Consider the following 144,179-nt stretch of genomic DNA (forward strand, 5'->3'; position numbering starts at 1 on the left):
GCTCCGAGCAAACATAATCCTACAACGCGATCCAGGATGCCTTTAAAATAAACCATCCACTTGTTTCTAGAACGCGTCAAAGCGAACGTCCCTTTACTCTTCCATTTGTCCTGTTGTCAGCAGAATCAGTCGTGTGCAGTACCTCAGAAATTGAGTAATGTATCAAGTGTAAACAGCATCAATGATTTTAATGACTTCCATCTGCTTTTGACGCTACATTCTCACAGTATGCTGCTTTTCCTTCATCTTGCCTCGGCACTGAAGAGCGACCGTTCACGTGCAATCCACTGACTTCACTCCTATTGGTTGTTGCTCCCATAGATATCCATATAAGGCTAGATGTCTTAAGGCGGAGTCACTTCCGGCATCACCGGCGGCCATCTTGCCACAGGGAAGCTGTGAATTAGGCCGTGTGTCCACCAAAGCGTTTTTACTCGCGGCTGGCGTGTTTTTTGAATTGTTTTCAATGGGAGCGCCGCATTTTATAACGCCATGAGCGTTTTTTACAGGTCGCCGAGAGTTGAAGAATGTTCAACTTTGGGTAAAACGCTGTGCTCATCACTGTCACTTTTTACCCAACCGACCAATCACAGTGGAGGAGGGGCGGGACTAAAACCACACCGACCAACTGCCACATTCTGCTTGTACAACGTCAACAGATGATAACAACAAGCACAATAACGGAACAAAATCATTTAAAACAAGAGCCAGAGAAAATACATTACATTGTATCGACATTTTAATATAGAATCAACACAGAAACAAAATATGTGTGAAATGATATACTAGTAACACTTTCGCGGATATTCCGTATCATAACGACTAAAGTGTCTCCACTGAGAAAAAAAAAACGCAACGCTGCCAAAACGCTCTCAAGCGCTCACAGCTAGGCGTTTTCAGCAGAGCGCCTAGCGTTTTCAGCTGGCTAAAAACGCTTTGGTGGACACACGGCCTTAAGGTGAATGATCAGCACGCACACAAATCCTCTTATCTCGCTGAAATCTTGACGGATTTACAAACGGTTTGGTTTCTTACAAACGTTATTAACGTGGCTATAATTCTTTCATATGGAAGTCCATTGTAATAATTATTCATATGTATGCAGTGTCATAACTACATCTCTGACGTTTATAACAAACCAAACCGTTTGAAAATCGGTAGAAAATTAGAAATAGAAAAGAAAAGCAAGTTATGCTTATTTAAAAGTACATGCACCATGTTACGAGTGAGCGAGCTCCCTGTGGCAAGATGGCTGCCGTGTGCGGACGTCGACCTCCATTGGCCAGCAGCGCGGACGAGACCTCTAGCCTTTATTATATGATATCTATGGTTGCTCCCGAAAGTCGCTCTTCATTTGCATAAAGTTGAACAGATTATGAGGATGTTTTAAGCCATAGATATCATATATAAAGGCTAGATGTCTCGTGCGCTCTGCTGGCCAATGGAGATCAATGTCCGCACACGGCGGCCATCTTGCCACAGTGGACCCGCTCACTCGTTTAATGGTGCATATACTTTTAAATAACCATAACTTGCTCAATTTTCTACCGATTTTCAAACGGTTTGGTTTGTTATAAACGTCAGAGATGTAGTTATGACACTACATACATACACTGCATACATATGAATAATTATAACATACATGTTTAAGAATTCGGAATTATAGCCACGTTAATAACGTTTGTAAGAAACCAAACCGTTTGTAAATCCGTCAATATTTCAGCGAGATATGAGGATTTGTGTGCATGCTGATCACTCACCTAATGCACAGCTTCACTGCGGTAAGATGGCCGAACGGCGATGCCGGAAGTGAATGCGCCATAAGACATCTAGGGCCCTATCTTGCCCCCAGCGCAATTGACTTTGTACACCGACGCATGTTTCATTCCTATTTTGCACCCGCGCAAAGCGCGCTTTTCCCTCCACAAAAGCACGTCGCTAAACTAGGGAATGAACTTGCGCTCCCTGGGCGGTTCAGCGCAAAAAAGGAGGCGTTTCCCGGCGCAAACAATCCCTGGTGCTATACTGTTCCATAAAACTATTGCGCCACTGGCCAGAAAAAACCTAGTCTAAAGTCAGTGGCGCGTCGCGCGTTGTTCATTATGCTATTTTAAGGTCGCATGCTTGACCATAATGTATAGCGTGCACAACGCGCATACACTTTGATTCTCTAATCTACACAGAAGCAGCAGTTTTCATTGCAAATCATATTATTACAAACGATAGATAGATAGATAGATCTCTGATCGTCTGCTCTTAAAGGGAATGTGAGATGACGCTCTGATTGGTTTATTTCACGTTACGCCCAAACCACACCTATGAATAATGAAGCTACTTCAGACCAACCCCTTTTAGATTTGCGCCGGGCGCAAGAGCCATTTATCCCGCCGGGAAAATTTAGAGACCCGCCCACAAAGTTACTTGCGCTTTGCGCTTTGACACTTGCGTTTCAGATCGTTAAAATAGGGCCCCTAGCTTTTATATATGATATCTATGTTTTAAGCTATGAAACTTGTAGGATGTTTTAATGGTACAAAGTCCTATTATATATTTCATTTTAATATTGGCAGTCTTGCCTCAAGTGTGTAGTGATAATGAAATGTCAAATCACCAATTGCATTTTATTTTTCAATTTGACAGGGATGATGCATTGTCACCATGAAAATGAAATAATTTCATTTAATTTTTCATTTTGGCACATTTAATAACAGCGTTATTAAATTATTTTCCATAATGAAATGGTTTGGTTTGGTTTTAATTTAAATTTTTATCATTTAATTTATTTGGGCTATTTAAAATTGCCCAAAAATGCCTTCCATATTAGTCAAAAGCAAAGTAGACTTATGTCATGACCTCTTTAAATTAGCATGTATTTATATTTTTAAATGTTTATATTTACATGTAGACTATTTTATATTTTATAAATATTGGTCACATTGATCCCTATTGCTTTAAAATCTAAGCTTGTGTTCATGGTTTCGTTCACTACCAGTGTTACACCACAAGAGAGCACTAAATCAGTGCTATTTTCACTATACTTAAACCATACATTTCTGAACTTTCTGATATATTCAGAATATTATTTGTTTTTTTAACGTGTTCTTAGTATTTAAATTCCTCACCTACTAATACGGCTTAATGTGTGTGTTTTCTTTGTATTATTGACTGAGCGCATATCTTTAATGCATTTTTAGTTCACTTTCTATAGGGAGTCAAACTGTTGATGTCTTAAAAAAACATGCATATCATTTTAGCTGTTTTGATTGTTGATATGTTTTTATTACCAATCTTTTTCAAAAATACTTTATACTTTTGCTTTTTAGGTCTTTATTTCATATCAAATAAAATGTTGTTTTCGCAGATATGTAATATATGTCAACAAAAACAGGGTGGAAAATAGTCATAAGGCATAAAAAAAATAATCATGAAAACTTAATTAAATGTAAATTTCCCAGAGTGTGGGAAAGTGTGCGCCTTATGACACCTTAACTGTATATGCATCCTCATAGCAAACAGATCCCAGAGAGCATTTTGCCTAGAGCTCACTTATTTATCATACACACATGCTGCACACACACACATACTCACACACAACTGGTGTCACGTATCTTCAATCTTACTCATCCTTGCCTTAAGGCAACGTTGTGTGTGTTTAAAGCTCTGTGGTCACATTAAACCCTGATCACTGTCTATTTACATTATTGAGAATTAATCTCATGTAGTGTAATGCATGAATGCACAATCCTGGAAATGAAATAAATCCAGTCCTTTCACAATTTTTTTTTATTAATTATTATTAAACAGAAATGCTGTTAGTCTAAAGCAGACAACTGCAGCTAGACAGTCCTGCACAGTCTTATTTAGCTGTGACTAGGAGGGAAAGAACATTCTGTCCCGAGTTGTGGGAATATCAGGAAACAATGTTTGCTCTAGAGACAGTATTGCCGCTATTTACATGTTAATCTTTGAGAGATCAGCTGCAGCATGCCAAAAACAGAAGGAAGCATAATTCTGTTCTGTTCTTTTTTTTTTCTTTTTTTTTTTTGTATAAATCAGGTGCATGTTATTAAATCATTCTAAAATTAATGAAATATATACACCAGCATCACTCGTCACACTTTTAATCTTTGTACACTATAGCATCTGAAAAGCAACAGGAAACACATGGGTTAGTGATGGGTAATCTGCTAATGATAATAAAGCTCTACTTGACTTTCCATAATCAACAGAGCCTAACACAAGCAGTGTATTTTTCTGGGGCAATTAGCTACAGGTCTCACAGTACTTGGGGGGTCTGGTTGTTCCATTTCACTGTGGGTCATTTTGGATTTCACTATATTTGGATGCAAAATTCTCTCCTAACTGAAGACACTGGTGATGAGTGATGCACTACTAAGCCGGGGCATCACTAAAATGTACGTATTGTAATTATACAATCAAGCTGCTGCTTTAAGTTGTTAGCTACACTAGGTGAAGACAAAAAGTTGCAAATTATGTTACTAAAGGGGGTAATATTGGCATAAATAAAAATAGGGTATATAGACTATCAAATAATATAATTTAGGCCTATAATTTAATCAGATGCATATTTTCGCTCATTTAACAACAGTTAGGGTAACAGTATAAAACTTGGACAGGTTTATATAAACAACAACCAAGACGAAAACAGTTGTTGAATGAATCATGATTATTGTGAATTGTTATTGAATAATTTTTGTGAAACTAATCATTGAGAGGACTATTTGGGATGAACCGATTCACTAATGTATCGGACTTTCCATTGCTGCATATTGAAGAGAAGACCGTTTATCATAAACCGATTCACTAGAATAAATCAGGCTTTCCAACGATATGTGACAAGAGAGGTCCAGGATGAATCGATTTACTAAAATGAGTAACATTTTCCATTGCAATAGGAGAACCGTTTTTAGAAGAATGAATCACACTAGTTAGCCTACACATGAGAGAGAAAGAGTTCTGTGTTTGATTAAAACAGCGATAACGTAAAGTAGCGGGAAAGCTAAACTGTTATGACAATAGCTGTTTGCTGTCATGTAGTTTGCTCTAGTTTTAGATAGTCAATACCCAAGTAGGACCCAGAACATTATATTAAATGATGAAAAATTATGATGTAACAGCAGTACTGACCAGATTAGGTTATTTTGTTATATATTTATTTTATTTTATTTATATATTTTGACTAGAAACGCATCTTGCTTCCTTTATGAAGATTTGAGAAAATAAACAGTTGTAAAGGATTTATTTAAACTAGCTTAGAACATAAATACATTTATGTTGCCACAATGAGGCTGAATCTCAACATTCCTGCTGTTCTGGAAAAATAAACAAACAATGTGGATTCTAAAGTGCTTGAGAAAAGGGTCACTAGCCTGTAGAAAATGGATGACCTACTTAGCAACTCATTTTAGTGACTAATTGAGTCCGATGTCGAAATCTCCAAGACTATTTCACTGTTCCAGACCACCAGAGGCAGTAAATACATGGTGGAAGGAGTCACGTCTCGCGCATCACATCTATAATCTCATATCAATTCAGTCACACGTGACTTCGACCGATTACATGTCAGAAGCTACACTGTAAAAAATTTAACCGTGATTTTTACGGTAAAAAAACGGCAGCTGTGGTTGCCAGAACTTTACCGTCAAAAACCCGTTATTGGGTTTACAGACTTAACTTAAAATTTACAGTAATAAACCGTATTTTATTATCTGATATAATGTGAATTTACCATCCTATTGAAGTATTAATATCTGTTTTGTACCATAATACACTGATAACCACCAATCACAGCAGTGATGATAGTCACATGATCAATCAAAGCTCATCACAAGCAGCTCTTCCACAAGAAAATTAATACTATAGAAGCTGCACAGTTCATTCACACAAACATTAAACACCATCACGGTAACACACATGAAATTTTAAAAATGCAATAAACATTAATTTAACAACATTTAATGTAACATAAAACCCTAATGTACATAACTGATTAGAAAAAAACGAAGAAAACTATGAAGAAACATAGTTATTTCAACAAAAATACATAAAATGTGAAGTGTCACACAGGGAATTGTGGGAATGTCAATTTACGGTTTTTCACTGTAAATTATACAATGAGTTGTTCTTTTTCACTTTCAAAAACTGTAAATTTAACGGTATTTTACAGTAAAATTACATTAAATGTACCATTAGATCTATCACAGTTGTTTACCGTATATAGTACGGAAACTTTCTGTTAACCAATTAACAGTTTTTAACAGTCTTTTAACGTTAAAATTACGATTATTTTCAGTTTCCGAATACGTCATGGTCGGTCTCTTTAAATCGGATATAGGCAACAAATCAGAATTGGGCATCAAGACCTGCAGTGTAAACGAGGCCTTTGTCATTCTCGCGGGGAGACATTTGGCATTTGCTCCCCACTGTAGCTGTGTCTCGAGAAAACAATAACCTTGCACATTCGCAAGGTTCTATAGAATTAATGTGGCTCCTACTACTTTTAGTTCTGCTATATTGCCAGAAAACACTTGAGCTTCATATCCTCATGACTTGGCTACATTCGTCTTCCACCATGTATTGATCGTCTCTGGCGGTCTGGAACAGTGAAATAGAACGCTGGTTACTGTGGTTCTATGAATTGTGAAAGACGCCAGAGTCTCTGATCACTCAGATTGAGAATGACTAAGTGACCGACCGTGACGTATTCGGAAGCTGTTATAGTCACGTGTGACTGAATTGATACAAGATTCTCGATGTGATGCAGGACGCGACTCCTTCCACCATGTATTGACCATCTCTGGCGGTCTTCCACCATTCATAGAACCACGGTTACGACCAGTAACCAGCGTTTAACAGAGAAAAGATACAAGGAATTTTATTTAGCCTATCCATTTTGCTGAAATATATAAGTCCATTTCCTGGCTGCAATCCCCATTAATTTTCCCCTTATAGTAGACATGACTAAAACTAAACCTATGCAGTGTTGCAAAGGTTTTTTTTGGAAATAGGTTACAGATTACAAGTTACTGAAATCTAATAAGTAGTGTAACTATTTCAATTGTATCGCTGATCCAGAGATGACGAAGATGAAGGCAGGTTGCAAGAATAATTTATTTATCAAGAAACTCCAACAATGCTGAAATAACAAATATTAGATATGACATGGTTACCAACCTTATTAGGAGGAAAAACGTTAGCTATATATTTTCTGTAAAAGGGTTCATAAATAGAAATGTGGTTGGTATGATGTCTTTAGCAAGCTAACAGACTAGCTAATTTGTTATGAATGGAGATTAACATCGTTAAATAAACTACTGGACGTGCACCAAGCAATACAGAGTTAAAACAAGTCTTGAATACACATTAGCAGCATGGTGTGGCAGGCGGGAGTAGGCAATGCCTTTCTCACTTTATTTAATGACTGCTTACAGATGCTTCCTCAGGTTCGACATTGAAACCTTTGATGTCAATAGCATTTTAGTTGGCAAACATATTTTGCACTGAACTGTTATATTTGCACCCTTTTCTGATTTCTGGATGAGATGATTTTTACATTTTCAGCACTTGAACGAATTGTTATCACTCGCCATGGTGGCAACTCTCAGACAGGTTGTAGCCTAATACAACATTGTTATACATTGTAATTCTTCTTCAGGCACTTAAGATAGCCAGCTAACAGGGAACGTTCTCAGAACGCTGGCTAATGTTCTGGCAATGTTCTTTCAAATTTATGAACAAAAATTATCCAGTAATGTTAATAGAATGTTCTTTCAAAGTTATCTGGTCTTATTGTTGTTGTTGTTTTTGTTGGCATGTTTTAAATGTTAGCCAACTACTTGTTTCCAAAGGTTTTTAATGTTTGCAATTAACATTGTTTAATGTTTCATTAACATTTGCATAACTACTAAGAACTGGAGGTTTGGAATGTTCAGAGAACATTCAGATTTAAAAAAAAAAAAAAAACCTTAATATGCACATAAGCAAATCCTTCTTGGAACAAATTTTTGTTAGTTGTGTGGCTAAATATAAATTTAAAAAAGGCCTGTACATGTGAACAGCACCATGATTATGACCGTCCTTAGCCCATCACATAATGAGGTTTCCTTTGCTCCAAAGAGGATTGAAACACTCATGGACAAACATTGACCGTATCATGTTAGTGTTTGGGATGTTATCAAGCACATCAATGTTTTGTGTAGTTTCCTCAAGTATACAGACCTTTCGAGATGCTCAATGTGGGTGGTAGCTTGCCATTTAGCCGGCAGCTATCACCTTGCAACTCTACTGAAGCTGAGCAGAGATGAGTCAGTACCTGAATGGGAGACTCCTGGGTAAACCTGGGTGTTATTTAGACCAGCAGGGGGTTTGTGCAGGTCCCAAAACCCCTAAAATAGTCACAGGGACACTGTGCTGTAAAAAGATGAGATGTTGAACTGAGGTCCTGACTCTGCTCATAAAAAAAATCTCAGGGTGTTTCTTAACATTAGTAAGGGTTTAACCTGATGCCCTAGCCAAATTTGCCGACTGGCCAGCTGCAGCTCTGTAAGGGAATGTGGGGCAGTGCCCCACCCAAATATTCATCCAAAACATCTATATAAACTGAATCAATAATAAATTGTAAATTCACTCTCAGACAAAAAGGTACAAAAGCTGTCATGGGGCGGTACCCTTTCAAAAGGTACACCTTTGCCCCTGCTGTAAGGGGATTTACAGTCAAAGACCCAGAACCAGAAATGATTAATTAAGACAAGAGTCAGAATTATAATAAATTAAAGAAAAGTTTTACTGAAGATAGTTTGCAGTTTCATCACCAGAAGTCAGCTTCAAGAGTTCGTAGACCGCCCCGCTTACAGTTACAAAGATCACAGCAGTTATACCCTTCACCAAGGTCTAAGCTATACGTCCTTGCTTCAGGTTGAATGATTCTGATTGGCTAAGAAATAGATAAACATAGTAATTTTCCGCACATATACAGATAGACTGAAGCATATCTCCATCGATTATGCGGCTGACACTCGGACCTTGAAGTTAGGCACGTCGTGACCTTCCAGGTCGCAGATTTGGGATGCTGGGCACCAGCCTGTCCCGAACAACAACTCAATCAACTCAAGTCAATCTCCAATACTGCCAGTGGTTCCTTAACCTGTAACCAAAAAGTCTAACGCACACAGACACACAGCTTTTCCCAGGTTGGATTTGGCCAGGCTCTAACTATAAACAGGAAAGATAATACGTTCTTTCTCTCAAGGATAGGACATTTCTAAATGGAAAGTAAGGCTTTAACTGAGAAATGGTCCCTTAAACTATAGACTTCAATGACCCCTGTGTTTTAACACGTTGAAGACCTTTCTCAAACACAAAACGAGCCCATATTCGGGCTAAATAAGCAAGCACTGTTACTGCATTCAGATATCAAATACAGACATTAGATAATACATGACAAATAACATTTCAGTAATCACACTGGTAGCTTCTATAACAAAGTGAAATCTCATAAGACTAGAGAAGTCATTAAAATCATTTGATATTTAGCACAAGATCCCACCCTCCCTTCAGAACGTCTCCAAAGCCACCCCTCCTCCAAAAGACATGAACGCTCACAGCAGAGTCCGCAAAGCATCACGAGAGGCGGCGTTAAATTACCTCATGTCTCAAAGCACATAACATGCAATAATAATTAATGCAAACAACTTAGAAACCACCTGACTGCTGCAGATTCATTTTGGCATTGATAGTGTTGACATAGAAACGGGGGACTGATTAAAAGAATTTGCCTACCCAATTCTATATATTCCGTGTAAACTTCTAAAAAATGCCCCCAAGCCAAGAACATTTATCACAGTGAAACACAAGTTAAAAAACAGTTTTAAACAAGTTATCAATCAAAACAGGTGGTTTAAAAAAAAACTTTATTACAGGAAAAAAGCAGTCATTTTGCACGAAGTAAGGGCCAATGCTTACAATGGCATTAAGGGCCACAGTCCTAAGGCATTAAACACCATGAAATTATATTTCTCATTAGATTCAAATGGGGCCTTTTCTCCCTCTCAAACAATTGTTTAACTGTATTATTTTATTATTGGATGATTGTATTAATGTATTGTTGTACATATTATTATATTACTTGTGATGTTGCTCATAATGTTGTATGTTATAAAGATCGAAATTTTTCACTGGAGGTGAATAATGCTTTAGAGGCAGCCAGGTCTGTCTGTGGTACACCAGTGTGCTTTCTTCAGGATGGTGGGGGTTTTGCTCTCTGACGATATTCTGGGATGTGGTGCAGAATCCACCCGGCAGGGGCCAGGAGGGCAACGGCAAACACAGACATAATCAAGAAACTTTGCTGCAGAAAAACACAGGAATGCACACATGAAATTGAACAGTTTTACATACTTACAAAATTTGCACCACTATTTAATTCAAAAACAGTAATATTGTGAAATAATATCATTAAACGTTTGTCTATTTTAATATGGTTAAAAATGTAATTTATTCATGTGATGGCAAAACTGTATTTTCAGCAACCATGACTCCATTACACCATTTTTTTTTTTTTACAATTATCTCAACTTTTGGAAGTAAAACTCAAAAAAGAAACAAAATATAATGAGTTGTGATTTTTTGCGGTTTTCAGTCTCACTTGATCCTTCAGAAATTATTCCAATATGTCTTGATTTGGGGCTCAAGAAAGATTTTACATTATTATCAATGTTGAAAACAGTTGTGCTGTGCAGATATTTAAATAAATATTTAAATGCATCCTATATGGCTGAATAAAGTAATTTCTTTAAAAAAAACAAAAAAATGTAAATAGTACTGACCCCCATATACATTGTATATATGTATATATATATATATATAATTATCTGAAATAAATTTGATGTTTTAAATGTTTTAAACTTGATTTGACATTGTAATTCTGTTCTTGTCCAAACACAAAGATTATGTTCTCCAATACAAAGAGTCATCCGAGCTAATCCCACATTCAAAATATTTGTAAGCCTTTTTTCAAAATTTACACATATCCATCAAATTAAATTGAATAATCCCTACATATTACTCATATTATGAATTAAATTTGTAAAAGCTTAATAAAACATTTTGTGTAAATCTTAATGGAACAAGAGAATGGACCATTTAGTTTTATGTGATTCGTATTCAGAAACGTGGGGTGGGAGAAAATGTGTTTAAATTTAAGTTTAAGATTCATAGAAAAAAAAAATGTATTAAGTTTTTTTTACTCATTTAATATTCTTAATTCATAATATAAGCTGATTATTTCATTTAATTTGATGAAATTGTACTATTAATTGAAATGCATAAATCTTGAAAAAAGTTTTTTGAGTGCATTATCTCCATTGACCTCAGTTAAACTAACTTTGACTGATCCCATGAATCTTTGCAACCTTTTAGGATTTTGTAATTGTTTCACTCACCCCAGGTCCGATCTTGCTTTTGGGTGGCTTGCTGTAGATGCTGGAGTTCCGCTTCTGGACAATATCCCTCGCCCTGCTGACTGTCACTGGCTGCACAGCTCCCCTCAGAAAGGCCAGCATCCCTCCAGCTGTATGGGTCAGCACTGAGTCTGGATGCGTATGAGAGAGAGAGAGAGGTTAAGGGAGAAGGAAAGAGGGGATGTTCACTGAGTGCAACCGCTGGGTTTCCTGCCTCAGGACTGCTGAAGAGAAAATAGATGTATCCTGTCATATAATGGACTTTATCTTCCAAAACCAGCCCACTCTTTGGGAGGGGCCTAGACAATACGACCCCCACTAACTTTTCTTTAATGCCCCTTTCAACAAGATGTGAAATGAAACAGTAGCATATAACGTCATTATTTATCAAAGAACCAAACATGACATATTATTGTCCTTGATTTACATCAACCTTATAGACAAGCAAAGCACATTTGGCTCATAATATATTTCTCCCACAGATCGTAACTATGTTTTCTTGTACAATTAATGTCTTGTGTGATTTACACCATGGTTTGCAGCCGCTGTTTGACAGCATGTGAGTTCACAGGAACATAGGTAGCGAGAAACACCTGGCTCTCTGCTTAGTGTGCATTTAGGGCTGTGTCCAGTACAAAGAGTTACAAATTACAAGAGATCTGATTAGAGGAGCAGATTAAAGGGAGATAAAAGTGCAGAAAGTAGTGCAGCTGGCTGTGTGTTCTGTCAGCTGTCAGTATGGCCTGTGGTATTGTACCTCATTCATGCTGGTGATCACATTACAGAGGCTTGTCTTTCATGTTAGAACACCGCATGCCATTCAACACTTCCACGGTTTGTCCACGGTGGATACACCCTACTCTTTGTTTGGTTTATGCACTGGGTGTGAGCAATCTTTTTGTGTCCTGTTATTGTGCTATTTTGATATCTTCTGTGGAAAGAAGAAATTGTGGCTGGGGATTTTTTTTCCTCCCAAAACCATTAAACCTAGTGATCTGAAAGTAGGGGGGAAAACATCCTGAAATCAAGGTAGCTTTTTGAAATCATAATCTCCATACCAACCTTTGTTGGTGATATGTGAGAGGTGTGTATAAAGTTATTGAAATGACAAATAAGTCTTTTTTTTCTTCTTTTTTTTTTATTAATTTAATCTACATTTGCATAAATTATGAATGATGCCATGAAGATTTATGAAAAATTAGGCCATCATTTGAAGTCACCTAGTGGACATAGTGGAAAAAAGCCCGATGAGTGAATAAACATATTATTATATTATATTATATTATATTATATTATATTATATTATATTATATTATATTATATTATATTATATTATATTATATTATATTATATTATATTAAGAATTAGTAAGAATTATTATATTTGAAAAAAATATATTATATTCCAATAATATAGAATTTATATATATATATATATATATATATATATATATATATATATATATATATATATATATATATATATATATATATAAATTCTATATTATTGGAATATAATAATTCTTACTAATTCTTTATATATATATATACTGTATATATATATATATATAAATAATATTATAGGATATTATTATTATTATAAGTTTATATTATAATATATTATTATTATATAGCTTTTTTGTGATCAAATGTTTATTGAAGGGAAAGGAACAACAAAATATTAAAGCATTTCAAAATCACAACAAGCAGTCAAAAGAAAATATGTATATATCTCTCTCTATATATACACACACATGCACAAAAACAAAATAGACATATACATTTGCAATATAGGCTACATATATATGGAGAAAGAAAAAACAAGAAAAAAAAACAAGGGGAATAACTCAATTTCAGGAACTTGAATTAATGAGTACACAGAAGTAAACCAACTTGAATTAAATCAGGTAATGAAAAGAGATCATCTCACCCAGGCTTTCAGTGACTCAGACACAGTGTGCCAGTTACAGAGAGCCTTTTCATTCGCACCATTAACTGGAGCAGTAGACAGTTCTAGAAGAATCACATACAAAAATGTAAGAATCCAATATTTAACAGAAAGTGAATGAGGAGGCTTCCATCTCAATGCAATCATCTTTTATTATTATATAGATATAATATATTATTATAATAATACAATGTATAAGAACCGAATTTATGTGTAATAGAACCTTGTCTTTAATGTCTCCTTTGATTGATTTAAGAATTAATAAAAGTATTAATTTATTAAAAAAATCTTACTAACCCCAAACTTTTTAAACAATAATGTATAGATATATAAAAAACGAATAATTTGACTGAAAAATCGCCTTTAATGTATTGCTTCACTACATTTCGACACTATTGTCTTATTTGGCCCATAGGTCCAACCAACACAGAAGGTTGATTGGACCTTTTTGCTGTGTGCCTAATCTGAGCTCGAGCAGATAGATGGCGTAGCGACATTGCTAACCGAATTCTGAAGCTTAGCCCTCCCCTCATTGTTTTACTGAATAAGAGGAGGATACAACACTACATGTAATATTTGCTCACGGAAACTGAAAGCGAAGAGCACAGACTCTAATTGAGCTGTTTTGTTGTTGAACGAGGCATTAAAAGCGAGTAATGTAGGACGGATGGTGTAACGTAAAAGTACTAGCAGCCTGCTAGCGCGTCATATATGTGTTTGTGTGTATGTGTGTATGTGTGTGTGAACCTGGGACGCGCAAGAGGCTTTTTTTTTTATTCAATAACACTACGAAAGAAAAGTGCGAGCGAATTTGCTCGGCTAAGCAAATATCAGAAGTCGCTGGCTTGGATTTTGGCTCGTTTTATGAGCAAGAAGAGAAGAGTGGAGCAGTAAACTTGACTCAGGTAGGGCATTTTTTCTCCTTTTTTGCTTTGCTTGCTAATCTGCCATGGCGAGCTGCTGAATTAGCTACATTTACAGTTATGCCTTGTGTATTAAAATCACTACAGTCCTTGACTGTTTATCCGTAATGTTGGTTATTATAACCTGCTAAACTTCATATAGTAACCTATTTCACTCTTTCACACAGAACTAGTAAGCAAAGCTTAGTTATTATGGTTAGCTTGCATGCTAAACCAAATAAAACATTAACACTACGTAAGTTCTTTAGTTTATTGCACAAAGAGGTTGAAACAACCAGATAAGCCGCATTTTAGTAACTTTTTCACCCAAAAGAGCTGTTAAGAACCACCTGAATGCTAAAACCACATACAGCTAGGCTAGCTGAGAATGCGTAGTTTTCAGTTATTAGAGATGTAATGCCTTCATGTATGCGGACACGTCATTTAATAAAGAGGAAGAATCATACTAGGAATAAGCTTGCATGCTCAAGTGGAGCTGTCAGTAGCTACCAGCATGCTGTAACCAGTTTGGTTTCAAATATGTGACTTGCTTGATTTAGGAGATACTCTTCCAGTTGCCCAGCATAACATATTGATACTAATGAGATCAAAAAGCTTACTTTGCATGTTTGAGATGTTTCTGCTTATAAAAAACTTGTATAGTCCCCACGAGAGAGCTTTTTTTGCATCATCTAACAGGTTCTCCCTCACTGACCTGCCTTTATTTGTATTTAGAAAAGAGGCAACTGGACTCTGCCTTATAATGGACCTCTGTAATTGGACAGGGTATTGTTTAGGAAAATTAGTGGACAGGAACATATTCCCCTGTCTTTGTCTCGACTGTTTATTTCCTCTGGAATTCTGGAAGTCATCAGGGTCTAATTAAAGGTAAAGTTTTAACTGATGACCAAATTGGTTTACATCAAGTCCCATCCTGTTTGTCCCCCCCCCCGAGTTCATTCACCTCTACAGTTTCCCAGATGGAGCCTCTTGACTCTTGTGTTCACAGGAGCCTTAAAATTTGTTGTGAGATTTGCTAATGAAGAATTGTTTTGCAACCCAAATTGCTGGATTTCAAGTTCCCTTGGTTATCAGATCCACCCCCACCCCCACCCCCCCTAGAGACGGTGTGATTTAATGATGGCCTTGTGCCTGCCCATGAAAATCAAAGGTAAACGTTTTAATGAAACAAAACCAAACCAATTTTGTGCGGTTTTATCTGGCGCTTCTTTGTTGAGAGAATGTCGTCCTTAATATAGCTCAATCGGCAGCATTGTTGTTCATCAACGTGGGTAATTCAAGAAACAGTTGAGTGAAGAGAGCAGTTTGTGGTTTGGGTCCTGCAGTATGTTGTAAACGTGTTTTGACTGTGGTCAATGCGTAGGGGTTTCCCCCTCTTTTTTCCTCTTCCTGTGATGTAGGCCATCCTTTCCTCTGCTGCTGTGCTGCAATATGTGCTTGTGCCAACAGTTAAGTCAGATTTACGTCTGACGGTGCTGCAGTTCTGTGTTAAAGGGATAGATGACCTGAAAATGTGAGTTCTGCCATCATTTACTCACCCTCATGTTATTTCCAAACCTGTAGGACTTTCTTCTGCGCCAGATATGACATTTTGTGAAGAATTTTCTTGAAGATCAGTGACCACAGCTCAATTGGAAATATAAAAGTTGTCTATATGACTTGTGTGCTCTATACTACGTCATATGGTTTTTAAAATCTGCAAGTCATATGATTTTAAAAGTCATTATTCACTGATAATCTTCCCATCCTGTGAGATTATAATTTAAAAACTGCTGAGATCCAGATCAGTCTGATTTTTGAATTGTTTGAACTAGTTAATTGCAAAGAATTTTTTTTATTCCCTGATCCGGTGCTTCCCAATGATTTGCTTGCTGCAGTTTGTATTAGCACCTCAGTGAAAAATGACTTCTATTTTGATCTTTTCCTCATAGCTTTATATGACTTTCGTATGACTGGAATTTAATGCAAGAGTCAGAGGAACTGCTTTTGCTGTGTATTTTTTATGTTGTTTTTGGTTCATCATTTAGTGCTATAATTGTGTGGAAATGAGCTGAGTAAAGATTCTTCAAAACCTTAATTTTTTTGTTTTTGTGAGCTGTTTTAGCTAGCAAAAAGCACAATGCATAGTGTGCATGGCACTAGATGAAACGTATGGGCAGGGCTTAACAACAATTTTTTTTTTTCTGCTGGCTTATTTGGGCCAGTCAATAAGATTTTTTTCTATGCTCACCAAGGCTGCATTTGATCAAAAATACTGTTAAAAATGTAATTTATTGCTGTGATTTTCAGCAGCCATTGCCTAGTCTTTAGTGTCACATGATCCTTCAGAAATCATTCTGATATCCTGATTTGGTGCTTAAAAACATTTCTTAATTTTTTATTTGTTGAAAACATTTGTGCTGCTTAATATTTCTGTGGAAATATTAATATATATATACTAGGAAAGTTCAAAAGAACAAGCATTTTTTGAATCAGAAATTAGGGATGCACCGATGCATCGGCTGAACATCGGTAACGGGCGATATTTGCCTCGTTAACTGCCATCGGGAAATAAAAATGACATTCACCGATGTCACATGGGCGTCAGTTTGGTTTGAAATGTGCTGGGGACAGAGACGCATTCGGAAGTGCATTTTCAGAAGTGCTGGGTATAGGGATGGGGCCGATCCGATCCAATATCGGTATCGGGACCCGATACCAGCGTAATTCACGTATCGGATTTTCCCGATCCAGCCTGCGGAGATGTCCGATATCCATGAGTCATGTCTGCGCTTTAATGTTGTCTGCTGAAATGACTCAAAGTCATTCCCGCCGGCGAGTCTGCTAGCTGGCAGCAAACTGCGGAATGGATTTCCTGAACGGAGGCGCGGCTTAATGAGACACAGAGTTATGAGAGAAATCCGTTCCGCAGTTTGCGGCTAGCCACATGTCCGCTTTGTGTAAATACTTCACACTGGAAACGCCGCAGAGCAAGACAGCTTAGCTAGCAGCTAACGTTAAATGCAATGTTTGCAAAGCCGTGATTCGGAGCTCTTTAAAGCTCCCTCGCGTCGTACAACACAGCGAACGCAATCAAACATTTAAAAAAGCACTACGTTACTGTGCGTTCACACCAAACGCGAATAGCGCGTCAAATTCGCGTCTAGTTGGACGCTTGAATATTTTGAATCCATTCGCGCGTCCAGTGCGAAATTGACGCGCGTCTGAGGTGAAATCCGTCTGTTCGCAAGATGCTGATGTTGATCGAGCATTCATCGAGAGAGTTACTGCATCGGAGCGAGGATCACCCTTCAGATTGTGTGTGTGTGTGTGTGTATAAAGCTGTTTACACTTGCACTTTTCTTATATTTCAAGACTCTAGTATGTGACATTTTGTGAATGTAATAAATATTGACATTACAATCAATTTGAATCCCTTAAAGTTGCATATTTGTTTTCAGAATGGGATTTTTCCTGTTAACAGTATTTCCTGTTTTTTTACTTCCTTTTCTGACCTTATAATTTACCTCAAGTTGCCTTTTGGGACATACATGCATACATACATACATACATAGCCTACATACATATCATACTTGCATGTTGAGAGAAGTTTATTTCAGCATCATATAAAATAAACAATAATGATAACATAAATATCGGAATAGTATCGGTATCGGCCGATATCTAAATTCAGGTATCGGGATCGGATCGGAAGTGAAAAAATGTGGATCGGTGCATCCCTAGCTGGGTACAATGACGCATTCATTTTTTTTCTCTCTTTCGCGCAGGTTATGTTTTGAAAGACGATGTCCTGTAGCTCAGGCACGGCCCCACTTTTCAACAGGCCCACCCAAAACTTTCACAAAAAAAAAAAATTATTTGTCAATAATTATAAAAAAATCGCCAATAAGCTCATAATTTGTGCTAAAATAGTGTAGTTTTAAAAACCATTTTAAAAAATATATATATATATATGATGTTTCTGCGCAAGTTCAGCAGACAGTGAGGTTCGGGTTTGTTCCGATCAGAGCTCGTGAGTGGAGAGTGCATTTCTGAATATTCCGCTCCGCTCGTTCATTCCGCAGGGTCGCTCGCTCAACCCAGATGTCCTGTTGCCTGGTTCGAAAATATGTGGAATAAGGGCTGCTTCCGACTAAAAGTTTTTTTCTAGTCGACTAGTAGGCTAGTTGTTCATTTAAGTAATTCGTGGACAAATCGCCCCTTTATATTAATTTAATACTTATATAGCCTAAAGGATAATGAGCGTTTACGTAATATAGCCGCACTCAAGCGCACGACCGCACGCATAAAGCTTGCCACAAAGAACCGGTAAAAGTAATGATTATGAATGCGTCTAAATGTGTCTAAATACGCTGTGAATGTGAATGTGCATTATACGCTGAGTTTCGTTTCATTTATGAGACGAACTCCAGTTCACTCGCTGGTGCCTCCATGTCGTGATTCTGCTATATTTACTTCTTATTTATTAAATCCAGGCAATTGGTTCATGAAACATTGATTAAAATTAAGATATAATTAATTCAAAACGAAATTCAATTTAAAGAAAGGCAGCTGTTCTGTTTGAGGTCTCTGTGAAAGTTTTAAAGCAGTCTTTTAGTGCCGCTTTCAGAGCGCTCACGTCCGTAACAGAGAACTGACACGTTGTTTTTTCCCTCATAAATGCGAACACGAAAAATAAAATGAATATTATAATGTTTTTTTTGCTGTCACTGTCACTTTTGATTAATGTGTCCCTTTTGAATATGAGTATTAATTTCTTTAAAACAAATATTTACTGATCCCAAACTTTTCGTTTTTTAAACCCATTCTTGATGGATATTTCCAAGACTATCTCCAGTCATTCTTGCAAACCTAATCTACATTAGTCAGCTGGATATAATGTTAACTTGGTGTCATTAAAAAGTTGAATTTTCAACTCGTCCAATTTGTGACAAATGTTTTAGTTTGCAAGACATGAAAACACACAATCAGTGAATGCAAGATGTAGTGACAACGCTGCACTGACCTGATAGGACAAGTGACAGTTCTGCCAACTGTCCCAAAACTGTCTCGCACTGAACCGTCAGGCCATCCTCATCTTGAGTGCCTGTGGGATAAATGCTTCACAGCTGACAGTAGATCTAGTCAGTCCATCAAGAATCCTTATAAAAATCTTTTGCTGTTATGAATTGGTTCACTTTTGCAGACTGACTGTGTTGTGTGTTGTGTGTTGTACTTGTGTACAATGTAACATGAGAAGTTTGCCAGTTGTATAACCTTGAAAAGCATCAGACAACTGCAAATCCGTTTGCATCGATTAACCATGCCCCAGGTATGATTCAAAAATAAGGTTTTATTGAGTTTTTGATTACAACTCATCCATAAACTATGATGATCTTATGATGTGATAAGATGTGTCCTCATGTTCAGTACAATGATGTTTCAGCTCATTTGGCTTTTGCATTTCAGACAAACAAGGAAATATGCTGCATTATAAGGACTGCATCCTTATTCATTTGGACTTTACTGACATAATTGCTATAATGATCTGCTATTTTTTTTTTCCAACATTAAGCCAAAAAATTGTAGTTGGCTGATGGATGTAGAAATATGAATTAAATTTTTTTTTTTTCAGTGTGCTGTCTTTGAAGGTCCCTGTAGTTCCACAAGCACACTGGCTTGACCTCTGGCTGCTGTCACTGGAGAGAGAAATTGGATGGGGAAAGGAAAGTGGGACATGTTTTCATTTTCCACTCCCCCTTGTTGTCCTTGGCAACCACCCCCACCCCCACCCCCCACCCCTCCCCCCTTCTCTTAAAATGACAGGCTGACTCAGGTCCCAATATTTCACCTTGTCCAATGGGTTGTTTGAGCACTCTCTCTTTTACAAACACACATGGGAATTAAGTGCTCACTTCCTTTGTCTAGCCCTCATCATTATCATCTAATGAAACCCAGTGCTGTTCAAGACCAAGGTTTCAGCAGTGGATTTATTTCAAATGCTGGAAGTGAGCTTTAATGCACCAATTCTCAGAGAAATGCCATTCTCTAGATCTGCCATATCTTACAGGAGTGAAGTTGCATCATAAAAAGTAATGGTAAATTGCAGTGCAGAAGGGGTTTACTATATGAGCCACCTCCTGTGACTGTTAAGTGTTAACTTGCAGGTTGACCATGATCACATGTAGCTATTTTTCATAGAATATTTTTGACATTTCAGGAAGTTACATTTCCGTGCTCCACATTGAATCAAACTCTGAACACAGAGCATAGCTGAACTTTTTATCTTCTTTTTTCACACTTTTTTCTATTTAAATTTTTTTTTTTTACTATATTGAGCATCCTCAGGCCTGATATGGCAAGCTGTTTTAACATTTAGGCTCTAGGCTCATGCCACTAGTACTTCTTTTTTTAGATACTAGTATCTGTACTAGTCACAATTGGAATACATACTATCCAATCTAGAATACATACTAGAGAGAGAGAACATTTTTCACCGATGTCTATAGGGGCTGTTTACACCAGGCCACTTCATGCGTTTTCTCAGATCGGATTGCAATCTGATTTATCAAAACGATTCCATTTACACCTGGTTACATAGGCTAAATGTGTGTGTTTTTTTGCGGATATAAATCCGATCTTCAATTCCCGCTATATGCAGATTTAGGAGTGCACGTCACCGAAAGCAACAGTTATGAGACGCATTATTTTATTGATCATCAGCTAAAATTTCTGAATCAAAGCCCGCAATAAGAGAAAGCGGAAACAGCCCTGGTAAGATCATTTTGTTTCTTTACATTTAATGAAGCTGATTGTGTGTTAAGCGTCTGCGACTTACTTTCACTTTGATTTGCGATAGCACGTTGATGCTCAGCTTCATCTGCGGCAATGCGTGTTGCAGTAGCGTCGTCATATCTGACAATAACATGACATATAGTCTATAACACGCTCTCACATGTTTATTTTTTAATAAACCATATTCAACAACATATAAAAATGAAATAATCTTTAGAGTAAAGCCGCAGCCATCATTACCAAGCGCGAACCATTGACAGTGAATGAAACGAAGCGAACTTAGCCTACAGGCCGTATGTGATGCGTAAACCAATGGTGTAAACATAATCATAGATGATGCGCCACGGGTTTTTATTTAAAAGAAAGAACGTAGCTTATGTTTGTATGTAGGTCTAGGCAATTTATATTCACAATACTTAATAACTATTATTTTATTGCATTTGTATTAGTTGTTTGAAGAGTAAAAAAAAAATCGGTCGGTCTTAACGCAAGTTTACAACCGGCAAGTCGGTCGGACTAAAAGGGAAAAAAAAAAAATAATTGGGTCGGTGCTAAATTGACAGGGTCGGTCGGGTTACGGCAAACAAGAATATTTTTAAGGATGGCCTTAGAAACAGCAAAAAACTCCAGCAAAATAAAGTCATTTTATGCAAATCCACAGCCCTTTATCTACAGGTCAAGCATTATAACGTCAATGTCACATTGGAGAAAGTTTTACCGTGTATCCTGTCGTAACCGGATGACGCGCGCTGTTTGAATGCTGAATGGAATGATAGACAGCTGCAGAGTTTGAATGCTGAACGGAATGATTGACAGCTGCAGACGAGTTTGTGAACTTTAATTTAACAATGTAAATATACTGCTGTCCCTCACATTAAGCTAAGGAATGGCTTCAGATGACTTTGAATATATTGCTGGAAAACGTAATTAGTGCTTGTCTATTTATTTTGGTCCATGACTCCCCCTTGTGCCGTAGGCCTATAAAAGAGCGCAATAATCGCGGTTGTCTGAAACAATCGCGGTTAGATCAAATAATCGCGATCAGGCGGTTATTTAATTATCGCGACAGGCCTATCTGCTTGTATGTATCCATTATTTAACGTTATTAATAGCCTACAAGTCCGCTGTTTCGAACCAGGTCCGAATGATTAGCAAACATATACTGATGAGTTTAATAAAGTTTATTGTACATCACACAAAAGATGAAGCGTCAGTTTTACTTCAGAAAATCACCGTAAGAGCTGAGTAAACACAGTAAGTTATAAGAAGTGCGCAAGTACATAAACGAATTTCGGTAGAGTTGAGGGAGCATTCCTGTGGGCGGAGGTTAGTCAAAAAACTGTTCTACTGACGTCATTAAAGAAGGAAGTAGAGGGATGTAGTCCAAACGGGCCATTCGATGTAGGCGACTTCTGTTAAATAAAATATCTCGCTTGGCATTGAACTTTGAGCTTTATAATTTTAGACCTTTCAGGGCAAAGTGCGCTAAGCTGCTGTCGAATCACAACACAGGAACCGCTGGCACAATCAGAACTCGTTACGTATTTCTGAAGGAGGGACTTCATAGAACAAGGAAGTCATCAGCCCGTTCTTAGGACAGTGAAAACAGCGGTATACAGATAAGTAAATTGTGTGAAAAATACTGTGTTTTTTTTACACGCGAAACATGAACACATGTTATATTGCACACTGTAAACACAATCAAAGCTTCAAAAACACACGAAAAACGTGAAACGTATTTTGCTTAAAATAAGTAGGCCTATCTACTAAAAACAAACAAACAATGTACATCATAATAAAAACGTGCTTCTAATGAGCAGAAAACAAATATTCCCAATTAAAATATTGTTTATCATGTTAATTGCGATTAATCATGCAGCCCTATCCTGCATGCTTATTTTCTGCTGTGTTTTAGCGAAAGTATCAATCTATATTGTTTCTGCTTCTGTTGTTAAAATAACAGTGTCATCTGCAGCTCTTAATGTGGCGCTCGGGAGAAAGAAGCAAAGCGCAATTTCTAGATAAAAATATTAGAGGAAATAGCTCTCGAAATATCATTACCATGAACGACCAGTGCATGTGGTACCTACCGCTCCATTGTGTTAGAACAGTAAAATGCTACCGTTGTCATTATGTTTCGTGGTCCGATTTGGAACCGCTGTCCGCTCTTTGAGGATGCCTAATCTAATAAGTACTATCTTTTAAAAGGTACTAGTACTTAAAGAATAAGTACTAGTGCCTAAAAAATTAGGCATTAATTCATATTAATTATATTATAATATTAATATTATTAATTTTAGATATTAATAGGCATTAATATCTAAAAACAAATAAGTACTAGTAGCATGTAAATAGATACTAGTATGTTTGATTAAATGTTAAAACTGCTTGCCATATGCCTGAGGTTTGTTTCAGTCATTCAGGAATATTGCGTTGCGAAGTCTCTAAGTTAACTCTCATTCAGCATTACTTTTGTGGCTTGACATCACTCTTGTATGAGACCTCAGATCTTGCAGGATTTTATTCATTCATTTTAAAGGCATGAAATAGGCAAAAGTGGTTTGTTGGAGTGTGTGTTCAGAAACCACAACTCACTGCTGGAATGCCCTGCTTGGAGAGTTGCGGTCAGGGTATTTAGTTTTAGTGTTTTTCTTTGTAGTTTTTTTTTTTTTTTTTGCCCAGACAGACTGGTTATTTACATTTTACTCTTGATTAAATCAGATTTTAATTAGGGTAAGTTGTGTTATTGAGATATATTGTGTTATATATATAAATGTATATATAAAAAAAAATATTTATTCAGTTTTTATATTTTTAGCACATATACTTTTAATTGACATACTGTGTTGTAGTTGTTTGTGTTAGTATGCATAGTACACTACAAAGAAAGCTGAATGCCCTTTAAAACACCGCCAATATAGTAATACATTAACAGATGGGCATCTTTGGCTGTTGCATTGTGTCTCACACTATTTGTTTATTGCAGTCTGATAAATAACTATTTGTTACTTAACCCTCTGGGGTCGAAGAACACGCCGGCACGTTCTACAGATTTTTTTATACTACAACTTAAAATAACTTTTTTACAATAAAGAATCAAACATGGTGCGCTTTTGTCTCTGTGAATATCTTTCAGAAATGCGCCACAAAAATGACCTGAAACTTAGCGAATACTTGCCACACAGACGAGAGATATGTCTTTAGAAAGCTTGAAGCTTCTACTTTTAAGTGAAGCAAGTCATATCGATCAACAAATGTTCTGTAATCCTTATGGAACCAATGAGGTACACTTTCTCACGTTTCTGCTCATTATCTTTAATGTTGTATTATTTAATGTGTTATTGTTAGCCTACTTAAACTTATACACATTTTACTAGTTGGACTTTTACCAAACTTAATTACCAGACTACAATCTCTAAAATCGAGTGAAACTTGTTGAAATATAAAATATATATCAATATACAATAATTATGATTATTCATGCCTCCTCACATACAGCCTTTCTGACGCATAACGTTTCACAAATTTTAAATCAATAGATTGTTTTATGTGAATGAGTGGGCAGGATGATTTTCACATCGTTTTAAAGCAAAAACAGCTAGCCTACTAGCCTAGAAATCTAGACGCACCCTAGCGGCAGCAAAATGTATTTCGCAGCCAGGTGGGTCTAGCAACTCTCAATAGACCTTCTAGCTGCAAAAACCTAAATTGGGTCAGGCCAATCACGTTGTGTATAGAGTAGGCGGGGGCGGGCTTAACATATGACGACAGAGTTACGACGGCTGCCACTTGAAAACAAAGAATGACGGCTGCTGATGGAGAACAACGGTCTTTCGAATCGGCTTTGGCCGCGACTCTGGAGGACTTGGAGTTAAGTTTTTCTTTGAGAAAAGAGCAAAGAACGGCACTTAAGTCATTCTTAAAAAAAGGAAGATGTGTTCGTCGTTTTGCCGGCCAGATATGGCAAAAGTTGAATCTATCAACTAAGCTCCGCTGTTGGGAAAACGCTCTGGTTGGTTTAAGCGCTGTCCTATTGCGTGCAGAGGGAATTTGAAAGACAGCCGATTAAACCGCGTCTATGGTGAGTTTCCAGACCTAACATCTTGATGTAGGTCTGGCTTGCCAGGCTACTAGCCTACAAGATCCGGTTTACAAAAGTCTTGTGAATGAATATTCAGTATGGGTTTTATGGCCTTATTTCAATGACTTTTCTGAACTACAAACTTTTACATAGCCTACATGCTGCTCACATATATTGTAGCAGTGCTTGTGCTGAATACAGTGTAATTAGACTTAAGTCATGAAAATGTTATATGTAAAGGAAATAAGCACAAATGTCAGGGCATGTCAAAGTACCTCCAGGGCCCAGAAAACAACTCGTACCCCAGAGGGGTAAATTTTCCTTGTCCAAATTTTAATTTCCTCGTCTAAATTTTCCCATCCAATCTAGGTCAGGTTATCTCAGAACTAGCCTAAGCATACAGGGCTTTCTCAAGACAGTTTAGTTGCCTAGTCATTCAGGCAATTTGCACTTGATTTAGAAAATATGCAGATTTGCATATTGTTAATGCTCAGTTGGTTTTTAAGTAGCCAATTTTTAGTTTTGTTATTTGGAAATGGTTTGCACACATAGCCTAATAGCTTTTCTAAGTGTTATAAGTAGACAAAACTATCCACATGGCCGTCTAAAAATGCATTGCTAATTCTAGACTGTAGTCTCAGCAGGGATTTTAGAAGCACTTTCCTGAAAAACTAACATTTTTGACTGACTGGCTTTCTGATGGCAATGATAGGAGGCTCTCAGTGACCCATTTAAGGTTTTTGATAATGCATTAGCTGTCTACCCCACATCAGGCTTCACTGAGACTCCACGTGCCACTGAGATGATGGTGAAGAGTGAAGACTTCACTCCATCAGACACACTTGGACTCTGAGACACATTGGGGCTCCTGGTCATCCTTCTCACTGCAGGCTATGTCTTTCTTGCGGGTGTCTATGCCTAAACTGTTTGGGGGTGTAGGTTCACTGAAGTTATGGTTCGGTCCATACCTCGGCTTTGAGGTCACGGTTCTATACGATTTCGATACATTTACATGTCTGTCCCCTTCCAAGATTCCTGATTGCTTAAAATAAAAAATAAAGGAATTGTTGATTCTAATACACTAATTGATAGATTGATCAATGCTGTGCGGTAAAATGCAATGGCTGTTTTCAAAATTTTTGGTTTGATTAACGTGTTGTGCCTTTCCACGAGGATATAGCGTGTGAAGCAGCGCCTGTGGCTTCTCATTTCCAGGACACGCATATTTCATCAGTACACTGTTGTGAGACTTTCACGATACAAATCGGCACAATGCCAAATGATTTTGTCTCATTATAACAACGTAAACAACTTAAAATAATCCGTCATTTATGGTCTTACAGATAAGAGTAAGACATCATTAGTCTACACTCATAATAAAAACAAAACACCCTTACATTGTGCTTTTGAAAAATAAAGAAAACAAACAGGATAACGCTTTCTGCCGTCCGGGTTTCCTTTCCATGTTACAAAAATTAATTGAAACTTTAATTGAAATTGCATACTAGCAAGCTCTTGCGTGCCATCTGAACTCTTGTTTTGGGTTGGTGTGTAAATGGTTTAGTTCTGTTTTTCACACAGGCATGTATAGAATTTATTAACCACTTGCTAATGATAGACATTATTTAGTCGCCCAGAGTGAAGGGAGTGTATATGCGAGTGATTTACTTGTGTTGTTGAGGGTTGATTTACTGTTACACCCCTACTAACCTGTGATTATGAGGAACAGATTGTACTTGTTTACAATAGTGTTTAATCGCTTCAGTGCTGTGCACAGGTCACTATACAATGAAAGAAGGTATAATGTCCTTCGATTTGCTCTGTAAATTGTAAATCTTAGATTCTTTGTAAATCTAAGCGGGGGGTGTATACATGGGTAAAGTGCTTTTCTTGAAGTCACAATAGCCACTTTTCCACTGTTGGGTCAGGGATTACAGCGTGCCAGGCGAGGCCAGTAGTCTTGGATCTCGAGTCTCAAGGCCAAAATCAAGCTATGTTTCCACTGTCGGGCCACCTTAAAACCCACCCTTAACACTCCCTGGAACAGATATCACGCAACCCCACCATTTCACTAGCATGGGCATAGCTGACTGAAAACTAGCTAGATCACAAAATGAGCGTGACAGAAGCAAACATTTAGTCTTTACTTAAAGACTAAAGACTCCAGCTTTGATATTTGACCAATGATTACAATAAAAAAAATGTTAGTGCCAATAATATCAATACATCAATAATTCTGAATCAAACTGGTATTTCTCATTCTCGTATAAAAATAGAACATGCATGCTTATTCAGTCGCGCCTGCTTCCATTTATTTGTGATCCCAGGAATGCACAAAACAACTCCATTAACCCTAACCCTAACGGACAGAAAACAGGAGTTATGAGTTAACCAAGATGTATGTAATTTGACATGCAGATGCATGCAGTTTCTTGTATTTTTCATATTTATGTGCATTTATTATTGCAATGGTTAGCATAAGCTTTTAGCATAGTATATAACTATTTCTGCTTCATACGGTGATCAGAATCTCGATTTGATCGCAATCGGAAGTTATTTTATACACTCGCTGATGTCTGAAAGTGAGTTTTGAGCTGAAAATTGTCTTAAAAGTCTTAAATGTTGAAACCTGACATGATGACGTGGGAAATGAGCAGCGGTGTTGACCCTCTCCTGACTTTGTTCATGACCACTCCTCAAGCTTTGGACCGAGGTATTCGGCTGGCCGAAAACCCCTGGCCGTTGCTCCCAAGGAAGCCCAGAGAAGGCCCAATCAAGCCCTGGAAGTAACAGTGGAAACGTGACTGGCTCTGCACTAGCATGTTCGCTTTTGACCCGACAGTGGAAATGCGGCTACGGCGGGCAGTCAGATGTCCCCACCTCCATACAGAGATAGAGTCCTATGATTAGTATTTCCCCTTCTCTAGAATTCAGAGAGCCCCCCACCACTCCTCTGCTTCACAGAAATAAGGTTTCATGGTCACAATGACTCATCTTAATGAGAACAAAGTCATATGAACAACTTTTGTCTCGCCCAGTAAAGCCTCCTCACTTCCTTTGTTTCATCTGGATCAAAGCATTTGTCCTGATAAAGTGAACGCCTAGGCTACCTGTATATGGACTGGCATATCAGGTCTCGCTCAGCACAGAAATACTTCACAAAAGTCTCTCCTCAGGGAGGAAGAAGATCCAGTTTCAGTTTCATTCTTGACACACTTTTTAGTTGTCCAATGTGGTTGGAGTTTTTGTTTTCTTATAAATTGCTCTGCTTTTCTAGAATGAAGACCAAAAAAGCTGCCATCCCAATTTTCCTGTCTTTGGATCAAGCTCTTAAACTCTGTGGTCTTGGTGGATGCAGATGTCAAATACATTATAATGCTTGTCAGTCCTGTGTTGATCTAATTCTCTGTGGTTTTTAAGAATAGCCAAGGTCCTGCTCTATTTAAGTCTTAAAGTCTTGTACAGCCGGTCTTCAGAAACGGCATGATGCAGTGTCTAAGATGGGTACGATTACATTTTATTTATTTGTCTCTTGTACAGCAGAAGTATTCTGCCAAGACTGATAGTCCAGTAATAACTTATTCATTTTAGTCATTAGTACTTCACAAGCTTCAGGTGTCAGAAGTTGACAACTTCTAGGAGTGACTTTTAAAAATAAAATGAAGCAATAAAATACCTATTTAATATTTCATAAATCAGGTTTTAAATGGACAAATTAATAGACATATTTAAAAATATAAAAAAACCCCAGTAAAATAATGTTTTAAAATGTGTGCTAAAAAGTATTATTTATCTGCTATAAAGAGTTTAAAATCTTTTTAGATTTAAAAATCATTTATTAATTTATTATTTAATCATTTGACTACATTTTATAACATGATTTGAATAGTTCTATTTATTTGTCCATTTCTTTATTTCCATTTTTTTTTTCCAACAATATCTTTATTTTCAAACATAATAACATTACATAAACTAAAAAAAAATTAAAAAAAAAACTCTTGCCCCACAACCCACAGAACTTTGTCCATCAGACTATCCAAAACATGACATCATAACACAAATAACTAATACAAATAAATAACTAAAAACAAAGGAAACATAAATATACAATAAAATAGTACAACAAATGCTACATAATTTTTTATATAAATAAATAAATAAACTAAATAAAAAAGAAATATATATATAAAAATAATTATTTAATGGAGAGAATAAGTACAAAACCTACCATGCACAGTGCTCACCAGTGTGCACTACACATGAATTAGTAAACCTTTTCCAAGTGAACTGCAGGTTACTTATGGATCGTCCCCAGACATCTCCACCAAACGAGACAAGTCTTTATTAGCAAGAAAGTTACTAAAGGGGCCCCAGATGCTATCAAAAATTGGTAGCTTTCCTCTGATTGCATACGTGATCTTTTCTAAGGGCAGAGTTGCTATTAATTCTGAAAGCCATCTACCTATCCTTGGTCTAGCCACCTCTTTCCAGGCAGTAGCAATAACTCTTTTGGCCAGCAACAAACCTATATCTAAAAATATTCTATGCTTCTTTCTTATGTTACAGTTAGCTGGATAGATACCCAATAGAAACATTTTGGGTTCTAAATGTAATTTTATCTCTAAAATTTCCTCAATACACTGTTTCACTTCTCCCCAAAATTCTTTTATTTGAGAACATTGCCACAAACAATGGAAGATCGTGCCCTTCTCCTTGTCACATTTTATGCAAACATCCGGTATGTCGTTATTAAATTTGTTAAGTTTAACTGGGGTCATATACGAACGCATTAACCAGTTGTACTGCAAAATTTATTTCCATTTTTATGTTTGAATTATTAAATTGATAAGTGTCACTCCTAGTCCTCCATGCGCAAAACAGTTTGAAGTCATATCATCAACATGGAGCTTCCAAAGAAATGTATGGTGGCCAAATCACTAAATTTAGTCTGGCTAATTGTGGAAAGTGCAGCTAAAAGCGTAGATGTAATTACATAGAAAGGACACCATTCATTAAGGTAATTCTCTCTATTGCTTGCATTTCCCTCTGTCTTTACTGTTCTGGTGCAGAATATGAGTGGAAGGTGAAAAATGGATTTTGATTGTTAATATTGTGAGTTCCACATCTGGTTTAGATTTGGCTAGTGCAAAAGAATCCCACACAGGGTTCATTCATCCCAGGTTTAGTTTAACATCAGGTACGTTTCTTGCACTTCAGAAATTTGATTTCATTTGGACTAAAGCATTAATTTGTCTTTTTAAAATGTCATGTAGGCTACATACTTTAGTTCGACTGAAGTTCTACCAGTCAGTTTTTTGTGAATCTGGACTAACAGATCTAGATAATGCAATTGTAGCTGGACTTCATCCAGCAAGATAGGTGATATAGTGTGTTTTTTCAAATATTAGATTTATGCATTTTCATGTGTATTTGAACAGACAGATGAGGACTGTAGTGTAGCTCAACTAGGCAAAAAACCCACTGTAGCTCTATTTACTGCGCATGTATGCTTTCTATCTCGAGGTGTTAATGAAATTGAGCAAGTCTCATTAGTCAAATATTTACATTTGGTTATAGATTTTTGAATGGCATATTTGCCACTGCCAGGCTGTACCATACTTTACCTCACCATTCCTGGGTTTTAAAGGGACACTCCACCCATTTGCATTAAGCTTTGCATTGTTAGAAACCCAGTCATACTACTAGACGGGAGAAATCCGTTATTTACCTCTTACACTTCCTCCTACAATGACGCAAAAATCGTCAATTTGCGTCATTGTAGGAGGAAGTGTAAGAGGGGGGGATTTCTGTTGAGACTACAGACACTCGTTCCTCATCTTTCCCAGGTCGGCGGGACCCGCTCACGCTACAGACCTATTACAGATCAGTGGGTGGGACTTTACTCTCTGAAACTGAAAGCAATATCCTCCATCTTGTTTGAAGCTAAGCTAACAGGCGCTGTGGAGACAGATGTAAAGTTATGACAATAGCGGAGGAGAGTACTCAATATGATATAGAAGAAGAGGATTTCGGAAGTCTGATGCTTGAATCAGGTGTTTGTGGCTACCTTTACAAGCCGCATTATAGCGGAGAGCAGCCGAGGCAGAAGACCTGCCTGCCGCGGACGAGGAGCCCAGACTGGCTCGAGATAGGGCGGACTGGTGGCGCCGGTGATACGCAACTACTACGAACACAGAGATAGAGTCCGTCTGCGGCAAAGAATTTAAACGATGACAATTTCTCCTGGACGAAATCTCTGAATCAGACGAGGACACGGACGTTTGTGTTGTGAACTATCCTAGTTTCGCACCACATATGTTCTGACTGAACATCCAGGTACCATGCAATAATTCACCTTTTCGAAAGAAATACAAACGAGGAGTAATGCACTAATGAGTTCGCCAACTAACTAGACATTTTGTGTGAAATGAATTTCAAGCTCTGGTGGTAGCTAGCCTTGTAGACGGAAGAGTGATTTCTCTTATAGGCAGATATGCGCTTTCTGGATTAGTGGGAGTGGCTTGCGGAGCTGTGCAATGTGGTGCATTGTGGGAGTTGTTGTCTTTCATACAAATGCGTCCTGAAGTTATTTTTTGTCTTTCCTCGGTCACGAAGGCACCAAATTCAAAATTTATTTTACATTTCGACTACATATATGACCCACTTTAAATAAAAAACAATGTTCAAATGGGTGGAATGCCCCTTTAAGGAAGCAGTGTTCTAACTAGGGCTGGGACGGTTACCGCAATACCGCGGTCACGTGACGCCTACCGCGGTCTGAGCTCGTCACCATCATCACCGCAAAAAAATAAATAAATAATAATTAAATAAATAAATAAACACTGGCCTTCACATGTGTTCACGTTGTGTCTAATAACATGGATTCATTGATTCTAATGACATGGATTGTGTCTAATAACATTGTGTCTTACATGGATTCAAGGTTTTCTAAACAAAACTTATCATCAAAAGATGGAGCAAATCCGACCTTTCGCAAGTTCGCAAGTTGTTTCATGACACATAATAACATTCCATTCGTAGGCTATTGACTACCTGACCCTATAACCCCTTATTTACACTCCGTGGCGCGTTACGGCTGCGACGCGGCTACCGGAGCTGATCGCGCCCACTCTAGTCAATGCTTGTGTTTACAACAGCCACGACGCGGCGCGTTTCAGAAGCGTCTCTCCGCGCCGCTTCGCTAAAGATAGGTGCCTAGTCTATTTTCGACGGACGCCGCATCCAAGCCGCACCGTAAATAAATAAAAAAAAAGTAAAAGCAGGACCTCAGCTTTTAATTGCACGTGCTTATTTAACACAATTCTCTCACGTGAAGACCGCATTTGTCAACCCTCGCGGAGTCACGGCAAGTGGACACTCACAGCACCAGAGAGTAATCTTGACGGCACTTGCAAGAAAATGGATAAGTAGCCTAGGCTACATAATCAAATTCACAAATATTACACCATTTAAACATTATTAAAAATACATAGGCTATGAGTTACTAAAACAATATTAGTCAAAGAATAGGCTACACTTGTTCACAGTTTGAACGTTCTTGTTTCCATTTGTTTAATTTCAAGATCTGAGGTGAATTATCCATTGTTGCTTTTACAGCTACAAAGCTGGAGCACTAAACGATATTCAAAGTCACATTGCATGCGTTTAACATTAAATAAAGCACATAAAGACTACCTGAGATTATCATTGACACACTTTGTTTGTTGTTCCAGCCGCAACATCGCAGAAAAAAAAAACTGGAGGGTGGGGAGGGGGGTTGAGGTTTAAAGCGGTTTATCGCAATACCGCGGGAATTTCTTGCTTTTCAACCGCGGTAAGAAAAAATCCATACCGTCCCAGCCCTAGTTCTAACCACAGCCAAGCTACCTTCCACTGTCATATCATGTGGCTCAGTCAAACATTTGTATGATCCGGGAATTCCACACCATTCTCCTCCTCCTTTCCTTTCTCCTCCTCCTACATTCATTCATGCATCACTGAAAGGGTCATAGGCTGAGTCTACTGGGAGTGCGAGCTGATGAAAGTCCTTTTAAAAATTTAACAGTGGTGGAATCTTGCCAAGGACGGGGACAGAAATTGTACCGTTTTTCAGATTCCTGGTTTTACTTTATTATCTATTCTATTCCAGTGGCTTAATTCATTGAAAATATTTGGGGACAGTGGAAACTGAATTATGCGACCCAGTATGCTTTGCACTCTCTAACGCACAACAGTTATTTAGACTAATTAATATTGACAATGATATTCCAGCAGACTCATTTATGTTGTCAGCTAAAATGGCAAGGGGTGATTTTTAAAGTATTAACAATAATGCTTGAGTCAGTGAGACCACCTCACTGACTCAAGCATTATTGTTAAAGGTCCCATTGCATGAAAATTTCACTTTATGAGGTTTTTTAACCTTAATATGAGTTTCCCTAGCCTGCCTATGGTCCCCCAGTGGCTAGACGTTTTGATGGGTGTAAACCAAGCCCTGGGTATTTTTGAGAAAATGAAAGCTCAGACGGGCGAATCTAGAAATCTTCCCCTTATGTTGTCATAAGGGGAAAGGTTACCTCCCCTTTCTCTTCTTTGCCCGCAAAAAGAATTTGGCCCGCCCATGAGAAAATGAGCTGCGCGAGCGCGATATTGTTTTTTCCTCGAGAGACGTCATGGCTTGCAAACGAGCGAAGCATGGCAGTTGCTCAGTGTTTGGATACAAATGAACACAAAAGTATTTTTTTAGTTCCTTCATCCGAGCCTCTGAAGAACCAGTGGGTTATGTGAATTTCTGATGCGTAATTGTTCAAGTTCAGACAGATAATCTTTCTCTCAAAGTCGTTCAGTACTGTTTATGCATCAGTAAATCAAGCTAGTGACTAAACGATCAACTTCATGTCGTTTCTCTTAGTAGGATGAAAATAATCTTACTTAAACTGTGATTAATATATATATATATATATATATATATATATATATATATATATACACATACATACAGAAAGCGATCAAAGAACAATCCGTTTCCAATCGCCCAAGCTGTCAATCACACAGCGCGAGTTTATCTGGACACTTGCCAAAACTCGTTATGAAATCAATGACGCTGTTAAGCTGCACAACGAAGCTCTTACTGTACTTACCTCATGTTTGCATTGGTGAAATCATTAGTGAGAGCGCAGAAACTGCGTTGCAATGATAAGATCTTCATTCACGTGATCAACAGGCTGTCATCTGCTCAATGCTCATCACTGCAACCTTTTATGTGATGGGAATAGATCTAAATACTTAAACTTCTCACGCTCGATAGCTGTAATAGTAAAAACGTATAATAGCTGTAATAGTAAAAGTTTTCAAGAGAGTTCCACATGTAATGCTAAATATTTCATATGCAAGCATGTCAGCCAATCACAGCAGTGGGCGTTTACACTGAAGTCTCACAGCAGACACGCCCCTTCAAACAGAGCGTTCAAATCAGAGGCTAAAATCAGGCTAGGAAATATGCCTTTTATTTCTAAATTATAACAACTTTTGATCTAAAAAACATACTTACATTATAAGGGCACCCCAGGAAACATTCTAAAATAATAAAATAATCCATGCAATGGGACCTTTAATACTTTAAAAATCACCCCTTGCCATTTTAGCTGACAACATAAATGATTCTGCTGGAATATCATTGTCAATATTAATTAGTCTAAATTGCAGTATTGATCAGCTGGCTTCTCATTCGGTCCTTCTGTTCTTATCTGTCAAAGTGTAGCACTACCATTTACCTCGAACACTGTGATTAGATAATCCCAAAACCCTTCAGCTAGGTCCTGCACTTTTTACTCGGTAACAAAGTGAAAAGATGCACACAAAAAAAGAAGAAAAAAAGAGTACACCTTTATTTTATTTGATGTATATTTCTAAAAAATGTATATTGTCAAATACAAATTTATATTATATTTGATTGACTCACACAGGATAATAGTGAAGTTTTGTTAAATGCATTTTATTGGGAAATAGCTATTTGAAAACTCAAATTTGTATGTAGAAAATCCAAAAGCTATGTCGTTTTTAATCCGTTTTGAATTTGCTTAGGACACCAAAATGAGCATGACAATATTTCCAGCCCAAGTTTTATTTATAGTAAAGACATTCTGAATCTCATACTGCCATATGAGTTTGAAGAAATTAATGAAGTCAGCATGGGATTTTCCATTTTGCGGAGGAGAGAGAGATAAAGATGCTTAGATGAATGGAAAAATAAGCACAAACAGGAAGCAGGCCAATTTGCCAATGAAAGCATAAAACATGATACTTGTCCTTCTGACATGTATGTAATAGCAGAGGTTGTTAGTGTAAACTAGCAAACCATTCTCACATCAGTGGAACTGTTCTTATGATGGTGCCATTGAGAAAAGTCTCTCTTTGTCATGCAGGCTGTAATTATTTCAAGACAAAGGATTTTAAATATTTTATACCCATAAACCTGAACCTGTACATGATCTTCTAGAGCTAATCCCATGAAACCCACAGGTAATGTCCAGATCAAATTTCTCTCCAACACCAAAAAAAAAGTAAAACAAATATCATTTAGCATAAAAAGTAATTTACTGTTATGATCCCTAAACTTTTTCCATTGTTACTTTTTTTTTATTTTTTATTCAGGACACTGAAACCAGATTTTTGACCCCTAATTCTGAATACTGAAATGCATCTGGTATGGTGTTTTATGGTCTTATGATTTTTGACGATTCTCATATGTTTACTGTAATAATATTTTAAGTTAACAGTTTAAAATGAATTAATATTGAAATATTTATTTACATGATGATAATGAGAGAGTAATAATTGAAGACTATATTTATGCAAAATATAATTTTTCTTTCTCTCTAGTCATCTTTTTTTAAGCGATGAGGGGGCTGGGGTAAAATGTGACCTGGAAAGCACTTTGTGAGATTTACCCAGTTACATATCACATTTCCATCAATGAATAACCAATAAAACACTGACGCTTCGCCTGCGAACAGTGCTGCATTATTTAGTAGTGCCTATCTGACAATGAATGCAAAGAATGATGACAGGGAAAAGCTTCAGCTGATGTGTTTGTCAATTCTTTCCCTGACCGCTGCGGCCCAAGCATATTGAACATCATCATCAGTCAAGATAAATCCATATTAATTACTCTGAAATTCGTGCCAAAGACAGTTCTTGTATAGAATTTCTGTGCTTTTGCTTTACTTCTTAGGTCTGTTACACCTTTTATTAAAAGGAGGAACATCTTGTATTTGTCGTCTAAACATTGAAGTGACCCAGTGTTCCTCTGATGCTTTTTAGGTTCCTTGCTATAGCAACAAATCAGACTTGCCAATTCTGGCATCTATAAAAGGCTACTGGAATGTGTCCTGAAAACATCTCATTGTCTTGTGCTGGTCTGACCTTTTAGGACCTAATTAGATGATGTTTTATGAAATTGTATTTGCTGAATCTCACATTTTGAGGACGGGTTGTGGGCTGAGTGCTGTGTGAAGCATTCCTCAAGCTCCCTCCGGAAAAGGGCGAGCCTTGTCCGTCAAGGCACAGTGTCTTCTGATAAAATGTCATGCCTCCTCCTCATCATAAAAAAACAGGTTTGGGGAGGGGTGTGGGGGGGATGCTGTCCTTTAAAGGTGCTATAGCCTCTTTGTGTTTCGCTCACTGAATATTGTTGGACCTTACGGATAAAATTTGATCGCGTGGCATTTTCACTGTTTCTCTTCTTCGCCCAGCTTTGCTCAAATCTCTCTGGAATTTCAGTAGAAAAGCAGGGCAGGGTGGACCAGACGACCTGCAGCTGGCCTGGTGTGGCTTGGCTGTGTCCACGCTCATTAGTTTCACATGAGCCAGACCGCCACCGCTCACAGGAAACTGCCACGGGGTGCCCGTGACCCCTCCCCACCCCCCATCTCTGTCTCCCCACCTCAGAGAGAACTACAGACACCCTGGAACAGAGAGTCCTTTATACCAGTGATTTTCAATGGACATTGCTTATGCTCAGTGGTCTGGTAAAGTGTTGTACCCCAAACACATTTAACTTTTCTCTCACACTCTCTCTACCCTCATGCTACCATGCAAACTGGATGTCATTGGCATTCACGTGTGGCAGTGGAATTTAGTGCATGTTATGGCACAAGAACCTAGGAATACATCCTGCAATGTCTGTTTGTTGTTATTGGGTCAGGAATATTCCGCTTTGTGATTTGGAAGATTCAGGCTTCAATAAAAATAAAGCAAAGTCAGCAGCATTTGTTGTCAGCATTATATTTATTATCTCAAAAAATAATTTGGACTAGTTCCTTGTCTTTTTTTACTGGTTACTGTGAGACACAATTTTGTAAAAATAACTACTGTTTAAAAGTTTGGGGTCAGTAAGATTTTCAAAGAAAAAAAAAATATTTAGCAAATGCAATATTGTTCAAAAGTGCAGTAAAGACATTTATAAAGTTACGATATGTTTCTATTTCAAATAAGTGCTGTTCTTTTGAACTTTCTATTCATCGAAGAATTTGTTTTCAATATTAAATGGGCTATATGTAAGAATTTTCATGTATTAATTGCTTTTTTTATTGACAATGTGTGAATAGGTTGTAACGAAACTTAAAACAAGACCTTCCCCAAGACCTGTGTTGTCTATGAAAGCCTGTAGATTTATATTTCCCAATATTACAGTTTTTACTGTATTTTAATCAAATATAGCCTATATTAAATGTGCATAAGAGACTTCTTTTTCAAATACATCTTAACTCAAATCTTACCAACCCCAAATTTTTAAGTGTACATTAGTTCTGCTAAATTGTGTATTATTCGCGTGCGTAATTTTTGTGGTTGTTTTAAGGTTTGTCATCGTGGCAACAGTGTTGTCAAATTGTCAAGACACCACAAATGCTGTCGATTGAGCTTAACTTGTATTGAATCTGTAATATTTCTTTAAGGCACTGTTGCAATGTCTGATGCCCTTTTTATGGTGTGCTAAGTTGTTTTGTGTAATGTTTTACTGTGTAAGAACATCTTTTTATAAGCATTGCAGCGCTGCTTCATTTCTAACCACAGGGCCTGATTTAATCCACAAACACCCACCATATGGGGCACACCCAGTTGGAGTGATGATGGCAGCCTTTTTCAGGGGAGGATCCACACAGAAAGCCCCTGTCATCAGACATAGTCAAGCTGAAGAACAACAACCGAATCTCTTCTCTCTGCGTAGCATTTAGGAATAGCCCAATATGAAGACAGATCACAGTGTTTCAAAAGCAGTGCTTGACTGTTTCAGACATTAAGAGCCTGTTTAGACAGCCTATCTGAAACAGGTGCTTCTGTTAAAGCTGACCTTTCTTTTATCAAGCTTATTGTGATCCTTCTAAACCAGAGAGAAAAAAACATTGATCAAAGATCAATTTCCCTTTTCCACTGAAGTCGATTTAAGATTGGGAATGAAGCTTGGTCAGAGGCAGCTACAAGGAAAAGCACCTCTTGCAATTGATGAACGAGTATACCGGCTGATTTATGTGACCCAGTTTGAGGTTTGCAGACGCATAGGGCACACATTTCTCCTCCGTTTCACTCTGTGGGCTCTCTCTCTCTCTCTCTCTCTCTCTCTCTCTCTCTCTCTCTCTCTCTCTCTCTCTCTCTCTCTCTCTCTCTCTCTCTCTCTCTCTTTTAGATTCATAGATTTATCCAAATAAAAGAAAACGTTGGCTTTCTGAAGCTTTAAATGTTGTTTTAGGTGGAAGCATACCTAGAAGGCTTTGAAAACCTTGAGGTGCATTATTGATACTTTCCCCTGCAGCAACGGTGTAGAGGCTCCCTATTGATTTGCCTAATGTGGCAAAACTGCTCCACTCTCCTGCTTGCTTGCATAACTGTTGTCTGTGTCAGCGCCTGTTCTGGAGCTCTGCAGTATTAAAGAACTGTTCATTTATTCCCTCTCTATTGCTGTCACTCACGTTGAGAGACAGTTGTTGCATCGGACACTGTGATTAGCATTTTTCATATAGTGTTTATAATGAGCCTTCTGTCCCTCAATGTAGGCCTTATCTTTAACTAACGTTTTCAGTTCTTTAAAGCAACTTTATTAAACACTGCACAATGCAGTGCTACTTCACCTGATGGAGGGTTCGGCTGTGCTTAGTGAATACAAATTCAGCAATGCTCGTCAAGTTCACAGTCGCTGTGAATTCGCAGTAATTGTAATTGTAAATTTGATGTGTTCTCCAGTGGCAGAGTTCGCCTGTTTATGCTTTGCTGGAATGATGAAATGTGTGATAAACTGTTGCTCAGCTTTATGCCTCACTCTCTAAAGATTTTCTTTTGACTGGAGCTTGTCATTTTCTTTTTTTAGTTAATGATGTGACATTTAGACTCTTGTTTCAGCTTATAGCACCAGTGAAATAAGCTGTTAGAGAGGTGAACACATTAAGACCCACTGGATGTCAGAGACCACTCACATATGCAGGGTAAAAATATATGATTTTATATAATATATTATTTTTATTATTATTATGTCATGTCCTTATTTAATAATAGTAGCTATTAATAATAATAATAGCTATTATTATTATTATAATTAGGGGTGTGTTCATACACTTATCTCACGAGGCAAGACGATACAAAATATTGGGTTCACGAAAACGAGATGAGACTATTTTAACTTTTTTTAATTTCTTTTTTTTTGTCTTTTATTTGGCTGAATGTCACAAAATGCAAAATAATGTTGGTGCATTTTGAAATGTTTTAACTAAAGGCTGGCCCACACAAAAATATTTTTTTTTACATTTTCTCAGATTTTCAAAATGTGAGAGACCACAAATATGATGATAAAAACAAAATCATAGATTTAACTGTTTTGTTCTAATAGTGTGTGGAGTGCTGCGATCTGACCAAGACAGCACACCACACACTAACAGATTCCATTCACAATCAACCAGTCCTGACCGCAAACATAGGAAATCTAGTAAACAAACATGGCGGACTTCGGGCATAGAAATGCCGATTAATAGCTGATTTTTACAGAAAATTTTGTAAATTATGGTTGTGTTATGCTTCCGTCAGCTCGCTTTCTGATTGGGTATTGTTTCATTCCACATGACAAGCCACAGAGCGTGCGCACGTTTGTCCTCAGGGTCCCCACACACAACAGGATTTCTGATTCACCAATTTGAGATCGGTGCATCCCCGACGTTCTTCAGAGCAGATTCACTCACACTTAATACACCTCACTCCACAGGAAAAAAATATGATAAGATAATCTGTAGAACCATCAAGATAATCGAGACTTTACCTAGTATTGTCGGAAGGGGAGTAGTGGGCCCAAAATCGTAATTATCTTGTAGTCTCTGGGTGCCTTGATCTAGGGCTGTCATGAACAAATATTTTGGTAATCGAGTAATCCGTTGATTATTTTGACGAGTAGCCTAATCAGATAATCTGATCATAATCTGACTTTGCAGCCTTAAAAAAGGGCCAATAATGCAGTTCATGTATTCTCGTCTGTGGAATGTGCCACTTCCGGTATACCGGTTATAAATTGCAGTCAAGGATATTTTTTTAAATCGAGCACTCGATATTGATCGAGGATTCGTAACAGCCCTAAACTAATTATCTTGTAATGAATGCCACTTCAGTTCTACTTTGAAGATGAATTAGCCTATTATATGCCGTAAAAGACATAACAATATAATGCACGCACTGTAAAAATTCTTTGCCACAAACTCAACTCCATCATGCTGATATCACGAGACAGCTTTTCACCTCAATGAGAAATATCATGTTTTAATATTGCGAGATCTTATCGCACAAGAAATCGTCATACCCCTAGATTTTTTGGGTACCCCATTATTATTGTTGTTATTTTTGTTGTTGTTATTATTAAGATAGGAAAACCAATACATTATTAATTATTCATAATTATTAAAACACTAATTGCTGTAATATTAATAATATATATTTTGTCATTGCTTGTCATTATTGTTTGTATAGTATTGTATGAAGACACAAATATTTAGAATCAGGCAATTTCAAAATAAAGTGAACCTGCAGAGCTTTCTTTTCACATGTTATAAATAATCCGCACTGTTGACATAAAGCTGAAACCACTGCAACGTCATTTCTTGTCAGTCAATCCAAGATGTTGTTCAGGTCGCCTGCCACACTGGCTGGCAGATAAGCAAAAATTACCTGCCACTTTGCAAAACATAACTTGTTGACTAGGGGCAGGTTTTAACCTTGCACATCTGCAAAATTGGAAATATTTCAAGGACAAAGATCAAAAAGTTAAATGATAGCCCCTTTTTGCCAAGTTAACTTCTCATTGTTTTTGTTGCTCCCTCCCAACCATTCTTTCACAATTTGAGGCCATCCTTAAAAATATTTTGGTTTGCAGTAACAGCAAAAAAAAAGAAAAAAAGGGTCGGTAGGTAGGTCTATATTTTTATATATATAAAAAAATATATATAAAAAAGTATATTTTTTAGTATAATATAAAGTAAAGCGCGAACCATTGACAGTGAATGAAACGAAGCGAACTTAGCCTGCAGGCCGTAGTGTGACATGCGTAAACCAATGGTGTAAACATAATCATAGATGACGCGCCACGGGTTTTTATTTAAAAGAAAGAACGTAGCTTATGTTTGTAGGTAGGTCTAGGCAATTTATATTCACAATACTTAATAACTAATATTATTTTATTGCATTTGTATTAGTTGTTTGAAGAGTTAAAAAAAAAATCGGTCGGTCTTAACGCATTTTACAACCGGCAAGTCGGTCGGACTAAAAGGGGAAAAAAAATAAATAATTGGGTCGGTACTAAATTGACAGGGTCGGTCGGATTACGGCAAACAAGAATATTTTTAAGGATGGCCTGAGCCTGACGAATCTTGACATTGTCATCCTGAAATATGGACATGATGTGTCTTCCTACATGGTTAAGAAATGAAAGGCTACATACTCTATCAATTAGGGTTAGAAGAATTGTTGCCAAACATATAACATGCTAGAAACATAATAATCACTGCAATAATGATCCAACCATAGACACTCAAGCATTTGCCTATTTAAATCCAAACACCAACCTTTTTTTTTTTTTGTCCGAGGCCCCGAGCAGTGAATATCGTTATTGTGAAATAAAATTTCTCATATCGTGGAATAAGAATTTGGTCATATCGTCCACCCCTATGAAGTAGGAAGTCATTGTATTTTAGCCAGAATGGGGAACGTTGCTGGAGCTGCTGTGCAACTGACCATTTATATGACCTGGATTTCCATCAGCTGAAAGCACATTGCAATGCATTTACCCTGTAGACAGCTTCGTTCACACCCTGTCAGAGGAAAAGAGTCTTGATCGTTCTGACCTCTGGGGATTTCACAAACAACACAGCGTTAAGCAAGCAGATAGGGATCTGTGCGCATCTGCTTGGTTTATCTGTATAGGTAAAAGTAAAGATGATTCTTTCTGGCCTCCTTAGGCTTTCTGCTTGGCTCAGCCTGAAATGCTTCACTTTGCTTCTCTCTCAATGTCACAAATTGGGTATGTAAAGCGTTTGTCTCCCCAAACTGTTATGGGCTCCCCCTTTGAGGAGCTTCCGGCAGCGCAAGTTTGAAATGTAGATAAAACATCTAAAAGAACATATAAATCACAAAAGAAATTGTGTTGTGCCAATTGTGTGAACTTGCAGGCTTGAGAGCTGAAGGCCAAAGCAAGGTCAACAGCCTAAAGTTTGGAGATTACAGAGAACTGAAAAGAAACATGAAGTACTGTAGACATTGTTTAGCTTGAGTAAACAAGCCAGTTGTGCCTCTGTGTCAGATTGCATTAGCATGACATCAGTGGGAGGGTTTGAGTAAGTCAGAATCCTCCGGCAGTATTGTAATGGCCTTCAAGAGCAGAAGTAAACATCAAAGCTCTTCCTATGTAGTCTGTTTGATTTGGTTGTAGTGTTCATTTTGTTTCTTCTTTTCAGATTTGAACAAGAACAGTTCAGTTCAATTCCATTTTACCTTTGGCCTTTTACTTTAAAAAAAAATATATATTTTTAGAAATAGGTAATATTAGGCTATATTTATAAATTATTTTATTGTAATTTAATAACAGTAATTATTATTGCTATAATATAAATAGTTATATTAAGTGTTCATTTTTTCTTTTTTTTGCCCAAATTTCATGACTATCTTGTTGACTTTTTGTGTATTAACTCTCCCCCTTCCTCTCTCTCTTGCCCAGGAATGACGGACATCGGTGCAGTGTCGCCATATTCATATAGGTCTGTTTGAGTGGAGTGGTGAGCTACAGTGCGTCGACGCTCGAACGGAATGATCCAGCAGGGTGACTAAAAGGAGGAAGAAGGGGGGAGAGGATGGGTGTGAATGCCTCCAGCTACCCTCACTCGTGCTCCCCTCGATTCGGGGGTAACCCACAGACCCAGCAGACCTTCATAGGTAAACTCTCATATGAATGCTGTTACAGTGATATTTGTCCTTCGTAGTTTAGCAACTACTGTGATCGATGACAATATAAAAGGTCTGACAGCCTGAGCACTATTACATCTTTTTTTAGCTATCCGATTGCAAAAGTCAGCGGGATACAAGACCTAAACTCTTCGAATCACATTGCAATATGATGATGTTTTTTCAATTACAAGAAAAGGAAATCTCTCTCAAAGACAGAAGTTCCTATTTGACTAGAATATAAAATAGTTCTACATAGTTTTTGTTATTAAAAAAACAACAACAACAAAAAACTCAATGATCATGTTTAGAAACAGTTCAACAGCACAGAGAAAAAGAATCTCATTAAATGATTGACTTCACCAGTCTTCATATTCTCTGACTGTAACATCTTGTCTGTATTAATTTAAAGGCTTGGAAATTGTATCACAACTGTCAGCAGTTGCTTTGTGTGGTTTTATTTATTTATTTATCCCCCCCTCTTCAGTATCCCACAGAGTCTGGCTTTAACGGCATATTCTGATGTGAATATTTTCATGTCTTTGCTGTCTGTGAGATCAGTAAAGTAATGGTGCTTTCAAAATGCTAAGCCATGCATGACAGTGGGCCTACAATGAGAAATGGAACATTGGATTGAGACGTTAAGTGTCGTCAGGGAGATATTAGCCTTGCTGGGGAGGACATTAGATGACTTCATAGTTTCCTTTTTTGGCAGGTGAAAATTTAGAGATTTAGAGGGGGGAAAAGTTAAAAGTACACATTAAGTGGTTTGGGGATGCATACTTTCCTTTTTGAAATTGGAATTGTTTATGCAGTGCTACGTCAAGTAGTGATCTCTTGCATGCACTATTTAATTTGTTTAATTTTCTAAACTTCTTCAAAAAATAGCACATTTATTTTTCTTTTCTTTTTTTTGTCTAATCCTAAAGGATGTCTGTTATAAAGAGACAATTCTTGAAACGGAGTTCAATTTAATTTTGTAATTTTTTTTACTCTTATTGCATTCAATTTTCTCCACCAGTCTTATGTTATTAAATCAATTGTATTTCAGAATTGTTTTAAAGCACTTGCAAAAAAGCAAAGCTCTGTGGTGTTGCATTTATTTGGAATAAACTTGAATTGTAACGTAGGCAGACCTCACAATGCACATTTTCCTGCTGACAAATTTGAAGACATCCAGACTCTTACACGGCGTGTTTCTTTTCTGTCTCCAGGCGCCTCCTATGCACCACAGGGTTATGGCGGCGAGTCCAAGCTCTACAGCCTAGAACATGGCCCTGAAAAACCTCAGGACAAGAAGAAAAAGAGCTCCGGTTTGGCTACGCTCAAGAGGAGGTTCATTAAGCGACGCAAGTCCAGTCGTTCGGCCGACCATGCGCGACAGATGCGCGAGCTCCTCTCGGGGTGGGATGTGCGTGATGTCAACGCCCTGGTGGAGGAGTATGAGGGCACGGCGGCACTGAAAGAGCTCAGTCTACAGGCGGGTCTGGCCCGGCCCGAGGCTCGCACACTGCAGCGTGATTTGGCCACCCTTTATCAGCACAAGTACTGCACCGACGTGGACCTGATCTTCCAGGATTCCTGCTTCCCAGCACACCGTGCTGTTCTGGCCGCCCGCTGCCCGTTCTTCAAAACCCTGCTTTCGTCGTCACCGGGTTATGGGGCTGAGGTGTTGTTGGACGTTGGGACTGCGGGCATGGATGCGCCCATGTTCTCCTCGTTGCTGCATTACCTCTACACGGGTGAGCTGGGCTCGGAGGACGTGAGGTTGCAGAACGTGGATGTGCTGGTGAGACTGAGCGAGGAGTTCGGTACGCCCAACACCTTAGAAGCCGACATGCGAAACCTCTGTGAGCACATGCCGTATTTTGACTCGCTGCTGAGCTTTTCCTCGGACTCTGAGCTGGTGGAGGCCTTCGGAGCAGGTGGACCTTCTCCTAGCGGCATGGGAAGTGGAAATGCAGGGGTGAGCCACAGCTTGCCTGATGAGGAGCTAAGGGCCCATAAGGCAGTGCTCTCGGCGCGCTCACCCTTCTTCCGCAATCTTCTGCAAAGACGCATCCGCTCGGGTGAGGAGATCACTGAGCGCACTCTACAAACCCCCACCCGTATTATCCTCGACGAATCCATAATTCCCAAGAAATATGCCAGAGTGGTCTTGCACTGCATGTACACAGATGCGGTTGACCTTTCACTGGTGCTGCGCGGGAGCCCTTCCGAAGGCAGTCTTGGTGAAGTCCAGGCGCTGGTGGCTGGGAGAGGATGCATGAGCCGAGCCGAAGAGGCCATGGAGCTCTACCACATTGCCCTCTTCTTGGAGTTCAGCATGCTTGCTCAAGGTAAGTCTTAGTGAGTCTTCACACCTACCTTGTTTGGTCCGGATTTTCAGACTTTTCGGTTTGATCCGAATCAAAATTACAGGTGTGAAACCTCCCCCGGACCACTGACCAACAAAATTTGGTCAGACGAAAAGAGGTAGTCTCAGTCCGGATCAAACTGAACAAAGGTTTGGTTCGTTTCTAGTGTGAAAGCATTTTCTATATGGTTCGGACTTTCAGACCATTTACAGGAAGTTCTGGTGGTTCTCGCAGGATTGCTTGCAGTCTTCTCCTTTCCTGCCAGCGACAGTAAAATGTTCGCACAACGAGGACGTTCATTTGGCGAATTTGAACTAGCCTCGAGTATAGTTGGTGCTGCAGGTAGTAATGCCGTAATAACAGTATAGTGGCAAAAATATACGTCTGTTCATTCATTCTTGTCAAAGTTTTTATTTTTATTTTTTTATTTTTTTATTGCACTTCAAACAAAGTCAGTGTACAGTCAGAACTGCAATATATACAAATAGAAAAAAACAAGGGGGGGGGGGGCTAAACATTATATAAAAATATCAAAGGATTCACAAACAGAAACTGTTTTAATTGCTTTCTTATTGTGGGAAAGATAGTCTTGATATATATTTGCATTTCTTTTTCAAGAACCAAACACAAATTGACAACACTCTGACGACAGACGCGCGTCCGTTTACAAACCAATTATTGTCAAGATGCAGCCCACATAGATGATGAAAACAGGACGCAAGTATCATGTAAAGTTCTTCAGTGTGCTCGCATAATTGCAATGTGAAACCAAAACTTACCGAATGTATAAAATGTGTGGTGTGGACTCTCAGGTGTGAAAATACCCTTAGCCTCTCTTTTATCCATTATTTCTAGTCTTTCTCTTTTGTTTCCTCTCGTTGCTCTACAATCGCCCAGCTTTGTTTACTGCTTGATTAATTCACAAACTGTCAAGGGACAATCTGAGGAACAGGGTGGGGTTGCTTTAGTTTATGCGCCTCATGTTGGGATTACTGTTTGTGAGAGACTCCCATATGTACCCAACAACGATGTACTGCAACCTCTGCTCTCCTCTTAATACCCTCATCCAATTCTGCTTATATTAATATTACTTAGGGAAACAGGGTTTCTAAGGAATGTAGAATCTGTCCTGTTGTTAGGAGTGTATAGTTAATAATGATCAAAGTGAGATAAATCTGCTTCATGGCCGACTTTCTGAAGAAGCCCAATATTAAACCTTGTGTAATTATGGCAGGAGGTAGAAGAATAGGTCACCCACCTCAACACTTGCATTTTAGATTTAAATTTCTAATTTCTTATTGTCAATGTTTTCTGCAGGGTTCAGCTATTGATTTATGTATAATGTCCCGAGTCTGTACTTTCTAAAAATGACTGTTTATTAAGCCAGTTCTTATTGGTTGGGCTGTGCTCATTGGTTAGTCTCTGTGATATAGCTAAAGCATCTTGATATTTTGTATGCCTTTTGATGAGATTTGATACGGCTCTCTATTACATGTTTAAAAGGTTTATGTATAGCCACTTATTTGTTAAGTACATTCAATATGTTTTATGCTAGAGTTTAAGAGTGGAAAAGAATGGATTTTTACAGCATAATTTTTTACTAAATGAACCATAATAATATGAAGAATGCTATAGATTGTTTTCATTAATGCTCTAACACAACAATATGCACCAGTAACAATATACCTATAATGTTCAAAAGTTTGGGGTTAACATTTGTTTATAATCAGTAAAGGCATTTATAATGTTACAAAACATTTTAAAAAATTCTATTCAAATTTGTCAATCAATTCCAGAAAAAAATTATCAGTTTCCACAAAATTATTAAGCAGCACAACTGTTTTAAACCTTGATAATAAGAAGACATTTTTCTTGAGCACTAAATCAGCATAAAATGATTTCTGAAGGATCACATGATACTTAAGACTGGAGTAATGGATGCTGAAAATTCAGTTTTGCCATCACGGGAATAAATTAAAATATATTAAAATAGAAAACTGTTATTTTAAATTGTAATAATATTTCACAATATTAGGGCTGTTACTAACTGTTAGTTTGTTAGAGTAATCGGTCAATTATTTTGACGAATATGAATAATGTAAACTTTTTTTTCTTTTTTTTTTAATCTGGTAATAAAAATAAACCTAAGCAAACAGTAGCCTTTAAAATGACTTAAAATACATATATAATAACAATGAGGCAATAATAATTGGTTCAAATAAGACAAGTAATCATATAGTTTTATTGAACAACACTGTTAAAATACTTAAAGTTTTATAACAAATGCCTGCAGAGTGCCAATGGCCTGGTGATTGTTGTTGTTACACTTTACAGCTTAAATCCTTGTTTAATATTGGCCAAACATTTAACTTATTTGTCCACTTAATCTTTAATATTTGGCCACTTCTTTATGAAAGAAATGCTACATCCACTCTTATTTCTTAAACAAGAATATGTGGACATCAAAACATGCAAACTCAGAGCCAGGGTTTAAACTTTTAAACTTGCTGTTGGTGTAGGTTTATAAATGATTTACCTTACAAATCTGATCAAATGGCACATATTGTGTTCCCAGTTGAACGTTATAAGCCAACTAAACAGCATATGCAGAGATGGCGTTCGAGATGCGCTCCACGTGCGTAAATGATAACAGTTTGTGTGGAGCAGCATTTACTGTTTGAATGGAGCCGCTCTGAGATGCAAAACATTTTTTTTTAATCAAGTACTCTAATTTAATTAAGGAATCATGACCACAATGTTACTGTTTTACTGTATTTTTGATCAAATAAATGTCAGCCTTGGTGAGCATAAGATAACTTCTTTCAAAAACATAAAATCATACTAACCCCAAACCTTTGAACATTAGTGTATGCATCAATATGACCAATATCCATATTAATTTGCATATTTATACATGAAAAATGCCACTCCAGAACCGTTTTTGAACATTTGAGTGATTTGAGTTCAGTCAGTTTTTGATACTTGAAAGTTTGTGAATGTTAATATAACGTTTCTGATTTAAAAGTCATGAGACGATGAGTATCACAAATCTACTTTGGTCATTACATGGTCTTTTGGAAACTTAATGATCAAATAAAAAGGCATTAAAATCATTGCAGTATTCACTGTTACTTGAATTTTATTTCACCATCAAATTCTACTGATGATATAAAATTAGCCCTACTCACTGGAGGAAGAAATAACTTCCTTGAGTGGTATCTTAAGTAGTTCTTAAAGTAATTTACATCTAATTTATCTCTGCCTCCTTGCCCAAATCTGCCGGTGTATTAGTTCTCAAAAAGAGCCCCCATGTTGCACATTTACTGGCTTGTACATCTCTTGCTTGCGTACTTTGTATCATCAGCCCCTATTGTGAATTAGCCAGTTTATCACTATTTACAGCTGAAATTGATGGGCTTCAGCTGTACTGTGCAAAGATATGTTTTTCAGAGAGCCAGCCATCCTTTCAATTACTAAATCTACAGCACAGGTCTGCAGCGTCCGTGTCAGCTGATCCTTATGACCCATTGGTCAGCTGTGGTTTGTAACAGATAGCGATCCGATTCAGTCCTGTCAGCATAGCCTGATGATGAGCTCAGGAGGGCTTGTTTTCTTCCTGAACATGCTGCGCCATTTGCCACATCAATTCTAGATTTCTTTTCCCAGTGACATGAAACATATGGCAATTAAATACAAATCGCTTGTGCAACGCTGACTTTGATTTGACAAACTTATCTGATTATTGTCAGAAAACTTGAACAGCTATTTTTATATGGTACAATGTTTGTGATGCATGAGATTTTCAACACACAATTTTATGATTCCACATTACTGCATTTGCATTAGTCATTGCATTTGCTTGTTTGCTTTGTAAGGACAAGACAGTCCTCCGTCAGTCAAAGAAAGCCCAAGATGGAGTACTCGGCACTGAACACAAGAAATCATTGAGGTCATTTCAGTGCGTGTGTGTTGATAGCCTCCGGTGGGAGACAAAAGGTGGCGATGACCTCTAGGAAATAGAGGCACAGCAGTCATTTTACACCCTGTCAGCAGCTGGCCAGTAGATGGTACATGGAAAAGATAATTAATGTGCTGACCAGACAGACACACGTTGATAAAAAGCCACCCATTGGTCTGGAACCGGCTCTGCAGAGGAAAATCACTCTTGTTCACACTAACTGCAGGAAATCAGCTCCTGCAGCTGTGGATCTTGTTAACCTCTTTGTTAAACCTAAGCAATTAATTTTAAGTCGACATATGGTGGGGATGCACAGATGCCATTAACTTGTATCAGTTGTGTATGGAGAGAACTTTCCTAAATGTTTTGTCCTTTCTCGCTTTGTTGGATTTAATTGCTGTGAATTGGTTTGTTTGCTTGTTTAATGGGGAAAATAGACACTTTTACAAAAAAATTACTTTTCTTTGAGAGTAAAGAAGCATAAGAGATGTGCTCGCTTTTTTGGCCTCTGATGTGTGCGATTGACTGCCGTATGTTTCCCCAGCTTGCACATGAGTCAATCAAATAAAAGGAGCACAATCATTTTCATAACAACAAAGAACAAAGTCATGTGATTTCCCTTCTCATTGCTCTCAAAATTGACGTCAAGAGAAAATGTGAACTGGTAGCTGCAGTGAAAGTAACAAAGTCTTGCCCAATGTACTATTGACCTAAAGTTATGCGTTTCATGAACTAAATAAGCCAACTTGTATCATTATCTTTGGTATCTCTTAGGAAATACATTGTAGAAAAGAGTAAATAATGTATTTTGTTTCATGATACCATGTAGGGCTGCACAATATATTGCTTTATAATCGATATCACGATGCGCAGCCGCAGTAGTCCAATATCAGGATGTGCGATATTGTGCGAAGTATAGGGATCATAGTTGATTTGTGATCCGTACGGGCCAGCTGCCCCCCGGTTCAGAACGCATGTGATTCGTCGATTAATTGCAAAGTTTAACCATCATAGACTGAAAGTTTATCATTTGCCTGAAAAAGTCCTGTCAGTTTAAACATCACGGAACTTGCGCGTTGTTTTCTGTGCACGCACAACACCAAATTCAGTTCTCTTTCTCTTTTTTTTTTCTTTTTTTTTCTACATGTGCATGCAAAATTATGTCAGAATTACACACTCAACAAGTATCCTCCTAAACAGTCGGTTATGTGTTGTAAGCAACTGAGAAAGAAAACGGATGTGTATCATTATATTGGATCCACACATTCGTCTTAAAGTGACAGCAGCCTAATATACCTGCAGCTGTTTGTCACCAATGTTAATCAGACAACAAAAAAGAAAAAGAAAATCACTTTTGTAGCTTAAAGATTAATTGTATTAATTATATTTAATTTATACAGTGTAGACTATGCAGTGTTATGTCACAACCATGTGCAAATTAACATATTAGGCCTGCTTTTACATTAACGGTTATTCAGTAACTTGGCACTTGGCCCAAAGTAATGAATGACATTGGCTAACCTCAGAATACTGTCACACTCTCAATCGTAACAGAGATCATTTACATATAAGTCTTAAAGTGCATTAGTAAATTAAACAGCCGGTTTAATTCTAATGGTCAGATAGAGGGTAATAATTGCTCCTGTAAAACTAAATGACGGCTCTTTGGTGCAGGAAACCTAGCTAACTAAGTGGACCTCGGGGTGAAAAATTTGCATCTAAACAGTATCTTACAGGATGGATAAGATGATGCAAAGTGGTGGTACAGAACAGATATCTGACTTTAGCACGAGACCGTCATCAAACAGTGTGATAGAAATAGGCCGACTTGAAGTTTTGGTGAGGGTTTGTGCCGTGAATGAACTGATAGACAGAGTGACACAGGGCTGAGCGTGACACTGCACCTGTGACGATAACATTAACTGACAGTGTGGCGTGCCATAGGTCTGTTCTGTAGTGCAAATGAAATGCTGCATCGATGGGCCTGCAGGGTGGGAGCTAGAGAGAGCTGTGCACATTTCTTCCAGTTCTCGGCACCTTTAAAAAATGCATTGCTTCTCATTTGAAAAAGAGACATCTGGGTATTAACAGAGAAATTATTCACAAACTGAAAACCTTTTGTGCATTCCAGTATGTGTTCATTTGTATTTCTCATTCTTTGTTCCGCTTGCAGTTTTGTGTCACTGTTCATTAAGTTGAATGGTTTTAAAAGGATTCTTTGATATTTCATCATTATCTAACAATGAAAATTGGACTGCAGGAGCATTTCAAAATTCCATAAAGCAAGGTCTTTGTGATCTTGTTTTTTTCTTTTTTAAAGCTTTTTAGACACTCAATTTATACTTTAATTGAATAAAACCATTGAAACATTTTTTTTTTTCTTTTTTTGTTTGTCTGGTTCCAGAGTGTAAATGGTGATTGATTGCATATTTTGATTATCTGCCAATGAGCTAAAAAACAACAAATCATCAACTATTTATTAAGATTGTTGTGCTTTCTTGATAATATTGCATACTTTATTAGATTTAAAGGCATTTAATTTCTTGGGATGCACTGATATTTCCTCATATTTTTTTGTCGTTATAGCCATCAACCAATATTCAGAAAATAAACCAATCAATCATTTTAAATGCTACAAGTGAAATTAGGTACCACAACATAAAGCATGAAATATATTATTTTGAGATTTGCTAAAACGTGACATTTAACAGTGTTATGAAATTTGTAGAATATTTAAAGAGTAACGTTAAGTGAGGGTTAGATGATGACATAGCCTAGGTAATCTAAATGTAAAAATAGACCAAATGAGCATGTACAATAATTTAGTAAACAATATCGACTATCAATAAATTATATAAATGTCTAACATTAATATGGTCCATCCCTCAGATTTTTCTTATGGCTTATTCATTATTTAACATCTTCACAATTTGTTCTGATTTAAGGGAAGGGAATAACAACAATCTTGTTGGGTAACAAACACTGTCACCTCATCGCCTCTGTTCCCAGAGAGAACAGGTCTAATATTGATATCTTTGGAGAGAGAGTACTTCTGAAATGGCAATGCTTTGATGCTTGTGCGAGTGGTTCAGTCAGATGTCCTTTAGAGTGTGTTTCAAACTCACTACAGAAACCCTTCCTGCCCCCAAGGCACCATTCTGATTAGTATTAACACAGATTGCTGGTGGTGTTTCCATTAAGCCTATGAGAGACAGTCAGCTCTGTAATGATTCTGTCTGTTACAGCTTGTCTGAAAGGTCATGGAGAATTTTAACCTAGCACCTCTCTGGGGCTCCTTCACTCTTCGCTTCTCATTTTCATCTCTGTATCTTTCAGTAATTTCCATCTTTCACATTCAGTCATACAGAGCGGGCTAATTTTCCACTATCTCTGTCCTTTTTGACATTTACCCTCCTAATCTTTACTCCTTCTCCCATTTTTCTTCCTCTCAGCATGTCACAGTTTCTCTCCCTGACTGGCTCACTCTGTCTCTCCTCCTCCTCTGTCGATTAGCCTGTCTACCCCTTATATCAAGCTCCGGGGCTCTGGCTAGGTAATTGGGGTACTGCACTTGTTCAAGGCTAATAGATACCCTAATGATTAGTCCTTCACTGTGTCTGCTCCCTTCCTGTGCTGCGGTGGTCCTCCCAATATCAGGTGTACTCAACTGTAAAATGAGCTCAAGACTACCATTAGGTATTTCACATCACATGGCCTTGTTGTTAGCTTTGAGTCCTTGACAAAATGTGTTTCTTCAGAGGAAAACTATTTTAAATGTATACTGAATATGTTATAAAACATATTCCGTATGTTTATTACTATACACCACTTGCTTGTGGTTTAGTTTTAAATGAGTTTTCTGTTGAAATTAGTTTTACTTTTTGCGTTGCATCTTTTTATTTGTGTAGTGCAGAACTAATCCATTTAAATTTTAGCAGTTTAGTGTAAATGCAGATTTTGTGCTGTTAATTTGAACAGATGTTTTCATTCCTAATGTTAAGAATCTGCTCTTAAGCTAACATTGAGAGGCTGTTTGAAAAAAAAAGACACTGTTTATCTGCATTTCCCATGTTTATAGATATGGTAAGGAGATACAGAGTCCACAAAATAACATTTGAAGTACTGATGAAATCTGCTGCGTTTGCTCTGGACTCATTACCATCAAATCTTCTGCACTTGGCTGCACTTGGCATTGCTTTTGAGTGGAAAACACTGTATGATGTTTGTGCTAAGTCTTCCCTGCCATGCATTGCTATTGTTTTGCAGACTTTTGTTTCTGGTCTCAATTTAGGACACTCATCTCATGTTTGAATAATTATTAACACCTTGGTGTAAGTTCTGCAATCATTCTTGTGGTTTGTATTTGACTCGGACCTAATCATTAACTTTCATTAACTCGCATTGATTTGTTGCTTTGTGTTCATGTCCAACGTGAACAATCTACACATTGATCACAAAGTCAATAAAGAATGATGAGATTTTTGGATGCTGGGTGACATCCCCCCTAGAGGCTAATATGATACTGTTTTTGGCAAATGACAAGTTTATGGCTCTGTGAGCAGAGATTATAATGAACTGGGACGGGTTTATGAGGGAATACTCTGCACTGCTTTGCTGCTGCATGCTAAATGGTTTCTTGCCATGCAGTGGAACAGATGCAGTGCTACTCTTAATCTTTCGTGTGCTCCAGGCTGGAGACGTGTGAGCCGCCATCCTCAGGCTATGTGGTGCCCATCACAAAAGAGAAGACATTGTCATTAGGTTTCAGACACCTAAACAATACGCCTTAGCACTTTGCAGGCTGAATCAATCAGTTAATCCTCCTTTTTTTAGGCATAGTATATTTGTCAAACCAACACTAGTCTCTGTTTATGTTCGTTTACAAATTTTTGGCATAGAAATTTTAAGACATCAAGTGTTTTGTTTAAATTTAGTTGAATTTAAAGTAGATGTTTGCATGTTTAACGATGGCATACGGAAAAAGTATTATTTTCCAAGCTTGGCCAAGAAATCTTTGGATTCCCAAGTGATCCCATTTTGGTCTGTTATTGTAGCAACATGTACCTGCCCCTTAACAGGGCGTTGATCAAAACAAAACTGTGATTGGTCACTTCACATCTCTATCAGATGGCCTCTTGAATTAGTGGCCGTTCCTTGGCCAATTGCAGTGGCTACAGAGCCGACACCTTATGTTGTTAGGCAAAGGTCTGGCTATGCAAGATGAAATGTGGGGGTACAAAAGACATTTCAAAATGTTTAAAAAAAGAATCATATATTTGGAGACACAAGGTACAAGTTGTGGTTTTCAACCGGTCAGGTGTTATGGCATAAGACTACAAATGCTTGTTGTCTTTTATTTGTCTTCCTAAACATCATATGAGTGTTTGCAAGGAGAGTCTTGGAAAAACTGCTTATTTACTTACAAAATATGTAGTTCGAAAATGTAATTGTCTCCAGAGCTTTGAGAGAGGCGTCTGCTCTGACGCAGGCTGCCATCCAGTTGAATATTTAATGGTACTGATCAGCACAGTGTGCCTGAACACTTAGAGTAGTTCACCCAATAATGAAAATGTTGTCATTTACTCGCCTCATTCCATCACCATGTTATTATTAGGCAGAGCATTATTAGCATTTATTATCTGAGCTGCTCTTTTCCATACCATTTAAAGATGTATAATGATTTATACTGCCAAGCTCCAAATACGATGTGTGAGGAAATTAGTTAAAAAATGGAAGTTATTTACTGATAAGCTTACCTTTCACCAAAACTCTTCCAAAAATCATTAACACTTATTAATTTAGAAAATGTCACCTATACACTTGCATTCGGAGTTTTTGCTCACCAAGGCTATATTTATTTGATTAAAAAAATACAGTAAAAACTAATATTGTGAAATACTATTACAATTTAAATTAACTTTTTCCCATTTAAATATATTCTAATTTTAATTTATTTCTGTGATGTCAAAGCTGAATTTTCAGCTGTCATTACTCCAGTCTTCAGTGTCACATGATCCTTCAGAAATCATTCCAATATGTCGATTTGGTGCTCAAGAGACTTTTTCTTATTATCAATATTGAAAATAGTTGCTGCTTAATATTTTTGTGGAAACCAGGATTTCAGATTTTTCCCCAGGAGTCTTTGATAAATTGAAAGTTCAAAAGACCAGCATTTATTTGAAATAGTCTTTACTGTTACTTTTGATTAATGTGTTGCGTCAGATACGATACAACACATCTTTACAATTTTATACACAAACTGTTGTTGGAACTGAATTTATCATAATTCCTGTTAGAAAGGGAAAACCAAGCTTGCTCTCTAGAGATGCTTGGCTTGGATTGCATTGGAGTTGAAATTCTCCACTGCTCCAGGGGTCTTTGTATCAAGCACAGCAAAAAAAAAAAAAAAAAAAAAAAAAAAACGGTGGCATTTACTGATTAAACTGAACTGAATGCCTCTCCTTTGACATTCGGTCTTTGACTGGAAAAGGAGACTGAATGAATTGAAATGAAGAGACAAAACAGATCAAATCAGTAATTCAAGGCACAGTTTGAAGCACCATAAAGGAGTGTTTTAGTTGTGAATAATTGGGTAAATTATTCATCGGTTCCCTCTGTGACATTTAAATGCATACATTTTCATTAATATTTTAAACACATCTGCATATATTGTTATAGAATATATTCTTGGTGTATTTATGGACTCAGTTTTACCATTTTAATTGTTATATTACAGTCGCGGTGATGAGAATTATTTCAGCAATGGGTAAAATGGATAGAGGGCAGCCCTATTCTGAGAGCATCTCGATCACCCATTTTTATTTTAAAATCTTGATTAACTACGTTTGGACACAGATTTGTATGTTTAAGAGCAGCTGAAGCTCTGCTTATACCTAAATAAAATGCAATGTCTTTGTTTATTCGTCTTAGGCTGTGAAGACATTGTGGCAGACAGCATCTCGCTAGACTCTGTGGTGGCCATCCTGAAGTGGAGCTCACAGCCCTATGGCTCCAAATGGGTTCATCGGCAGGCCATGCACTTCCTGTGTGAGGAGTTCAGCCAGGTCATGACGTCCGATGTCCTCTACGAGCTAAGCAAGGAGCACCTGCTGGCGGCCATTCAGTCTGATTATCTGCAGGTGATGACCGTACACCAATTCACCCCGAGTTCTTTTCAGATTTCCCAGTGCAAGATTGTCCAGTTCATGATTTCCCAATTTAGGGGAGCTGATTTTGTTTCAAATAATCAGTCTTTATAAGTGAAAATTTTTATTTTGTTAACTGAAACATGAAGAATAAGGGGTTGTTCACACAGGACATATTATTGGATCCTCAGACTTGTTCTTGACAAAATATATTCAAGTTTGCAAAAAAAAAATGGTGCTTTTTTTAATGGGATATGGGTTGTTAAAAAAAGGTTGGTAAATGTTGGTCCGATTGAATTAAATAAAAATGTTTAGCTTAATCTTACAAAGAACTTCACTACAAGGTCTCTTACATGTGATTTTTGTGCTTTTACGACAAGGTCAAGCTTATTTTCTCTCTGGAAACATACAGGGGTAATTCAGGGTAACTGCACTGCATTATATTGCACTATTGGGAAAATTGTGTTTATTTCAGTCCACAAATCAATGCAGGGCTTAAGGCCTATCTATTTCAGACAGCAGAGTGTTAGTATCAGTCTGTTTATCGATCTCTGTTGATCAGGGCTCCCTTCTCTTGAAGGTCACCTGCTTTTGTTTTTGGACAAATTAGTTAACTGTATCAGATGACCCCCTTACGTCTCCTCAGTGAGCTTATATAGAGAGCTGTAACCCCATCTGGGATTTGGCCTGGCTCACAGAAGTCTGTTAGCGCCTTCACACTCATGTGTGCTAGCTCTTCAACGTTTACAAGTCTTTACTTACTCTACCCCGGGTCAAGCCTGTTGAAATGATCTAATCCCTCTAGTGACTGAGAATTTGTGTTGGTTTGATAGATATACTATCCCTCAAAAAAGGGGGATTAACTGATTGATTCATTGTCATGATCATGGAAGACCTGTAAATATCAGTGAATTTTAAAATATCAGCTTTTTCTTTTCTTTTTTTTTTTTACAGGTCTGGAAATGAGATTGAAGTTAATGAAATCTTAAGTCATTGTAATGTCTAATGAATGTACAATGTTTGTAGTTATGCTAAATTTTACATTATTTCATTAGCTAGAAATTGCTATTGTCTAGAGCTTTAGTAGAGTAAAACTTTAGTGATATTTTCAGTTAGTTAACAAATCGGTCTGAATGATTCATTTGTGAATCAATCTAAATCAAATTGATTTTTGAAAAGTTATGTGGGCTTGACCAAGATATATAAGAGTTGTTGGTACACAGAGATCAAGGGCTAAATCGATAGTTCACCCAAAAATAAAAATTTGCTGTTAATTTCCTCACCCTCAGGCCATTCAAGATGTAGGTGTCATTTTCTTTCTTCAGTAGAACAGTAGATTTTAACTGAAGCTGTGGTCCTTGGTGATTCATATAATGCAAGTCAATGGATACCGTCACTTTGAAAGTCAAAAAACCATAAACAGGCAAAACAAAATTAATACCCATGTCTCCTGGCCATATATTGAGGTCTTATAAAGCAAATCGATTGGTCTGTGCAAGAAACTGAACACTATTTACAACATTATTACCTGTAATACACAGCCTCGGCAAAAGGTCATGAGCGTGTTCATGGCAGTCTGAACTCTGAACCACAAGCTCCCTGTCGCATAATGACATTTGCGCGGGAGCAAACTCAGACGTGAGCTGAAGCTGTTTGTTTACAACAGAGAGGGAAGATGCATGTGTTGTATTGTTCATCAAAGTGGTACTTATTTGCTTATCCTGGAAGCCACAACCTATATAAAAAAATAAGATTTCATTCGCTTGCATGATCTCAATCGGGAAGATTGACTTTTCACAGATTCCCAGTGTTTGAGCTGCTGTGCATACGTCATTATGCGACAGGAAGCTCACGCTCCAGACTGCCATGAATGCGCTCCGGACTGTTTGCTGAGGCTGTGGATTATAGGAAATAATGTTGAGTTTCTTGCACAAGACCAATCGTTTCACTTCATAAGTCCTCAATATATTGTCAGGAGCCACAGGTACTCATTTTGTTTCGTATATGGTTTTTTGATTCTCAAAGTTGTAGCCATTGAGTTGCATTATATGAATCACCAAGGACCACGGTTTCAGTTAAAAATCTTCTTTACTGTTCTACTGAAGAAAAAATTACACCCACATCTTGGATGGCCTGAGGGTGAGGAAATTAACAGCAAATTTTCATTTTTGGGTGAATCTTTCTTTTAAGTGAGTCCACCCTGGGTCATGTCCTAATCCCGTTCCCCCTTTCTCTCCCTCGCCCCCAAATTTCCTGTCTGCATTCTCTTGTACCATAAAAAAGGCAAAAAGCCCAAAAAATTAAATTTAGGAAAAAGTGTAAGGAAAGGTAAAATTTAGTTTGTAAAAAATGTAATTTAGTTTGAGGGATAACCAATGTCCATTAAACCTGGAACGGCTTCTGTCGATGAATGAAATGAGATTTTGGCTGTGCAATATTCCCAGTAAGAGATAAGATAGCAAAATCATTTTGCTCATGTTTCACTGGCACCTGCAGGACTTGCTGCTATGATATTCATTGGTTTTATATATCCTGTTTTTAGAGATTGTTCTGTTGTATTAAATGTGCCATCTTTAAAGGGCATATTGCAGGTTATGTTAGTATATTGTCAGTACCCAGTCAATGTCAATATATAGGAAAATAATGTAAATTTATGCTTATAAAATGCTATTAAGGCTGTTTTTTGTGAGAATTTTACTTCTGCATCTGACAAACGCCATTTTGTAAAACAGATGTACATTAAGTGATCTTTGACAAATCCGTGACCATCATGTTTCCTCCGGCGGTCGAACCACATGCTGACTACGGACCGGGCGGACCCGATGAAGGTGCTGTGACAGTGTGCACCGAAGGAACCGCACCAGTCCAGAGTCTCACTTGGTTCTTGCTTCGGCATCCCATGTTGAACTCCATCATATCGCCAGGATTATACTCATCCGGTCTAAAGTGAATGCTACACATTACCGCGTTTTAGATGCAGAAGTGAAGTCCCGTCTCTTCACCTGCACAAAACGCACCCAGGCACGGAAGATAGCACCGTCCTTTTTTGTTGTTGTTCAGAAACCTGTGGACTCGATGTCCTGACAGGCTATAATTCACAATAATTTACCATGACGATGGAAAATTTAAAAACAATAACTACCAAAACGCACTGAATCATGACCGCTCCTACTGAATACCAACCTACTCTGCACTGAGCAAACACAGAGCCCAGCAAACAACTCCCTCTCATGACGTAATATGCTTTTTTAATATGCGTAAAAATGCTTTTTCAACGCGGTCAAGGAAACTGTCACGGTTTCTACTAAATTTGTGCCCTTATGTCTTGCAAAACCATTTAAAATCCTGCATTAATTTTTTCATACAAGGTTATATATTAATTTTGAAAAAAATAAAACCTGCAATATGCCCTTTAAGCTTGCATACACCAGTTTCCTTCAGCCTTGCAGCCCTGGCTAAATTCAGTAACAAACTTATACTGTTCTTCTCCCCTCTTCACAGGCCAGTGAACAGGACATCCTCAAGTATGTTGTGAAGTGGGGCGAACACCAGCTCATCAAGAGGATGGCCGATAGAGGTATCACACACAGATATTTGTCACTAGATACACATTAAAGGAATAATCTGTCATCTTTTTCCTCACCTTCATATCAAACCTTATATGTTGTTTTGTTTTTTTGTATAACACAAAAGTATTTATATACTGTCGTTCAAAATTTTGGGGTCAGTAAGAATTTTTAAAATGCCTTTGAAAGTCTCTTCTTATGCTCATCAAGTGCAATATTGCTTTCTATTTTAATATATTTTAAAATGTAATTTATTCCTGTGATGGCAAAGCTGAATTTTCAGCATCATTAGTCCAGTCTTCAGTGTCACATGATCCTTCAGAAATCATTCTAATATGCTGAATTGGTCCTCAAGAAACATTCTAATTATCAGTGTTTGAAACTTAAAATTAATATGTTTGTAGAAACAATGATACATTTAGTCAGAACATCATTTATTTGGGAAAAAAAAATGACTAAGACATTTATAATATTGCAGAACATTTCTAATCTTTTGTAAAATTGTAAATGTCTTTACTGTCACTTTTGATCAATTGCAAATTTGATCTTCCTGAATAGAAATATTCATTTCTTAATTAAAAAAATAAAAATAAAAAAACCTTCCTATCCCCAAACTTTTGAATGCTACTGTATATTTCATTACAATAATTATTACATGGCTCATTCCATGTGTTCATAGTGACCATGTCTGTCATACTGAAAAGATAAAAATATCATGAATGTGGTCAGTATGACTTGAAGTGTTGTGTACAAGTTATTGATTACTTTTATGGTGATATCCGGAGCTTGAAAGCCTACAGTTGTTGTATGAAAAAAAAAAAAAAAAGCAGCTTGGACATTCTGCTAAACTACTTATGTGTTCCTTGGATGAAAGCAAGTCCATACAGGTTTGGAATGAAAGTAATGTTCAGGCAAAAATTTTAATCCTGACTTTTCCTTTAATCCCTATCTACTCCATACACACACACACACTTTTCTCTGGCCCAAACTTTTTTCTGTGCTGCTGAGTTTGTCCGTTTTCACCTCTTGCCATAGATGGTGGTCTAAACTATGCCAGTCTAATGATTTATTCCCCAATCCTCCTAATGTCTAGTAATGACTCTGACTGGCTCAACACTGAGAAATCAGGCCAAGTGCTCTGCAGTACAGAAGCGTAGCATATGGCTGGCAGCTCCAGACCTGGGTCTGCATTTGCTCTGTGTACCCACCAGAATCAAATATACCCAGACTAACACTGTCTTAAATGTTTATAGCTGGTGCCAAACCATCAACACGATCTTTGATTGCTTTTCCCCCAGAACACATTCTAAAGGGAAACAGCAATGCAACAATACACCTTCATTTTGTCATTAACAGTCTTTATACACGATCCTAATTTGGTGTAGATAGTAATTCAGGGTCCATTGCAGTGCAGCATCCCTTGAACAGAGGAGCTTTAATTCCTCGCTCAAGGGCACAGCAGCAGCCAGTGGAGCTGCATAGTGATACCGTTAATCCTCTGGAAGTGCACACCCTCCCACCCATCATTGTCTAATCTATATTGTGGGCTAGAAAAGTTGGGCCACCTTTTCCTCCAACTTAAATATTTGTGTGTGACTGTGTATGTTTCTGTGTGTTCCCCAGAGCCTAACCTGTTAAGTGGCACTGCACATAGTGTGAATAAACGTGGTGTGAAAAGAAGGGATCTGGACCTGGAAGAGCTTAAAGAGATTCTCTCTCCGCTGCTGCCTTTCGTCCGAACTGAGCACATATTACCCACCAACAGTGAGGTCCTCTCTGACACTGTAAGTGTGTTTGTGTCATTGGTTTGTACAGCTTAAACAGGCACATTAAGGGGCTGTCACACTAGATTTAAACACAAAATTCCATCCATCCATCCATCCATCCATCCAATATAAGTACTGTTGTTATTGTTATAATGAAATTACTCTGTACTAGTGATAGATGCCCCTTTTTTACATTTTGAGCCCCTGTCCCTGAGAAACTGAACTTTCTATTCATCAAAGAATCCTGATAAAAAATATTAAGCAGCACAACTGTTTTCAACATTGATGATAAGGAATGTTTCTTGAGCATCAAATCATCATATCAGAATGATTTCCGAAGGATCATGTGACACTGAAGACTGGAGTAATGACTGCTGAAAATTGACCTTTGCTGTCACAGGAATAAACATTTTACACATATTAAAATAAAAATGGTTAATTTAAATTGTAACAATATAACTATATATAACATAAATAACAATATAACTGTTTTACCATATGTTTGATAAAATAAACACAGCCTTGGTATAAGAGTATAAGAGACTTCTTTCAAAACCATAAAACAAATTACACACCCCGAACTTTTGAATGATAGTTTGTCCTTTTAAAACGTGTGTTATATAAATCAGGATGATGGGGAAACCACCCATCATCTTCCATAAGAAATTTTTCATGACACTACAAGCCAAATGAATAAAAGCACACTCTGAATAAAAATGATAAAAATGTCAATATTGATGGATGTATGAATGAGTATATATTCTGATTCTCAGTACTATTCTGTAATAAAGAAAACATATACACCATTGCTCTTCTTGACTGCTCTCGTCACGTATCGGTAAAGACATTTCCTCTGCCTTTAACAGATGAAGAGGGGTCTGATCAGCACCCCTCCCTCTGACATGCTGCCCACAGCAGAGGGAGGCAAAGCCAACGCCTGGCTCCGGCAGAAGAGTGCTGGCATTTATGTCCGCCCACGGCTCTTCTCTCCTTATGTGGAGGAGGCCAAGGTAGGATATACTTTCTCACCTCGCATACAGCAGAATATTTAACTGCTACATTAAAATGAACAGATGAAGACATGGGAAAAGTTATTGAAAAAAGAGGAAAGAAATATACAATTGAACTATTCACTAATTCTTTAATTATATATATTAAAGTCTTATAGACTGTACTTAAAATCAAATCATTTTGAAAAGGCACTTGGTTTATAGAATAACCTTAGTTAGTTACCCATTTCATTATATGACTTGCATCAAACTTTGTGTATGCGTGTTCCTCCAGGCGGTTCTGGAGGAGATGATGGTTGAGCAGACCGATCTGGTTAGGCTGCGCATGGTTCGTATGTCCAATGTACCCGACACACTCTACATGGTGAACAATGCCGTCCCTCAGTGCTGTCACATGATCAACCACCAGCAAATGGCTGGCAGCCAGACAGCTCCGCCGTCTGTGGTTGCTAATGAGATACCAGGTGGGTTAAGCGCTCATTCATGCCTTGTAATGATGCATTGTTTTAGCCAATCTACAATTTCAGTCCCATCATTATGTCTACTGTATATCTATAATACTCGTTTATACTTGATAAAATTAATCACTCACTAACACCACAATTTAAATTTTCAATTAACACTAAAGTCATTTTAGAGAGATATTTCACAGAGGCCAACTATATTGTCCTAATCTAGATGTAGTTGTGACTCCCATAAATCCAAACCATGACACATTGATTTCTCATGTTAATTTTGCAGTTTGTTTTCAAGAAGCAATTCAGTGTTTATATATATATATATATATATATATATATATATGTATAATGTGAGTGGGAACATTGGCCTTGTATGTTGGCAAGCTTTGTGATGCTGTGGGTGTTATATAAAACAAAATTCAACACCAATTTTAAAAAAAAACTTTTTGTTGTCAATATACCCATCTTTTATAAATCTCTATTTATGACCTGGTATGCAATATTATTAATTGATGCACTTATTCATCTGTATTTACAGATTTATTCTAACTTAAGTCATGTGTTTTCCTTTTCTCACCCTGTCTTTCAGTGCCCAGGTTGGCAGTAGTGAAGGAAATGATCCGTAGGCTGCAGGAGCTGCGTCACACAGACCAGGTGCAGCGAGCGTATGCTCTGAACTGTGGTGAGGGCGCCACAGTCAGTTACGAGCTGCAGATCCGTGTGCTCCGAGAGTTTGGCCTACCTGACGGGGCTGCAGAACTCCTACAGGTAACCCAGCACATCCTGTTTGAGTGGAGGCACTGACAAGTTGCTATGGCTACTGTGAATCTCACTCTGACTTTCATGTCAGTTAGTTTTACCCCAGCCTCTGATGAATACAATTTTGTTATCTAGTGATTGTGGGCACTCACAAAAAAGGATTTTAAAAAGAGATTCACAGATGTGAACGTCTATATAAATGTCACAATACTAAAATATTGTGAAATATTGTTAAAATTTAAATAACTGTTTTCTATTTTGATATATTTTAAAATGTAATTTATTTCTTTGATGTCAAAGCTGAATTTTCAGCAACCATTACTCCAGTCTTCAGTGTCACATGATCCTTCAGAAATCATTCTAAATTAATTCAAATTGCATCCTTCTTTAATAGAAGTATTAATTTCTTAAAGAAGACTGCATTCACGTACTTGCGTAGAGTATTTTCCGGGCCTTCGTGTGTTCTGCATCACTCCATGTTGCTTTGACAAGCATGTTACTCCAGTTACTGTGCTCTTAGTTTAGAAGTGCTCTGAGCCCTTGAACTACTGTGATGTCTTGTTATTCTCACCATTAAGTGACCAGTGAACCTATGTTGGAACACTTGGAAGGAATCAAAACTTCTTCAGCATACCAGACAGCCTATTAACTCTCATTTTTTGAAGCATGTCTAGCACAAACATGCCCTTACATTGATGTGTGCTGTGTTTTAGAATCCGCACAAATTCTTTCCTGAGGAGCGTTTTGGAGACGAGAGTCCCGTCCTGGCCTTGCGCCAGTCAGGTCGCTGCCGGGTCAACAGTACACCAGCTGTGGAGAGTATGTTCACTGACCTGGAGGCTCTGGTGGGCTTCCACCCCCCTCTGCCCCCACCTCCTCCACCCTACCATCCTCCGACCACCCCGGGCCATGGTCAGCAGCAGTTTAAAGCAGGCTGGAGACCACGGGTCCCCAGCCAACCTCCCTCCAGATCTTTCTCCTACCCCTGCAATCATGCACTCCTTCATAGGCAGACCTCTACAAAAATGGGCAGCCCAGTCTACCCACCAGGAGCCAAGCCCCTGCCCCCAGACTGCACTAACGCACAGGGGGGAAGGAATCTTCATCCTGACAAGCAAATGGTGATTAATACCAATATATTATTCTTTGTTATTATTACTATTTTATACATTTAATTTTTTGCAATTTTTTAAATATATTTTTGTTTACATTTTATATACATTTTAAATTACATTTAACAGTGTTATTAAATTATTAGTGTTTTTAAATAATCTAAAAGTAAAAAATGGGAAAATTAGCATCTATACATACAACATTGACATACAGATTAAATTAAATAAAATGTATTATTATTATTATTAAATAATAGGGGTGTAATATATTGTCACAATATATTGCAATACAAAAATGCAACAATATGTATCGTAGATGGTGACAATATGTATTGTGTATAAAATGAAAATTACTGTGCATGAAAGTTGAGTTTTAGTGTCAGTACTACGTTAAACTACTATATATAATGTTGATGATAATGCAATGGGGGAATATTTGTGTCCTGATAATGTCAAATGTCTTATGTTACCAGTCAAAAATTATTTTAAATATATCTAGTCATTGAAAGAGTGCAAGCACATTTGTCTAAAAAAATAATTCTGTTTTCAGCTTCAGAATCATGAATATTTTTATTCTGGTGTCACTATTGGCCCTGTGCATTGGGTTACCAGCACCAAGTCCAAGCCTATTCATTTTACACCCACATTGTAAAATCAAATGTAGCATTTTAATCAACTGTTTTTTGTTAACCTTTTACCATATCTCTTGGAGTATCACAATAATATTGTATCGTGATATGTATCGAATCGTGACATGAGGGTATCGTTACACCCCTATTAAATAATAATAATAATAATAATAATAATAATAATAATAATGGATGATAGCCAATATGATACTGCTATATCATGCTTCCCTAGAGATAACAGTTGTATTTTAACTTATTCTTGCAGAACATGGAGCCTGTCATCAACGAGTTCATGCCAGACATTGCCATGGGTGTTTCGGCAATGAGCCTAAAGGAACGACGACTTCCGGAGGTCTCTATGGAGGTGGAGAGTCACGAAGCCCACCCTCACATTTCTACCGCTCCTCCCATGTCCCACAGCTACTCCAGCCGTCACCCGCACTCCTCCCGCAAGCGGCATGCAGCCGAACCCAAGCCCGAGGGCCCGCAGCCTGACTTCCCAGATCTCTACGAGTTCCCGGGCCGCCACGTGCCTCCCTACTGTGGACCAGACCTCTACATCCACAGCCGTCAGGCAGGCGGAGGGGCGCCGCCTCCGTCCTACTCAGAGGCTTCAGAATCCCTCCGCCTGGATGTGCTGGAACAGCCTCCACAGAGACTAGACTTGGCAATTGTCTCGCAAGGGGGCGTTGTGCAAGCCATGCAGAGGTCACGGCCCGTAAATGAGACGGACCTCACCTGTGGCCTCGGCCCCTCCACAGAACAGTATGAGGAATGGCCCACAGGCCGCCGGCCTGCTCCAGAGGGAATTGGGCTGGGCTTAGGGGCGAATGTAGGGACTGGGGACGAGGGAGGGTTGGGGGCCCGAGACCGCAGGTCACCCAACAAACCCGACTACCCCTACAGGAAGTCTGCTCTCTGACCCCTGATTAAAAAAGAGACTGAGGACTAATTTAATTGCTACTTGTAAGCAAACAGGTGAGGCACCAGCAGTCCTGCACTTTGTATTCTTTCGAGGGACAACAGTATCTTGAAGTGATGAACGCCCATAAGCTACGTGAGTGGCTGCTTTTCTGATGGGAGATGCTAAAGGGAGATGTCACTTAAACCGCTCCAGATAGGTTTGAAACCTAGTATAGAGTGAGGAGAGCTTGGTTTGGTTGTGTGCACCCTGAAAAGAGGTCAAAATTGGTTTAGTCTGATTCATTATGGTTCTCATATTTTCCTCACATGCTGCATATTAATGTACAGATATCACAGTATATTTTATTTACTTTCATTTCCTTGAACATACTAGGATGACTGGAGAAAATATATATTTATCTAGATGCACAGATTTTGTTCCTTAGGAGTAAATTTTAAAAATATGAAGGCAATAAGTTGCAAACTCATTACTTTGTCTAGTCCTTGAAAAACGGCTCCTCCTCCTTTTGAGGACAGAGTGGCAGTAATAGCTTGTGTAATCCGCTGCATTTGCCGGCTTTTACATTAGCCTGTGCAATTTAAGAGCCGAGATGGAACATAAAAGGGAAAACAAATGAAATCCCCTGTCCCCTATGAGGCAACTTATCAGGCATAACAATGGCACAGATGCACCATTTAATGTGAATGGAGCTTTGTTTTACCGTGTTTCACAACTCAGATCTGCAGATTCATTCTAGTGTATTTAACTTTAAAAGCTATCTGTCCTCTCAAACAAAAATTTGGCACTCTCTTTTGCATTCAGATTCTCTTTCCAAGGCTGCAGTTACTGGCATTCCTGAGAGATGGCAAAAGCGGGTTGATCATTATCAGCCTCGTCCTCCAGAAATGTACAGGAATCTCAATCAAACCAACCTCACGCCACATCCTCAGTCCTCTAGTTTGGTGGGACAGCAGACGTTCATTAGCTTTTCTGCGCTAGTTCTGTCAGCAGACGACCAATAATTATGATGTCATGAACAGGCTTTGCAAAAAAAAAAAGAGAAATCTTAGAAAGTGTCATGTACACAAAGATTTAGAGCATTTACTTTTGATTTGTTACACAACACTTTAACAAACAATATCTCAAACACTGCTGCACACCCTATCTATAAAAGTGACTTATTTTAAGCTTTTTTTAACATCTGAAATACCTGTATTCTGTGTTCTATAGTAACTGTGCAATAGGCAGCCTTTATTTTAAATACTCATTTTGCTCTCTTCTCCCTACAATAAAAATATTTCTCGATTATCATACTGACACAAATATGCAGGCTAGTTCACCCAAAAATGTAATTTGTCACCATTCATGTTGTTCCAAACCTTTATGACTTTGGACCCTATTGGCTTTTACTGTATGGACAAAAAACAAACAAACGAAAAGCCTTGAGACTTTCTTCAAAATATATTTTGTGTTCTGCAGAAAGCCAGAAACTCGTACAGGTTGTGTACAAGTAAATGATGACAGAATTAGCATTTTTGGGTGAACTATCCCTTCAATATAATTAACAATAGTCTTTCCCCACAAGTAATGGTACTGTATTTACACATACTCTCAAATATTATTATATAAGCACCTCTGGTTGTATTAGACCAGGTGGGACCTCTGTTGAATATCCAAACAATCCTCAGTCATATCCATCCCACGTTCCTAACTTTGAGTGCTTTCATTGGAGCACAAGAAGTGTTTTGTTGGTTGAAAGCACAAACGTACTGAGAAATACTGAGACTGTCAGTTAAAAGTGCTCAAACATTTTATACTCTAGTAAAAGGCTTGAGGTTTGGTTGGATGGTCGATTTTTATTTATTTTTGTTAAGAACTCACAGTTAGACCAAAGATGGGTTGGGGAGGATGTTTGTGTTGCTTGTTGAATCTCGAAAGCATTTTATTTACCAGGTTTCTGTCTCTCCTTGTCAGCTGAACTGAAACTGTCGGCTTGAGATTCATGTTAGTTACACAGACTCTTTGATGACTGTGACCATTGAAGGATCATTTATCACAGATTGATTTTGTTGATCCCTCCCCAGGTATTTTGGCCTATAAAGATAGCCTTAAGAGTTGATGTAGGGTTGGTTAGTACTGCTGTATCTGCAGTTATGGCCTTAAGACCTCACCTTGGGTAACGCAGTTCTCCATCTTAAATCACGTAAGGTATTCTGTGCCAGAGAGACTTTCTACCTCTGACCACGTTCTCTCAACATGTACTTCAGTCAATTTGATTTTCCTTCTTTATATTCTTATCAACTTATTTAGACTTCTAGAGCCTCACCTTGAACATTTATCACTGAGGGACCAGAACCAACAGCCAGAAATCAAATTTCCTCCACTTTCTAGCATATTTCTAAGGTTCCTCTCCTCCTTTCTTCACACTCGCTTTTTTATTAGATTCAGCATAACAGCTCATTTTTGTTTAGAAAGTGCGGACTGTGCATGATAATGAACTCAATCAGGTGTTATGGCGGTAAGCTTGTGTTATTGTTCATCTACTCTTAGTTATTCAGAAATGTTAGCCGGCTGGTGCAACAAATGGGTCCTTCTGGACTCCTACTGCAGTGCACCTCTGAGTCAAGCCTGAAAGAGTCATGAACCCTGAGTGGGAGCGCTCCAGTTTGCCATCCCGCAAAGCCTCAGAGGGTCGGATCCGAAAATAGATCCAGCATAGACCCTGGCTGGGGTACAAGTGATCTCCTTAGAGAGTTGAAGTCGACCGAGATTGGTTGGAGGCTGCTCGTCTCCTCTTAATGTCAAGGACGTGGTTCTACAGTTCTCTTTACGCCAGGCTTATCGGATGCGTGAAAATCTTCAGTCACTGATGCACATGGTTAAACCTTTCCAAGCAAACTTGATAATACACTAGTTTCAGCTTTCAGTAAGCAATTGATGATCCTCTCTAAATGCAATGCGTCGCAGCCTACTTAATCCTACCTTCCCTGACCTCATTCTGCAGCAAAAAGAGGAGGAGTTGAACCAATTTATTAACCACTTTTATTCAGAATAAATACATGTTTCACAGAGCAGGTGTCTTCATTTTACCTTGCAGATCCTCCAGGCTTCATGTCATCATGACAGTAACGATTCGATGTACCTGGCATGCGAATTGTTTTACCAGCAGTTTGCATGTTCTCCTTTTGATGTGCCGTAAGCTCTCGTCAAAAGTGCAGTCATTTAAATCCTCAGTGTTTCTGGTTTGTAACTCAGTATTTTTGAACTGATCCCTCTGTACCAATGCCATTTTGAATTGGGTCATCTGATTGTTTTTTAAATGTAACAGTTGCATTTTTAGTTTGCTATTTTTTAGGTGACTGTTACCTGTAACTCTAAGCATTGAGTAATTGGCATCAGCGCTTCCCTTGGAGGCAGCCTAGAGGAGATCTGAGGTTTGTCATGTCATTCTAGTGCGCAACCATGACCCAAAATCGACAGATGGATATTTAGGCCTACTGCTGCTACTCAGAGGTTTTCCTGCCAGCGGAGAACATTATTTCTTGACGTCAGTGCCGTTCCCAGCGATCTAGTCCCGTGTAGACCCAGCCATGCCTTAATCTTAAGGGGGAGCTTAGGAAAACTCCTTAGATCACCTTCGCCTCTGCTATACTCAGGCCATTTTGAAGATGCTGAGAAGTCATTTATTTCATGTTATAAAACACCAATCAGATCATTTTGAGGGTGGGTTCTGATTGCTGCAAAAGTCAATGCACACAGTTGAAGGTATTATTTCACGTTTGAGATGCACACTGACCTCATAATTAATACATTTCTATCACAAATGCTATTTATTGTCATTTGGGTTCAGTCTGGTTTGTGGGCTTCTTGCCTGAGAGACTGTTAAGAGAATGGATTGGAAATGCATTTGAGCTCCCAGATGAGAAGCTTGAATCATTGTTTAGTCTGTGTCGTAGAACTCAAACTAGCCATTGTTTGACGTCAAATTGTCATTGTCTAAAATGATTGGGTTCGTTGACCATCTTAAACCAAGGAATAAAAGCTAAAACAGATGAAGGTACCCATTGCACTAAATTTTGATGTGTAACACTTGTTGTGAAATAGTGCCCTCTGTTGGCTCTATTGATTTATTTTTGACTGAAGTGTGTGTTTATTCAGTTCTAGATTCACAGCTGAGTCATTTTTCTTAAACATTCATTCCTAATCCTTTTAGTATATTTGCATGGCGTTGCGTTATTTATCTCCAAAGTGCCGCAAGGCTGAACTGAACCGAAGGTTTGTGTTTTGGATGTGCGAGGGGCAAGGGAAGTTGTGTTTGAAGACTTACAAGTCAAGATCTCCAGGTTCTCTCTTGTGCTATCTCTCTTATGGAGACGATTTAGTGCCTTCCCTGCCTGAGGCTGGGCTTCCTCCACACCCCTTTCGTCTTATGCAAGCCCTTTCTACAAACCTCTGTTAAACCGTCTCTTTGTAATACGGTAGCCAACGCTTAGTGTGCATAATGTTTATTTTGTCTTTCTTTTTTTCTTCAAAAAAATATTTTTCAAGATTTTTGGTACCTTTGATCACAGGCCTCAGAAATATGGTGTTTTGTTGTATGTAAAGTGTAAAGTTTTTATAAATATATATAAAACATGCGATATCTATTTGAGACTTTTTGTGTGTGTGTGTGTGTGTACATATATTTGTGTGTGTATATATATATATATATATACACACACACACACATACAAAAAAACCATTCTTTTGTGGAGTTGTGGAAAGTGTCTATTTTTCTATTCTTTTCTTTGGCCGGTGTAGTTATGAACTTTACTCTGCAATTAGGTGACTAATGTCTTGGAAATAAATAGTTTTGAGTTATAATGCTTGTGTGTGTGTTTTTTTTATTTTTATTTTTATTCATTCGTTCGAACTGCCTGATAAGCAGTGAGTAACACCTTGCCATTAGTGGGAAATGGGAGGGTAAAACACTGGGTCTCCATTCACTAACACTGTGCATTCAAACATTTTCATGCAGAAGTCATAATTCATCTCATACTGACATTAACGTTTTAACTTAGAACCAACTGAAGCCACACTTATGCAAAATCACATACTTCTGGAGGTAATTTATCAAGCTATATATATAAAGTTGATTTAGAAATTGTAATAATTTCAGAGTACAAGAGGTCCGAAACACGTTCACGTGTAGTCTAGGCCTGATTGTGTTTTAACTAGTTTTGAGAACTAAATGTTTGGCTTTAGTTGAAATGGAAGCTCTGCGCGAGCATGAAAGATAACAAGCTGTGAAAAGCCCTTATAAGGACATCTATATATATATCTATATCTATATCTATATATCTATCAAAATTAAATACTAGTGAGTGACCATCACTTATGCCTGTGGTACCAGTATTTGAAGTAAATTTCTAGTTCTAAAATATGCAACTTTAAAGAAAACTGAAGAAAATTACAGTTCTTAAAAAAGTGTTTAATTTTTCATCTTTGCCCCTATTTCCACCAAGGGAGAATAGTTTTCTCTGTTCTATGTCTGTGCTGTTACCATGAAAGACTGTAACATCACAAATCTAGACTTTTCTAAAATGGAGGCTGCCATTTTAGAAATATTAATAAGACTGTATTTATCAAAATTTAGATGAAAATATAAAAATAAAAAACATTCTGAGTTATCAGTATAACACCACAGACTCTTAATAAAGTGCGACACATGAAATTGATAGAAATTTAGTAAAATGAATGCGAATCAACCCCTCAGATCTGCAGTCACCTGCAATGACCTTTACACAAAGAAAATTCCCCTTTTTCTTAAATGGGTAACATCCATTACTGTAACTCCACAGCCATGAAGTTTATGGACATTTTTCTTTAAATATAACTCAATTTTTTAAACAATTTAATTACATTTGTTAAATTACATCTTAATCACAATATAACATTGTTACACATGAAATCTCTCAAACTCGATTAAATATGCATTTTTTTAAATTAACTTTTAACAGTGCACAAATGGTTTTCACCCTACAGAATATACATATGCAAGCATTCTAGTGGCCTTGATTAGTTTTACCCTTTTGAAATGGTGTGTCGGTTATTAACAAAACGTTAAATTCGATTTAGCAATCCGAGAGGTTTTACTGACTTGTTCAACTAAATCTCATTTTTGTGCAAATGGAAGCTATTTCACCCTAATGGAGAGTTTCTGGGATAAACTGAGACATGCATCACAGGGCCCAAATGTATTACCATGTTTATTTCTCAAAGGTAGGACATTAAAAAGTAACAGAATCTACACATGAAACAGGTTAAAACAAGATCAAATAAAAAGGGTTACTAGATCACAACAATGACTGAAATGAATAACCTGAAAAAGCACATAGGTTTGTGTTTCCTAAACAGATTTTCCAATAGGCTGTAGCACTATTTACCCTGACACACATGTGAATATTAGCCATCTCTTCAGAATGAATACTGAATGCAGTCATGTGATTGTGACTTTCCTAATAGCCTTTTTCAGTATGTAACGACACCATTTTAAATCACTTAAAAGAGAGAGCTCCTGAGGATTGACTGCAATTGCTGTTTTATGACATTATAGAAGTGCCTTTCCATACACCCATTGTTTTAAATCTTTCCATAATGCATCTTTCTGGACACTGAGAGCCAATCGTGACATGTTGAGCTGAACGTTATTGCAAATTCAACCCCCTATTTGGAATGGCAGGATTACAGGAAAAGTATTACAGCTATATCTTTGGGAACACAGAACCTGTCATACATCACTGATATACAAGGTCAAAATCATACAAGCTTATGAGGGCCTGAATTTAAACTGCATGTTTATTTTATAAAACCAGGAATGGCCTTGGAAAAAAGCTGGAGAAAACGAAACATGAAAAGTTGGATGTAGCTGGTACGCTTGAAGTGTCGGCGTGAGAGACGGTTTAACTGCAGTAGTACTGGTCTGCGTTGGCTCTTCGTCTCTTGCGGCTTTGCTGCTGTTCAAAAAACTGGCGGATGTCCTCGGGTGTCACCACCTGAACAAGGAAAGAGAGGAGAAATTTAACACTGGATTGTACAAACTCATCTTCAGCCCAACAGCACGTTAAAAATATAAATATTGAAAGCCTACCTTTCCTTCTGCTGCAAATCTCTGCAGATAGTCCTTCAGTTCTGTCTTCATGTCATTATATTCTGAGGAAAAATGTAATGGGAACGAATTGAATTGATAGTTTATTTGGAGTAGTTTAATTTTAAATCTCACATCATGAATTTGTTTTGCTTTCACAGAAAAAAAACAGATAAAGTTGCCAGTAAACCCGACTACCAGGAGCGCAACTGCACGTTTGCTGAGGGGTGTGCAAGATCAGTGTTTAATTTTACTCATTACAGGCGCGTATATTTTAATAATAAAATGAGTTTTATGTTTTTGTTGTTTTGACCCATTATTCAAATAAATAAGCTGCAAAATTTTAAATAGGCCTACCAGTGACATTTTAGATATCACAGCAAAACTACTATAATCAAAGACTTTACTATAGTCAACTATAAAGTTCAAATGTTATCAAATTAAAATAAACTTTATTACAAGCAATGGCCAAAACAAATTTAATTAAAAAACAGATTAAATGAAACCTATTACATAAACACAGCTTTAAGATTTCCAGGTAGGTCTAAAAGTATTCACGTATAGATATTGAATAATCAAATGTAAAATAACAGTATTTTATTTGGGGTATAAATATAATTTATTCTGATCTGAAGCAATATTCTCAGTGTATCAGCTTTTACATACTTAAATCTGCATATTTGTGATATTTACCACAGGGCGTTATTTACCTTTATAAAGGCCGATTTTTATTTTTACCTTATTAAATGTATGCATCGTGTCATGTCAAATTCTTACATTTGATCAATAAATTCAGTTAGCCTATAATAATAAAACTGGGCTGTTACCAATCAAATTAAATAATTTAGCCTATACACTGCAAAATTGCAACTGCTATAAATAGCCTGATGTTATGAGATTAATGTTTTAAATAAATGTTTGAATACACAAGAAAAAAAATGCAATGATACTTTTAAACATGAAACTAAACCGCCAGTAGGTGGCGGCAAGTGGCCGTCTTAATATGCGAGTCATTCAAACGATTCGTTCAAAAACGCTGAATCGTAATCATTCAGTAACAAAATGTGTCTAAAATGTAAGTAACTTAATATTAAATAGGCTACTTGTTTAGGATAATAAACATTTATGATAATTAAATAGGCTAACGTTACTTGTTCGTGATAATATTCAGCAAAACAGCTCCCTTGGTCGTGTTATGTAACTATATCATACGTTATTTTAAAAAAAGAAAAGAATGTTTCTTAAATGAATTTAAAAACCTCAGTATGTTTCTTCTGTGAGATTATTGTGTGCTGTTGCGCTTATTTGTTTCGATTTATCCACGAAAGAAAGTCTCAAAGAGACAGGCAGCGCGACCTTGTTACCAAATACACTATCCATTATCAATCGCTCTTTACACTGAATGTAGGTAAAATCTGAATCATTCTCACGTTACGATGCTTCCCTAGTTATTTTTAAGCTACTTGTCTGGCCGGGCAAGTAAAATTCTATTTCACTTGCCCCTTAAAAAAACAAAAAAAAAACCCACACTTGTCCCAGACAAGCAAACAAGTGTCAATGTCGAGCCCTGAAATGCAAAGTTGAACCAAAGTTAACCGTTGTTAAATGTTGATCAATTTAAAGATTTTAAAGTGATAAAAAAATAATTATAATAATAGGTTCCTTATCATTTTACATTTTCATTTTTCTGCTCTGCGCCCCAGAACGCTTCCCACATCTAGGCCTACCCATTTTTGGTCATGGGACAGACTTAAAGTAGTCGGAAGTTGAGAGGTTGATATTGATATAATAAAATAAGCAGTTAAAAATGCTAAACAAAAGTTAAATAAAAACGTTTCCTTTCATAATTTTTTAACAAACAATTTTTGATTATTTATAAAGTTTTATTAAAAGGAGATTTTCAAAGAATCATTTTGCCACAATGGCGCCCCCCCTCCCGTCCGGCGCCCTCATGCTCTGCACACACTGCAAACCCCGTTTTTGCGGCACTGCTACTAACCATGGATGATCTCCAGCTGCTGAACCCGATTCAGGTTGTTTAAGGCCGACATCAAGGGGTCACGACCCTCGGCTCCACCCGCTTGTTCAGCCTGTTCTGTGGACTTGCCCTTGTTCTCATACGCCAGGACGGTGTCCATCTCATCCGTGAGGAAAGACACTCCTGTGTCAGCATAGAGGATCTGAGCAAACACAGCCAATTAACATGAGACCAGGAACAAATAAGATATCCTCCTTATTCTCAAAAAACAATATATACAACTTTATCTATCTATTTATATGGTTAAAAATATAGTAAAAAATATATAGTGAAATATATATATATACACACACATATATACACACATATATATATATATATATATATATATATATATATATATTTTTTTTTTTTTTTTTTTTTTTTTTTGTCATTTATTTCTATGATGGCAAAGCTGAATTTTCAGCAGTAAATTTGGACTGTAATGGGTGTGTTTGAGCTGTACCTTGCAGTCGGTGCAGGTGCAGAGTTTGGTGCGCCAGGCAGACGGCCAGAACACGGCACCCTGAGGAGCCCGGCTCCTCCCCGAAGCCTTCATCTCTCTCAGCCTGCAGCCGGAGCACGAGCCCTCCTCTGAGGAGCCTTCAGCTTCCTCCGAGTGTTTACGCTTACAGGCGGACGTCCCGTTGACCTGCACCTGTCAGCAGAGAGAAGGTCATCAAATCTTGATCACTCGTTCCTCTCTTGCTGTGTAGATGTTCAAATAATTTAATATTCCACAGTCATACAGCTGGGTTGGCATCATTTCTAACAGCAACAAAACAATGTGGTGTAAATTCAATTTGGCTTGAGACAGATGACGCATGAGATGTGTTAATTCCCCAATGAAAACACTCTTTCTGATAACTACCGCCATCTTGTGGTGAGACTGGTGAGACAAAGGCAAAACTGTGTCTAGAACGGCTTTAAATCTTTAGTGCATCTAGTATCTTGAAACACTTGTTCACTGCATATCTGTTGTTTAAAGGAGATTTAAGTTAGGCTGTCAGCAATAAAAAAGACTGAACAGGAATGAACGCAAGAGTTGCCATTTCATGAATCAGCCGACAGCCATTACACAGCAAGAGAGCAAGTACCTTCTCATCTACAGGGTTCTTCAGGTTCTCGTTTTTTATCTTCTCTTCATCATTTTCTACCTCCACCTTCACGTCCCCTTCTCCTTTGCACGGGCTTACTTTTGTTATGGGTGTAACTGATGCAAACAAGACAAAATAAGCCGTCACAAATGTATAAATGTTTAGAGAAAGATGCTAACTGACAAATGATATGTTAACGTACACTACCGGTCAAAAGTTGCCAGTCGATGAGATTATTTACATATTACACAAGTCTATCATGTCCATCTATGCTGCATTTATCTGATTAAAAACTATTGTGAAACATTATTGTTTCCTATTTTTAGATATTTTAAAATGTAATTTATAATTGTGATGGCAAAGAAAAAATTTAAGCAGCCGTTGCTCCAGTTTTCAGTGTCACATGATCCTTCAGAAATCATTCTAATATGCTGATTATTATTATCCACGTTGAATACAGTTGTGCTGCTAATATTTTTGTGGAAACTGTGTGATGCATTTGTTTCAGGATCTTTCAATGAATAGAAAGTTAAAAAGAAGAGCATTTATTTGAAATAGAAATCTTTTGTAACATTATAAATGTCTTTACTGTCACTTTTGATTAATTTAATGTGTCCTTGCTGAACAAAAGTATTAATAAAAAAAAAAATCTTAATCCAAATGTTGAACGGTAGTGTACATTTAGATTCTCTCCCTTTAAAAAAAAAAAAAAAAAACTTTGCAGTCATACTAAATATCTGTAAATGCAAAATGGAAGCAGATAAAGGTATAACATTACCTGCAATATGTGCAGCATAGGTCCAAAGGAAAGGTGTTTTATTCATGCATGACTCGCAGATCATCTCTTGTAGTTCCACACAGTCTGGCACTACACAGCCTAAATGCTGATAGAGACACACATAGATGTTTTCAGACATTTCACCAGAATAAGTTATGTTCCTTATCTACACACACGCACGCACGAAACCATGTTCAGGTCCTGCCGGAGTACAATCTGATTTGAAACTAACCCGACCATGGAGCCAGTCCTCACACACGATACACTGGATCATCTCATCTGCAACCTGGAGAGAGAAATTCACTCTAAATCTGTACATGTATAATATTATAATCTGTATAGAATATACTCAGTGTACAGGCCTATAATTTGAGGAGATCAAGTAGATATAGTGCAGGCCAGAGAAATCTAAAATGGGGTGTAAACTGCCAAAGTGGGCGGTACCTCCAAAAAGGGACTTTTAACTAATGTAGTTGACTAACATTTCAAAATAAAAGTTTGTAAATTAAACAGTTTTTCGCTGAAATATATGAATTAAGCTTACATAAAATTTAGGCATGCATTAAAGCTACACTGTGTAGGATTTTCTCCCATCTAGCAGTGAAATTGTTTATGACTACCAACTGAATATTACTTTCTAGCCCCTCCCATTCCGAGGGCGTTTTAACTCCTACGGTGGCCGTATTATTTCAAATCTGCCGGCAGTCGCAAGTAATCTCCCCCTCGCATTCGTCACGGTGCCACTGAGTGTCAAAACGCGAAAGGCGAAGCTTGAATTTCCAGGTATGTCCCTCTTTGGCTAATGTATTTTCAAGATTGATGCACAACATGGCTGCCGCCATTCGAGCGACTCGCTTGTATGTTTTCTAAATGGCAGATTTTACGCTTACGAGAATACTTGATTAGTTGGTAGAAGTAATTACACATTGATGAGCACATATAATTTTGAAAGAACAAAGTGTTTTTTGCTAAGAATCAACTTAAAAATTACACAGTGTAGCTTTAAAGTTAGCTTCTTGGCATCAGGGAGAAGCTAATCTATAGCGCTATCGCTTTTGAACGCGAACTCGCTTTATTGGTCTTTGGCTACGACAGTTAACAGTTTACTTCCAGTAGCTGTTGCTTAAAGTCCCTAATGTCATCAGTGTACGCCTGAACAGAGTGTAACACCTGTAAAACCGACACGCCTACTCCAAACGTACTGTACAGTTACAAGCAGAATTCAAATTGGAATACGGATACGGAAAAAGTATGCAATGCAGTATTATGATCAGACAACAGAACTATAGGTCACAGAAAAACATTATAGAAAGAAACTCAAACTAAAATGCACATTACCTCGTCTTCTGGATCTGGGTAGGGTCTGTCACATGTGCAATACAAGCCAAAAAAATTGTGGCTGTATTTGTTCCCTGAATTCACTTTCTCTTTATCCTGCATGACAGAAAATCTTAAATGATCACCATCACTACAGTGAAAACTGAAAGACACAAACTCAAACTAATGGTAAAACATAACTTACCGCAAATAGCTTGCACTCCATTTCCCCAAACTTGTCGTTTCCACAATCACATCGAAAATTCCTGTAATATTAATAACATTTACATAATGTAAGTGATTTAAAGTAAGGTCTGTGCGCAATTAATTCCAAACTGTCTATTAAGAAAACTTGATGCTTCATTTTATTTTCTCCAGATCTCCATGTGGAATTTTCCTTGCATTAAAGTCAGCATGAAACGCAAGTTGTGATAGTCTTTACTTCTTTATTGTGACGTATATCCGAGTGAAACGGCTTCTCAAACAAGAAAGAAAATGTAGGGCAGGACTTGATTTTGTCTGTTAGGAATTGATTGGATCCTGTGCATGTGAGTGACAGGTTGTCATGCATTTAATCAAAGTTTATTTGATTAAAGATTATGAGGGCACATTAATTTAAAAAAAAATATAATGATGTGCATTGATAATTCATTTATAATAAATACTGCAATATTACATAAAAGAAACAAGAATTGTCCATTTTGATTTCTTGCTGAATTTAAACCTATTTTTCTTGTGACAGGTCTCGGTTTCACTCACATTGCCTATGATGCTGCCAGTGACAAGCCATGTAAACTGCTAAATAATCTCACTGCCATAATGACAAAAATATTATGAATAAAAATGTCAAACTAAGCATTTCAGCTTTGCTTAAATGGGTTAGAGCACCAGCAAAAATTACAGCTGGTTATTGTAGCAATATTCACCTCTTAGTATACAGCTCAAAAAGGTCATGGCCTTCATGGCACTTGTAGGAACATGCCAGACAGACACCAGCTGGCTCTCCTCCCTTTGGTGTGCAGGTGTTGCAGGCATACAGAGCCTGACGCTTCACATGTCCCTGTGAGGACCAAAAGAAAATCACCTTGTTTTTAGGACATGTAGCTTATTTTCATCCAAAGAATATGAATGTAAATGCAGAGCATCTGCTGATAACTACTGTTAGATGTTTAACTGTACTGATTCTTATTCCTGCTACTATGTGTTCATGCAACAAGGTTTATTTCCAAACAAATAGATTCGTCAATCCTTTTTTGCATCGACGAATTAAGCATAAGAATTAAGGTATTATGCTAATCCCAAACCAAAACAATCCACTTTATAACACTTTATAAGAATAACGTTAATCGGTCAGATGAAAAAGCCTGTGTCAAGTTATAATCAGCATGCTAAAAACAATATTATCCGAGAAGGCTGTGTTCATATAACACGTCGAACCTCTGGATACGAGCATTTCTCTGAATCACTCCCTCCCAGAACCGCGGAGGCTTCGTTCTCCAGTTCTTCATCCTCCTCTAGGACGTCCACCAGAGATACAGTAGCCTCCTCCGCTCCATCATTTGCCGCCATCCTTGAAGAGACGAGCGCAAAAAAAAATCTTTCCAGTTCCTGTTCCAGGGCACGAAACGAGACACGAACTAACTGACCTGTCAACGAGACCACGTTTTATTTGCGACTGAGAGTCCACTGTAATATTAAAAAAGGAAATATGTGTGAATGTGTCAAGCGGTTTGACATAACCTGAAGAATTTATAGGGATTAACTGTGACAATAACAAAACCAATGCTGCTTCCGGTTTATGCAAATACATGATGTTTTGGCGGGAGAGTTGCAGGGATATAAACAGTATATAGTTATTTTTTCTCACTAACGTGTATTAAAACATTATACCACATAATCTCACTGATTCTGGATAAACAGGAACATTTTGAATTTTCGCGAAGCCAATTCGATGGGTCAGGGTTCAAAGGGTAAATCAGTGTTGCCATGTCCACTTATTATACCACTTATTATTAATAGTAAGTCTCTTATACATATGGGTGTGTGATTTTTGGAGGCTTGGGCTTATGTCTAAAATACAGTCACATTTTAGGGTTTACTTGTGCTTCAGTCTGTAGTCTTAAAACCTGAAAGGGCATTTCTTAACCCTATCCATCTGAAAGTTTTTAAAATGGTTTCCGTGAATGTGCGCACACAAGAAAGAGATTTGCTTCTTTTATTTAGATGGCCAAGTGTATATGTGAAATATATTAGCTTTTTAAAAGGGTGTAATTGCTGATATAATTAATTTTTGCAGAAAGTTGCAATTTAGCCTAGCTTCTGTTTTATATAATCTATTCCAGTGTTGTAGTCGAGAGACCAGCTCACTCGAGTCCGAGTCGAGACCGAGACCAGAGAGGGTCGAGTCCGAGTCGAGACCGAGACCAGAGAGAGTCGAGTCCGAGTTGAGACCCAGACCAAAGAGAGTCGAGTCCGAGACCAGAGAGAGTCGAGTCCGAGTCGAGACCGAGACCAGACCGAGACCAGAGAGAGTCGAGTCGAGACCGAGACCAGAGAGGTTGGATAACCTAAGGTTGGGTCTAAAAACCAGACCTAAAGATCTTCAAGAATATGTAAAATATTTGGTGGTAACAATAAAATTGGCACCATACTCAAACAGTAAATCAAATATACCATGGAATCATGTACACTGTAATGGTAAAAAGGCCACATAGGTGAAATAATCATGAAATATTTTGAATGGGACTCGAGTGGACTCGGGAATAAGTCCGAGTCCTAATATGTTCGAATACGAGCCAATTCCGAGTCAAAATGCACACGAGTCCATGACAAGACCGAGACCATTAAAATATGGTCTCGAGTCCGAGTCTCGTACACAACACTGATCTATTCTATTTTAGATTCTATCTCATTCCATTTTTATATTTTCTGTGTTGATTAATGAAATGAACCCTCAGACTAAAATGCATATTTGAGTTGTTTTAACTGAAAGCAACTTGAACTGACCAATAATAAAATATGTCAGTGCCATTGTATTGTTTCAAGATGCACACCAGTAATGTTTATTTTTTTCTAAGGCATGTTTATAAAAGTTACTTAGATTTCCTAATTAAATCTAATTAAAATAAATTTAATCTAAATCAAATTCCTTGCTTAATCTAAGCCCTGTCTGTAAAACCAGGCCTAAGCGTTTCGTTTCTCCATAGTTCAGAAATAACGCCTCCCCAAACAAGTTTTGTTATAGACCACGTTGCGCGTATTTCTTGTAAGATCTGGCAACCGAGTGACAGTGTGCATCTTCAACATGGCAGCGTGCGAGCTGAACGGAGAGCTGAAGTACAGAGATGGACAGACAAACCAGTTCACAGTACAAGTAGATGGCGATTTGAAATCACTATTAACTGGCATCAAGAAATTAAATGCCGAAATATCGGTCGTCTTGACGGCTCTTGTTGAGCAGGAAAGGGGTTCAACGGACAATAGCAGAGGGGTTCTGGATGGTAAGATGCTAAAATGAAGATTGGGTCGTTCGTGGGAAACCAACAAATATAAATAAAACACACAACACTTGCAAAGTGGCTAAAACCTGTGTGTATTGTTGTGTAATGATTGCACTGCAGGTGTCAGCGAGCTCCTTTAGTTCATTAGTGACCTCACAGGCTACTATTTTTTTATTTACTTAAGGATAATACTTTATTACTTCCTTATTCTTATTACAGTTAAGACATTTAACCGTCAGTGTCCCGGTAGCAAGACACTTTGCACACTTTTTATTTATTGCTTCAAATTTGAATGCAACAATAAGTGTCTGTGCTCAAAAAAGGTGCCAGTAAACAAGTTCAGTAATTATTTGTAACTTTTCTTTCTCTATCTGAACCCATGTTACAGATGATGAGGACGAGGACGAGGACAGCGATGAAGAGGATAGTACCACAGGAATGACCACCAAAAAAAAGTCAAAGTCAGAACCTCCAAACAAGAGGATAAAGACCTTACGGCCGTGATCTTCAGAACTGTCATTCTTCTGTTATGGCCTTTATTGCATAAAAGGGTGTTTGTACATAATTGCTCTCCTTTTAACTTTTATGACAGCCGTGAGTTTATGACAGCATTGGGATTTTGCCTTAATTTGTTTTCCATAAAAAATACCTGATGTTATTTTTGATAACTTCAGTTTCCTATAAAAGGAAAAACATAATAGCGCAAAGGGAAAATTGTTTTATCATTACACTTTTCCTGTTATAAACTGTTACAAATTGACATTGGTTATCAGTACTGAAGTTTCTTCAGCTAACGGGTAATAATAAACCATTGCGCAATAAATTGTCAGTGTAATAATTTCAAAAGAATATGCACTGCACATTACATTTCTTTATTGATTTTTGTCAGAATCCAGAGTTGTTTCAAACCACAGTGTGTTAAGTTTGCAATGGAAAGTAATCAACAGGTACCTTTAAACATTATAAATTCACAGTCAAGCCCTTTTAGACAAAAACAATTTGCCTTTTTTTTAGCATTTCAACAAATCAATAAAACCATCCACATGTAACCACAAAAGAAGTGATTTTAAAGATCGAAACACTTGGGTCTGTGGCACAGGCTCATCTCATAATGTTGAGACCCATGGTCAGACTCATAACAACCTACCACACCCATAAACCTTTGCCTTTCTTATGCAAGATAAGATTATTCACGCTGTAAAATGATACTGATATCCCTCAACAATAAGACATGAGATTGAGTACACTATTTCACAAGACGTGAATATGAACTTGTTTTCAGAAATACACAGATGTCTTTTCTCTGAGGACACTTGAATATCACTATGATACAGAATTAGTATGTCAAATAAACACAAATTAAGAAATAAAAGGAAATATACTTGTATATCTTTCCATGACTAGAGCTGACAAGAAATCATACTTGAACAAAATACTGATATTAAAATGTATTCATCACAGATTGTTTTTTAATACAAAAGTTTTTTATTACAAATTCTTTCATTGTTCTCTCCTTGAGTGCATTTTATTTTCAAAACAAGTAAAAAGATGGACACTTATAAACATGGGAAACGTGGTACCACTGTCAGTAGTTTTCTTATTTTCCTCTAATACGGTGTCCACTGGAGTTGAGAACAAACAGCTGGAGCATTAAATTGACAATAAAAATCCATTGGCCTATGGAAACATTTACACTCCTTGATTAATTTTGATTTATAGGAAATCTACCCATCTTTAGAAGTGTAATTCAAGTAGTTCATGCAGCCCCATCAACATTCTCCACATCTTGGACTATGGCTTAATTGCCTCCATTTAGGCTACTTAAAGTTCATATAGCAAATTTAATTAGTTTCAATTAAATCAAGATGAAACTTCTAGAAAAGGTACTTTAAGACTGAGCCGACATGGAAAATACTTCTGGATCCTGTTATTAATCTACTTTGATTAATTTATCAGTTTGAAAGAGTATGAAACCTTGCTAGCCTATAGTCCTTTCCTTAAAAAAAAAAAAAACACTGGCGTGGAACTGCAGATGACTCAGAAAAGGAAAAAAAAATTCAAAGAAAATAATCCCAAGCACTGTCCTCATTTAATTCCTAAAACGAAAGAAGTCAGGGCCAAGTCTTAAAAATTAATAATCTTATTTATGAATGCACTTTTGTATCGCCCAACTGTATGGCACCAAGATCTGATCCCACATCTTTAACAATCACTTCAAGTGTCAATCAGCTGCAGCCTGCTGATCTGATTGGAGGCCTTGGCAAAGGTTTGGTGACGGTTGCAGAGAACAGCAAGGCAGATGGGCAGAATACAGTATCCTACAGTCTTGGGGTCCGCCCTTGTGCAGGAGTATAGAAAGAGAAACACCTGGAGGTAGGGAATGAGGAAAATGGTGGCCCACACCCAGAAGGGCAGAAGGAGAAGTCTCGTTTTCAGAGTCACTGTCCATGAGGTTGAAGAAGGGGAAGAGGAAGAAGCATCTCCTGACCATTTTGTCTGAGCTCCAGAGGCCTTTTCTACGTGTGCCAGCGCAAGTCGGTTGTATGTTTGGCTGATCTCAAATATATAATACACTGCAGCGACACTGGCCAACAAGTACAGTCCGACACCTATCCACCCCATCCGCTGGCGGAAATTCATCATTCTCCATGCTCTTCTCTGGAAAAACAAAGTCAGAGAATGCATTCAGTGCAACCGCTGACAAGAAACCAAACACTTACATGGTTGTGAACCCATGTGATCAATGGTCTGATTACTGCTTAGGTTTCAATAAACGAAAGGAGCTCAACTTCAACTGTAAACCACCATACTATCAAATATAAAACGTACAGCAAATAATAAAATACTTATTTTCCTAAACAATTAGCTTTTTTTGACGTTGTACGAAACACATTACTAATCTAATTATTAAATAATTAATGTTTCACTGAAGAAACAAACATGAAGTCTTTTAAACAGAAGAAGGCTCACACACCATATGGAGATTTCTTAAAGCTGTTGACTAGTAACGTTACTGTTGTGTCATTTTATAGCAATACGCCCCCGTCATATCGACTAAACACATGATTTCATTATGTTACATTAAGTGTTACTTACTGTGATCACACGATCAATCCATTTTGTGCGGTTTTCAGGGCAATACGTTTCTCAATCCAAAACACACAACCCTGTCACAGGATTGTTGTCATAGGACCCACTTCCTGGAATGGCAAACATCCGGGAAGTTCCTGTGAATCTTCCGAGACTTTATTATTAACCTCACAAAGGACTCTACTGCCCCCTAGAGCCTTCCTGTCATATATGCAATGATTTTATTTTTTAAATTGAGTTGATTTGTGTTCATGTTTGTTTTTAATTTTTTAATTTTAATTTTTTTGTTTAAATTTTAATTTTAATTTGAAACATCCACAACAACTTTTTGTCTATGTTGCCCTTCTACAGGAACGACAAACATTGCACAAAGATTTTTAGAATTGTTATGGTGGTAATGGGGGTAGAATAACAATTATTTTGAAAAATAAGAATAATAATTTTAGGCCCTAAACACATGATGCTGGTGGGTCTGGTCTTGTACCTAATATACATTTTCTCTCCATTCTCAGTAGCGATAAAAGGTAGATTACACGTTTGTCAGGCAGGACCGGTCGTGTTTGCTGCTGAGAGGAAATCAAAGCAATGGTGAACGATGTCGACAAAGCTTGAAAATACTGTCAATAGTGCTGGGTAGTAACAGATGTAATCTGGATTACGTATTCCGATTCCAAAAATTAAGTACTTGTTTTAGATTATGTTTTAAAATACTCGTAATCACATGATTATCTACATGTTATTCTCACAATTCTCACAACCTTTTGGTCAGCTGAACCTCTTTGACTTAATATATTTGCTTGAAGTACCCTCTGAGATTTTAAGGTAATAAGATATAGCAGGTCAATACTAAAATTAAGATAATAATGATGATAAATAATCATTTTAATCTAATTAAGTTCACTGTTCTCTTATGTCAGTTAATGGTCACATGACATGCAGGTAAACAAATAAAATATATTTTAATCTTTTTAGTAAGTTTTTTACTTTGATTGTTCGATTTTTAAATAAACAACATAATGGCTCTTAAAGGGTTAGTTCACCCAAAAATTAAAATTCTGTCATTAATTCCTCACCTTCATGTCGTTCCAAACCCGTAAAACCCGTTCATCTGACCCTACATAGCCTATACTGCAACGTCATAACCACTTTCAAGGCCCAGAAAAATAGTAAAGACATCTCGTAGTCGTAGAACCCGTAAGCGATGCACTGTGTTTTCTACGTGAACAGCATCCGAGAAGTAAAGGGAAGAGAAGAAATTGTTGTACAAAAGTCGTTATTGTCATTATTTTTGTAATACACAAAAAGTATTCTCGTTGCTTCATAACATTAAGGTTGAACCACTGTTGTAGCTTGGACTATTGTAATGATGTCTTCACTACCTTTCTGGGCCTTGAAAGTGGTTATGACGTTGCAGTCTATGTGGGGTCAGAAAGCTCTCGGATTTCATCAAAATATCTTCATTTGTGTTTCAAAGATGAACAGGTTTTTCGGGGTTGTAACGACATGAGAGTGAGGAATTTATGACATAATTATCATTTTTGGGTGAAATATAATAACCCATTAACATGCACTGCTGCATATAAAAATTCCGTGTTATCATTTTTAGAATACCTCAACTGTATTGAGGTAATTTATTTTATTTGTTCTTATTTTATTACTCACTGTTTACTTGCCTTTTTTTGTAAATTCAGTTCCCCTATTGCAAAAAAAAAAAAAAAAAACTATTGTAAAGATAAATACACAGTGTGTGCAAATGTTGAAGTTAGATTATTGTACTGGTTATTGATCGATGTTTAAATATGTAAACAAAAGCCTAAATTAAAATTCTTTCATTGTATAAAGCGGACGTGTCTCTTCAGAAGACTTGAACTGTTACTGTTACAATGAGTTTTGTGCTTTTTGAAGCTTGAAAATAATGATTGCCTTGACAAAATGGATGGACAAAAATGTAGATATTAAAATATCTATATGGCAGGTTTCCTGATGGTATTGAAAATGATACTGAATATTGACATTTTTCAAGGTGTCGTATTGAAGTTAGAAATTCCAGTATCATGACCTCTAATTAATGTCCTGCGTCAATAAGGTAAAATGTGTTGAAAGTAGCTATTTTCTACATGGATCTATGACTTGATTGAATATTTATTGGTAATACATTAACTATCGCCGGCTAAAAAGTAACTAGTAACTAGTACTCTGAGTAGTTTTTGAGAAGAGTAATTTGTACTTTTACTTAAGTACTTTTTTGACACCAGTAGGCCTACTTTTACTTGTAATTGAGTATTATTTCAGCAATGTAACAGTAGGCCTACTTGTACTTGAGTATGAATTTTCAGTACTCTTTCCACCACTGTCAAAAAGTAGTCAGATTATATTACCTTAAATGTGTAATGTAACAGATTACATTACAACTACAATTTTTGTCATGTAATTTTTGTAATCAGTAACAGACTACAATTTGTAATCTACCCAACTTTACTATAAATTATATATTATAGGCTATAACTATAGTAACTATAGTGTTTTGTTTACAAATATTTTATATAATTGGGGTTAACCTCGTCGACAATTACCAATAGAAATGACTTTAAAAACTGTTAAAACCCTGTTAAAATCACTGTGGTTACAGTACTTGGGCAGGCACACGGAAATTTGAGGAAATTTCCTCATTTCTTATTTTGAGAGATTTGAACTTTAGTACGTACAACAAATACAAATGAATGAATCCTGGAGCAGTTGTCTTGCAAAACCATGCAAGTTTTACCCGTGAACAATGATAAGCCCGCCTCTGAAAGAGGGTGTGTCTGGGCAAACAAGTTTCGTTGCCGTCCTCCAAATGGCCAATCAACATTACATCGCTAATCGACAGCATTGCTAACTAAGTAATGGACAGACCATTTGGATATATAGGGTTTTCACTTCTGAAGTTAGACAAGGGACATAGCTACGCACCGGTTTCTGTGATGTGTCATAATGTGTTTGTAATGTCGATACGTGTTGCTGTCATATAAATAATGTGACGAAGTTGTCATAAAATCGAACAACTATTTAGACAGAGGGACTCGCATTCTGGAGGGCATTAGCAAATCTGGATGGACTACTGAGGACAGTCTAAAACTGTGACTTTACGAGAGTCGTAACTGATCAGAGCGCATTGATTCGGCACACTGATTCTGTCAGGTAGGTTCAAACATGCCGTCATGAAACTTTCTGTATTTTTTACATTAACCACTCAACTATTATTCTTGCTTTTCGTTTAGTTCACAATAACACCTGCTGGTCGATTTCTTTATTAATACACTCTCTGCATGTTATGGACTGACATATCTCCCTCTCCAGAGATGCAGACGTTCGTGAAAGGAAAGAGAGTTGGATACTGGCTCAGCGAGAAGAAGATTAAAAAACTCAGTTTCCAGACCTTCGTGGATTTGTGCAGGTGCGTAAAAGCGCATCTCAGCGCGAGTCAGAAACCGGACATATCAGTCTATCCAAAATACCTGTGGCAAGTTGTTTTAATATTTGAAGAGTTCAGATGCAAAAGCCTCTAAGTGCCATCTGAAATTTTCTTCTAGAATTATCAAAGCTTGTATATTTAAGTTAAGTAATTTCACTTAAATGACAATTAATAGGTCATTTGCATTGCCATTTAAGTGAAATTATTGAACTTAAATATACGATCTTGATAAAAATTATCATTCTAGAAGAAAATTTCAGATGGCACTTAGAGGCTTTTGCATCTGAACTCTTCATTTGTTCCTTTAAACTAACTAATATTCACTTATGTTACTAGAATACATTTTTGACAGAGCAGTAGGCTAAGTTATGCAGAAGGTAGGCTTTTTCAATTTCACCAGTGAGTTTAATTAGATAATAGCTATTCACTTCAGACTAATGTGTGTTCCATTTGTTGCTGGTACCTATTTACGTTTTAACTATCCAAGAGATGTTAGTTCCTTATGAGATACCATCTATCTACGTTTTAACTATCCAAGAGATGCTTATGAGAGACCATCTATCACAAGTGTGACCGGTAACGTTTCTTATCTCCCTATAAGTGCTGTTTTTACTTGTCACAAGTAAAATTCTAACTAAAAGTAAAATGTTACTGGTAACAATCTGAATACTAATGTAGCCTATATTAAATAGCTACTAGCACCTGTTTCATTGCTGATATGAAAACTGGGATTCTTTTGAAGTACATACTAGTTGTATCTGAATCTCTTATATCTTAAACACAAAAAGTTGCAAGTAACAATGGAATGGTTACTTGGCACCATTGGAATGACAAGTAGCAAAGAAATAAAACTAGTATCTAATAAATAGTTGCTAGCCTAGTGATTGAAAAATAGTTAGTTTGGATTGCTTACTACTACTAAAAAACAAGTGCTAGTAGGCTAATATTAAAATATATACGATTTGGTTTTAAGGAATAAACATAATATATACGATTTAGTTTTAAGGAATACACATTGAAACTGCTTGCTATTTAGTATTAGCAAAACAAGATATTTATTTCTGGGAGGAGCTATCTGGAGAAGTGTCAAAACATGAGTGCATAGAGTTTATATTTACTACTTACAATTTCAGTTATAGATAATTGAAACAAGTGGGGTGTATAGAAATAGTGTTAAAGGATATAGGAAACATGATTCATCACACCTCCTCATGTCCTCTTTCCTCATCAGTCATCAACACAGTCTCACTCACTTTACTGTATTACTAGAAACTCATTACATAAAGCTATTTCTTCACTATTTCTCACTGTCATCTCTGTTCTGGTTTTTACAATCAAAGAACTTTCAACAGAACTCTCTTCCTGCAACCCTCTACCCTCCCCCTAATAAACCACTACTCTAATGGAAGTCAGAATAGATTTGAAATGTACCCACACTCTCACTGTACCCATCATACGACACCTTCAACCATAAAAACATGGATATCAACGTAGTCAATCTACCTGTCAGTCCCTGCTTCTGACATTTAAAAAAAAACTAGAACTTATAACACTGTCCTATTCTTATAATTAGTTGGCCATAAAACTATATGTGAAATTTTTGGTCATAAAAAGACAAAGGCCTGGACAAAGTTCACCGGTTACCTGGATAAGCACCAGGCAGTTAGACAGTATTCAATTCCACAGACAGTAACATTGTTTGCATATCTGTTTAGACTCAATGCATTCCTAAGAGTCTACAGCAAGATTGTGCCTGTTACTTAACTGATTCAAAGCTTAATCGTGTGTTACCTAGGTTATTCAGTTCTTCACTGCATTGTCATCAATATGGCTGTAAAGCCATAAATGTTCTGTTTGCTGAGGGAGGCATTGGACGTGCCTTAGATGCATATCTGTGCGGATGATATATCGTGCGTACTAGACTACATGACGTTTCTGAACGAACATTTGTGTTTTCGAGTTAATGTAATGTGATCTCCTTTCTTTTATGAGCATGTTTTAGCCTACAGATAACCGGTTTGCAATAGGATTTTACCTAAGCTTGTGCAACATGTTCAGTGATTTGTTATTCTTTTTGACTGGTGTATTTGTCTTGGGACTTGGGATGTTTTCACCTATAGTTCTGAGGATTTAGAAACAAACTTCTGGCTCAGCACTTGTCATTCATTAAATCACAACAGGTTTGTCAGTTGTTGAAAACAGTGTGCACTTAGTTATTTTCAGGGACTTGACAACCTAAAGCTGCCCAACTCATGAATTTGCAAAAATACAGATATTCTCACATCACAAGAACTGATCAATCAGACACATTGTTAAATAAATGCATCATCTGGAAATGGCTGGAATTGGAGAGGAAGGATTCCTAATTTTAAGCATGTGCGTGTATTTGTTTTTGGAGAGGGAACTCTTGAGAATTCTGTCCTATTTGTGTGAGACACAGCAGTCTCAACAGTCTTGTTGAGCGTTGTCTCCCTAATAATTTGTCTCATTGTGAAGTCCTCATTATTCCAAATTCAATTGAATGTTGTTTATTATGCAAGTCAACAATGCTCTGACTGCATGACACATGGAATCGATATAAAATATTCATAGTTTGTTTTTCCTCTTTTTTTGTTTTCCAGGAAACAAGGCATAGAGATGATCCAGGTAAGATACCCATTTGACATTTTTTGTTTTTTTCTTTTAAATGGATTTTTCATGGCACAAAAAGCCTGTCCATTAATGTGAGGTCGGTGCCACAATACGCTTGTCTGCAGCTGTTCTAAACATTACAAACGTGCCTTTCATTAAATGTAAATTACCGTAAGCTATTATGCCTGGGGACACTTCAATTGAAAATATCACCATCAGAGTATTACGTACTATTACTGTTACGTGCATTGCATTACTAGACAAATAGTCACCTATACATGCAGGTGGAATTCTACATTTATTGTATAATAAAAATGGCATATTATTAATGCTCATATGCTTTTTTGTGGCTGTTTTACTTATCTTTGCCATTGAATAAATGCCAGTAAACTGCTTATAGAGACTTTTTTAGCATCAAACGGTCCTCAGCCAGTGCCTAATATAGCCTAACATAACAGAAACATAAGTTTGCCTTTATAAAATTGCCTTTTCTTGGCTAATACAGTTTGTATCAGGCTGATCAGTCTAAGCTGAAGCATTGCCTTAATAGATTGTACCGTATGCTATTTTTCCGCTTATTAAGTAATTCTAAGGACATGCTGAGGACATTAGTGCAGTGGGATAGCAGAGTACACAGAGGTCTTTAAGTCTGGCACTTGTTCCTGCTTAATCTAGCATACTTGGCTTCAGTCAAGAGGATGATTTTTTGGAGAGTAGATTAAACCCAATCTGTCCTTTTTGATAACAATTCAGTGTTAATTATGTTGATGAATAATTTTCGTCAACAACGTTTTTCATAACTAAATAAAAACAAGTTATGAATGACAAACATCTATGATGAAAATCTATTGACATTTTCGTCGACGAATATAAACAAGACGAAATCTTAGGGAGGGACGATTTGGGTGGTAGATGCGCACATTTGAACTGCAACATGCTCGTCTACCCGGCAGGACATAAGTTAGCATATACTTGCTGCATGTCTCATAAAACGTTCACAAATGTAAACGTCTTGGTGAAAGAGAAGAGCAGACATGGATAAATCTGAAAAAGCGTGACACGTTTCTCAGGCAGCGCACGAGTACTGAACTGAGCTCTCTTTCTTATTTTTTTGCGCTTGAACGGACAAATACACTCAAAATTATGTCAAAATGTCCATTTTGGCGAGTATTCACATAAACACAGTTGGTTATGTCTTAGGTGAATGTAAACCATCGGATGTGTATCAGTGTATTGGATACGTGCATTCAGCCTTAAAGTGACAGAGCAGTCAAATAACCTGCTGCTGTCCGTCATTTATGTTAATCAAATAACAAAATAAAGAGAAACTCACTCAATGTTCTTGACTGGATAACTTTAACAGCTTTAATAAGAATTGATCTATATTAAATTTATATGAAAAAACATGTCTAATTGAAAGAATGTAGAGTGTTGTATGGAAGTTATTATAAAGAATGCATATATAATTCATTAAAATTAAGGCCATGTTATTGTTTATTTATGAGAAGTGGTTTTATTTAATTTTTAAGATAAATAAAGACATGTTATATGTCACAGGATTTAGGCTAAATCTGTGTCTGGATTGCATATTCAAAATCTTAATATCATTATATTAACAGGTTAATAGATGTTCTCTCCAAGAGTATATAAAAGTTTGTATTGCAATTAAACTAAACCCATTATATTTTAGTCGACTAAATGTACTGTAGATAAAATCTTCTAATATTCAGTAGACTAAAATAGACTAAAACTAAATCAATTCAGATGACTAAAATATGACTAAAACTAAATGGCATTTTAGTCAAAAGACTATGACTAAAATGGAATAAAAATTAGCTGTAAAAATTAACTCTGTAACAATGGCACTGTAAAAAAAAAATTCTAGGAAAGAACACCTGGCTTTGTCAGGGACGAGAGCATTGTGTTTTTGTCTTCTACAGATGTCCTTGCTCTCTAATACTTACAAAAACACTTAGTACCCCATTTAATGCTGATGAACTGTTCTTGCATGACTTTTTTCAAGTTAGGCTATCACCATGATTGCTCAAGCATAGAGTTAACAGCATTATGGGTATTTGTTGAATGATACTGTTGCATTTGTGGCACCTTTCCTTTGCTTCACCTTGGCATTGATAAATCATTAGACGCATGACTCACAGAGATGTAAAAGCCATTAGAATGTATAGTGTGACAAGTTTAAGACATTATGATTTTGTGTGAGACCACAATGAAAATCTGTGATTTAGAAAAAATATTTAATATTAATTTTCAAAAATACAAAACTAGAAAAATATGAAGCTAAAAAGTATTAAATTATAAAAATGCTAAACAAAAACATTTTCACTAGTGGTTTCAGATTTTTGGATCTAATGCTTTATCTTGGAGTAAATGACTGGCTCTTTGTGGTAATGTTTTTAACAGACATATGAAGACAGTATTTGCACATTCCTGTAGGACATGCCCTTGTCAACCATGTTTATATTGTGGTGGCCCTGAGATACGTAAGGGCCTCTTATAACAAACTAAACTGGTTGAAGTGAAAATAAAGTGTAGATTTGCTTGCAAGCATAGAACTCAAGGGCCAAGGCATATCAATGGTTAAAAATAAAAAAAAGTATGTTTATGGACAAACATTATTCTTTACTGTTTTGCCATGAAAGTGCATTAGTTATGATAAAAATTCTGGGAACACAGTCACCTTGTTTTATTTCGGGACTTGCATGTGAAGGCTGCTAGACTAAACCAAGGTCCTTGTTCCTTCATTCTGGTCCTTTATTAAGGAGTCAGACCCTTATCAGTGAAACTGTCTGGATGAGTGAAACACTGAGGGCTTTTCTCCACTCCCAGGATGCATAATAAACACCTTTTTGCTAACCAGCATGTAGGGCGTGGATACCAAAGAGAGTAAAGAATGGACTTTGACCTGTTTACACATCATACAATAGGCTACCCAGCTGCACCCAGTCATAGATTTTATATGGTCTCTAAAGTACTTCTAGCAATCAGTCCATGGGTTTATCACTTTAGACAGGGGGAGTGTCATTAATTTGATTAAGATAATGTGATCACTAAATCATTAAGTCGCTAAAAACGATCATGGGGAGACGGCTGAATTTCATCACTTCATGTCATCACTTAATGTTTTGAATATCTCACATGATTTATGGCTTTGGGTAGTGTATTTTCTGTGGGCAACAACTTTGGGCCTACTTTGTTTCTCAAACTATTTTAAAGGTTCATAGTACATTTATATAGTTAAAGAACTGCAGTTTCAGCATGTCACAGAGATAAGATAATTACACTTCCTCAAGAACGTATACCCACACTTGTTTTAAAAATATAAAAGCCCGAGGGTCAGGAGAGTGACAACATATTATCCTCATAAACGTATATATTTTATCAAACATTTGGGGTCAGTAAGACTTTTTTAATGTTTTGAATGAAATCTCTTATGTTCATCAAGGCAGCATTTATTTAATATCGTGAAATATTACAATTTTAACTTTTCTATTTTAATATATTTCTTCAGTGTCACAGGGTTCTTCTGGAATTATTTTAATAGTCTGATTTGGTTTGTTCAGAAGAACATCATTTATTTGAAATAGAAATCTTTTGTAATAATTATAAATGTCTTTACTGTCATTTTTGATCAATGTAATGCTTCCTTGCCAAACAAAAGTATTCATTTCTTTTAAAAATCTTACTGACCCCAAACCTTTGAATGGCAGTATATTGATCAAATTTTCTTTTTTCATTCCTGCCTACTCTCTAATGATTAAGCCACTCAGTAATCAATTGTGCAGAAGCCAAGAAAATGACATACTGTACTTAGATGGACTTTTTGTTTGCCATCACCTCCTTCGTTTACACTTAACTTGGTGTAATGTTATCATGCCCCTCACTGTTTAACAGAAGTTAACAGCAAGTTATATATTTAGTTCTGTTTTTCAGGAAGACATCTGTTAGATGAGGAGTGGAAATAGAAGAATGATAATAGCAAAGAAAATTAAGCCTCAATTTCCAAGAATCAATAAAGCTCTTTGCCTGTTTAAAGAGCTACTTTAAAACAACATTAATGTGATGTAACACATGGCTGTCTCATGCTTTATATCAGATGATGTGTGTATCAGCTGAGTATCCTCTACAAAAAGGAAGTAGAGGGGGTCGTCACTCTGAACTGTCATGATGTGTCTGTGTGGAATCTGTGTGTCACTTTCTCTTTGTCATCTTCTTCATTCTTTACGTCTGTTTTCGCAAATTGTTTGTCACACATCAGTGCTGGCTATTACAATGTTTCCAGACATTGTCATATGAAACAGAGCCATTTAGGGAATAAGCTAATAAGCCCCTTAGGATTACCACTTTCTCTGTTTCTGGTGGTCCGCACAGCCCATAGTCCTTTATTTGGTGCTGCCTTTGAAAGAGGAAATCTGGACTAGGTCTAAGTATTTTAAATAAAAATGCACTTAGGGGACGGCCACATCCCCTTTTAACTGCCTAGGTCATGTACAAATGCCTCTGACGTTTGACAAGAACCGTTGTGGTCTGATCCAAAATAAATATTTTCACATCCCCAAAGGTTAACCCCATAGGAACCACGTGGTTTTTTTTTGTGCCCCAAGCAGCCTTTCTTCATGTTGACGACATGTGAAGCCTTCAGAACACATTGTACTGTCTGTCATATACTGGATACTATATTGTTTCTGAACTATTTTACGAATCTACATTGCTGTGAATTTAGCTTTCTAATGTCAATCAGAGTTTGGTAAATGAACACAGGCTGAAAGTGCACTTTCCCCTTCCCTTGTTGTGATGTGTTAATCTGAGAGTCACAACCATGGCATGTACCTATAGGGGCTGTGTCTAATAAACAGAGGATAATCCACAAATTGGATTTGACTGACATAGAATTCACTTTGTTTTCAGAGTTTAGCAATCAGTTTAGTCTGAGTGACAGTACAGATCACACCTTTGCAATTAACGTCACATCATAAACGTCTGTTCTTCAAAACATCCCCCTTGATCAAACTGGAATATATCTTCCAGAACAAATAATGCTCGCAGGTGCATTTACAGAAAAATACATTGTTTGCCTATTTATATATTGACATACGAGTTCTCACAGAGGGTTATTGCTGAAAAATGTCTTGTGGATGTTTACTAAACTCTTGACCTTGTTCTCCCGGTCTAGCTGGATCTGAGCCAGCCAATAGAGAAGCAGGGACCATTTGATGTCATCATCCACAAGCTGACCGACCACATTGTTGACGCTGACCAGAATGTCACAGAGTCTATGCTACTTGTTCAGGGTGTTCAGGTAACTAAGCAAATCAACTCAAGTAGCCATACATTTGTCATGCTTCAATCATGAATCATTGAATTTCAGTTGAATTTTCCATGTCTTTTTCCAGGACTACATAGATGCTCACCCTGAAACAGTGATTCTGGACCCTCTTCCAGCCATTCGTACCCTGCTGGACCGCTGCAAGTCATACACTCTAATCCATAAACTTGAAGACTGCATGCAAGGTCTGTCTACAGCACAGAGACACTAAAGTACATGAATGTAACATAATCACGCAAAGTACAGCTGTGCTAAATACAATTATTAAAGATGGGCAACCCAATTATAGTGGTGGTATCCCCCATTTCAGATAAGCCTGCCCTAGTGGGCAGGAATAAATTGGATATGGACTTAGACCGTTTACAGCATTTCCACTTATTCTAAATGTTGGAAAGGGTTCTATAAACCAGGCCTTTAGATCCTCCTTTGTTCTTCAGGGGTGAACCATCACGAGGAGGGCAGGTTTTTGCCTTTGCGCAGGGGAAGTGTGAGGCTTATGGAGGGCTTATGTCCTAAAGCTGCTGAGTCGTTCATTCTTTGTGCTGCTTGCACACTGCATTCACTGGCCACAGAAAGAACAGGAGGCCCGCCGGCTCACTACAAGCCAACAGAATCACCAGCTGTGAGAATGGCGTAGTGCCTAAGGAATTCCATCACAATCTGCGCTCTTATTCAAAATATTCAACCTAAACATTCACACACATAGGTATTTACAAATATACTACCATTCAAAATTTTGGGGACCGTAAGAAGCTTTTAAAATAAGTCTTTTATGCTTACCAAGCTTGCATTTATTTGATCAAAAATACAGTAAAACAGTAATATTATGAAATATTGTTACATAACTGGTAACTATCACCTTAATAACTGTTTTCTATTTTAATATATTTTAAAATGTAATTTATTCCTGTGACGGCAAAGATAAATTTTAGTGAAAATCTTGAATATTTTTTGCAGGATTCTTTGATGAATAGAAAGTTCAAAACTGAATTAATGTGAAATTGTGAATAGAATATTTTTGTAGCATTCTAAAGGTCTCTTCTGTCACTTTGGATAAATTTAATGCGTCCTTACTAAAGAAAAGTATTAATTCATTCAAAAAAAACAAAAAAAAACATACTAACCCCAAACTTTTGATTGTACAGTGGGGTTTCAATTTGCATTCTTTTAGAATTTATTACAACATTTTCATTACAAATTATAATATCAGGATCCCATTTTGAGTCAATCAATTAAAATGACCATGAATTGTAGAATATCTTCTTTGGTTAGTCCCTCTTTTGCTTTCATGACAGCCACACTCAAGCTGCATAAATTCCACGTGTTTATTATATAAATGGCTTTGGGTTAAAAATCTCTTGTATTCAGATCAGAGAAGCCGATGTTGTCCAATCAAAACCATATCATCAATGTTCTCCCGAGAGACGTGTGGGTAGAGGAGTGTCAGCTGAGGGTTAGTGTGAAGTTAACCATCCGCCTTGGTGCTTCCCTGTCTCTAAGAAAGAGACGACTCTGTTTAGGATACAAAGGGAGTGACTATTTTCTCGGGCCCATTCACCAGGCAACCGCCTCTATGGCTATTAGCTTATGAAACAACACTGCAAGGGATTCTGGGAAAAGAAAGATAACACAGCCCATATGCCCTCTGTATTACTCAAGATCCTTTTTTAAATAACTCAATTGCTCAATACATGCATGTTTAGCTCTATCGGCAATTGCCATCAATGACTGATTTTGTTAAATGAGACCATTTTTTCCATGAGCTAATCGACCGTGAGTCCATATGAATAGAGGACAACAAGCTGTCGTGGTAATGTTTGAATGTAAAACAAGTACCGCGTCACGTGACTTGCATTTATGTTCTTACTCATGGGATTTGCAGTAAAGCTCAACACTATTTTGGAAGAGTTAATCTTGAGTCAGTTAACTTAGTTGTGTAAACTGGTGCTCATCATGTGGCTTCACAATGAATCATAATCAACCCATACCCCAATATCAACTCATATCCACATGAGTGCACTTTAGTTTATCTCATACATAATTGTCACACATCTGTATTCAGCGTTTGTGGCTGCTTTAAAGGTTACTGCTTGTTTAATGAAATGGATTCATGTTCCTTGTCTAATGTGAAATGAGATGCTTTATATCGCTGAGTTGCATCGAGCCACTCAACATAGAAAAATACTGTTTTTGAGGGGCTATAAATAGTCTGCAATTTGGCTCTTGGAAAAGAAGCTGTTTATAAGATTTAATTGATGGTTGCAGATCAAAAGCAGGCTGAAAATTCACAGATATCCCAGCGGTTTAGTTTTAAATGTTTCCATGGATCCAGTAGTAATATTATCCTGTAGAAAGTGCAGTCATCACTTAAAATGTGTGCAGGCTACACATCATTAAGATCCCCATCTAAACTTGGTGTCTACCAGGAGTTATGCTCAGGGTGTGCTGGTTAATCTTGTCAAGATGTTGTCGTCTGGCCTGTTAGAGAGAGAATGTGAGATGAATTAAAAACACATTGAAGAAAACAACTGAAAATACACCACCTTGTATTCCTGCCAGATCTTTACAAACATGATCAGGTCCATAAAGAAGATGTTGTCAAAGCTTTCTTTACATTGACATAGAGTTTCTGTGTTTAAAGGGATAGTTCACCCAAAAATTCAAATTCTATCATCATTTACTCACCAACAAGTTGTTTCAAACCTGTATGAGTTTCTTTCTTCTGCTGAACACAAAATAAGATATGTTGAAGAATGTCCTTAACCAAACAGTTGATGGACCCCATTGACTTCCATAGTATTAAAAAAATAGTTTAGTTAATAGTAATTCAAAAAATGAAATAAATAAAAAAATCCTTATATAAAAACATAGTGACGAACTTAATCCTAAAAATCATTTTCCGTACTTCCAAGGTAAAAAAAAGTATTATGAATTTCTGACAAATATCATGAATCATTAATCCATAAATATTATACTGTAAATGTTTGGAGAGTCACACCATGTGACATTTTATAACCTGAACCACCCTTGCCTTATCAAAATATCTGATATTGTTATCTTTGGTTGGTCCTAAAAAAGGTTTTCACTTTCATACAAATAATAGTAATACAATTTCACAGTAAAAAATGTGTAATAAACCTTCATGCCAAACTAATAATAACTAAGAATTACATTATTTAAATCATTATTTTTTCTTCAGTATGACATCAGGGAAGTTGTATCACCCTGACATTTTTTGTTTTTTTTTGACAATAGCAATATGAATTTTAAACCAGAATTTAAAAGCAGAAGAGGTGTATCAAGTTACTGTATGTATGAAATGCATTTTTTATGTGTGTTTTCTGTAGATGACAGAATCTGCTCACCTCCATTCATAGTTCTCAAGAGTGAATGTGGCACTGAGACTCTGGAGCAACTCCACAAACATGGAATCACATTTCCTTTCAGTAAGTTTGCCATTTAAAATCAGCAGTAATCTTCATGACAATTTATATACATCGATTTGCACACATGCCTCTCAATCAGAGCAGGGGTTTCTCTCGACAGTCCATTTGACTTCAAATGAGCTGTTTCTTATATTTATCTCATGTGTACTGGAGCGACACACATTTTCACACTATTTCTGTTTGATTGCAGTCTGCAAAACCCAGGTAGCTCATGGCATTAACTCCCATGAGGTAAGAAGACACACACTCCAGACTTTACTCTTCTGTAACCTGCACTGTTTTTCATATCTCTTATGTGTAATAAGCTACTGATAAGTTCTGTAGACCACGGTGTTATTCAGATCTTTTACATAAGAGGTGCTACATGATGTTAGTTAATCATTCATATCTAACGCTATATGGTGTCTCATTAAAATGATTTATTTTGGGCTTGGGTATCACAACTTTTAATGCAGGATTTACAATTCAGTAAAGTTACAGAACCGAAGAAAGGCCTATTTTTGACAAAAAATAAATAAATAAACACTATATTTTCTTTGCTATCTCAACAGCCTCATAAAATCCACCAAGTGAAAAAATGTCTATTTAAATATAGTACAAATGACTGACATATCGCTTGAGACTTACTGATATAAATATTATAATGAAACTTTATTTGGAGTACTTGCACAATGCACATTTCTTAATATAAAGCCTAACATTTGTTTTAATATCACTATTAGTAAGGATCTCTGTATAATATCAGTATTTAAATGCAAGATATTTAAAGTGTACCTAAAGTATACTATTAATAGTTCCACTTTAGCACAATTAAATATACTTAAGTGTATCTTTAGTTGGACCTCAGCACTATTTCCAGATAACTGAAGCGTATTAAGTACAAAATAAGTGGTTCCAATTTAGCAGACTTTAAGTATATCAATTTAGTGTACAATGGCAGGGTATTTATATTAAGTACATAAATATGTAAATGTATTTATAGTATACTTAGCATAAAATAAATGTATTTCAAATGCTTTTTGGTATATTTATTTTTAATTACTAAAAATTCCCTTACAAAGAAAGTGCAACCCCAGAGCTCTCATTGCAACGATTGACAAGAAACCCTTTGTCCTCGTGGATTATTAACAGGGGTGCAGCCTCCGTCGCTATGGTCACCATATCTTTGATTCAGTCACTAATGTACAGGCAAAGTCTCCGATCCCGCGAATTCCTTCAGAATACTTGCTTGAAGACACTAGTAACTCTGTTTTATGGTGTTGACAGTGAAGGGTGTACTAGATTAATGTGTCACCACCGACTGCTGAATGACTGTGTTTGTGCAAACAGGTTGATGGTCATGTGTTTTATGACAGTGAGCACATAGGTTTACTTAGCTAAAGTAGATAAACTGTACATGCATGGATCGAAAGGGGTTTTGGTGTGGCTCTTTTAGTGTCGTGAAAGTACACTTTTCTCTTTTGCTTCTTTCATTTCAAGATCACAACAAGAATTTATGTATCATATCAGGTTCATTTATAACCAACCTGCTCTGTAATGTGTTGATTTGGTTTCTGCTCAATAGATGGCCATCATATTTAGTGAGGAAGATCTGAAAGACATCAAGCCTCCATGTGTCCTCCAGAGCTTCATCAACCATAATGCAGTGCTGTATAAGGTGTTTGTAGTGGGAGAGGCGTACAGCGTGGTGCAGCGGCCCTCCATCAGGAACTTCCCATCTGGACCCACAGGTCAGTTGAGTCACTCCGACATCCCTATGATGGACGATTCAAAGTATTTGATGCATTTTACTGGAAAGTGAATCAGAAGGCAAACTGATTAAATTTTTTTTTTAAAGAAATTAATACTTTTATTCAGAAGGGATGCAAAGTGACAGTAAGGCAATATATCTTGAGCAGCAAATCTGCATATTAGAATGATTTCTGAAGGATCATGAGATCATGTGAAGGATCATCAGCTTTACGATCACAGGATTAAATCATATTTTAAAATATGTTATTTAACAATTTTACTGTTTTTAATATCTTGGTGAGCATTAAAACTTTTTGAAAGGTAGTGTATACAGTTTTATAATAAATTACTTTGTATTCATCAAGGTTTAAGTTCTTTTCATTTAGAAATCAGCAAATTGCACTCTGTGTGTGTCACAGATGGGACACAAGTTCACCGGGCGGCATCAAAGCCAATAAAAACACTTTATAGGGTGCCAGGTCGAGAAATTTAGACATCGGGTCTCTTTCGGCTAGTCTTAACCATCCACACAGGCATATATGCAAACAAACCTTAGTCTGGAACTTTTTATAAGGTTACCTTATGTTTGAAAGCTGTATCGGAAACAAAGTGAGATTGACATTAATGGCACTTGTGAGCAACTCTGTGTGATGGCGAGGCCTCTCAGCCTGTCTCGACCATTCTGTCAACATATGTTGCTGATGTTTCCCTCACTTACAGAAAAGTGGTTGACGTGGTATTCGTTAAATAAGCAACTCGAAGCTTTTCTTCTCAGATGTCAGTGAGGTTTGGTGAATGATGCCCGCGATGGACAATCAAATTCACTGTTGCCCAGATGTTGTCATTTTTGTTGCATAAACTTTACACACAGTGAAGGATTTGGGATTTGTCTTCGATGAATAAATGTAGCTTAAAAGGACAAAAATGTAGCTTAAAGGGACCTTTTTGTAGCAAAAAGGATCAAATCAAAATATGTTTATGGTATATTAAAGCTGCATTTCTTTGATTAAAAGTATAGTAAAAACTGTAGTATTACATTTAATTTGTTACTTTGGCAAAAAAAGAATTTTCAGCAGCCATTACTCCAGTCTTCAGTGTCATATTTGGTGCTCAGGAAACATTTTTTATTACTATTAATGTTGAAAGCAAAGCAGTTGTGCTGCCTAATATTTGTAATATTTTTTTTTTCAGGATTATTTGATGAATAGAAATTATTTTAAACAGAAATATTGTGTTACAGTATAATTTAATGTGTCCTTGCTGAATAAAATTATTAATTTCTTTTAAAAAAAAATCTTGATGACCCCAAAGTTTTGATCAGTAGTGTAAAAAGTTTATACTCTGTATTTGAAAACTGAACAAGTTGTGTGTTTTATCCTCTAGACAGGAGAGCAATATCTTTTAACAGTCATCATGTGTCCAAACCAGAGTCCTCGTCTCACCTGACCTTCGTAAGTCAACATGCCTCATATTTATTACTCAAGTAATGCTAAGCTTTCCTTCAATTAAACTCTTCTGGAAACATTTGGTACCTGGAAACATTGAGCAAAATCCTTCAATTTAAACATTTTAGTTTTAATCTAAAAAACAGCCCTGTTAAAATTTAAATGAATATCTCAAATGTTTATATATAATTAAAAAGCCTCATAAAAAAGCACATTTTCACATATTGAATAATAACCGTACATGTTCAACAAACAGGCATTTCATACTTTTTGTCCCATTTCTGGTTTCTTCAAGAGGGACAACATGGAGGGCCAGTACTGGGCACCCAGAAATGATGTCATTCAGAAGATTTCCAGAAGGTTACGACAGGCCCTCGGCATTTCTCTGTTCGGAATTGACATCATTATCAACAACCAGACCGGCCAGCACGCCGTCATCGACATCAACGCATTCCCAGGTTCGTGTAGTTCCTCACAATCTTTGGAGTGGGTAATATATGTTATCTTTATGCACTGAACTATTTTCCCACTTTCAAAACCAGCAATGCAATAACAGACCACATGGTGTCAGTATGGAATAATAAAGAGGCCTTTTCATGTATTGTAATGTATGTATGTATGTATATATATGTATATAGTCTATGATTTTGTGACTAAATGAATTAGACTGTTCACTCTATAAAGCTATTTTGCTTTCAGCTTTATGTCATTATTCAGCTGAAGTCCCAAAGGGAGGTGTAGAACATTTTGAAAGGATGGGAAAAGTACATTTGAAGCCCTTCATTTAAGAACTCTAATCGTATGTGCAGGCACAGCTGTGTTATATTAGAAAGACACCTGGCCTTCCCTCCGCTTGTTGCCATGGTGATCTTGTGTATGTAGCAGGGAACGGCACTTTGAAATCTCTCAGTGGTGCATCCCACGAGTCCCGTGACACCGCAGGAGTGAGACAACAGATGATATCTTCCATTTTTTGATCTGCCTCTCAGAGCATTCACCCGTTAACTACTGAAATCTGAAACAACCTTTATTTTTTCCCCCCAGGTTACGAGGGAGTGCCCGAGTTTTTCGGTGACCTGTTGAGTCATATCACCAGCGTCCTGCAAGGTCAGGCATCTAGCGGAGCGGCATGCGGTCATCTGAGAGTTAATGGGATGGCGCAGAGCCCGTCTGTGGCCTGCGGGATGCACTGTGGCTTGCTGGGAAATGAAAGCAGTTGGTTGATGGACAGCGAGGGGATAAAGAAGGGTCCCCATCAAGGACTGAGTTGCGGCGGCGCTTGCATGGCTCCAAACTTTCACCAGCACGGCAGATCCAGTTTAGCAGCGGAGACGTCTTCACAGTGACACGGAGAGCCAAAGCAATATGAATATTTCATTAGTTCACATACCAGTTAAACCCTTATTAAAGGGTAGGTGTATAGAAAAGTCCTTTGTGCCAAATGTGAATTGTGTTGGAAATTATTAAATGTGTATTGATTGTCTTCTCATTTATTTAATGGTTGAAACGGGCAACCTGATCTTGAAAACGTATGTGATTATTTAATTTTTTTTAATGAATGTTGCACTGAACATGATTTTCTGAAAAAAGGGATTTGTGGAGGAACTGAAAATATTATTAATGTTAATATATTAATGAGATACTTGAAAGGAAAATATGTGTCATGATTTGGGTGTAAGGCATTGCACTATTTAAATAAGTGTCCAGCTGGCAATAAGGCTTCTCTTCTTAGGTATATGTTAAATTCTGGCCCATTAAGAAAGCTTGAAGTCCATTAGTGCTCTCCGAAGCAATCTGCTGGCAGGTCATCTGTTAAAACGCAGCAGGAGAAGTTCTGCCTGTTTTTTAAAAGATTCAAGGTATGATTTTTTTTTAAGGCTAATCATTTCACATCTAGAAGGCCCTGAAACTTTGTCCTTTCCACACTGGCAGGTGCTCTGAGATTGTATAGGGGTTATGCATTGATTTCAAATAGAAAGCAAACTCACCTCAAAATGAAAATTCTTTCATGATTTTATTTCAAACCTGTGTGACTTTCTTCTGTGGAGCATGTTTCAACTGTTTTGGTTCACACAGTGAAAGTCAATGGGGTTCAAAACAACACAGAAGCTTTCACTGGACAAAAAAGCTATTTTTTTTAATATATCACATTGATAAATAATGACAGTTCATCATTGGCTGAAATATCCCTTCAAAATCATTGACAAATTAAATTTGCTATTTTGACCATTTTGTGCCCCATTGAATTGTGTTGTATTTGTACATGATGTATACTTTGTAAATATGTTAATTTTTTTTTTTTGTGACCAAAAAAAAGGAGCCTCTGAAATAACATAAACAATTAAATAGACAATAAAACCAAACTTACACGTTGGGAATTATTTGATTCAGTGTTTGTCTGCTGTTTTGAGGTTTGGTTCTGACTCACACGTTGAACATTGCATGGAATCAGTTTGAAACACTTCATTTTGACCTTTATTTGTTTTCTTCAGTCCCAAAAAGAATTTAATTACAGTCATCACCATACCTAAAAAAAACATTATTGCCTATGGATCATAAGACTCCATAATATCAGGTACAATCTGCATATTAAAATTTCAACCTAGTGTGATCATTCTGGGCAGTTTTTAACAAATATTTTACATTTACTGTACTCAATGCCCTAATTTCTTCAAGAAGCAAGCGCGATAAAGCAAAGCGGTCGAGCTGGGAAAGGTGAAGCGATCTGACTCAAGACCTTAATGTTTGACACCAGAGTCGTCGCTTTGAGGGTTCATATAACACGCGGAGGGAATGAGCAGAGGATCTGCGGCGCTGAGATAAGAGCTTACGCTGCTGTGGACTGAGCAAAAAGGTGAGAGCCTCATCTCGTGTTGACATGCCTTTCTACTGAAGGAGAGATGAAGGGCAGAGTGGAAAGAGAAGAAGAGCTGGAGCGGATCAGACTCGTCTCAGATCATGAAGTTTCTGAGCCACGCTTTCTAGTTCAGACTCGATGGCAGCCAGACTCTCGATCTCAGCATCCTGATGACAGAGGACAGACAAATCAGGCCATTGGTGAATATTAAAAGGGTTTATGAACATTTATATTCATACACTACCGTTCAAAAGGTTTGGGGCTGGTACGATTATTATTATTTTTTAATGAAGTCTCTTATACTCATCAGCTGCATTTATTTGGAAAAAAAACAAAAAAAAAACAGTAATATTGTGAAATATTATTACAATTTAACTGTTTTAATATATTTTAAAATGTGATTTATTCCTGTGGAGGGAAAGCTGAATTTTCAGCATCATTACTCTATTCTTGATGATCCTTCAGAAATCATTCTAGTATGCTGATTCTGATTTCAGGAAACATTTCTTATTATTATTAATGTTAAGTTGTGCTGCTTAAGTTCAAAAGAACAACATTTATTTGCAATAAAAATCTTTTGTAACGTTGTCAATTTCTTTACTGTTGCTTTTAATGAATTGAATGCATCCATGCTGAATAAAAGGATTAATTTATTCCAAAAAAACAAAAACAAAAACGTTCTGACCCTATTTGCAGGGCAACCAGGAATAGTTCACCAAAAACCTGACAATATTAGAGATTTAATTCTACACAGTGTGATATACAGTATATATATTATTTGTGACGCCTAAGCATTTAAAACATGTGGTTTTACATATACTATTAGTGGGTTGTATTTTGTTTTTTGTTCAGACAAACAGTACAAAAACGCTGTGTCATATAATATCGTTTTACTTTAAGTGATTTGGAATATGATTTGTATGTACTATTTTGATATGTTAAAGTCCGCGTGAACCGGAAGTTGCAAACGACTTTTCTCCAGTGCTGTGACGTATTTCCCAGTGAAACGGAATATTGAACAGAGGGCAGGGTTTTACTCTAGCGCTCCTCCTCTCCATCTCTCGCTCATTACAGACTAACGGTTTGAGGGGAGTGGTTAAGCGTTTCCCAACCCAAGTCCTCAAACCTACGTCATCAGAGAAGGGACGCCATTCCAGACCGGAAGTAACTTTTCAGACTTTGATTAAAGATTACGACGGCAAACAAATTTTTTCTGTGTTTTAACTTGCACGGATTAATTGTTCACCACAAGACTAGTAATATGCGCTAACAAAGTAAATAGGGTCAATTTTCATTTCAGTTGGACTTTAAGATGTTTTTTTAGTTTTTGCCCTTTTTGGAGTTTGACCAACATTGTCACTATGAACCATGGATTTATTGAAAGAGTAAATTCTACTTTTGTGTTGCACAGAAAAAAAAAAACTTTTTGGATTTGATCATTTAAGAAAATGTGTCAACTAGGTGTCATACCCCTGTCTTCCTGCTGCCGCTGCCCTCTTCATCTCTTTTGTCCTGTGGTTCAGTTTGTGCTATGAGCTGCAGCTCCTGCTCCTCTGGGCTCCTCCACAAATCTCCACTCTCCTTAGAGTGGTGTGGCGCTTCCCAGTGTTCATCCAGTTTTGGGCTGGTCTCCACTCTCTTGTGGGACGGTTTGCTCACGCGACTCCAGCGCTTTACTCCAACCTCGCTCTTCTTCTTCTCCTCCTCATCTTTTGAATGTGTTCTCTCTGTTTCAGCTCCCTTGTGCTCCTCTCTGTCCTCCATGATGGATTGTTTTACATCAGGATTTGCTTCGAGATCATCTGTGGCTGTTTCCCCTTCAGATAAAAGAGAGCAAACTTATGATTATTATACTATATATTCTCTATCTCTCTTTATCGCACTCTTTTCTCTCTTATTATTCTACACACACACACACATTTACTTTAGTGCAGCTTCAGCAAAAGCAGCACTCTTCTAAATGAAACGCTCTCACTTGCCAACTCACCGCTTGATTCCTCTTATCTTGAAAAATAAACACTCGTTCTGCCATTTTATCTGTATTACACAGAACACAGATACCCAAATCATTGTTTCTATTAACAAATACACTAAAGTCACCCAAAATGTCTGGCATTTTTCACCAAGTTCCTCTAAGATCTGAGGGCCACTTTTAACAAGCTGCAGGCAGCTGGCTGATCTGGGCAGCCTCCAACATCAATTATTGAATCGATTCAGCGAGCCACAGCACAGCGTGGATTTCATTTCATAGATGGAGGCACTGTCACACTGGCCTGTTCATGGAGCACGGCTAAATTCCCCCATCAATCTTCATTTACCATCCCTCCCTTACTGACTCTTTTTAACCTTGTCCTGTCGTAGACACAATCTCCTGCTGTTATTCCGAACCTCTTCAGCAAAATGAGTTGCGCCTGTTATATGAATTCTCCCTGGGCATCCCTGTAACTCACACTTTTCACAGAGTAGTGATTATGTTGCTATTGATCGAATATATCATTAGCAGGAGCATTATGGCTATTTGTTCAGTCTGCTGGGCTTAAAGGAGAACTCCGGTCATTTTTTTGTAAATTTGGAGTGCTGTCAGTACAGAGAACAATGACAAAAATCGGTGTTGCCTACACCGTGTTATCCTCTTTTTAAAATTTGCACCCTGTTGACTTCAATGGGGCAAGTTTTAAACCTGCTTTTAGCCTCTTAACATCCTTGATGTGTCATTACAAGTGCACAGCCAATGTGAGTGATTCCTTCAGAGTGAACACGGGTGAATCTATGGGGGAACGTCATATGGATTATGGTCATTTGAGGTCATTAATGTTGCAATTTTGGGATTTTAAGATACACTTAGGTGCTCTAGCGGTTAACTGAACACAACTGAATGCGTCTTGCAGAAGAACATTGTATCCAGAGCTACTTCTCTATGTTCATGTATAATATGACGAGTCACGCAGGTACTGGGCTACTTTGCAGCGGTTGTCATCCTGTCAGGTTTAAAATAGTCTGAATATGAACACTAATTATAGGCGTACTGTAGTGATGCAGGATAAGACAAAAGCACAGTTTGGAAGGTGGATTCATGATGTACTCACTCATTATATAGATTTTGTACATTTTGAACAAAAAAAGTTACATAGTGTACATTTAATGGCTATAGGCCTATACAGTAACAATTGCAAATATGCTATATAATGCCACAATTGTGAGATGAAAAGGCACAAAGTGGAGAAAAAACACCATAATTAAAAAAAAAAGAGACAAGAATGTATACCATGACTAGGGCTAGGTAAAAAGATTGATTTTCTGTTAATATTTTCGTGATATATATATAGAAATCATATTTAACAAAAAGACAAAATAATGGCAAAAAAGCTCTTTCCATTGCTAACACAAAACAATTATCTAATGCCACCAATGTCCGATTCCTGAACAAATGCTTCTGATTAGCTGTTTTTTAGTGAATCAAAAACATACAGCACCAGTTTAGTGCGATTCCTGAAACAAATGACTCTTATGAGTCAGTTCTTTTAATGAGTATTTCAAGAAGATCAGTTACTGGTTTAAAACAGTCCGAAACCCTGTGTTTACAGCATTAACAGAGAGATTTTTTTTCATATTCAAGCAAAATGGCTTAGTACCCCTAAATGAATCCGAAACATTTGAATCAAATCAGAATCCGAAATCAAAATTGAATTGAGAGTGTGAATCGGAATTTAATTGGGCAATCTTGTAGTATAGAGCATCTGAGTATTCTATTGGTGCTGTGTAGGAGCCTGGAACAGATGAAACTTCTTCTTTTTTTTTTTTGTATTTTACATTGTGGCAGGATTGATGACACACATTCAAGCACTGTTCATCTATCACTTGTACATCTGCAGTGGCTTGTTTCCAGGTATTGAGCCACCACAAGCTTCTCAGCAGGAGGGCCCTGAATTTGAAAAGCCCCGGAGCACTGGCCCAGTCGGGACAGTCTATAATGTGTCCTTGCAGCTAATCTACAGTAAGATTGCAGCTTGCTATATCATATCATAATGAATGCTGTTCTAAACACAAATATAAACTCAGAAAGCAGCACATCCCACATATCACATTCATCATTACCCTCTTTATGGTGAGGCGGATCATTTTCCTCTTCCTTTTTGGAGAGTTTCTTCTCCTCCTGTTTCTCCTCGTCCCTTATTGTAGCCTCCTCCTGTGACTCTCTTTTCTTCTCTGGGTTCATAGAGTTGGAGATGTGATTGCTAGTACTCTCGTCTTCTTCGCGCTCCTCTTCCTCAGAAATCTGGTTCTGTTTTTTAGACTCCTGCTCTGTCTCCTCACTCTCCTGGGAGCTCTCCTCTCCTGCTCCTCTCTTCTCTGCAAATTCCTTTGGTTTCTCCATGGCAACCAACATTGACTGATCGTCTGTAGGACGGTAAATTGTTATGTTGAGGTTAAGAGCACATTTGTGTATCAATTTAATCTGAATAAATATTTTTTATTCTATTATTCATTCCTGTTTCCTGCAGGATGGATGAATGGATGAAACTGTAAGACGACAGATAGATAGATAGATAGATAGATAGATAGATAGATAGATAGATAGATAGATAGATAGATAGATAGATAGATAGATAGATAGATAGTAAATTCAATTCTTAAAAAAAAATTTGAATTACATACAGTAAATGAATGATATTCTTTTATTTGTTTTGTTTTTTCTTCAGGTCAAAGCCTTCAGGTTTGATTCATCAATAATGAATTTTGCTACAGTACTTTTTCATGGAAGTGCAAGGCTGTGGAACAAACTGTTTAAATGGTTTTTCCTTTGGATCAATCTTTCTGACCTCAGTGCAGTACTTGCAAAAACACATATAGATGGTGTGTTGTTAACCAAAGAAAAACATGTTAACCTTATGACCACTGACTGCTTACCTCCACGAATGAGGAGACTGACATATGAGCCGAGTGGGAAGACTAGATGAAAGTGTATGCAGATCATAGAACTGGATGACACAATATTCAAGGTCAGCTCTTTTGAATGAGGTCAAATAAGGTGCACAACAAAGTACACTGACAACCCACTCACAAATGAAGGCATATAGTAAAACACAATCAGTGTTTACTTAATTCTGACACAGAATACAGAATGATATTTAGCCCCCACATACTTGTGCCCACAGACTTCAACGCTGACATTAAAAAGTCCATGGGGGTGGGCATAAGACATTTTACAAGCTCGGTACCACTGTGCACTTGCACTAGTAAGAAACAATGCCCACTAGAAGAGGCAGTTCTGCCCTGATTCTGCTAATTGCAGCACTATAAAGCAGAACACAGTGATTTACACTATGCTTCAAGAGCACTGGATGACTGTCTTCTGTCCTTTGAAATGTGAAAAGCAATGCAAAATCAAAGTAGCATTTTCATGTGGCTGTTTTCTTTGATAGAATCTGGGGCGAGGTGTGACCTTTGAGCCCTCAGATGCTCTGCATGAGAAACCATCAATCCTATTGTGTTAAATATAGCCACATGGACTCTGGAGTTCTTTGGAAAACCGTTGTCAATTAATACGGTATGTCGCTACATCAAGAAATGCAACTTGAATCTCTGTTACGCAAGGAACAAGCTACAAAGCATCAGTTCTATGCAGAGATGCTGTCGAGTTCTTCGGGCCCACACTGTGGAAATGTGTGCTGTGGTCAGATGAGTCCAGGTTTCAACTTGTTTTTGTAAAAAAAACAGACATTGAGTTCTCAGTCCCAAAGACAAAAGGGACCATCCAGATTTTCATCGGCAACAGGTGCAAAAGCAAACATCTGTCATGGGATGGGGTTGCCTCAATGGAAACAGCATGGGTGACATGCATATGTGTGAAGGTACCATTGATGTGGAAGGCGTATTTGGGACTGTACAGAGACTTATACTGCCATCAAGATGACATCTTTCCTGGGAAGCATGACAATGCCAGGCCTCATTCTGCACATGCTTAAAACAGTGGCTTCTAGACACTCTTCACCGATGTGCTTGACTGCCTGCAGTCCAGATCTGTCTCTTATTGAAAATGGATGACCAATCATGAAAAGGAGAATCAGACAATGACGACCATGGACTGTTGAGCAATTGTGCATATCAGGCGAAATTTGGCAAAAATTCCACTTGCAAAACTTTTATTATCCTCAATTACCAAACTATTGAAAAGTGTAATAATTAAAAGGAAAGGTGATGTGACAATGGTAAACATGCCTCTGTCCCAACTCTTTTGGAGTGTGTTGCAGCCATCAAAATTTAAATTTGTAATTTTGTACTTGGTCAGTACAAAACATGGGAAATCTTTTCTTTGTCAGTTAAACAAAGGTTCGAGATATTATTATTTTTTAAATCACAGATTATTGATTTAATTGCTTTTTACAAAATGTCCCAACTTTTCTGGAAATGTAAAAACAATGTAAAGAAAAAAAGATGTAACAGACTTGTATAGAGTCATGTATCATGACAATTAAGAAGTGGATTCATCTCACCTGCAGTTTTCTTCATGTCTTTAGGGAGGCTGGTCACATGATCAGGTGTGTCTCCTGGGTGTCTCTGTGCTCTCTCACTGGCTCCTGAGAAGCAGTTTGGTGGAGACACGGTCACAAGCAGGCATAACAAGTTTCTTGGCAATAAAACAGAATCTATTAATTCTCTTTTAGAGTTGTACAATTCTCCACTCTACATTTCAAATGACCTAATGCTGCCAAAAAAGCCATTAGCACCCGACTGTCATTCTGCTGCCATTAGCATTTCTCTATAGGAAACAGAGTTGGTTCATGCGGTCCCAATCAAAATCTGGAGCATCTTACCCTCCACAGCGATATCTTGCATCTCTCTGAGAAAGTTTCGGTGGCGCAGGATGCTCACAAGCCTGTCATCTGCAAAATACACAGAACACCTCACACACAGCTCCTACTTTTTTTAGCAGTCAGCACTTTACTTGATTTTTACATTATTTGCATTAATTGCCCTGAAATGTACTGCCTTCGTCTGAGCAGCACTATTAATCATCAGGCCTGCTGAGACAGAAGAGAGAGAAAGTGAGAGCAATAAAGAGGGAGAGAGGACAGATTTTCGTTGAATTAACGTTGAGTCAAGCTTTTCCCTTTCTGCTGACCGACAAAGAGAGCACGCACAGTCGGCTGCTCCCTCCGTGGCAATGCTATTCACTCTTCTCCATACTTTCCCTCTCAGAATGTCTCTGTCTTATTTCTCTGCCAGGCTTATTCACAATCTGTTAAAGTTAAGGTAGAAAACTGGCAGCTGTAGTTAGAATAAGTACAGAGTAAAAAAGTACAGAGTTGACGTAAAATGGACAAGCATTAGGGAAGGGCATGTCGGTGTCTGCATATTTTTACAGTTACTACTGCATGTCTTTAAATAATAAAATTTTAATGCACTAACTTACTTGAATTATTTCTATTTGTTACTGTATTAATAATAAAACAGGTGGCTTCAAGCAGGAAATCTTGGGAATGCCCCTTTTTCTATGATTAATATTTTATTCTTATATTATTTAAAAACAATTATAAGGTGAATTATATACTTGCACATTTTTACCTCTGAAAACAATACATTTTGTACAGTATTTGTACATTAAATTTTAAAATTGCATTTGGTAAGTTAAATTACAATTAACTATGTTTCTAGTATAAGTTTTACATTGTTTTCTGTTAAAAATCCTAACATTTTTACCGTGTATTTATGAAATTCTCCACTTATCTGTCCTCCTCTCTCTCGTTCTGTCAATCCCTGTCCTTCACTGTTTCTTTGTCCTGTAGACTCATTGTGTAAGCCTCGCACAGAGTGTTTGATTTCACTGTTGTAAGCGTTATCTCAGTTACAATACCTGGCTTGTGAATAGAATAATTGATTTTTCAGCTATTAAAGTATCAAAGAAAAAGACCCTGCAATGAGCTTCACACTATGACTGCTAAAGTCTTTAATTACTTTGCTCCATTAACTTGAGGAAACGTGCAGTCACAGCAGCAACGACAGCATATATTTATCATATTGGGAAGGTCACTGCAGATGATAGGAAAGAGGTGCACTCAAGTGCAGCTAAATATATGGAAATAGTAATAGTCCAGGTGTCACTATTGCAGGCACTCACCAGAGCCGAGAGTGTCAAGGCAGTCCTGGGACGCTGGGATGGGATGAGGCTTGGACAGAGTATCCGCAATTACTTCCACAATACATTTCATCACCTATATAAAGACAGAGAAATGTTGGGATAGGGAACAGCACAACATTTTTAAGCTATTATGTCATACATTATATAGACATTCATGAAATCAATGTGACAGAGGACATTTCTGTAGTGATTCTTTGATCAAAAGATCAGCTTAAGTGAAACAGAAAACAATTTAAACGTCGTTTTTGAATGGGAGTGTGTATATATGGACTCTACACACATGCATGAGATCAGTGTGACAGAGGACACACAGTAGCAGCCGCTGCCAATAATATCTCAAAGCCTGCCATATCTAACCATCCTTACTGTCTTGCATTACACTTTCAATCAATGTCATTTCCTCCTCAGTGCTTTCATTTCCAACACACACACACACACACACACACTTGTCTCTCCGATTTGTTTGGCTGCACATTCCCCCATAGTCAAACATTTCTTTGCTGTCAGGGAAAAACAGCCTCCCTCAGTAAGACCAAAGTGTTGCTGAAATGGCATTATAATTTTACTGAGGAGAACAGTCAGCATCTGTTTGCAACTTGACATTGGTGATGTTGTTTTCCCCAAAATGTCAAATTTGTACAGATTTCTAGATTTTCTAGTGAACTATATTAAAACAGACCCTCTCTTGAGGTGTTTTTCATTGGCAAGGACAAGAAAGACGCATCTAATATAAGTTAAATGAAAGCAATCAAACATTCATTTAAATTTTAATTCAGTTGATCAAAGCACAGCTTGCAGTCATCTGTAGCTGCAGCCTCCTCTGAGTAAGCACACATGGCACCAGCTGTCACTAGGCTGAAGTCGTGTTGTTGAGTCACTGTCTCGCTTATGCTGCTTTCCTCCACACTTCCTGACAACATGGACTATTGCTGCGGCCATTCTGTGCATCCTTATGCTCTTGTTTCTCAAAAGGCTGCTCAAAATACACATTAAAATAATACGTACCTTCACATCCTTATCTTCCATGTGACCTGGGGAGACAGGCACTGAGAAGACTAGAAGTAGAGAGAATGTTTTGATCAGCAAAATATGATATAACCAAATTAGCAATTAACCCTGGGTTAACTTGACGTCTTTTAAAAAGTCAGCTTTAATATTTAGGTTAAGTAACTGTTACGGCGACTCGTTAAGCAACAGACAACCAATCATAAACTGCTTCGATGCTTATCTCATTAAATATTCATGTTCTTTGTACAGTCGCTGAAACTTTCACGCGCTTCGTGTAATCTGAGGGGAAACCGTTACAAATATAGAACGAAGAATAATGGACACATTATTATTTTTGCTGTATGTTTTATAAGTCTTAAAACAACCAGAGCGGTTCTGCATGCGACATTTACACAGATAAACAAGCGGTTATTAAAACTGGCTGCGCTGTATTGGTCCGATTAATTTAGCTGAGCTTATGCAAACGTTAACATGCAATGGAACATTATAAACCACAATAACGCGTACAAATGTCAAGTGTGAAAAGCTAATTTGCGTTCCTCGCAAGTGTTGTATCCGCTGTCCTTGGTGCTGACAGAGACATGGAACAGCTCGCATTTAAAATGTACAGAATCAACAACACATCATCCAAAATAACAACTTAATACGTTACGTGATCATTTGCACATCTTGCACACTTACCAAAATTCACCAGCACCACGAGACCAGCGCATCCTCGTGCGATCATTTTCTTAATGTGAAGCGCAGGCAATTAACCGTTCGAACCGTTGTGCCAGAAGAAAGCGAATGAACGTTAGTACTTTCCTTTCCTCAGAGTGAATGAAAACACTCGCTGATTTATGGATGCATTATGCGCATAAGGCGTCTGCTCTTATTTGTTTCGCCGGATCCACAGATCACAATGCCTCAGTGTCACTAGGCTACTCACAACCGCAGCGATGCCGCCTTATATAGAAGACTTGATGAAGAGGAAATGACATCAGTATAATGTACAGCTGCTTAGTTCAACATCTACTAAATGATAAAGAAAGAAAAAAGCATCAATACATGCATGTGTAGCCTATACTGTACACACATTAGCTAGATAGATAATGATGAAGAAAAAAGTTTATAATTTTGCTTTAATATATGTATCCAGATATATACACATTAGCTAGATAATGATAAAGAAACATTTTAATAATAAGTTTGCATGGATAGATAGATATTTAATAAAATATTAAAGGAATTTGTTCCCAATAAAAACAAACTGAATGACCGGCTGAGATAAAGCTGTATTGTTTTGCATAAATCTTTGTGCAGAATACTAAACCTAAGTCGATCAGTAGTGCCTGCCATTCAAAACAGAAAGTAATTCAATTAGGGACAGCATTAAACCTTGGCATATGCAGTAAATGATGGACCTCAGGGGAACCATATGTGATTATCCCACCAACTAATTTATTGAGCACAGAGATGCATTAGAAAGAGAGGTGCAGGGGATGAAATAGAGTGAATGTGATCAGAAAGCAGATTATTAGATGTGGGATCAATTCACAGGCAAATCTGATAAAACATGAATGCTTAATTGTTTGTTTGCCACTTACACTTTTATGTTTCCATAGGTTGCTTTGATAGAAATATGCTTTGTTCATTGCAATACTTAAATGTCCTTGTAGCTCATGAAAACTCGTTGTGCATTCGCTCAACAAGCCATTTAGGCTTCATTTATCATGGATGACACAGAATGCAAGACAACAATATTGGGCTGAGGGCTCTGATAATGTGCACATTAGAGGCAGCTGCATTTACACATTTTATCCCTGTTGGGTTAAATGATCTTGAGTTAAGCATAGTCAAACCAAAATTTATTCAGACACCTTCAACATTTCTCACATGATCACATTCACTATAGTCTAGAAAATGGTAATAAAATATGACAAGAACTCAGAGTTATCAAATCAGTTGATATTTCACTGGTTTTGGCCATCCTTCTGTTAGACTGTCTGACAAATGAATCAGGTTGAAAAGCTGTCAGCTGGTAAATTTAAGTACACAATTAGATAATACCAATTTAGGTCAACAAATTACAGAGCAATACTTAATTTTGTTCAGTCTGTGATGTAAAAAGGTCGCATTAGCAATTTAAGAGCAAAACATGGTCAGGTCAAAGTGTCTGAATAATTTTTGGTGCCAAATTTTTATACATTTTACTGGTAGTCCACTGTATGAAGGATTCTTGGGTATAATATGTCACAGTTTACTTTATTTTGCTATCCTCACTTAAATGAACTATAGTGTCCTGCACCCACTAGTAAAAAAAATAATAAAAAATAAAACTATCTGGTGTCTGAATAATTTGAATAGTTTGAATGAACACAGCAAAACCTTTTTAAGCAGCAGACAAGTTGACAATTGATTTGTAATGAGAACATAATTCTATTTCTCTATTCTGGACACACTAAAATTGGATGAAAATCGAACAGTCGGTTGGAGTTTGAGTATGTGATGGATTGCATCTAATGGCCCTCAAAGAGGAAACAAGGTATTGTTTCCTGTTTATATCAGCTTGAAATGGACAAAAACATAATTAATGTAAACTATTGGAGTTTTTTTTTACACTGCTTAGATGTTTAAGTCATTTTCCTGTATAACTTATAAAAAAGTTGAAAATTGCTTCTCTTATTTTGATGAGTTAAAGCAATGTAAAAACATATGTTGTCATAACTTATTAATCATATCATTTTTTACAGTGTAGTTTTTCCAAGTATTAAATCAAGTTATATTAAAATGCATAAATTCTACATTTGTCCTAGCTGTAGAAATATACTACTCAAAACTGTGCAGTGCCGTTTCTCAGCCATGCATGGATAGAAGATTTATTTTTTTAATGTACCCAGCTGAACAAGAGACTAAATGAGCAATTTGCTGTTCTGTTGTTTCATTTCAAACAGATTGTTCATAACAAGTTGCATAACCAGAAGTTGACTACTTTCTGAGAAACGCCTGTCATAATGTTTCACTGAGTCCAATTATTTCTGATTATAAAAATACACAATTTAACCACAGAAAGCAGTTTCTCAGAGCTGGGTTAAACCAATTATTTGTTCATTTTAAGTGTATTTGTAATAAATAAATAAATAAATAATTGCAACTCCCAATATGCTTCACTTCTTAAATAACAGTGCATTTGAATTTTTTTTAATGATTTTTTTTTTTTGGGGAGGAAATTAATTCACAAATAAACCTTAGATTCAATCTTGTGATCTAGCAAACCATCAACCAAATGTAGCCTACCTCAATCAATTATCATAGAAGCATAAACAATAAAAAGGCATTATTTCCTGTGGAAAAAATATATAAATACTGTATCTGCAGATTGCAAATTTCTTTTAAAAGCAAGACTACTAGACACTGACAGCCCCGAGAGTGGGTTAATACATATCCACTTTGAATGATACTACTACTACCACTAATAACAATAATAATAATAATGAATATGCAGCATGGGCAGCACAGAAAATATCTCTCTTGCTTTTTTGATTAAGTAACCTCAACTAAGAATGCAGACAAAATCAGACTGACAAAACATGAATATATTTATTCATTAAGGATAAATGTGAAGAAACCACCATGTAGCGGCTGGACAGATCAGACACACAATTATTTGTTATATTTAATAATCCACTTGGGAGTCGTAAGACTCGATTTCCCCTCAAGACTGTAACAAGTAAAGGTCCAAGCAGGCTCCGTGATGTCTGGCCTCCCGCTGATCATCATCAACCTTTATAATGATATAAAGCCCCTTCTACCACTATCCAGGTAACTAGTGAACCTCAGAGACATTCCAGCAAATGTGTATGATTTTGTAAATTGTCTTTTGTATTGTATACTGTTTTATGCATTCCTTATGATAGAATTATTAGATAATGTATAACTTTATCATGCTTCATATCAAAATAATATATCACCTCCTCATAACATACATTGTATTCTTGTTAAATTAATTAAAATGACACAACTGCCAGCCCACTCTGATCATGCAAATGAAAATTTCCCGCCTGAAAATACACCCTTTTCATTGGTCAAGCCAAACTCAAGAGGCGGAAGTTAAAAGGGCATCAACTCAGTGACCTTCTCTTTTCTGGTTGCAACTTGTGTGGAAAAGACTGGAGACATCTGGTCCGACCGTGACGCCGTGGGGACCTCACTTCGCCCTGGTGCGCAGATGGAGGGGCTTCAAAGTTACAACCAGCCATGTTGTAACCTCCCATCCGGAAGAGAGGACTCTTCCGACCACAACCGAGTCAGACTAACATCGCTGAAGTTCGTCATTCTTCAACATGGAAGAACCTGTTGCAACTTCACCACCATTGAACAACTGAACCATCATAACTTTCTTCTGAGACTGCATATCCTGTACCCAGTACGAAAGGTTATTTTTCTGTGGCCACAAAAATAACCTTTCTGAAGTGTTCACTGGACAAACAGGTTAATTGATTAAATATTAATTCCGCTACAATTAATTTTATTAACCGATCCAAATATTTAGAATTATAACGAGTAATAATTAATTATTCATATTTCATTGAGCTAATTTGCTACAGCCCATATAATTGTATAGCTATAATTTATTTTATTGAATAATTATTCATTTTATTTATTTGTTTTGTGTAGGAAAGAAGCTCGTTTCCAAGAATCTTTAGGAGCTGCTAAGAACCTTTAAGAAGAACAATAAAGAAAGGTTATTTGATTGGTAATGGAAGAATGTATTGACCCATGAACAACCCTCAGCATGTATGGAAAAAGCATATTTAAAGTAAAAACTTACTTTTAAAGAAAAAAAGGAAGGAAAAGAGGTAAGTGTCCCTTCTGAAATCTTTATTTGAGAAGACCTTCTCAAGTTGTAGCATCCAAAACAATGATCTTATTACTGTGGTACATCATACTTATGTACTTTTCACCATGCTCTCAGAAGCAAAACAATTGTTCTCACTCGACATTAAAATCCTTTATCCGCAGAGGCTTAATGAGTTTACAGTGTAACCTCTGGCCGTTTTTATTCAGACAACCCGGAATCAGCTTACACAGTTACCTTTCGTACCTAAATGAATTATAGCAGCATTACGCAGAGCTAAATGTGGCTTTGCACCTGCTCTTGTGCCATTTTAGTTGGGTATATCAGAAAAGGTCATCACATTAGCATATATTGTTCTATTCTGAGGTTTTAACATTTCCATTGCAGAAACTCCACAGAGCAATTAAATATGATGCTGACTGTAAGTCCATTTTTCTATTTTTTTATTTATCTTTCACACCCTCATTATCAGTTTTATCATAGATCATCCTGCAGTGGCTCAAGTCTCAAAATAGATCCTCAATGGTTCTGAGAGTGTCAAAGCATTGATATCCAGCACAAGTAGAACATCAGGTGGGCAGACATGATGTACCATGATACTCCATATGGATGTCCTACAAGGAGGCCAGATTTACAGCCAACCACAGTGGAAGGAAAGCCAAGGCAAGCATGAGGTGGAGAACGGCTAGTCTGATGCCAGCTGACGGGCCTGGCTTTACAACAGTGGGTCTGGTGTAAATGTACGGATGACTCTAGGATTTGTCAGTTTGAACAAGAAAAAAAAAAAGGATGTAATAATAGAATTAGCAAATTAATCCATAATAAAATAAAATATCATTTCTTACCACAGGGGGGCAAATAAGCTCAATAGAGTTTGAAAAGCTCTCCACCAGGAACTTCTCCCCTTCAGGTTGAAACTTGCCACAAAAAAAATTAGAGAAACCATTTCAGAATGACAAACTGTGCCTATATGACAGTGACAGAGATAATCAGAGGTTGTGGCTGATGTGTACATCAAAATTATATTTTATTTTATGTTTTATTTATTACATATTTTGTTATGTATATGCACTACCGTTCAAAAGTTTGGGATCAGTAAGATTTTTTAATGTTTTTAAAAGAAGTATTTATTTTATAAATAACAATAATAAAAAAACAGTAATATTGTGAAATATTATGACAATTTAAAATAACTGTTTTCTATTTTAATATATTTTAAACTGTAATTTATTCCTGTGATCAAAGCTGAATTTTCAGCATCATTACTTCAGTCATCAGTGTCACATGATCCTTCAGAAATCATTCTAATATAATGATTTGATGCTCAAGAAACATTCATTATTATTATCAATGTTGAAAACATTTTTTTTCAAAATTCTTTGATGAATAGAAAGTTCAAAAGAACAGCATTTATTTAAAATAGAATATTTTCTAACATTATAAATGTCTTTACTGTAACTTTTGATCAGTTTAACTCATCCTTGATGAATAAAAGTATTGATTATTTTATTTCTTTCCCCCAAAAATAAACTTAAAATTCTTACTGACCCCAAACTTTTGAACGGTAGTGTTTAATGTTATAAAAGCTTTAGATTTCAGATCAACTGAACTTTCTATTCATCATAGCATCATGAAATAAAAATGTAAATAACTGTTTTCAACATTGATAATAATCATAAATGTTTCTTGAGCATCAAATCATCTTATTAGAATGATTTCTGAAGGATCATGTGACACTGAAGACTGGAGTAATGATGCTGAAAATTCAGCTTTGATCACAGGAATAAATTACAGTTTAAAATATATTAAAATAGAAAACAGTCATTTTAAATTGTCATAATATTTCACAATATTACTGTTGTTTTTTATTGTTTTTTTATCAAATAAATGCAGCCTTGGTGAGCAGAAGATACTTCTTTTAAAAACATTAAAAAATCTTACTGACCCCAAACTTTTGAACGGTAGTGTATATTTATATATTATTTTATTTTATTAAATGGAGCGTTGTGAATTTGTGAAACCAAAACTTACCATGTTGTTCCACAGTCCCTTGGCTAGCTCCTCATGTCCTTTCATAGTAAAGTGGAAACAGTCCGGGGTAAAGAAGCTCATGTCAATCTTCCCATTCTAATCAGGGACAAATTAATGAGACACAAACCTTGAACAGCACATGCACATATTAATGGAAACTTTCAATTTTAAACCTAATGCAAAGCTAGCAGAAATGTGGCATAAATTATAAACATAACACAATCAGTGGTCACTTCTTACAGGGAGTCTTGGAGGGTCTGCGTGTTTCAAGAATGGCTGCAAAACTACAGCAAAGTCATTCTTAAAGAAACGGTCACTGTGCAAGAGCTGCTCCAGTGCTTTCTAAAACAAAAGATATTTTGGGTAACATTTTATTTTACAGTGTCCTTATTACACATCATGTACTTACTGTAATAAGTCCATGTTGTTAATTAATATTAGCTCTATTCAGTACTTAAACTGTATAGTTACACTGAAACAAAGACAAAATGCAACCACATTTACCACACAGTTTAGCACCATATTTGCAAATTACAGATTTGTAATATATCTGTATAGATAACTGAGAAAACAAATCCACCTGGAATTCTAGGTTGACTCCAACCAGCTCCTTTAGATCAGCGGATCCAGCGGCTGGCTTTACCAGACAGGAGCAGAATGACCTGGAGAGACCAGAGCATTGAATATGAGAGAAATGAACCTGTAGCACTGAAAGAGCATGAACATTCAAAGAGATTTTTGAATTGCTAATTGTGCATGAAAATAAATACACAATGCATATCGAGTATCCATGACATAATTTAATTTCCTGTACCTCTGGAGCAGACATCCTGGGGTGGGTTTCTGTACTTCCCTGAGGGTCTCCATCGGCAGTATCTGGACCACGTTCACTATCATTCGAGGAACCTGCAAAGGTGATCGAAAATTGTATTAATGCATTAAGCTGATTAACAACAACAACAAAAAATCAGTAAAGTTACATGATATTACACACGATTTCCATTTAAAAGAAACGCTGCTCTTCAAATATTCAAACGCAGTATTCAAAGAATACTGAAAAAAAATCTGTTTCCACAAAAAAATTTAAGCACAACTGCTTTCAATATTGATTATATAAAAAAAAGTGTTTCTTGAGCAGCAAATCAGAATTTTAGACTGATTTCTGAAGGATCATGTGACACTGAAGACTGGAGTAATGATGATTCAATGAAAAATTCAGCTTTGCCATCACAGGAATAAATTAAAAACATATTTAAAATGAAAATAATTCACCCACAATATTACAGTTTTTACTGTATTTGTATTATAAATGCAGCCTTGGTGAGCATAAAAGACTTTTTAAAAACCCAAGCATTTGATATTATATCTCGAAATCTGCTATTACCTCATTCATCAGCATTTCCAAGGACACAGTCATGTAATGGACAAAGTTCTCCACCGAAAACAGGGACTGTGTGCATAAATAGAGGACATACATTTAGAGGCTCTATAAAAACACTCCTAAAGGACAATATGTCTGAATATAGACTCTTTAAAGGTCACTTTTACTGCCTACAACTGCTGTTTCTCAAAGAGCAAACACATTACAAGGCGATATTACTCATGCTGATGATCATCTCTACAAGCGTCTATGTGTTCACAATCAATATAACATTTGTTTTAAACCTCCTATAGTTCCCGCTTTGACATTTTGAACAAAATCTGTCAATACTGTAGAAGAATCTTCTGTCTGTAGTTTGCCAAACAAACAGCTTTGTAAGCAATGCCTTGTCTTTGCAGTAATCACAGATGTCATTCATCCCAATTAGAATGGTCAACAGTTTCCAGTCTTCATCAAAGTCAATATCCTGTAGCAAAAGATGGAATCACAATAATGCCAAGATTTCAGCATCTGTATTTGTAATAAACAACAGAAGCAGAGGACAAACAACACATTTAGTTTCGGAAACAGCGTATTCAAAAGCAATAATGAATTTACCTCATATGTTTTCAATGTATCAATCAAATGTCTGACTTGTTCAGGAAGATTACTGGGAAGAAAGCAAAACTCATATCATCGCCTGATACAATGGCACATTCGCTAAATTAAAGGTCGCAAAATAGAGTTAAAAGTAAAAATATCTTGATGCCATATTTTCAGGTGTTTGTTCTTTAACAACCATTTATGAAGAATGACTAGGGATGTACTAGCATTTACAAGGTGTTGTGTCCGGTTACAGCCAGGTTAAATCCAGTCTCGCAGAGGGGAGCTGGGGTACCATGGACCGTCTTGGTTGGGGCAGGACCCACTAAGTGGGGGTTGAAGAGTCGAATGATGTCTAAATCAAAAGCACAGAAGATCCCGGGTCACAAATTCAATTCAGTTCAATTCACCAATTTTTACTTTTCATATGACTGATATTGAGGCAAAAGGACGTACTTGCCAGTGTAATGACATCTTGAAAGGTTCCATAGCCGCCAATGCTTTAAAAATATGGAATAATTACAAAACAATTACAAAAATTCTGGGCAAATATTTTGGCCACGTTATTAGAACTTCACAAAGTATGAGAAATATCATCATACTGGATATAAAGTCACTTTATTTCTAAAAGCATGTTATATTAGTATTAGTAATACATTTACCTCCATGACACGTGACGAAATTCAATCGGTATGCCAAGAACTGTGGTTGCATTTGCACCAATGGCTGTCTACAAGTGAGACAATTACTATTAGAGATCATTATTGCTTTATTCGCTAAACCCTTATATTATCAGTAACTGCATCAATAACAAATTTATGTATTTGTACTGCTTAAAGGGATAGTTCACCCAAAAATTAAAAAATTAAAAACACAAAAGAAGATATTTTGAAGAATATGGGCAACCAAACAGGCTCAAGGCTCCATTGACATCCATAGTAGAAAAAAAAAAATACTTGAGTAATACAAATACTCAAAATATCTTCTTTTGTGTTTAACAGAAGAAAGAAACTCATACAGGTTTGGAACAACATGATGGTAAGTAAATGATGACAGAATTTGCATTTTTGGGTGAACTATCCCTTTAAGTTGTTTACCTCATTTTGCCTCATGAATAAAGATAGGTGTAGAATGAATTCTGTTGTCAGCCAACTAATGAAAAGTCCACTAAACCGAAAAAAGGAAAGAGTAAATAATCACACTCACTGTCAGTGAATCCCCAAGGGCAGCGATCACTTTAATATCTGCTGCCCTCACCAGCTCAACTACAAGAGATACAGCGAATCAGAAGAGCAAGTACCAAAACATTATATAATGCAGTTTGTCTGTGGTACATTCATCATCAATAATAAACATCAGTGTTAATGTAAAAAAAAATGTTTTGTCTCCAGCATGACTAGCATTGGCGGCTTGTAAAGTCAAGCTTGATCGTACTGACTTTAGATCAGTAGTGTGTATTCATCATTGGCAAACCTTGTCGCAATGTGGAAAAATAGTCTAAAACGCAGACCCTAGAGCAGCCTACCTGAGGTTGGCACAGAAGAGGAGGGGCTCATGTCAGGACACGTGAACAGTGGATGTTTGAAACTGATTGGCCTGGTCTTCTCAGGAAACTCCTGTAACAAAATAACATGCTAAACAGGCATCACAACCAAAACATTCAAGCCACCCCATAGATAGACCACCTGGAGTACTGAAATGATGTTTTACATTATGATTTATCAAAGATAAACTAATTGGACAGTTGTATTTATGACCTCATGAGAAAGAAAAAAATCCTCAACCTTATGATAAAGCCCAAAACAATCCCATTACAAAACACAAACGCACCTTTCTAAGCGCTTCCTCGCTGTAGTGACTGAGTCCTTCCTCATATTCCAGCCTCCACTTGTCACCTTGAGATAAATATTACGATCCATGAGTACTTGAGCCTTAGCAAAAGTCAAAATATGACACAGACCGGCCTCCATTGGTACAGCACAAGCACAAAGGCCTTCAACACAGGTTCACATAAACATCTCGCTCCACCAATTTGGAGTCCTGGCATCCCAGGTCAATCTCACACATGTATCGTGGGCCCTGCGCTCCAGCTTATCTTCCCAGCTCTGGATGCTTCTAGTACTTACCTTTGACAGGGCAGAGGGCTAGCAAACAGGTTGCCACGGCAATGAAAAGCCACTCCATGGTGGAGCGTTTCCAAGCTGGTTAGCACAATGGATGTGCGTGCAGAGAGAACGGGGCCATTATATCAGTGCCCCTTTATCTCCCCCACCCAAAACAGCTGAGTGACGAAGTTCAGGCCCACCGACATAAAGCATGATCCAGATGCACATGCAACTGCCAGGGGACTGGTGACCATTCACAACTTCAGAGAGCTTTACTGGAAACCATGTAGCACTGGGGCCTGGGAGAAACGGATCCGCAGCGCAGTGCAGATCAGGACCAGGAATCCTTTCAGAGAGAAATAAATAAGGTGGCGGTTGATGATGGATGTTTGTTTGGACTGAATAGCGTTTGTTGGTCTAATTATTTTAAGAAAGGAAATGACATTCGCTGTGAACCCATTGATTTTTATTAGTTATTTAGAAACATTGCCAGTTGAAAATGTTATTATTTGCTTTTTTTTTTAGACTCATCCGTTGTCATCTCTGTATTATGAGCGGCTTGATTTACATAGAAGAATCTGTTATATGATTTTTATAGTTTCAAACCATTGCTGAATTACGTGAAGTCCACAAAAACAGACTAATGCTCTGGTGCATCTTTGCATGAAAAACAGTTCTTTACATTCCTATTCACATATGTAGGCTTACATTACAGATTTCTTTTCTTTTTTTTTTACACCAAGCTTTGTGGTATTGCTATATTTCCTGAAACGACAGACACATTCCATCGCCAAACGATCAAATATTCTAGACATGCTCACAATCTGAAAAAATATTTTCCTCTGAAAAAAGAACCTAAAACTATGATTCAGCACACAAAGCCACGTTCTGAAGCAAATTAACCCGCTTCAGGAAGCTGATGTTACAGAGCAAAAGACCTTATATGATAATCATCAAAAATAGCTTTGAGAGCATTCAATGTCTTGATCTGAAAATAAAAAAGGAAAAAGGTGTCTTGTAATACCAAAACTGAGCATAATGGCAAACAGCAACCCATTTAACAATTAAAATGTTTTGCATGTATGCAATGGAATTTATCTCTTATTTCGGAAACTTTTGGAAAGGTTGAATGACTGCTGAAGAAAGACGTTTAACAATCTGAAACATAATGGACACCAGCCTTGAATCTTTACCATAAATGTGCTACAGACACACAAAATGAGGTCAAGGGCCGTCTCAATGATTCAATGTTTGGCAGGGTGAGCGTTTATGGCAATAAAAAGCCTTTTGGCAGACTGATAACCTTAGATTAATTACCATGTAGTTTATTCATCTGTAACTGCTCATGTTTAATCAAGTGAAATCTACACCTATGTGTTGGTGAAAACAACTTTTGTCCAAATACTGACATTATAAATAATTTGTATATAATAATTTCTGGAAAAAAAAGAAAAAAAAAATCTGCTAGCAAGCCACTTAAAAGGGAACACATGCTTAGTGTATGAACTTTTTACATATAGAATTCAGAGCGCAGCCCATCTCGCACTCTGCATCCCAATGAGGCATGGTGTCCGAATCCGAATTTGCACCAAACTACCAAGAACAAAAAACTGAATGGGTTGCACAAAATAGGTATGATCCTTGACTTTTAGCACAGTGGCAAGCAAAATTCAGAAACAACTACCGTAGTTCCTTCAGCAATGTGATCTTTTTCCCCCCACATAGTGAGCGTTGATTTGCACAAATATTATTTCACCTGGCAAAACCCTGAGGCGCACGTTTAAGATATCGTAGAAGTTCATCTAGTTTTTCCCCAAGCCACAGTAAAAAAGACTAGAGAGGGGCTGGACAGGGCAACAAGAGTCCTGAAAGCTCTTTTGGGGTTTACAGGATTAAAGACCACAGCAGGGTGTAGGTGTCAGCGGCTGTCCCGGGGAAAGAGACGCTAATGGGCCTCAATTCGGTCTCCCGTACTCCTAGTCCCGTTCGGTCACCTCCACCCTGATCCCTGCTCTCTCATTGTTCCTCAGGCTCTTCGGCAGGCTGCTCCGGCTGGCCTGGAGGTCTAGGGGGCGCTGCAGGGGCTCTGGGTACGGCTTGGTGCTGTCTCTGCCGATATGCGATCACTGTGCCCAAGAGCAGAGCAATGACAGTCATGAGGTAGAGATCCCACTCTGGACCCAGTAACTGGTCAAGATCCACCTGAGAAAGAAGCTCCTTCAGCTGAAGATAAAAGATGCAATTTATTGGTTATTCCTTGACTTGAGACAATGTCAGATTTAAGTGGATCCTCACTGAAAGTTGCGACTTACATTGAGATCCTGCAGGTACTGTAGTGCATAAATGAGGCCCAGCTTGCACAGGGCCAGGAACACAGGAACTTGGGCATCGGGACTGGCCTCTGCAGCCATGTCATAGAAACGTTTAGCCAGATGAATGTCCTGTGGAGGAACAACCGAAAACACTACAGTTCAAATGTTTGGGGTCTTTAGAGAGAAATGAATACTTCTATTCAACAAGGATGCATTAAAAAGTGAGAGCAAAGACATTTATAATATTCCAAATGATTTCTATTTCAAATAATGCTCTTCTTTTAACTCTCCGTCAAATTCTGGGGGAAAATGTATCATGGTTTCCACAAAATGATTAAATAGCACAACTGTTTTCAACATTCATAATAATAAGAAATGTTTCATGAGCATCGAATCAAGTGACTGAAGACCATCACAAGAATAAAGTACATTTTGAAATATGTAAAACCACAAAACGGCTATTTTAAACAGTAATATAATTTCACAACATTATGGTTCTTACTGTATTTTAATCAGATAAAAATTCAGCCTTGGTGAGCACAAGAGACTTCTTTCAAAAACATAAAAAATTCTTACCAACCCCAAACTTTCAACAGTAGTGTGTACGTGCTATATGTTAATATACATGGAGATTTCACCTGTTTGATACCGAGGCCCTTCTCATGCATATATCCCAGATTGAACATGGCCTGTGCACTATGCTGTTGCTCAGAGGCCAGACGATAATGAATGACTGCGGTCTCATAGTCCACATCAGTGCCATAGCCATAGAAATGATAGTCACCCAGCTTGATTCTGGCCACTGTGTATCCTGTAAACAAAAGATAAAACAGCTAATGTTACAAATGTCCTGGATGTTCAATAGCCTCATGAAAATTAAAATGAAATTATAAAAACAGAAGCAGAGGAATCCTGTTTCAGCCTGAAGGGGTTTATTTAGCGATAATGACCGTCTGACTATACATGAACCAGCTTGTTACGTGGATGTGTAGCAAATAAGTAAATAAATTGGCATGAAACATTGAAATAATTTTTTGCAGAGTAATACGAGATATGCAAAACGATGACAGTGTAGAAGACTGGTTGCTAGTAGCTACAATGGTCAAATACAGTTTAGCATTAATTATACAGAAATATCTGACCACACATAATGCCACGAATGACCAATCAGGATCAAGTATCTGAGAGAGCCGTGTAGTAAGCAGTTATATTTGTCTCACTATAATGGTTGTAAGGCCATCAAAGCACTTTGGCATTTTGTTAGAGTGACTGTATGGGTTGAAGAGAACAGTCTAACCTTGAGCAGCTGCTCTGGTCCAGTGGAGCAAAGCCCGTGGGTACGTTTCATTCTCATTGAAGATCTGTGACCCCTCTGAAAAAAAAAAAAAGACACATACACAGTCAGATTTACCTTCACAAATGTGAAGTAGCTTAATTTAGCTGGGTTTTCATTTGCCAAGAGACAGTAAACATGAAAGGAAAGGCTGACGGATCTTTAAGTGGTCTCTCAGGCTCTGCGTAGACTGCTTTACCATCACGGAAGATTCTGTGACCTTCTTTGTGCATTCCCACATATTTTGACATGAATTTGCATACATTTTTTTCCAGTCATTCTTGATTACTAATAATGATGTTTTATTTAAAAAAAAAAATCATATAAAGATTTCCAGGCCAATTTTTCATTGCATTTTTGAATTAATATATTTAAATAATTTTACTTAATCAGCTATGTTAGTTTAAGAAATTTGTAAATTATCTAGCAAAGTCAAGCCAATTAATATTTTAGAGCAGAAAATAAAATAATAATAATAATAATTACATCCCCTTTAGAAAATAATATTTTCTATAAAATACAAGGCATATATCCATGACTTTTCCAGGCCTAATAAAAATTAAGATTTTAATCATTTTCATCCTGTTCTTTATTACAAAATTCCGATTACGGGCAGCAGTTATAGCTTATGTAAATTGTTTTGGGTTTTTTTAGAGACTTTTTTTGCAATAAAGATAAGGTTTAAAAACAAAATTCCTATTACAAGGCAGATGCTGGCTGAGGTGAAAACTATAAGGACACATTTAAAGGGTCAGAAAGATCCAGGTTTGCTTTCTCAGACCAGCTTTTAACTAGAAACCACCATTAACATGCATGTAGGTGTACGGGGTTTGACGCCCTCTGGTGGTAGAGCCCATACTCACTTTGATCGAGGATGAAGGCCACATTGCTCTGAGCAACCTCGTAGCCTTGTTCGGCCAGCAGTAGATACTGTACTAGAGCAGAGTCCGGATCTCCCTCCTTAAAGCTTCCGTATGCCGCCATGAGTCTCTCAGACCAGCGGCCGCGCTCACACACATTCTTGAAGAGCTGCTCTCACAAATACACATACATTAAACACTATCAGAAAAGCTTTTTGAAACATGGCTATGCATCATGAAATAATAATGCCTCACCTCCACTGCAGTGTGGCAGGAGCGCATGACCCCAGTCCCCGTGGCATGCATCTGGGCTAGATTATAGAAGGCCAGGATGTGACCCGCTTGAGATGCCAGGTTAAAGAATTTAAGTGCCTGCTTATAATCACGCTTTACCCCGATGCCATCTAAAATATGAAGAATGAGAGAGTCATAAAGGCACTTTTCATACTCTCAAACACCCACTAGCTGAAATGACTAAGACACTCCTCAGTCCTCAATGTTTGTCAAGATCATGTCAAAGCAGAATGCAGGTGGGAGTTTGGCATGGCAACAATCACCTAGGCAACCAAGCCAAAAGAGTCTGCTGTGATTTAAGACAAAAATAAGATAAATCGCAACTGAAGTAATGAAACAGTGAGCTAGAAAGATGGGTAGAGAGGGACATTTTTTTTTTCATTAAATAATTAATGACAGTAATAGTTGTTATATTCTCAAAAATTTGGAATGTCTGATAAAATGCATTTGATATTATTATTATTATTACAACAACAACAACATTCCACAATTCTGAGAACCCTCTAAGACATTTTCTAAAAGATACTTCCCTGTTCAATATTCTGAGGCATCTGCTGTGTAATTGCTAGGAATATGCACACTACTTGCTCTGAAAATATGAGCAGTAAACCTATTTTCGTAGATCAAGACATTATTAAATGAATCACAATATTTACATATAAAATGTAACATTCATGAATGACGTGTTCTAGATGTTCGAAATTAGTGGAACCCAGTAGGTATATATTTCATGGCCTTTACTGGCTCAGTAAATTTGTTCCCGTTTATAATAAATGACTGCTTATTTTTCCTCTTGCAGTGAAAGCAGAAAAGGGAAAAAAACAGAAGTGAGGGAAAAAAAACACAGTCACATAATTTGCACATAATCTCCCTCTCCAGCACACACTTACTGTAGTACATGGTTCCCAGCTGTAGCTGTCCATCCACCCAGCCCTGCTCTGCAGCTTTCTGAAAATACTTCAGTGCCAGGTCATAGTTCTGCAGGAACGAGAAGAAACAATAACTGAAAAGGTCATTTAATGATCATACAGTGTTTAGTTCAGCTCATCCAGGAAACTCACCACAGGAACGCCTCTTCCATACAGATAAGCCATACCAAGCCCACTCTGGCCAACTGGATTACCCTAAAAGATGAAAACAAAAATAAAGGATTAGAGGAGAACATTTGAAAATAACAGTTTCTGAATTTTGACAGAGGGGAAAAAAATTCACACCAAGTCTGCAGCCTTTTTGAAATATTGCAGGGCCGTCTCATTGTTCTGAGGCACGTACTCGCTGCCTTCAGAGTACATCTAAAACAACAGAATAATAATGAGGAACAAAAGATGGACACAAAGAGGTTGAAAGATTAAAGCAACACAAGACAAGAATGACATTAATTTACAGTCCAATAAAAATATAAATAAAATAAAAAACATTGGAACCTTTCCAAGGAATGCCATTGCATGTGTATTCCCTGCATTTGCTGCCTGGTTAAAGTACTCATATGCTCGCTGAAAATGAATGTCAAAAAGAAAGTATAAAATAATTTTTTCATATAATTTTATTAAATTATTAAATTTGCAGAGCCTGAATACAAAATACGCCTGAACAGAAATTACCTGATGATTCTGTTCTACACCTCGTCCTCCATGTAAATGTAACTGGCCCAGACCCACCTAGACAAAAAATGCAAATGTGACTGTAATCATCAAAAATACAGGTAGATCAAAATACAGTTGAAGTTGACATGAAACAGAAGTTGTGATTATAACTTTTTCCCTATTGTGACATATATCGAGAGAAATGGCTTCTCGAATGAGAGAAGAAAAATAAATAAATTAGGACTGCTGGATGTGATTTTATCCATTGGGAATTGATTGGATTGCTGTGGTTTGCTATTGCTGTCACGTCCTCGCTCCAGTAAACACATCATCAGAGAAGAGGAAGTTATTTTGATTAAAGATTATGAGGGCAAATTAATAAAATAAAAAATAATAATGATGTGCAGGGATAACACATTTATAATAAACACTGCAATATTCCAAAAAATAAAAGTATTGCGTGACTATAAGTGACAATCTATTCTCGATTTCAATAATGCCACAGACAAAACAACATGGTTTTACTATACCTGTGCCTGCACATCTCCTTTCTCAGCCAAGAACTGGTAGTACTGGATTAAATCCTCCTCTAGCATTCCACTGCTAGAACCCGGATTTTCCACTTCATCCAAGAGCCTGATCCGCTGTACTGCACTGCCCCCTGTCAGGGACACATCGCTGGCCACTAACACAGACAGACACACACAGTGAGGACAACTAAGTGGTACCAGTGATTAATGGTGGGCGTTATAACCAAAATCTATCAGCACAGCATGAGTAAATTGAACCCAAAAATGTGTTACATATTACAGCATTTTTAGTCTTTTTTATGTTCATACTGCTAAGAAAACAATCCTTTCACATGTATTATGTGAGAAGTCACTATGTAGAAAGTCAATAAACTTTTTTTAAACAGACTGAATAAAAAAGTCAGAGACCAAAATAATAGTAAGTTACAAGATATCATCCTTACAAGCAGGGATCTTATAAATTATGTTGTGCTGAAATTAGACGCATTTAGATGTGTATGAGGATTGCATCTGAGGAAGCACAGCGATGTAACAACATTTACCATGATTGGCCACAAGTCTGTAGTGAGTGAGAGCAGATTCACAGCTCTGAGGAACCCCAACACCTCCCCAATATCTGTAGCCCTGAAAAGAAAGCATGATAATTATCAGACAGCACAGCCATGAACTGCAGGGCAAACACAAGCCTATGCGATACAAATGCATTGAGAAAGTAGTCATGGATAAATGCCACAAACTCTGAGGTTTCAACTTTGCTTCATGTAACTGAGCCAATGTGTCGGTCAGAATTTCAGTAGTTCCGAAGGCTTGTCTAGACACTCAGCTTGATGCAAGTGAAGTCAAATAAGACTTGATACATAAGATAAGCAAGTAATCCAAGTCTTGCATCCTGGCTGGAACAAGATCCTTCCTTGTTTAAAGACTAGTACAGAAAATCATTCTTCTTACCAGAATCATATGAGCAACTAGGTTTCCACCCAAAGCTCCAAAGGTGTAGTACACCAATGCCTGCAATTAGGTTAAATACAGTATTTTCAATAAACATTCACATTTAAAGTAAGCATACTGTGCTTGATAAATGTCATTAGGGGATACCTTTGCTTGACTAGAGTTCACTCCTAATCCTGCAGCATATAGGAAACCGAGTGCCTGTGTGAACACAAATTGGATGGGACCTCAATTTAAAAAAAAAAGGAATAAAGTTTTCCTGATGCAGATGCAATAGCACAGCATTGATAAAATAACCAAGCACACAGCTGCTATTCTTAACAAACAGCTTGAAATGAGTCACAGGACAAAAAAAGCATCAGTATTGACATAAAAGATGACATTTAGTAAATAAACAGTTGCTATTACAGTCTGAGCTTTAGGGGAGCCCTCCAGTGCCAGTTTCTCAAAGATCTCCTTCGCCTGAGGAACGTCCTGGGGTAAGTAGTCTCCCAAAAGCATGGCATATGCCACCTTCTCCATAGCCTTAGCATGACCCATCTCTGCAATTTTCAGGAGTTTTTCATACAACCTGTTATACAGAAATGAATAGAATTATAACGTTCAAAAGTCTGGGGTCGGTACATTTTTTTTTAGTGTTTTCAAAAGACGTCAGAGTAACTACGTTTACTAGATGAAAAATATAGTACAAACAGTATTGTGAAATATTACATTTTAAAAATAATATTTTTATTTTATTTTATTTTTTTACAAATTTGTATTTAATCCAATCATGTCAAAGCTGAATTTTGAACAGCCATTACTCCAGTCTTCCGTGTCACATGATTTATTTGAAATCATTCTAATATGGTGCTTCAAGAAACATTTGTTATTATTATCAACAATGAAAACTACAGTGGCCGAGAGAGCTCAACACGCTGCAACTGAAGAAAACACATGCAAATAGAAAAAATACCAGCAAATTAAGAAAACATCTTCATCAGTTTGACAACACGTGTGCTGCAAATCCTCACAATGCAACCAAATAAAGAAACATGCTGCAAATAGCACGGAAATGTTTCAAGGGGAACCCAAGAAGTTTTTTTTTCAGGATTCTTTGATGAATAGAAAGTTCATAAGAACAGCATTTATTTTAAAAAGAAAACTTTTGTTAACATTATTGTCTTTACTGTCACTTTTGATCGATTTACTGCAGCCTTGCTGGATAAAGAATTCTTTTTTTTCTTTTCTTTTTTTAAATCATAGAAATAAACAAATAAATATCTTACTGACCCTAAACGTTTGAACAGTAGTGTAATTAAAATACATTTGTTACTTTTACACCAACAGAGAAACCAAAACTACCCTACACTGTCAGAAAAAAAATCTGCAAACACTGTGCATGAAGGTACAAATATTCACCCTTTAGGGGTAGATAAGGTATAATCTTGTAAATCTTTTTTCTCTGTAGCTTGAAGACCTAAAAACAACAGGAACACTTTTGCATGAGCACTGCAAGCAATAAGAAATATACATGGCACAGCACTCACTCTTTCTTCTGGCTCCTCCGGTTGGTGCCATTGATCACCCTAAGTGTGGCCTGGTACAGTTCTTCAGCCTCTTCCACCAACCTCCTCTGCTCTGCCTGCTCCTCCGCTGTCAGGACACATAGACATCACACACAATTGGTATAACAACTGCAAGTGCTAAAAATCATGACTGATTTATAAAGACCGGTATTTTTAGCATTGACCTTCTCATATCCAAGCTAATTATGCAAAAGAGTATGAGTAGTAAAAAGCAAAGAATGTGCAGAGAACTCTTTCGCTTTCAACTAAAGTAGCATCATATTTCATGTAGACTAGAGTAACAATATGATTCATTTTTACAATATAAATCACTCTAAAGTATGCTACCAATAGTAGCTCACTCACTTTCGCAGAAGCCCCATCTCTTATCAGAGCTGTAGTCGTACGTTGTAGCACACCACAGTCTCCCGTCTCCTCTGCCTTCAGTAGTGCACTCCAAGAACTCTTTCCCTTGGAAAAGAAAAGGAAAGACGCAGGGCTCTCCAGATGCCGTTCCACCAGTCACCACAGGAACTACGTCACAAGATAAACGCCAATGAGAAAATAACACAATAACCAGACACTTTCACAGGAAACCAACCACACACAGGTGAATGCATGGGTGAGCATGTTTCTTTTCTCAACAGACACTGCAAGCTGGCGATGAACAGAAAAGAAGGATTTTGTGCAGTGAAACTTAAACTTAAGCAACATATGACACAAATACTAGTATCAAAGCCTTCATGGTGGGAGTAAAATAATGTCTGCAAAGTAGAGAGAGATGGATAAAATGATGCTAAATGCACAGAAAAATCTATCTACTGAGACTTGAATGCTAAATATAAATCAGGAAGCACCTGGAGAACCCATCTGGCACCGACTCACCTTCTTTACGACGTTCCTCTGGTGGAGGGGGCTGACTTGGAAGATCTTCCTTTTCAATCCCCTCAATCTCACTTTCCACACCAGTGTCTTTTGTGCTACTGTCAGGCTGGGCATCTTTAGGAACATACGGATGTCCCGACAAAATTCTGGAGCCATCCTTATCATCTGTGCTCTGATTTTGACGAAACCATTGATGCAATGAGATGCAAAGATCACTAAGAAAATAGCATTGTTTACACAAACACGTGTGTGTGTGTGTGTGTGTGTATATATCTTATGTCTTAATGCTGTATTACCTGAGGTGCACCGACCTGCGCATCTCCTTCCTCATCTGGTATTACTTCTGCAATGAATGCACCAAACAGCCAATTCATGTTAATACATTCGAACTGTTAAATAGCTTTACACTTTAGTTAACGTCTAAATAAACATGTATTTTTTTTTCTAATAGACTAAGCATTGAATACTTTAATTAGTGGAAAAATGAATACTTTACTGAACATTGAATACTTTAAGAATTTGACTTACCACCAGCTGTCACATCCAAAGTCACAGCTAATGCCACAATAAGGACCAGACAAGACTTCTTAATGGGATTCATGTTGCCAGACTGTGCAAAACGCAGTGAACGACTAAAAATCTTACTTAAATAACTAAATCAGCACATCAGCTATCAGTTATCCTAACTAGCCATCTAGCTATATAAATGTGTCAGTGAACTGCACCTGACTGCATAACCCACTAGCTATAGAACTTGACCAGCAAGCCAGAACTTCCCCCAAAAGCCCAAATGGATTACAGCAAAACAATCCATTCGCATAAATGTAACATTAACACAATAACCAAAGCATTTGCAGCTAGCAGCTCAATGTAACTAACGTTAACTCAGTGACAGCCTATCAACACACAGCTAGCAGAGCTAAACACACAGCACCTTTCAGAGACTATTGCTGTGGCGCTTGCGGACCTTTATTATTTCCAGGACGATTTCCGGAATAATGTTTCCAAGGCAACTGCAATGTCTATCAAATTCAACAACACAAGATAGTTTAGCCGTCCTTAGGGTTTCTCGTGTTTCATCATATTTCTGTTCACTAACCGACCACCTATTTCCTAATCCGCGGCGGTTTCACCAATCAGAATACGAGACCGTAGGTGATAGCCAATCGTTGCGCTTCAAGAGTCAGTTGACCAATCAGCGGTGCACACACAAGAGTATTCCGGCTGCTGAGATACGCGAATGGAGCAGAAGCGTACACGACAGTTTGCAGGATGTGGGAACGCCTGTGAACAGCTGACTCTCTCTCAGCCGTGTGTGAAGTAAACAATATGGTAGATATAAAATAATATAAATTATTAGTATACATTTTAAAATTAATGTTTTAAATAGTCTTCAAATATTATATTGTCTAAATAAGTAATGTTTCGATTGATAAGCATGTTTAAAGGCTCTTATAAGTTAAAACATTTATTTCCTGTTTTATTACAACACAGTTTCCGATATTCCGATAAGATCTGACATATATATATATATTTATATTATATATATTTAAAAGGTATCATGATCATACAATTAATTTGACTTTCACTTCATCACAGGCAAATATAATCTCACTTATAAAACACTCAATTTTAAATTGTTCAATATCTATATTTGGAATGCCCAGACATAACATCAAACATAGATATTACATTCAAACATGACAAAATCTCTAATGCAATGGAATAACAAAAAACAAAAAGAATTTAGGCAACTATTTTCATTGAGAAGGCACAGGTGTTTGTGGGCATCCAACTAACTGCTGGTGCAGGCAGGATATACATAAGTGTTTCATATTCACACTTCCACAGATGTCATTTCTTTAATCCAACCCCTGGTTTCACAGATAAACCTTAAACCTATTCCCAGACTAAAATGCATGTTTGAGTTTTAACTGAAAGTAACTTGCACTGACATATCTTAAAATATGTCACTGACTATGTTTTGTCGCAAGATACACACCAGTAATGATTTTTCTAGTGCATGTTTATAAAAGCTACTTAAATGTCCTAAATGAACTAAGGCCTAATCCTGGTTTAATAGCCTTGTCTGTGAAACCAGGCCTATGTGTATTATGTCCCGAGTTTCTGGCATGACACAACATGAGCTTTGGCTTAGCAGAGTAGTGCTCCATATCCAAACGTCTGTTTAATGGCATCAAAGTAGTATCTCTGCCAGCCCTCTTTCATCCTTTCCTCCTCATTGCTGGGAACTCCTCTGGCCTCCAGAATCAGCTCTGTCTCACTGCCTCGATTCACAAAGTTTAAAATGACAGTTGCTGCATGTCCTGAAAGAGAATTAAAAATAAATCATAACTCAGATTAAAGCAAACAGACCCAACAGTAGTGAAGAACAATGGCTACAAACAGTCCACAATGAGCAACACATTCCTCAGACTTCATAGATATTCCTTAATATATTCAAAACAAGTAATATAGAAAAATAAAATGTATTATTATTACTAATATTAAAAGTGGTATGTGAATTCATTAATAAGATATAAAAAAAGATATTAATATAAACAAAAATATAATAATAAAATAAATACATAAATAAATAAATACCAGCTGGCCAACTTGAAAACCTCCATCTCATGACAATTTTCTGGTCTGGAATCTAAAGGGAAAGGGCAAGATTTTGAAAATCAATTTTGAAAATTACTGTCATCAACAAAATTATTTAATGATTATTCTTACCAGTTCTGCAAATTGTCCGTGAACATTTCCTTCCAGTATTTGGAATTTGCCACCCGAGCACCCATCCACAAAAGCATAAAGATGTGTAAATGCCTGTACCATCTACACCATGAAAAGACAAGGAGCAAGTGAGTTCCACATCAAATAATCTGTGCATAAAAGACCACCAGAATACATCTACATGTATTGTTTTGATTGCATTTGTATAGACTGACAGAACAATAGGAGAGTGATTCTGACCTCTTTGTTTAGGAAAATCCTGTACAACTCTTCTGGCGAGGTAAGGAAGGTGTCTTTCAGACTGAAAGACACTGTTGGAATTTTGACTCCAGTGTTGGAAGAGTTACCTGTAGTGGAGGACCCAATCTGTGGGGTTGGGAGGTCAAATATATATTTATATCTTCAATTTTAATACAGAGGTGAAAAGTTAAAGTGCACACATATAAATTGATTCCGAAAAAAAGCACAAAAAAATTAAATAACTGAAACAATAAACTAAAAGAAAAACACCTATAATGTTATACTTGCTGATCACACAGCATATGTTTTGTGCTGCTTTGCACAGTGTGTGAGAGATGACCATTTCAGACATAAAATAAAGTGGATGGATGACTAGCTGTTACCAGAAATGTTTATGAGAACATACTTGGGTGTTGTCCAGTTTGACCTTGGCTTGTGGCTCCTGATTCTGTTTGTTAAGTGCATTTTCTGTTGGTAAAATCATACCCTGAGAGAACTCTGTAAAAACAAGTCACAAGAATGTGATTAACTATACAAAATAAAACAAAACAGGTATGACTAATAAATGACGTTTTAGAACCGTCACCCGTTTTAAGATGTTTGACATAGTTGCCCAGTGCCATTCTGACTTTCTTGACTCCCTCCCTCCTCATGAGATCAGTCAGCGGTGTGCTTGGCTGGTCTTTACACAGTGAAACACAGATCTGTACATACAAACATAAGTTAGATTTTCATGCAACAAGCTCGTATTTTATTGGGAGAGAGGTTCACTTACATCTAAGTCATCCATGTCATTTTCATCAGAGAGATTTGGTATTTCCACAGTGCCTTTATATTTGATTCCAATTTTATTTGTTCCTGAAGAGAAGAAAAAAAAGATCTTGAAGATTCACCAATGCACCAATTATTATGTTGTGTACGCAAACAGAACTTTCATTCACCTGTCCATGAGGCTTTAACAACCCACTCATAGAAGAAGATGAGTTTCCCTTTGCGGTTGTTGATGGAGGCCTCGCCGTCTATATTGCTGACATCTGTAATTTTGCATGAGCCTTCTTCACCCTCTACATGAATCCCAAGAAGGAGGTTATTTATTACATCTTGAGACCAACTTGTGACATCTCTTTCTGTCCTGTAAAAAGATTAAGAAAATTAAATAATTATAAACATAATTTATTTTATCAAAGTTGCATATGATTCATGTTTCAAAAGAGAATTATGCAACCACTAATTTCAGTTTCTCCAAATTTGGGGAATAAATCAGACTGACCAATTAGACTGTCTCTTTAAGAATCTTTACAATGGCATACTGTATGTGGCATACATTGGTGCACACACATACACATGCATTATATGTGTTTGTGTTGTATTGGAACCAATAAAATAAGTGTATTTATTGTTTCGATTGCCTCCTGTGGGACTTTACTTATAACTACAAACTGAGCCTCAAAAAAGAAAAACCACAAGGGAGTCTTTACGTCATCCCTAAAGAACTTCAATCTGTGGGCGGGTGAGTACTTTATGGTTTAGGCTAGATTTGAACATATTTTGAAACATACATACATAACAATGTTAGACATTTCAAGTGGGACAGTTCAAAAGTCTTGCTCTGTTTGCTTTTCATCAGAGCACCCTGAGTCTAATTCTGTCTCGCATTCATACTTCCAAAAATAGCTTGTGCCAGCCCCTCACATTCAACTACAGGACATTCCAGAGGCTTCTGCAAACATTGGAAAAACTAACCTAAGGGCTCTGAGAATCTATTTGAATGTAGGCAGTAGATATGAAATATCAAACAGTTTCATACGTTCCCTGCGATGTGACATGCAATATTCAATTTTAAACTGTCTAAATTATCTATTTTTATATGTGTTACATCTGTTTCTGTCCGCACATTCTGTCCTCACACTGAGATTGAATAGTTGAGCATGTGAACGTAGAAAGTGCCTACATTTATGCATATTAACTTAAAATCTAGATTAATAAATAGGATATTAACCCTCCATATGATGGGAAATAGAATTTAATTTATTAAGAGACACTTCATAACAGTCCAACAGCATTAGAGGCATGCCCTTAACAACACTGTATTGCAAAGAGCGACAAACTGGAGGACATGCACGTGCTACTTACCAGTGCCAGTTATTGACATTTGTCGCATCTGATCTTTCTTCCACAATCCAGCGCGGGTCCCCCTCTCCCCATTTGGCCATGGCAGAATTTAGCTAATTTAATAGAACTGAGATGTTCCGATAAACTGTGGATGCGGCGAGTAGCTCAGATTGACATATGTAAATTCGTGCATAAACGTATGCAGCTGCAGCTCAACTGATTTGCTGCGTCGATGAACTTGCGTATAAATATTCACGAGAATATTTAGGAACAGAGAAGGACGGAACGAGTAGGCCTATTTAAAGTGCACAAAACAAAACTGTTAAAAGTGGGAAATCATGAGGAGGCACGGAGCAAAAGATAAAGATGTATGTAAGGAGTAGACGAGAGGTCAGTTGCCCGCTTAACTAGTCGTCAGCTGCCCCCCAAAGACCTTTATTAAGCCCCTTAGAAAGTACCAGAACCGGAACTGGGTGAAGATGAGAAGCTTCTCCGAGAAACGAGAAAGCTGCGGAGTGCGGACCTTCCTGGGAATTGATCCTCATTACCTCAGTACAACCATCTCACCCTCCCAAATATCATCTCTCTACTGGACTGAAATTCAGGCAACCCCATACACCCAAGTTAACTGTATTGAATGTCTATTTGTAGTGTACATTACACTACAAATAGGGTAGCCTATAGGGTATTTAGCTACCTTAAATGACAAATAAAATGTCATTTAGGGTAGCTACTTTCCATGACAATGTTTGTTAAACCGGTTTAAACACTTAAGTAGGCCTAGACTTTTTAAGAAAGTGCCCTTTTTAATAATGTCAAATTAAAAGTTTACTTTAAAGTGCTTTTTAAATCATTATGTTTTAGAAACCTTTTGTCAAACCTTAAAGAAGTACACATTTTGATAGTGTAAATGATCGATTTTGTGTGATTCTGACTAGTAGCTAATCAAAGCACATGTAAAGAACTTGATTATAAATTTAACTGTATTTTACATTTCAAATTAATATAGGCCTACAAATATTTTTTACATGACATACAAGTTTCAATAGAAATGACATGATATATTTTAGTTAACTGTATGCAGCACATTCGTTAGTACATTTTAAACAAATTTCAAAGACAACAGAAGTAATTATGAAATTACATATAAAGATGTAGCCTACTTAAGTGGGACAAAAAGTGATTGCATTTGATATCAATTTAAACAATAATACATTTTAATTGTATTTTAAATAACATGCAGTTAAGTGTAAGAAAACATTACATTTAGTTCGCGATTAAGGATGTTCTTTAAAAGTAGTCCTATTTTATTTTTTCACAAGGGACACAAGATGTCCAAATGTCCTGAAATCTTACAAAATACTTTCTTTCTTTTTTTGCTTTCATAACTTAATTAATCCACAATTCTAACCATTCTTACACAATTTTACCAAATCATTTTACATAAGTAATATGTTATTTTGGACATTCAAATACAATACATAGATTCATATAGTAGGCCTAAACTAAACAATATTTAGGAGAGTGAAAGAAACACATTTTTACTAAATGCGC

At 37.1% G+C, this 144,179-nt stretch overlaps 10 protein-coding genes across 10 annotated transcripts; 3 read left to right on the plus strand and 7 right to left on the minus strand.

Annotated features, from left to right (window-relative positions):
* Window positions 1-10,112: 10,112 nt before the first annotated feature.
* On the minus strand, window positions 10,113-11,693 carry LOC311068990 (cytochrome c oxidase subunit 8A, mitochondrial). The gene is made up of 2 exons (XM_084091892.1): window positions 11,460-11,693; window positions 10,113-10,366 (listed from the first exon to the last, which is right to left on the minus strand). Exons 1-2 carry the CDS (start codon window positions 11,577-11,579, stop codon window positions 10,256-10,258), a joined length of 231 nt encoding a protein of 76 aa, XP_083948018.1. The 5' UTR covers window positions 11,580-11,693; the 3' UTR covers window positions 10,113-10,255.
* A 2,197-nt stretch (window positions 11,694-13,890) lies between these two features.
* Window positions 13,891-68,375, plus strand: btbd7 (BTB (POZ) domain containing 7). The gene is made up of 11 exons (XM_084091890.1): window positions 13,891-14,329; window positions 43,441-43,655; window positions 44,879-46,003; window positions 56,910-57,118; window positions 60,626-60,701; window positions 62,314-62,474; window positions 63,323-63,466; window positions 63,741-63,930; window positions 64,514-64,692; window positions 65,397-65,804; window positions 66,690-68,375. The coding sequence occupies exons 2-11, from the start codon at window positions 43,574-43,576 to the stop codon at window positions 67,344-67,346; spliced, it is 3,231 nt and encodes a 1,076-aa protein (XP_083948016.1). The 5' UTR covers window positions 13,891-14,329; window positions 43,441-43,573; the 3' UTR covers window positions 67,347-68,375.
* Window positions 68,376-73,558: 5,183 nt separating this feature from the next.
* On the minus strand, window positions 73,559-81,386 carry ubr7 (ubiquitin protein ligase E3 component n-recognin 7). Its single transcript, XM_084091891.1, has 11 exons — window positions 81,101-81,386; window positions 80,590-80,723; window positions 79,869-79,929; window positions 79,685-79,780; window positions 78,579-78,632; window positions 78,347-78,452; window positions 77,569-77,684; window positions 76,938-77,129; window positions 76,454-76,634; window positions 74,458-74,519; window positions 73,559-74,362 (listed from the first exon to the last, which is right to left on the minus strand). Exons 1-11 carry the CDS (start codon window positions 81,230-81,232, stop codon window positions 74,270-74,272), a joined length of 1,227 nt encoding a protein of 408 aa, XP_083948017.1. The 5' UTR covers window positions 81,233-81,386; the 3' UTR covers window positions 73,559-74,269.
* Window positions 81,387-82,946: 1,560 nt separating this feature from the next.
* LOC311069084 (uncharacterized protein) lies at window positions 82,947-83,986 on the plus strand. The gene is made up of 2 exons (XM_084092017.1): window positions 82,947-83,163; window positions 83,552-83,986. The coding sequence occupies exons 1-2, from the start codon at window positions 82,968-82,970 to the stop codon at window positions 83,665-83,667; spliced, it is 312 nt and encodes a 103-aa protein (XP_083948143.1). The 5' UTR covers window positions 82,947-82,967; the 3' UTR covers window positions 83,668-83,986.
* Window positions 83,987-84,014: 28 nt separating this feature from the next.
* On the minus strand, window positions 84,015-86,397 carry tmem251 (transmembrane protein 251). Its single transcript, XM_084092016.1, has 2 exons — window positions 86,260-86,397; window positions 84,015-85,821 (listed from the first exon to the last, which is right to left on the minus strand). The coding sequence occupies exon 2, from the start codon at window positions 85,804-85,806 to the stop codon at window positions 85,378-85,380; it is 429 nt and encodes a 142-aa protein (XP_083948142.1). The 5' UTR covers window positions 85,807-85,821; window positions 86,260-86,397; the 3' UTR covers window positions 84,015-85,377.
* A 2,653-nt stretch (window positions 86,398-89,050) lies between these two features.
* itpk1a (inositol-tetrakisphosphate 1-kinase a) lies at window positions 89,051-106,667 on the plus strand. The gene is made up of 11 exons (XM_084090457.1): window positions 89,051-89,433; window positions 89,593-89,689; window positions 92,329-92,353; window positions 97,530-97,655; window positions 97,750-97,867; window positions 101,030-101,128; window positions 101,319-101,359; window positions 102,693-102,858; window positions 104,243-104,310; window positions 104,600-104,762; window positions 105,349-106,667. The coding sequence occupies exons 2-11, from the start codon at window positions 89,595-89,597 to the stop codon at window positions 105,648-105,650; spliced, it is 1,203 nt and encodes a 400-aa protein (XP_083946583.1). The 5' UTR covers window positions 89,051-89,433; window positions 89,593-89,594; the 3' UTR covers window positions 105,651-106,667.
* chga (chromogranin A) lies at window positions 106,301-117,261 on the minus strand. Its single transcript, XM_084090458.1, has 8 exons — window positions 116,991-117,261; window positions 116,307-116,356; window positions 115,281-115,374; window positions 113,977-114,045; window positions 113,656-113,739; window positions 111,257-111,559; window positions 108,632-108,978; window positions 106,301-107,328 (listed from the first exon to the last, which is right to left on the minus strand). The coding sequence occupies exons 1-8, from the start codon at window positions 117,034-117,036 to the stop codon at window positions 107,245-107,247; spliced, it is 1,077 nt and encodes a 358-aa protein (XP_083946584.1). The 5' UTR covers window positions 117,037-117,261; the 3' UTR covers window positions 106,301-107,244.
* Window positions 117,262-121,148: 3,887 nt separating this feature from the next.
* On the minus strand, window positions 121,149-127,324 carry LOC311069185 (phospholipase B1, membrane-associated; the record flags this gene model as incomplete). The annotated part of the gene is made up of 16 exons (XM_084092174.1): window positions 121,149-121,898; window positions 121,992-122,063; window positions 123,178-123,273; window positions 123,418-123,519; window positions 123,758-123,839; window positions 123,992-124,083; window positions 124,562-124,627; window positions 124,944-125,024; window positions 125,156-125,207; window positions 125,375-125,495; window positions 125,597-125,640; window positions 125,803-125,870; window positions 126,347-126,405; window positions 126,666-126,756; window positions 126,971-127,035; window positions 127,267-127,324. The coding sequence occupies 16 exons, from the start codon at window positions 127,322-127,324 to the stop codon at window positions 121,761-121,763; spliced, it is 1,287 nt and encodes a 428-aa protein (XP_083948300.1). The 3' UTR covers window positions 121,149-121,760.
* A 370-nt stretch (window positions 127,325-127,694) lies between these two features.
* sel1l (SEL1L adaptor subunit of SYVN1 ubiquitin ligase) lies at window positions 127,695-138,657 on the minus strand. The gene is made up of 22 exons (XM_084090927.1): window positions 138,472-138,657; window positions 138,066-138,147; window positions 137,834-137,880; window positions 137,538-137,709; window positions 137,019-137,186; window positions 136,635-136,740; window positions 135,514-135,676; window positions 135,253-135,306; window positions 135,106-135,165; window positions 134,700-134,781; window positions 134,158-134,312; window positions 133,646-133,702; window positions 133,469-133,537; window positions 133,259-133,336; window positions 133,106-133,168; window positions 132,935-133,022; window positions 132,006-132,154; window positions 131,754-131,919; window positions 130,855-130,929; window positions 130,196-130,368; window positions 129,558-129,686; window positions 127,695-129,468 (listed from the first exon to the last, which is right to left on the minus strand). Exons 2-22 carry the CDS (start codon window positions 138,136-138,138, stop codon window positions 129,262-129,264), a joined length of 2,334 nt encoding a protein of 777 aa, XP_083947053.1. The 5' UTR covers window positions 138,139-138,147; window positions 138,472-138,657; the 3' UTR covers window positions 127,695-129,261.
* Window positions 138,658-139,128: 471 nt separating this feature from the next.
* ahsa1a (AHA1, activator of heat shock protein ATPase homolog 1a) lies at window positions 139,129-143,221 on the minus strand. The gene is made up of 9 exons (XM_084092169.1): window positions 142,647-143,221; window positions 141,455-141,645; window positions 141,289-141,371; window positions 141,100-141,217; window positions 140,920-141,011; window positions 140,514-140,639; window positions 140,274-140,375; window positions 140,142-140,193; window positions 139,129-139,864 (listed from the first exon to the last, which is right to left on the minus strand). Exons 1-9 carry the CDS (start codon window positions 142,724-142,726, stop codon window positions 139,692-139,694), a joined length of 1,017 nt encoding a protein of 338 aa, XP_083948295.1. The 5' UTR covers window positions 142,727-143,221; the 3' UTR covers window positions 139,129-139,691.
* Window positions 143,222-144,179: the final 958 nt, after the last annotated feature.

Source organism: Abramis brama (assembly GCF_963993115.1).
Source record: "Abramis brama genome assembly, chromosome: 18".
Lineage (NCBI taxonomy): Eukaryota > Metazoa > Chordata > Actinopteri > Cypriniformes > Leuciscidae > Abramis > Abramis brama.

Coding starts and splice junctions, on each gene's coding strand:
- btbd7 (XM_084091890.1), top strand. CDS start 43,574: ATGGGTGTGAATGCCTCCAGCTACCCTCACTCGTGCTCCCCTCGATTC. Junction 46,004..56,909: donor GTTCAGCATGCTTGCTCAAG/GTAAGTCTTAGT, acceptor TATTCGTCTTAG/GCTGTGAAGACATTGTGGCA. Junction 64,693..65,396: donor GGGCTGCAGAACTCCTACAG/GTAACCCAGCAC, acceptor GCTGTGTTTTAG/AATCCGCACAAATTCTTTCC.
- sel1l (XM_084090927.1), bottom strand. CDS start 138,138: ATGAATCCCATTAAGAAGTCTTGTCTGGTCCTTATTGTGGCATTAGCT. Junction 133,703..134,157: donor AAGGAGATGTGCAGGCACAG/GTATAGTAAAAC, acceptor TTTTTTGTCTAG/GTGGGTCTGGGCCAGTTACA. Junction 133,169..133,258: donor TCAAAAAGGCTGCAGACTTG/GTGTGAATTTTT, acceptor TTCATCTTTTAG/GGTAATCCAGTTGGCCAGAG.
- LOC311069084 (XM_084092017.1), top strand. CDS start 82,968: ATGGCAGCGTGCGAGCTGAACGGAGAGCTGAAGTACAGAGATGGACAG. Junction 83,164..83,551: donor TAGCAGAGGGGTTCTGGATG/GTAAGATGCTAA, acceptor CCCATGTTACAG/ATGATGAGGACGAGGACGAG.
- ubr7 (XM_084091891.1), bottom strand. CDS start 81,232: ATGGCGGCAAATGATGGAGCGGAGGAGGCTACTGTATCTCTGGTGGAC. Junction 78,633..79,684: donor ACCCAGATCCAGAAGACGAG/GTAATGTGCATT, acceptor TTCTCTCTCCAG/GTTGCAGATGAGATGATCCA. Junction 77,130..77,568: donor AGAACCCTGTAGATGAGAAG/GTACTTGCTCTC, acceptor CTCTGCTGACAG/GTGCAGGTCAACGGGACGTC.
- itpk1a (XM_084090457.1), top strand. CDS start 89,595: ATGCAGACGTTCGTGAAAGGAAAGAGAGTTGGATACTGGCTCAGCGAG. Junction 97,656..97,749: donor TACTTGTTCAGGGTGTTCAG/GTAACTAAGCAA, acceptor GTCTTTTTCCAG/GACTACATAGATGCTCACCC. Junction 104,311..104,599: donor CCTCGTCTCACCTGACCTTC/GTAAGTCAACAT, acceptor GGTTTCTTCAAG/AGGGACAACATGGAGGGCCA.
- LOC311068990 (XM_084091892.1), bottom strand. CDS start 11,579: ATGCTGGCCTTTCTGAGGGGAGCTGTGCAGCCAGTGACAGTCAGCAGG. Junction 10,367..11,459: donor AAAGCAAGATCGGACCTGGG/GTGAGTGAAACA, acceptor GTTTTTCTGCAG/CAAAGTTTCTTGATTATGTC.
- chga (XM_084090458.1), bottom strand. CDS start 117,036: ATGATCGCACGAGGATGCGCTGGTCTCGTGGTGCTGGTGAATTTTG. Junction 115,375..116,306: donor TGGAAGATAAGGATGTGAAG/GTACGTATTATT, acceptor GTCTTTATATAG/GTGATGAAATGTATTGTGGA. Junction 111,560..113,655: donor AGACATGAAGAAAACTGCAG/GTGAGATGAATC, acceptor ACCGTCCTACAG/ACGATCAGTCAATGTTGGTT.
- tmem251 (XM_084092016.1), bottom strand. CDS start 85,806: ATGATGAATTTCCGCCAGCGGATGGGGTGGATAGGTGTCGGACTGTAC.
- ahsa1a (XM_084092169.1), bottom strand. CDS start 142,726: ATGGCCAAATGGGGAGAGGGGGACCCGCGCTGGATTGTGGAAGAAAGA. Junction 141,372..141,454: donor TGTTAAAGCCTCATGGACAG/GTGAATGAAAGT, acceptor TCTTCTCTTCAG/GAACAAATAAAATTGGAATC. Junction 140,376..140,513: donor GGATTTTCCTAAACAAAGAG/GTCAGAATCACT, acceptor TTCATGGTGTAG/ATGGTACAGGCATTTACACA.